General features: G+C 41.4%; 1 protein-coding gene across 1 annotated transcript; it reads right to left on the bottom strand.

Moving 5' to 3' along the window:
- Nucleotides 1–23,759: 23,759 nt before the first annotated feature.
- Nucleotides 23,760–95,328, bottom strand: ADAMTS18 (ADAM metallopeptidase with thrombospondin type 1 motif 18). Its single transcript, XM_031458019.2, has 20 exons — nucleotides 95,048–95,328; nucleotides 92,642–92,835; nucleotides 92,309–92,392; nucleotides 90,663–90,822; nucleotides 88,011–88,116; nucleotides 84,728–84,865; nucleotides 82,466–82,619; nucleotides 74,540–74,635; nucleotides 70,370–70,518; nucleotides 64,230–64,402; nucleotides 61,449–61,579; nucleotides 60,507–60,630; nucleotides 59,534–59,778; nucleotides 45,349–45,490; nucleotides 42,944–43,070; nucleotides 39,681–39,885; nucleotides 37,870–38,055; nucleotides 36,577–36,789; nucleotides 29,436–29,583; nucleotides 23,760–23,921 (listed from the first exon to the last, which is right to left on the bottom strand). The coding sequence occupies exons 1-20, from the start codon at nucleotides 95,307–95,309 to the stop codon at nucleotides 23,806–23,808; spliced, it is 3,153 nt and encodes a 1,050-aa protein (XP_031313879.1). The 5' UTR covers nucleotides 95,310–95,328; the 3' UTR covers nucleotides 23,760–23,805.
- Nucleotides 95,329–133,576: the final 38,248 nt, after the last annotated feature.

The following is a 133,576-nucleotide window of genomic DNA, read 5'->3' as shown; positions in this document are numbered from 1 at the left end:
TCCAATAGGCAAACATGCAGGGGATGTTTTGGGAGCTCTCAGTGATCAGAGGTAGACCTGTAAACAGAAGGTAGACACAGAGGCAGAGTGCCTCTCATTTAAACAAAAACAGTGTCGCCCCTGTCCCTGTCCTGCAGTGGAATGCGTGGCCTGGTGAGGGCATCAGTAAACACTTGATGGACTGAGGAGACACACAGGCAGAAGCTGGGAGCACAATAATGGCTGAGGCAGGCTCTATCTTTGCTTTGTTGAGCCTCCAGTCTGATGGGAAAACAGGCATTACAACCCTCAGGCTGTGAAATGCCCTGTACTAGGGGGCAGAACAGGCGCTGAGGAGCCCGGCAGAGAAGCACCGACCCCATCTCGGGGGCGTTGGAGAAGACTTCCTGCAGAAAGGTGGTCTAGTTTGAGACCTGAAGGGTGAGTAGGAGTGAACTGGATAGAGGGGGAGAAAGGATTTTCCTGTGGAAATAATTCACCTTCCCAAACAAAACATTCCTGTGACTTTGTTTAGGTATGTGAATCTTTCTAAAACACCAAGAAAAATGTCTTATTTTATATCTTAGCTATTGCTGCCTGAAAAACCACCTCAAAATGTTGTGTCTTTTTAAAAAAAATTATTTTCTTTACAGGGGTAATTAGGATTGATTGATTGGAAGTACTGGGGATTGAACCAGGACCTCGTGCATGCTAAGCATGTGCTCTACCTCTGAGCTATACCCACCCCCCCGCTAAAATGTTGTGTCTTCAACTTGTGACTGTTTGCTCATGATTCTGGAGTTTGGGCTGGGGTTGGCTGGGTAGTTCTTCTCCTGGCTTGTCTGGGATCCGTCATGGGGCTGCTGACATCTGTTAGCTCAGCTGGAGTGGGTGGTCCTTGCATTCTCCGGGGGCACTTTGGGTCTTCTCCACATGACTGTACATCTTCCAGTAGGAAAGACTGAATTTATTTCCACGGTGGTCTCAGGCCAGCATTTCCAGAGAGCAACAGAGAGCATTTCAAGGGGAATTTCAGGTGGGAAGTGGGCTGTAGAATTCACACAGCATCACTTCCACCACATTTTATTGATGGAAGCAAATTTGAGGCTAAATAGTGAGGACATAGAATCCTCCTTTGATGGGAGGCACTGTAAAATATGGTGGCCACAGCTTTCAATCGACCGCTATCAGACTGAGGAAACCCACAGCAGAGTCAACGAAGGGTGACTGCAGAAAGGTGAAGTTGGAGCTCAGTGTTTCAGGATGAGATTTTATCAGGCAGAGCAGAGGAGGGCACAGCATGGCTGGGCTGTTTGGAGAAGCTCACAGGGTTGAGTGTCAGGATCAGGGGAACACGTGTGGGGAGAGACAGCAGGAGGAGAGCGTCCTCGCCTCTCAGCAGTGTCCCACAATGCACTGGGTTGCCTGTGAAGTGATAAATCAGTTATGATCCTATTTGGAGAAGCCTGAGATCATGAAAGGCCGTGTGGGGTCACTGTAGGGGCTCAGCAAGAAAACATTTACATCTGGAGGTGCAGACAGTAAGTCCTGTTTTCATACATCTGAAGTGCCATTTCACAGACCCTACATACAGTAGCCTCAGAATTATTTCATTCGTATGGATTTGGTCAAAACCTTAATTACTAGGACTTTTTGTGATCCTGGTTTGATCACCTCTGTGAGTCCTGCTCTCTTGTTGTGGTCACGTTACTTGACTAGGAGCAGAGGAGAGAGAGGCTGTTTTCTTTGCTGACTGCAAAAACTCCATCTGGCTTCCTCGTGGACGCTGAAACCAGTGACTCCAAGAAGCACGTGGACTTCAGCACATGAGGGCAGAAGCCGTCTACACCTCCACACACCTGCTGATAGTTGTGTCTCCGCAGAATTTTCTCCCCTATTTAATTGGTGGGGAGAGGACATTTAATGCTGAGCAGCCAGTGAGAGGAGGAACTGAATAGCAATCAACATGCTGGCAAAGCCCAGACAGAGGTGACTCAGATCACTGAAGGTCATATGATAGCCAAGTGATCTAAACCACTGGGGATGGATTGCAAACATTTCCTCACATTTGTGGTTGTTCTGTGGGCAGGGACAAAGCACAATTTAAAATTCAAGTGCAAACTCTCTCTTTGGAGTCAATCCTCTGTCATTGTGAGGCGGGCTGGCAACCCTGTAGCCTTTAAGTTCAGAAAGTCTTTTTTGAAAATCAAGTAGGGGCACGTTCTAAAGCAATGGCAGGCATAACAAGTGTCTTCTGCTTCCTAAGTGTACCCTCTGTGTTCCTTTAAACCTAAGGGAGCATCTGTAGAAATACAAACCAAGAGTCCAGGCGTTCTGAATAGTTATCAGCTAGAGTTTATGTTTCCCAGTCAACCCCAATGCTGTCAAAAACTACTCCTTTGCTTTGCTTTGGGGAGAAGTAGCCTCCCTTAGAGGTGGTGTGGGGGGAGACAAATCTGTTGATTCAATGCATTTTGTGTTAGATGAGCTACTCTGTAAAATGACATGCCCCTGAGCCGCAGGTTGCCTTCTGTTTTGCTAAGATAGGAAGGATTCCCTCAGGGACAGACAGGTCTGGGGTTAATTAGGCTGAAGGTTGAATTCATCACTAACTTTTTTTTAACCAACAAAGAGAAATTACCTCATATGTTTTAAAAGTCCCTGAAAAAAAAGAATTAGGTGAGTAAATCTAACATCCAGCCAACACATGAACCCAGAGTCAGCGAATGGCAGCCTGCCAGAGAGACTCTTCATTGTTGGTTTGTGTAGACAGGGATGAAAACAGGCAGCCGTCGGCGGGCATACAGTTCATGAGAGCTTTCACACACCATGCTCTTCGCTGCAGTCATTGGGAGGGAGGCATTATTATTACCTTCCTCTGCAAACGAGGAGATTGTGAACATCAGAATCAAAGAGCCAAAAGAACTTGGGTCTTGCAGACATACGGCTGTTAGTCCCAGATTCCATCTCCACCAGCCACTTGCCGCAAGCATGACGTTTAGCAGATTTTAACATCTCTTTGATACTCAGTATCTTCATCTGTATAATGGGGATGATAATACCTACCTCACAGGCTTGTGACAGCAGTGTTCATTCACCCTACACACATACACAGATGATACATGCGGGCAAAAGTGTTTGTTTTGTCAAGCGGTGATTAAGCAGTGGACCCTGGGGTCAGACTATTTGTGTTCAAACTCCAGCTCTGCTGTCTGCCAAAGGTCATAAATTGAAGAACTAGTTTAGCTCATCTGGGTCACATTTCCTTATTTACAAAATGTGGGCCATTATAACAACTGTCCCAATGGTTGGTTGTGAAGCTGAAAGCTGATCATGGCAGGTAAAGTGAGTAATAAGTACTTAGATGATGTTGATGGTGACGGTGATGGTAGTAGTGATTATCTCATCCCTCAAATGATTTTTCCAGGGTCACGTGGCACAAAGCTCTAGAGCCAGGGTCTAATCCTGGGAATTCTAACTTCAAGTTTTAAGGCTTTTCAATAGCACAGAATTGAGGGCAAGAATGGGAAACAATTGGAAATCCCAAGAGATGGGGTTTCTCTGATGGTAGAAAAGACTTGAGCAACTTTCAAGAGACAATGGAAGTGTGGGAGGGCCGCACCAATGCTTTCCTTATGGCCAGAATGGGACTGCTCAGGTTTTGATTAACCTCCCAGAAATGAGGTTATATTGCAAAATCTACATAGCTTCTTTCGTCTGTGCACAAACTGGTCATGGGACTGAGTTACGGAGCTACTGGATTTGGGGGTGTGATCTTCAGCTCAAGTTTGATAGAAGGATCTCTGCCACGGTCGGAAGGAAACCATCATTCCTTTATTTTTCCTCCCTTTGTCTCTATAGCTTCCTCTTTGGGGGGAAGTATCTGAGGGTAACCATTTAGATCCATAGTAACTAATGTCTTATCCTGTATCATTCATTCATTCACTCACTTTCTGTGTACTAATACTTGTGTGAGGTCAAATAGCCAATATATTACATTTCAGCCTCCTTAGCTGTCAATCTATTAATAGGAGTATCTATCCCCTAAGATTTTATTCAAGCCCAGGTAGGGTGATGCAGGTAAGACACTTAGCTGTTATTGATTACTTGCTGCCTTACTACTTATTGCAAACTCTACTGGAAATACGTTAGGGATGCAGCAGCAGGGAATGGATGTGGTCTTGCTGGCCACTGACTGAAGGTCTAGGTTTGAGTCCTGATTCTGATGCTGATGACTCCCGTGGCCTAAGGAAAGTCACTTTTTCTCTCAGACTTTTTTTTTTCTCACCTGTAAAATTAGGATATTGGAAAAGGTCAACATTTAAAGGTTTATTTTCCAAGAAACATTAGTCTCATGAGATTGTTCTTAGAATGAATAGGGGTTTGGAGGACATACAAGTTTGGGACAGCTTGTAGCTTATACTTCTCTCCTAGAAATGCCTAGTGTGCAATACTGTTGTAAAGACCCTTCCGTGAAGGAGTCCTAGAATACAGAAACCTGTTTGATTGGGATGAAACTAACGTTTCCTGAAGTCGTTTTGTTGCCGGTAGTTGTAACTGGGGTTCCAGGTTCTTGTCCTGTCCCAGGAAGAATTCAGAGACAAGATGCAGAGGTTATGAAAGTAAAGTGGGGCTATATTAAGGGGTGGATAGTACACTCTCAAAGGGAGAGTAGGCAGGCTCAGGTGAGTGGCTGCCCTGAGTTTCTTTGGCAAGTTGGGTACATAGAGTGTGAAAATGAATGGGCAGAATGTCAGTTGGGCAGAATATTCATTGGGGACGGGGAGGGTTTGGGGTCGTATTCCCTGATTTTCATCCCAGCTCCACCTCCCCAAAGGGCGGAGGGATTTTTGTCCTTATTTAGTCTGGATCAGAAACGTCATGGCGTTGGTGCATGTTGGGTACTTCTAATCTGCAAGGCTAATTTTATTGAAATGAGGGCATAATGAGCAAAAGGTTACATTCCGATACTGGAGATTCCTGCCTTTTCCTGAGCCTCATATCACCCAAAAAGGTGTGACCGCTTATCAGCCCAGAGGTTTCTGCTTTTCTTTCTCTGCCCAGGGACCCCTGGTGCTTACATGACGTATGGTTTCCTGTATTTGACCTGTGTCCCTCATTTCTGCCCAGTTCCTGCCATTTGGCCTGCATGCCCCTTTCTTTGCTCATATCTAGCTATCTGCCTGCTCTTACAATTTGACCACAGAAATGTTTTCCATCCATTAAAAGGAAATCGCCTTCCTGTAGATTATTCTTTGGGATGTGCTGAACTGGGTTATCTCCTAAGAGCCTTTTCAACTTTCACAGTGTTTTCCATCTACCAGCATCATCTCTGTTTGTTGTTTCTTTCTTTAGTTTCTGCCTAAGGTACAAGTAGGGATGCTCCCCTGGTTGGTAGGGGTCACATCTGTCAATTCAAACCATGTGGCATAGACAACTGAGAAGTCTATATTTACACAGAGCTGCATGGGGAATATACACACCCATCACTGCGTGCACAAGGATGATAATATGAAAAATCTAAAAATGCATTTCACAACATTCTTAATGCAGCCAAAATGGATTGATTTTTTTTTTAACTGTTCCCTGGGCAGCCTTTCCTTTTGGAATTGTGTTCCATTTTTCTCACCCAAATGGAAAGAAAAACTTGGACCCAGAAGCCTTTCATTGCCTTCTGAGTAGCTGAGCCAAATCAGAGTGATGGTCTGGAAAGCAGAAAGTTCGGATTGTAATTCTGCCTGTGCCGTGACCTTGACCTTAATTTGGAGCCAGTCACCTGTGCAGTCAAATCCTGCATTTCTCCATCTAGAAGGTAGAAGGAGTTGAGTGAGATCGATTGGTCTCTGGTTTCTTGCTCAACATGAGATGTGGTTTCTTCTAGAGAAAAGCCCATTTTTTGATGAGCAGTCGCACAGTTGGTCCCTGCAGCCCCCAGCAGTAGCCTTCTGATCCTGCATGGTTTGCATTAGCCTCCCTGCAGCAATAGGCAATAGCCGGGGATGAGAACAGCTCAGATCCAGCTGGCTCTTTTCAGAGGGGCTGCACTTTGCCCCCCCATGTGCCAAGGCCCACACAATGTCGTCTTCTTTCTTGGGGAAACTGTTCTCTCAGGGGACAGCCTGTGTCCACTAGATCGATGGCCTGGATTGTAGGGATTTGGGTGTTTTCTTTTTTAAAATATCATAACAAAAGAAATATTAACACAAAGCCTCATTTAAGTTATGTGAAGGATTTTACTTAAATCCACAAAAGCAATGAGAACCAGACCTGGGCTTGCACACAGGGCCAGACACAAAGGCTTAGATTAAGGCACAGGGCTCAGCTTCAATTCTGAGGTTAAAAAAATTCTTTCTTTTTGGCTCTGTCGGGCTCTGAACATCACTTTAGCATAATTGATTCAGGGGAACTGAATCCTGTCAGCGTGCACACTGGTTTCTGTTTCTCTAAAATTGTGCTTTCAAGGAGCTCAAATTCCCTGAATTATTGAGCACAGAGATCCTCTCCCCAGAAAACGCCTCGAGTGTTCACTTTGAGGTTGTTTCCTGTGTCCCTCTCCCTGCTTCATAGACGATCAGCTAATGAAGACCTTGTTGGGGCTTGTCTGGATCATCTCAGTAACTTCCGGTGAGGGAGGGGTCCCCATACACTTGCAGGTAGAAGAGCATCAAAGACCTGGGCCGTCTCTGCGTGGCTCAGTGACTCTACCACCCTGTGACCGTGGACCAGGTGTTTAACCCCTCCTGGCCCTGCTCAGCATCCTTTTCTGTGAAGTGGGGCGCATAATCCCCGCCATGAACCCCTCGTGGGGCAGCTCTGCTGGGACCCTCTTCCCCCTTCCCCAGGTGGCTCAGTAATATCTGTGGGACATCTTGACTTTGTCTCATTCTACCTTGCTCTCTGGTGTATCGAGCTGCTGGGCCTTCTGGTAACAACTTTCCTCTTTTGCTTGGTGAATGTGTTCCCATGCTCAAATAAGTGTTTCCTCCCCAGGTAGTTTTTCTTGACATTCATGGCTAGATTTCCATTCTCTGTGCTCCCCTCTGATAACCCTGTATTTCCATTTTCGTAGCACTTAGGAAACTGGAAGTCCCTACCCCCAAGATGCTCACAAACCCGTGGCAGGTGTGTCATAGTCTTCTACAATTGTACATATCCAGCATCGTGTCCCCCTTAGAATGGTTACTGCTATTCTAGGCATATCAGTTGGTGAACAGAAGTGAAGAATAGGTCTCATTTTTACACACCAGTGGTGGGAGAGGTCTTAACTAGTGAGCTGAATGAAGGAAAAAAAATCTTGGTGATAATCTATTATGAGCCAGAATACTTCACATATTCTACCTCATTTAACCTCTTCAAATTCTGCTGGTGTATATGATAACAGTGTAATTTGAAAGAGGAAAAAATTGAATCTCAGAGAGTTTAAGTAACTTGCTCTGTCAGTTGGATCCTTTGGGAAGGAGACGTTGAGATGGAATTAGTAGTTCAAATGGCTCGTGTGTGTGTGTAGGGGCTGTGGAGGCAGGGGCTTTGACAAGTATGGGCCAATTTAACAGGGAGCTCCAGAGGAACGATTGCCCATTACAGGTGACCCACGTTAAGCAGGAATGGTCATCCTCCCGTATCCCCACTCTGCCTGGAAGCTGGTGTGAGTAATGAAGCTATGGCAACTGGAAGTTCTCAGTGAACTATGCTCCTTGCCGTGTTGAATCTAGATGTCCCACCAAAGCCATAATTTGAAAGTGGGTCATTCTGACTTTAAAGCTCATTTTTTCTTTACTGCACTACACTTCTGAAATGTAAGGGGACTCCAATTTCGTATCCTGAAATAAAGTTTCCAAAACCATCGGGATGGCCAGGATCAGCACAACACCAACATAAATACGATGCTCGAGTTGCCCACGTAAAACAAGAGACAAGGGGACCTGCTTGTTCACGGTCTTGCGTCCATTACTGTGTTTCCTCTCTCTTGAAACTGTGTCTTGGCAGGACCTGCAGGGATCACATAATACACTGAATGATTAAAAGTTATTAAAATTCCAGATGATTGAACTTACTGATTAAGCAACTTTGTGGACATCCAAATCACTTAGCAGGGCTCTGATGGTCGCCAAGTGTTGTAACCCTGGCCTGGAAAGGCAAGGGATTTGTGGGGCTGGAATGCTTCTCCTGCTTTCTCTACCAGGGCTTGGGCTGAGCCAAGTCTTGATTAACCATGACCTCATTTTCATCACAGACATCCTGGGACTGCAGCCTTCCCACCGCCTCTATCCATGGCCACTGGAGGGCCATCAGAGTGCAAAGGCACATGATCTATTACAAACCATAGGCACTCTCTGGAGTATTCAGAAAACTACAAATCAACTCAAAGCCTCTTCTTTCAATCCAGTGCTTTAAAACAGCCGCAGAATAAGATGTCAACTAGAGAGGCTGAGATGGGTTCAGCTTTCCCTCAGATGATTCTGTTGCTCAGTTTGGTAAAGCCAGATCTAGAAATGGTGTCTCAATCACCTTACTTCTCAGACCCTAACCTAGAGTTAGTAAGTACCTCTTGGGTTGGAACTCAGAATCAGTACTTGAGTACTTATCTATTTGAGGTCCTCTCAGGAGAATGAGCAGATTAGTGGCAGGACTTAGAATCTTGAACCCTATCCTCGTCTACACTTACCTTAAAAGTTTTGGTCCCAAGGTCACCAGTTGTTTAGTGGGAGAGACAAGCCTGAAGCCCAGTCTGATAGTCCATTAGAATTACAAGGAGTCATACAGTTCTTCCAATTGACATGTTGGTGGCTGGCTCAACGGTGGTGAGCTTCCCATCCCTGGAGATGGTCAAGCAGATATAGGAAAGTTACCAGTCAAGTAGACTGTAGATCAGTGTCTTGAAGAGGGAAGGAGGTGGGAATCCATAAATTCTCTTGTAACTCCTCTGAAAGTCAATCTCTTATAAAGGTAGATGCAGACAATCCAGTAGGAAAAAAAATCACCATCACTCAGGGCTAATATATGTGCTAACACCTTTCTTCAGGTCATGCTATAGTGTATAGGCATTTACTTTCTAACTCACCAATCCATTTGCCTCATGCCATTGCTAAAATCAGCAACAGTCCCCTTTTGTAGCCCTCTGTGGTCCCACCTCACTACAAAGTCTTACCAGTCAGATCATCCCCTTTCCCTTTGGACCCCATCCCTTACCATTCTCCCTCTTATTCCTGAGCATGACATAAACTTGGATGCCACTTATATGAACTGTCTCTGACGGTGTAACCAAACACAGTTGCTTACAATAAACATGTTACTATCTCACAGGAATTCAGAAATGGTTAACTGTGTGGTTCTGGCTTGAAGTCTCTCATGAGGTTGCAGGAAAGATGTCATGCAGGTCTCAGTAATCTGAACGCTGGGCTGGGCTGAGGAATCTGCTTCCAGGATGGCTCACTGACACGTTCTGGTTGTTGTCAGGAGGCCGTGGGTCCTCTTCACGAGGGCTGCCCCAGGGGCTGCTTGTGCAGTGCATCATGACAGCATGGTGACTGACTTCCCCAGGGTGTGAACGCCAAGAGGGACCAAGACAGATGAGACAGTATTTTATATGACCTAGCTTTGGAACCATGTACAATCATTCTTGCAATATTTTATAGGTTGCACAGGTTGGCTTTTTTTCAGCATGAGGTGGGACTATAGAAGGGCACGGATACCAGGAGACAGATCGTTAGGGGCTTTCTTGGAGGCCAGCTGCCGCACTCATAACTCTGAACATGCTGTTCCTTTTGCCTCGATGGCCCTTGCCTCTTCCCTACCTGGTACTCCTCCAGCTGTCCTCCTAGAAGCATCTCAAATCCCATCAGATTTGTGGAGTCCTCACTGAGTCCATTACACAGAACTCATAATTTTCTGTTTTCCCATAGCACTTTGTACATCCTTCTATGTTATCTCTTATAAAAAGATGCACTTTATTGTAAAGTACACTTTATCTCTCCATTAAGAGATACATAAAAGATACAGCCAAGAGGTATGTAAAGGAAAGGGCCATTTCTTATCTAATATTAAGTTTTGGCAAATAACAGGTATTTATGGAATATGTCAATAAATTAATGTCATTTGCTTTATCTTATCATCTCTAGCCTACTTTCAGGGACCAAAATTAATACTAATGAAGTAAAGTACAAAATATCACCTGAGATAAAGTAAGAGGCACCAACTGTTATTTTTTTTTTATTTTAACCCTAGTCCTAAGTATAGTTTTAATAGGTAACAACTGTCTGTAGGGAGAAGTTGAGATAAAATGGAAATTGATGTTACAGTAGGAAAAAGCCTTAAAAAGTTATGTTGTCCAGATTTCTCCTTTTGCAAGTGGAGAAAATTGAGGCCTGATTGTAACACATCTTTCGTCATGGCAGAAACTAGAAAAGAGGGTTAATTAACCTTGGTAAAAAGTGAATTAAATCACTTGAGGAGGTTTGGTTTTTATTCTTTTATCCCTTTCATAATCCAGAATCTCTAATTTCATCCCCATGAGTCATCCTTAAAGAAGAGTAATGCCGAGTGAATTAACTGAATGAGTCAAAAGGGAGGGAAAGCAGATATTAACTCCAAAACATTAAGAGAAGATGCAGGCATTTGGTGCCAGGCATAGGTAGTGAAGGGTTATTAAAAAAAAAGAGAGAGAGAGAAAACCTGGAAGAGCCCCCTCTCACCTCTCCTGAGCTCCAGTGTTCTCGGTTCTTGATGCAGAATCCTAACTTCCAGAGTGAGGTGTTTTTTCTCTGGAAAAAGAAAAATGCAATGGCAGAGGCTTGCTAAGTAAGTAACGAAGATCAAGATGCAACAGTAAAACTGACATCCTTTTAGGAGTTAGGGACTTGGGGGAATTGGGGAAAGGGCAGAGAGAAAACACTTTTTCTTGAATTTAAGCTATCTATTTTTTCCTCACTAAAACAGGGCTTATTTATGCCCTGCCTCATTCCTCTGTGACCTTCACCATCTACAGGTGCTAATGTAGTTCTCATTGTCAAGAGTTATGCCAGTATCAGGGTGAGTTTTCAGATATTCTTGAATGAGAAGAAGGAAAATGGGTATTCCCCGAGCCAGAGAATTCTAGTGTCCTGTTGCACCAAACCCACCAATAAGGTATAGGCAGGGCATCTGCTGTTAGCATCACAGCAAGTGTTGTGCATCTATAAACGTTTTGATTTGAGTTTTCTGACAAGCTCCGTGAGGACCACTTTCCCCCATCCTCATTGTGTCCCATGTCACCGTGACAAGTAATGTTCAGCACAGATGGTTTCAATATTTGCTTGTTGATCCCACCAGATAAATAAATTTCTTTAGCAATTGCACTTTCAGGCCACTTACACAATAGGCTGAAGTCCTTCTTAGATTTTCAGTGAGAATGGAAACCATCATAAAATTATGGAAGATTCAAGGGCTTGGAAAAGCCTTTAAATGACTCATCTACAGTGTTGTTGGAGTTGGAACAATGGTTCCCAGCCCTGCTGAATATAAAAATAACCTGGGGAACTTGCAGCTCTATCCCAAGTCAGTGGAATCAGGATCTCTGGAGATGAGGCATGGGCATAATACTTTTTACATTCTCTCCAGGTTACTGTAATGTATATTCAAGGTTGAGAACCACCAGATCTAATGATATCCTGGTTTTAAGGAGGGTGCAAGAATAAATGAAGGTCATCCAGAGATTTAATGCAGAGTAAAGTCTAAACCCCAGATTTTCTGGCTTCCTGTGTGGTCTTCTTTTCACTGCACCATAATATTGTACTCAGTAATTAATGCACTTAGTAATGTCTGCTTAATCAATTCAGGGAATAGAGAGATAGTAAATCTTAAGATCTTTTAAAGTAATGAACTTCAAGCATTCAAGATCCTCAGTCACTAGAATATTGGACTCCATTACTTGTTGAGAATTGGGCTGAATTCATTATTTCTGAGAGGCAGCAGAGCTCTTAGAAAGCATGTTGGACTGCAACTCAGGTAAAACTAGGTTCTAGTATCAGTTTTGCTAGTCTCTGGTTGGTTTTCAGTGAGAATTACTTCCTGTGTAGATGTATTTTTGATGTGTTCATGTGGGGAGGTAAGCTCAGTGTCCTCCTACTCTGCCACCTTGATGTCTCCTCACCAGGTCAAATCGGTTGCGTTTCTATTACCAACAACGGACTATCTGAAAAAGAAATTTAAAAAAACAGTCCCATTTATAATCACATCAAAAACAATAAAATACTTAGGAGTAATTTTAACCAAGGAGGTAAGAGATTTGTATACTGAAAACATAAGATAATGAGGAAAGAAATTGAAGACACGAATAGAAAGATATCCCATGTTCATGGATTTGAAGAATTAATATTGGTAAAATGTCTATGCTACTCAAAGTGATCTACAGATTCATTGCAGTCTTATCCAAACTCCAGTGGCATTTTTTTTCCCTCAAAAAAATGGGAAAAATCCTAACATTCATATGAAATCACAGAAAAACTCCAAAGAGCCAAACCAATCTTGAGAAAAAAGAACAAGCTAGAATCATCAGTTTCTGATTTCAGATTATATCACAAAACCATAGTAATCTCAACTGGTTTGTGTTCAAGTTTGCTGAGTCTTCCTTTTGTCTTCTCAATCCTACTTCTTAGCCTCTCTAGTGAATTTTTTTTTTCAGTTCAGCTTTTTCTTTTCAAAAATTTTGTTTCTTTATTTTATAATTTCAACCTCTTTATTGAGGTTGACATTCTCTGTTTAGGACATTGTTCTCATACTTTACCATGAGTCTGAAACTTTTCTTTAGTTCTTTAGGCATGATTTTCTTTCATTTGTGAAATATTTGAAAGAGCTGATTTAAAGGCTTCATTTACTAAGGCTGATATCTGAGCTTCCTCATGGAAAGGGAAGAAAGGAAAAGAAAAGAAAACTTACTCCTTTGCCATTTGCTTCTTCACATTTGTCTCCCCTCAATGGTGTGCCTGTTTATGTTTACTCTCAAGATCTTTAAGCAAATGTTTTTCATATTTTATCCAAAATTTCTCTGATTGAAAGTGGTCTTTAGGAGACTTATGACATCATCCTGTAAGTGGAAGCCACAGGACAATTTTAAAACAAGTTTTATTATTGTCTTGTTAAAAGAAAAAAGTGGCTTCTCCCTTCCTTAAGTGGAAAGATTTTATTACCTAAGACTAGTATTCTAAACCCAGAAATACTGTGTTTTGCTCTGCGACCTTAAGAGAATTATTTACCTTTATTGAACATCAATTTCCTCATCTTTAAAAGGTAGGAAATGATAATAAAAGGTTTGATATGAGAATTAAAGGAGAGAACTCAGAAGAGACAGAGCCTAGGAAAACACCTGGCACATAATTGGGGTTTGGTAACTATCGGCCCACTTTTCTCTGTGTAGCAGTAACGGCTTTGAAAAGGAATTGAGCTTGCTGGTGATGATTATCTGGCTACTGCATTTGAAGGCAGTAAAACCAACATCTGAATTATCTGGGTTGATAAGATTATCTAGATCACTGCTGTATCTCCCTACCGCTTTGTACTGGGGATAGATACCGAGACACCTAACTCCTGAATATAATCTTCCAAAAAGCAGTTCTTAACAGGATAACTCTGAAAGACTCTTTGTGCTAGCAAACAATACCCAGAGTGTGCCAGCTAGGTAGACAATAGGGTAAAGAAACACATTAATCTTCCCCCAAATCCTATTTCACGTCTTCCGGACCTTGCAGAGGGAACGTGGGTGGGAACAATTGGTCCATTGAGAATCGCAGGCTAATCTCCAACTCAGACCTCTACCTGGGTGAGTAAATTTGGATGGAGAACAAGTCCTTTGGTCCCAGTCAAAGGTGGTTTCCTGCTCCTTGACTGAGGCTGGCTGCAGTTCAGTTATGAGATCTTGCTGGCAAGGCTGCCACTAGAAAAGACGTTAAAAGTGCCCATCCAGGCAGGATATAATTAATAATCACACAGGAACCAATTCCTCCCACTCTGGGAAAAAGAAGAGTTTGGCAGCTGGCCATTTTCAGGCTGCCAGCTCTCAGTCTTTTGAGATGCTCAGCTGTGCACCTGTGCCAGGAGGCTGGCAGCTGAGGGTCAGATGATCCAGGGCCTCAGGAAATCTCAGCCATGAGTAAATTCGTTTCTCAAGTTATTTCCTGGAAAGCTTCACAATCATAAAACTCTTCTTTTACCCTTCAAATCTCCGGCGCTTTTGCAAGAGCATCTGTTGCTCTCTTCACTATTTCTTTTTCTTGATTGGCATTTTTGTAGTTACTACTTGTTGAGTATTACCATGTGCCAGGCACTCCTGTTTAGAGCCCAGGATCTTACTGAGCAAACAACTCTTGTTACTGTAGTTACTCCTGCTTAGGTCAGTCACCAATGAATCAATGAGATTACAGGTTGAGCCGTCTGCGCAGGGTTGAGCCAGGGAGTAAATTTCCAGGCATTTGTGGTTTTCTGTCCTTGCAGGCAAATTGGGTGCTGGCAGGGAGAGCATGATCTTAAAAGAAAAGAAATGCAGGTGCTGGCTTTGGGAGCAAAATCACACCACAGACTAGTGTGCAAGAAATTCATTAAGGGTTCCAAGCAGATATGAGTAGAACATCATGTAGCTTCTGCTACACCTATATGCCTTTTCTGCTTTGCTTACAATTATGGTTGTAATTTTGTGTTTGTCTATGAAATGCCTTGGTTAATAGCTATCATCATCCATGAATATAAGCCCAGAGAGAGCAAGACTCTGTTTCTCTTCAACCTTGTAGTATCCAACACAAGTGGTGTAAACTTTTGTTGAATAAATGCTTCATTGCCTGTTCTTAAATGACAGAATTAAGGCTCAACAAATTAAGTGTTATTGCCAGGAAGCAAATGGATTCTTAGAATTTAGGATCTGAGGTTTGTGTGGATGCAAATTCCTTGCTCTTAATCAACATAGTATTGTCTCCACGAGTCTAATGCCGTTGTATAAAATGTTGGTGAGCGTTGGTTCTTATGAAAAACTAGGAGGTTGAAGAATAATTATTTCACATTGTTATTTCAAGATTCAGGTAACTACAGAAATTCAGATTAATATATGAAAAATACCAAGCATCTCCCCTGCACTTAGCAGTTGTGCATTAATGTTAATTATTATTACCACCATCATCACATCATCATTGCCACCTCTTGCTGTTTCCACTCTAGCATCTTATTACATGGTTATTTTTGGTTTTCTGAGTAGGTCCTAGGAAAACTTTATGAAAATGAGCAAACATTTAAATTTCATCCAATCACTCTTAAAACATTAAAAAAAAAAGTGTGTTTCATAGAATGCACAAGATACTAGAGAACAGTGTGTCCAAAAGACCTTCCCCCAGGTATACTGCTTTTCCTCTTTTAATGTGTGGGGTAGAAAGAAGGAAGTAAAATCAAATGAGTTTTTCTTCCTTCCATCCTCTCCTACTCCAACCCTGTGTATTTTTTCTCTTTTTGCGATGGAGGTGGCTAGAAATGCCAGATGTAACTGCTCCACCAAGCTCTTAAAGAATAGATTGAATGAGTAACCGTAATTCCAGTGACAGTCTCCATCCCCCCAGCTGATCTCTGCAGCCAGATTTCAGAACGCTAACAGTACTTTTCACCTTACTCTTGTTCAGCAGAAGTAGGTTTGCTCCTAACAGGTCCTTATCCTTCAGTGACTTCACAGTAAAAAGGAAGCGGTTATTTCCAATCTGCTTCATTTCCTTATACAATCCAATCAGGGCAGAAGGATATAATAACCATGATTGTTTCAGTTGTTTTATGTTTATTAACAGATGAAACACAGTGAATCAAACCACTCTTTTAACTGAGCATATATGGCCCTTGTAAGCATATTGATTCATGATAACATTTGGGTCAAAACATGCTTAACTATCTGTGTCCTAAATGTTTCTCCTTTTTTGAAAAATTATAGGAAATTACTTTAGAAAATCTTTTAAAGAAGTGCTAACATTGAGCTTATCCTTTTCATCTCAATCATCGAGTTAAATAATCACAAAAAAGAACTTTAGAAACAGTCTCGTTTAGTGCTCCTTCTCTAGCCCCACAGAGTTATCTTTCATAGATGATTTCAGTTCTGTAGTGAAAGTGCCGTTTAATTTTCTGAATCCCTGACTACTCTACAAGTTTGAAGAGCCAAAGACTGTGTCTGCCTTGTTCCCTTCTGTATAATCCATTCGAGAAATGGTACTTAATGACAGTGCCATACTAAAGAAGACCAAAAAATAAGTCTCCCTACCCTCATGGACCTTACATTCTAATTGTGTCTTCAGTACCAAGGACAGTGGCTGAAAGTTACCATTCCATGGTTGAGTGAAATAGAAATGGATGAAAGAAATTGCCCCTTTTGTAATCAAAATGTGTTTGGGGCGCTGTAGAACCAAGCAAATATCCCAGTGTGGTGTGAACAGTACAGGAAGAGTTACTGCTACTTGGAAAAATTCCTGTGTGACCATAGGTGTTAGCAGAGACAGTCCTCATTTCAGGAATATTATTCTTACTTAAACAGAACTTTGCATTGCAATAAAGAGATATGATCTACATGCCATAAAATCCATCCATTTAAAGGGTCCAATCTAATGTATTTTAGTATATTTACAGGGTTTTCTGACCTTCAGCATCCTTCCCTAGTCATGGCTCAAAGTATTAGCTCAGTTCCCTAAAGATACCATCCTTTTGGAAAGGAAATGGGTCAGATATTTTTAAAAATTGGTACTTTAATGAGATCACCTTTGTCCTACATAGAGGAAGGTGACAACATCATTATGCTGCTTCTGGTCCCAGAGTATTTCTCTGGGGAAAGGGGAACTTAATATCATAGATACCATATAAACTCAGCATTGTTTCTTATTAGGTTTCTATTTGAAACTCACTACTCATTAAAATTGTCTGAAGTCTTCAGAGTAATTGTCCATAGAAGCATTTGCTTATCAAATGAAAAATCATATATTTTATAATACAGTAATTTTCATGCAAGTATTCTTCTCACTGTATCTGACTTTACACCTACACTTACCATTAACTCAGTGGGTAATTTTAGGGAAGGCCCTCAAATATTTGAGCCTTAGTTTCTACATTTATGAGGGAGGGAGAATAAAATGATAACTAAATTCTATCCCATTCATAATTTCCATACATCCATTTGCAAGTGGGCTACTCTCTGCTTAATTATAATTGGGTGATTTTACTTAAACCCCCCACCTCCACATCGGCAGTCTGCAAGATCCTGATTTACATTCTGTGCTATTGCTAATAACACTGTCTAAAACCAAGCATTACCAAATGTTGAGCGGGGTGACTGTGAAAGTGAAGAACTCTTAAAAACATCTCAGGGCTCTGTGACCTTGGACCATTGCCTGATTGCTGTGTGGTTGAGTGTCCCATGTTTTCAAGAATCAGTCCCTTTAGGTCAGCAATCAGATCTGTTTCTATGCTTAGATTTCACTTTGCAGTAGTTGCTCAATAAATGTTTGTTGGAAGAATGAATATATTTTAGAAAGCAAAAATTGCAGAAAAAAAGTTTAGGCAGACAGAGATGTAACTGTATGTCAGAGAGACTTTTAGCATGAAAACAAACAGTAACCCCCATGAGAATGAACAGCTTCCCTCCTCAGCAAACCTGGCTGCAAGTGATAAAAGCTCTGGAAAGTGGGGGCATCACAACGAAGGCAGAAACCCGCTGACTATGATGACAGTTGTTCCTTTCTTGCTTTAAAAGCATGCAGATACATAAGTAGACAGTCTTGTTCATTTAAAATATCTGGAACCAATTCTTAAAAATAAAAACTTATAAATGAATAAAATTAGCCATTAAGGAAGAAAAATCAGAGGCCCAGAACAGTGCTAGCTGCTCTTCCCTCTATTATGAAAGATGTTATTTCTTTTGTCTTCTGTTGAACAAAAGCTCATGTTGACCATTTTCACTCCGTCGAGTCAGCCAGTGCATTTTGGGCAACTTAATTCATAAGGAAGTGACAGTTGGCTTAATGCATAAAAGTGATGGATTTACCGCTTGGCACCTAAGGACCAGGCAGGAAATAGGACAGAAGTCTTCATTCTGCCTTGACTCTGGATCTCAGGAATACAACTGGGTTCATGCTCTGTGGGTTTCTGTGCATGCGCAAGAAGCCCTCTGAGTGATTTGCCAATGGAGATTTCACTGGCTTCTCTCTTGTATGCCCTTTTAAACACACACACACACACACACACACACACACACACACACAAACACAGCTCTTTCATGTGGGTGCTTGACTGGGAGGAGTGGCCAATTTCCCTCAAGACTGCTGTTCCACAGCCCACCAAACCCCACTATAGGCTACTGACGTGCTTGGGAACACAACCAGGAGGGTGAGCAGGGAACTGGTCCCTGCCTGTGATTCCCTTTCTTGACCCATCATTTACCATCACAAGAGCCTCCCAGATGAGACAGACACACAGAGAATGAGAATAGGCCAAGGACCCTTCAGTATTGGCTGGGTTTGGCCCAGACCCCACTGCAGAGCTGCCCTGGAAGGCGCGGTGCCAAGGGAACTGCTTTGTCTGCACAATGCAGACAGATCCAAGGCACGTCTTTGTCCTAGACCAGTGGTTCTAAAACTGGCTTGTTCAGCAGAGAAACTTGAATGCCTTTTAAAATATAAATGCCTTAGCCCCAGGTTACTTAATTAAATTTCAGGAATAAGGCCTGGGAAGTTTAGGTGTAAAATATCCTTAGGTGATGGTTAATGTGGATAATTATTTAGAAACTATGGTCCTGAGACTTACTCTAGATCCAATATGGCTTTCAAAGGGTTTAGGGCAGGGGAGAGAGGACCCCCGTCCAAGAAATGGGATACACTCAGGCCCATAGTATATGCAAGGGGAATCTGCATGGAATGGTAGACGAGCTAGGCCTTCTGCCAGTGGGGCTGCCCCCTCCTTCCTGTGCTCCACCACATGAAAGGAGAGAGCAGGCAGCAGAGAAAGAAACGTGTCTGGGCCTTGTCTCCAGCAGGAACAGCCCCTGGCTCTGGTTCACCTTCAAAGGCCATCTCCTCCAGGGCTCTGATTGTTCACACAGCGGAAGTGCCACTCTGTGTACTGCACACCAGTTTTAGAAAGTCTGTTAGCCACGGGGATGGAGGATTCAGGTCTGCCAAGTGGTCGTTGAGAGTAGCGCTTTCCAACATGGCGTTTGGGCTTTGGGCTGCAACACGAGGTCATGTCAGGTCATGTCCTAACCTGTATGGGGCAGAGGCAGCCTAAATCAGCAAGCCAAGGCGATGTAAGGAAGAAGAGAAGAGGGGTAGAGAGAAACACAAGGGCTGGGGAGAAGTGGCTTACAGGATTTCCTTTTCCTAGACATTGGTGCCTCGTTCTCATCCCACTTAGGATGCTGGGAACAATCCTTAAACCTCGTTTGTCCCTTCAACCAACCAACCATTATACAAATTACTTTTTGTTCACTGAATGACCCAGTTATGAATTCAATTGTGTCTCTTTCGAAATAGAGTTTAGGAAAACACTTAGAAATACTTTGCGAGTATTTGCAGACTCTTCAGAACGTTCAGACGGGATGCTGGTTATCTGCATGGGTAGAGCAAATTGCCATTGCTTTGCAAGAGCTACACTACAAGTCACCAGCTACATTTAGAAAAACGCATTTTGGATATTGCTCCTGATGGCTTCTCTATACACAAAAATTTGTTGAACAAAATCACTTATGATTCTCACTAACTCTATCAGCATAGGTACAATTAAATGGATATAACTTGCCTTTTCTATGTATAAATATGAATTAGGATATTAGACAAAAATCTTATTGACAGAAAATTTTCTTAAGTTTAGTGCTGCTAAACTGAATATTCCTGAGGAGCTATGAATCGTTCACTTATTCTCAATGATAAATTTTTTTTAGATATGAATTCTGTAAACCAATTATAGTGACTATATTTTAATTAAAATTAATTTAAATGTTAATATTATTTAGTGGGCTTTTATTTGATTTACTCTCTATGGCAAATAAAATTGATTTTTCCATTTAGAAGTTATAAAACGTTTGCTTTTTAGACAATATTTTCTTTAGCTCACATCATTTTTATTTAAACAGACACATTTAAATTAAAACTTCAGTAGACGTGTTTTGTGCTTACAGGGAAACTCAAGATTATAGTAAATGAATGACAGAAGTTCAAGAATCACTTCCTCCTGTGGTCCTTTCTGGAGGAGGAAGGTACAACACTCTGACCCAGGGATGACTGATGAAAAGTTACTTCAGGTGTTCAGATCCTCACTCAGCATCACTGGCGACCACAGAGGTGCTGAAGACTAAAGATCTTATGGGAAAGATAAGGTAAGGCAGACCAAATGTGTATACAAATATGTATACAGATACATATAGCACATGAGTGACCTTTTCTGGATCCCATTTAGCAATAATGGGTTCTGTGCTGGTAATTCCATAAACCATTTCTTGCATGATACCTGCTGCTGTGAGTTCATCCTTCCCTACAGTTAGCATGTGAGACTGATGCCAAGAGCAGTGCTCATCATCCTAATGGACCTGGCGTTGCAGGCTCCCCACGCTGAGGTCCTATTGCTCAGGAAACACCACCATCCCAGAGAGAAGCAGTTATTAGGGAATAAAGACACTTGGTTATGCAGCAAGTCTTTAAGTATCCTTTATTGAAAAGATAGGCTAAATGGGACTGTATGACCTCCCATCCCCGATTCCCCATCTTAAGTCATCCCAGCTCCGCCCATAATTCTTCACTGTTAAGTCATTTATTGCCAAACCCTGCAGGGCCACAGAGAGGTCTAAGGCCTCGATGGCGCGTGCTCGCGCGCTCTCTCTCTCTTTCTCTCAAATCTTTCCCAGAGTGATGCAACACAGTGACAAGCCAATACCCCTTTAAGTCCGACAGACCTGGCTTTGAGTCCTGACCCATCACTCCATGACCATGTGCCTTTGGGCCAGATATGTGATCTCTCTGAATCCCAGAGCCCTCATCTGCAAAGGGAAGATGATAGTGTTTTCCTAACTAGGCTGTGAACTGGGCCAGGGGCTGTTCCTGCTGGAGGAAGAGAGTGTCTTCCTAACTAGGATTAAATGAGATAATACATAAAAGGGGCTTAGTACAGTACCTGGCACCCACCAAACACTAGTATAGGTTGCTCTTACTAATATTTTACTACCAAAAGGTAGAAAGGTACCTTTTATTCCCCCCATCTATTCCATTTTTCATTATTAACCATAATTTCTTTTTTTGTTATGGTTGCCAAATAGCAATGATTCACTTAAAAATCCTCTTAAATATATTTTAAAGATATCTATGCATAAATTATATTTATACACATATAAGAGTGTGTATATAAATATATACACTTATGTGTGTGTGTGTGTGTATATCTCACATATGCAGGGGAAAATCCTTATATTCATGTCATTTGGATTGACTTTGCCCAATAGTTCTTCTTTTCCTCTGACGATTGAAAATTTGGAAAACCTGAGAGCAATTTGCTTTTTAATTTATTACTTAGGGTTTTTTTTCCCTTCCTCCCTCCTCTCCTATCCCTCTCCTTCTTTCTGCAAAAGGATTTTCAAGGAGAAAAAAAAGAGAAGACCAACTATGTATATGGTAGGTTTATCTAACTAACTTGGATGATTTCCATAAATAAATGATTACGTGACCATTAGAGTAGAAAAAAAATAACTCATTGTCTCCATCAGATGGGAAATGTCATCTATTTCATCTCAGCATTTGATGGTTTCTAATTTTCTCATACACAAAGAAGAAAAAGTATTAATACTGCCCCCCAACCTTTTCACAACTTTCTGAGAAATCACTCTCTCAGATTCTTAATCAACATTTATACAGTTAAATCATCTTGGAAATAACTGGCTTCTTGCTAATTTATCCAAGAACTTAACAAGTTTCAAAGACAAAGAAACAGAACACTTTATTATAAAACTTATAAAATAATTAAATATTACACATATATTTTTGACTTTTCTCTATAACCCAGGGTTTTATCCAACATTTTTCCTCAGAATTAATATCACTTACTCAGAGAAGCAAGTGAGAACACATAGGAATAGGCTATTAATTAATAAATTAATTTGTCCATAAAATAATAAAATGATAATTATATAAAGAAACAAAGAACTTGCAGTTTTTCAGAGGGCACGGGGTGGAACTATTTTTTTAATGATAAAATGGCCACTACTCTAGGCCACACCATGTAGATTGAGAGACTATTCTCACCATTATTTCTCTGAGATTCCAGAATGCATGATATTAATTAGAATGGAACAAAGGATGCTCTAAATTTAACAAACCACTGTCTAGTTGGTTGTGCTGAGCTGGCAAATCCCTGTTTGAACTGAGACTTCTTAAAGCAACAAAATTGGGTTACATTCATCAAAGAAATTGAGGAACAGAGTAGGATTATGTAAGTATGCCCTTTATAACCACAGCTCAAAAAATTACAGAAGGACACAGTCTTGTAAGTTACTTTGGTTTTGGCAAAACAGTGTGGTATTTTTCCAATTGAGAACAATTTTAAGCTCATTAAGTACCTACCAACAGCAGGCTTCTGAAGACTGAAAATATCATCTGAAAGATTATAAAATACTCTTATTCGTTGAAGGCTCTTGGCATATTATGATTTATTAATATTCACATAGCGAGAAGACAGATGGATTTTCCTCTTGCCACTGTGACTTTTTCCTTGTTAACTAAATCCAAGGGCAAATTTAAACATGTCAGTTGGTAGGAAAAAACCACAAGAGGCCTTTAATTTTCCAAGCATCTCTGATATTATGTAGGGCGCACTGCACAAATAGTGGTCTCCTCTCCTTCAAAGCAGGGCTATTTTGTTATTTAGCTCCTTTTATGTTTTTACCAGAAATGAACACCTCACCAATTCTGATTCCCGAGGAGCAGACGTGAGGCTCCTGGTTACCAGTTCGGCTAGCACCAAGAATGACGAGGTTGATAGTGTGTGGGGCAACAAAATTTGCCTTTTATATGAGTTTTGTGGGCTTTTTTTTTTTTTTTTCAGAGTGTGTATGTCAACTAAATGGAGATCTTAACTGGTCCATGTTGCCCTGTTTTGAAAATATTCCTTGGAACACTTTTCAAGTTGTGAATTTTAGTCTTGGAGACTCTCTATAAGCAGAACATATTTTAAACAAAATAACAAAACAACAACACACACACACCAAATAAACAGAACACAGAGCTTGCCAGACCAGCAGCAAGCGCAATCACGAGCACCATGTGGCGTCTGTGTAACTCCTGGTTTGGGGTGTCCACGGCTGCAGTCAAACTGAGCTCCAAGGAACAGTTAGGTAGCGTGTCCGTCCAAACTTGATTGCTCCAAGTCTCAGTCTTTGACCTGAAGTCTTCAAGAACCTTTTCAAAACAGATGTCTTTGTCATTGAACCCTCTGAAGTTCATGGTGGGTGGGGTGGGGGTCTGTCCCCAGGTTGATGAGAGTCTCACTTTGTCAAAATTAAAATTTGTTCTATCTCATTGGGGCGTCATACTTCTGTGTAACAGTGCAAATCAAAGCTGTTCTGTTTTTGTTTCTTTCTGTGTCTTTTGTAAGTCAGATTGGTCATTGCTTGCCATCTTCAAGTGCTTCCGAGTACCATGTGCTTTAGGGAACTGAATAAGGAGCATGTCTGTTCTTGAGAGCGGGTTCCCCCAATGCTGCGGTCAGCTCACAAGTGGTTCGCGGTGTTCAGCTTGTGATGGAAAGCTGCCTGGTCTCTCCCAAGGATGAGAGGTAAGACCCCGGCCCTTTGGGGCTACAAGGGCACCAACATCAGCTCTTCCTCGTGCATGACTTGCAGCACTGTTTACCGTAAAATTTGTGGTTGCAGACACCGTGCTGAGGAACGAGATGACACCAGCCAAAGAAATCTACACAGGATGGGTCCTCTAAGATGAGAAAACACAGTTAGCATGTTAGGATAGGTTCTGGGCCTTTTGCTTAAGGCGAGGGTCTACAGAACAAAGACGTTGGGTTGACTTGCCTTGTGCCTCTGAGTGGCTTTTACCATTTTACATTATGGTAGGGGAGTGGGGGGAGCAGGATTGAGACACCTCCAGGGACTGTAACCACTAACCAAATGTGAACGGGTGCGGGGAAAATGGATGTTTAGAAAATTAATCCTGATCCTCCCAAGTCACCCAGGAGCTACCACTTTGCCTCCCAGGAAGTATCCTAGAGCAGAGCATAGGGGTCCCCTGAGGGTCTCGTCAAACCACGGGTTCTGCTTCAGAAGCTCTAGGGTGAGGACTGAGATTTATTCTTCCAGCAAGCACCCCAGGGCTCCTGCTGCTGGTCCAGGTGTGTTACTCTGGGGAGCAATGAACCTAATTTATTGGGAGTCAGGACCTGGATTTAAGGCCCAGCTGCAACATTCTGTGTGGTTTCAGTAAATCTCATGGTCAATTTGCAAATAAGTGAATTTAAGTCAGCACCAGTCCTTTCTAACTTCTTTAGCTGTTTAAAGGTAACAGATGTGAGTATCTATTGGAAGCAGAACACTGAGCATCAGGATTTCTTACCCAGAAGGGCCTCAGGAGATACAGCAATGCATGAAGGTGTATGTCGGGTTTTCTCTATAAAAACATACATGCATGTTTTCTGAGTAAGGGCCCTGTCACTGTACTGGATTCTCAAGGATTTTGGACTTCACAAATATTTAGGATCTATGCTATATGTGAGTAAGTATTCTCATTCATAGCTAGGATTTTTTCCCTTTTTCTATGCAAGCCTTAGGTCGCCTTTACCCTCAACTAGTCCACAAACACAGTGCCCACGGGCACCCAATGACATCCCTTCTGAATTCACCCTTCAGTGGCTCCCCCTGTGCCCATGGCTGTGGCCTGCAAGGCTCTCAGCTCTACCCCACAGTTCCTTCCTGAAGCCTGGGTTCTTCTGCCTAAAGCCTCCTTTCACACACACAAATTTCACCCCACCCCAGCTCACAAAAGCCCCAGTGATGCTTTTAAAAACAGAGGCCCATTCATGTCATGTCTCTGCCCCTACGTCTCCCACCAGGTCCCATCCACCTAGGGTGAAAGTCCTTACAATGGCTGATGAGGCCCAGGAGCTGGGTCACTTCCCCTTCATGTTCCTTAACTCTCTGCTCAAAGGTCACTTAGCAGTAAGGCCTTCTCTGACTCCTCTATAAAAATGCTTGACCTCCCAGGAAGGACTCCCTCTCTTGCTTAATTTGTCTACACTGGACTTACTGGCACTCATCGTATTAGATGTTGACTTACTGTCTGGCTTCTCTCTAATCTACAAAATCTTTGAGCAGAGATTTTATCTACTTTTTTTTCATTGCTTTGTTCCTCGATACCTAGAGATTTTATCTACTTTTTTTTCATTGCTTTGTTCCTCAATACCTAGCGCCTGCCACAAAGTAGCTACTCAAGAAGTATTTGTTGAAAAGATAAATTCCCTGTACCCATCATGGCTGAAACAACCCATTCAAACCATACTACATCTCAACTTGGGTGTAAGGATGAAATGGAGTTGTTCTTTTCTTTCCAGTAAATCCTGGGTATTATTTTGGGGGTAAAGTCTAGAGAACTGACTGCCAGGTTGGTAAAGGGTATGAAAGGAAAAAGAATCTAGAATAACTATATGATTTTGACCCAAGCCTGCAGAAGAATGGAATCACGTTTACTGGACTGGGGACCTCTCTAGGCATAGAGGTGAGGTACCAGGAGACTGGCTTAGGATATGCTGTTAGAGATAGAAGCTAGACATGAGATGAAAACCCTGTTTGCCTGTATGCCTATACGTCTTCCAGTTCTATTACTTTAAATATACACTTGTACAATGTCTTGTACCGCAAGCAATTAGCGTGTAACTGAGTCAACCTGAATGTACGTCTGCATCAGTATCTAGATTGTAGAGGTTATCCTACTGATGCAGCGGAAACACTGGAGGATAAAAACAGACCACTGAAACCATGGTTCTCACTGCACTGTTTATCAGCAATTACCCCTCTTGAGATAAGAATCTGATTTCAGCAGCTGTCTGCAGCTTGTGCTGTAAGCTGAACGTAAGTCAGGATGCAGACGTGAGATGTTTCACCAGGCTGTCAGTCTAGGTGCTGTGTTTGGTTATAGTTACAATGATGATTACTAGTACCTGGTTATTTGAGGTTCTGTTATGAGTCAGGTATTTTATTTATACTATTGGGGATGCCCTTGGAGTGAGCTTCACATCTTACATGCAAACAACTGAAAAACATTATTGGCTCAGTCTTTGAAAGACATCCAGCATCCAGCTGTCTCCACTACTGCCACTGCCTCAGTGGAATCTCGTGCCCTCGCTGGACTGCTGGAGCTGCCTCCTGGCAGAGTAGACAAGTCCTCATTCTGTCCCAGGTCCCCTGCCCTCTTCTCAGCATCACTGCCAGTGATCCTCCCATGAGTCAGATCATACTGTGCCTCTGGCTCCAGGTTCTCTGTTACCTTCCATCTCACCCAGAGCTACATCCCAGTGACTGACAAGACCTCCAGGACCACTTTTAGCTCATCACCTAACTCCTCTTCACTGTATCCAACCTACTGCAGCTGTCTTGCTCTCTTGCCTTGATCAGATTCACATATTCCTGCCCCAGGGCCTTTGCATTTGCTGTTCCTTCTGCCACGAACACTCTCCTCTTAGATACATACATAGCTCACCTCCCTCTATGTCATCTTTAAGTCTCTGTATAAATATCACATCATCAAAGTGGCCTTGCCTGACTATTCTATCTAACCTGGTATTCCCACCTCTTCCTCACCCCCAGTTATTTTCTTTCCATGTACTCTTCTTCAGTTTTACTTTCTGCTACTTTGTCATCTGACATTGTGTATTTATTGGTTGGTTTGTTGTCTGTTTCCAGACATAAGGGTGAAACTTTGGAGACAGAACCATGAAAAAAATGGACAATCAGACACCAGAACAGTCTCTGGTTCTCAGTAAGCACTAAACTGGTAAGTGTTGAGGTAATTCGGTTCTTATTTAACTCTGAATAATCTTTTAAGGTAAGCATGATTTCTCCATTTTATACTTAGCTTAGAAAGTTTAAAAGCTTGCCTGTGTTCACACATTAAGTGGCAGAATGTGGACTTAAATCCATTTTTATGACTTTAGAGTCCTTCCTCCTTCCAATGTACAAGGCTGCCCCCCCATCCCCTTCCCGACCAGCAGGGGTGAGGTTCCTTGAGGAGCAGCTTGTTAGGACTGTGTGTCTAGTCACCTCCAACTTCATCCCGCTAGTCTGCAGTCCAGGCATCTTCCAGACTCTGTTATCAGTTATGGGGTTGTGACTGACAAGGGCTGCCCTCTTTTCTGAATAAGGTTTACACACAAAATGCATGTAATACCCAGTCCTAGGGATGGTCCCCAAAGTAGAGATCCAGTGAAGCCATCTCGGTAAAGCATCCCACAGTGATGGTGGTATAGAGTGAATGCCCTAGGCAGGCACACTGATGGGAGTGTCGGGGACAGCACACCCGCTTGGCTGTGCTGGAAGACAGGATGTTGCCCATCTGGGCAGAACCATCTTCTCTACGGTCCAGTCTGAGTTACTGCAATGCCCTCACAGTGTCTAGCAGAGTGCCTGGCCCATCGCGGGGGTCTCAGAGATTTGAAGAATTGAAATTTCCTCCTTGCATCACCATGGGTGTGCTTATTGCCTGTTTGTATTTCCTGAGAACCCTCAGCCAGAAAATACAGTCAGCTCACTTCCACCAGGGGGCATCCTGCCGGTGACATAGGAGGGAAGACTGCCACACAGCAGTGTGTGCGGGCCAGCCTCCCTAGCTTTGGGATGGGAAAGGGAGAACTGAGAGGAAATCTCAGACTTCATGAAACTCTAGGCCAAATGTTTGACCAGAAGGTAATACCTGGGCTTTATTCCTCTTTGTAAAAGGAGACGTGACTCAGTTAAGAGGCAGGGAGAGAAGTCCCTCTTCTAAAAAGCCTTTCCCCACGTCCTGCTCTCTCCCGCCACCCCTGCAAATCAGAAGTGACCGCCGTTCCAACACTGGTGACACTTCAACTCTTCTATTTGCTGCTGTGTCTTCCTCCTCCTTTGAGACACTGAGCTCCCTGAAGCTTAAGAACAGGGCTCTGCCTTATTCTTTTGTCCCTAGGAGAATGCTAAAAAGAGCAGTACTTAACCCACAGTGTTTCACTGATTCATACACTCCTGCATTTGTTCATTTAACATGTTGAGCAGCTGCTGTGCACCAGGTGTGGTGCAGCTGCTGGGTGCACAAAATAATAAACAGCAGCCATGGCCGCCCTCACGTGCCTCCTGGCACCACCTCACACTCGTGCCCAGGAAATGGGCACTGCTGAGCGGTCCTCGTGATTGGCCACTGGCCTTTATCTGTGGCCTTCCACACTAAGTCTTTTTGTGCGTTCATCTGTGGCCATCTGACTAAAGGGTGGAAATTTTAAAAATCACCGATGGTGAGGAGAGGAGGCGGCGGTCTGGGAGTACATGCCCACTTGCTTCCTCCCCTGTAAGATTTTGCTGAGAAAGGCTGCCAGCATTGCCGCGGAGGTGACCTGGCTGACCAGCTGCTAGATTACTAGTTGTCTTATCCTGTGCAAACCTCAAAAAAGAAAGAAGGAAAAGCAGAGGAGAGAAAACGGATGCCTGGAGCTAAGGCTATAACGAGATACACAACATCAGTTTAGAGATGGGAAGTGACGTGGACCGTGGGCAGCACGTAAGTCACAGGCCTAGGCCTGATTCACCACAAATTGGAAGTTTTTGAAAAGCTGGGATTGGATAAAAAGAAAACTCAGCAGGTACATGATGGAAAATGATTCTCTGGCACAAGAAATATTTCCTGGTGTTCATCAGATCACTTTAAAATAAATCAGATTAGGTTCACTCCGATAATTGAGTTTCCCACTTTCCCACCAGCACTCACTGCACTTCATTTGAACTAACCTGAACTAGGAGCGCACTTAAGGTGCGGTCCCAGGGCAACGCGCACTCACTGTGACTGTAATTTATCTGTCACCTCAATTAAAATGTGAGCTCTTTGAGGGCAATTCTTGTTTACTCTTACATTCCCACAGACTAGCTTAATCTCTGGCACATGGGGGTAACTTTGTTTGACTTAAATTTAATTTAAAACAAGGGTCTTGCAAGATTACCATCTCCCCCTTTCAAAGTAAGAATTAATGGCTAAACAGCCTTATTGTAGAATTAAATGTTGATGAATATCCATGCAAACAAGATCATTTTGAGCAGGAACTGCCCTGGATTTGTGCCTATACTGCTCCAAGGAGCATTGTTCACATAGACTGATGTGAATGGCGCCCCCTAGAGTTGTGCAATGCATAAGCTGCACAATCCAATCGGGAGGTTAATGAAAAACAGAAGAGCAGTAAAACTGCTGGCGCGTGGGGCCCTTTACCTCTCTTTTCAGGAGCTGGACAAAAGTTTGTGTTACAGGCCCGGAGCACTGGAGGTTTCTGACGGAGCAAACAACTTGAGGAAGGTCGGCCCTGCTGAACACAGTGGACTGATCGGGTCTGGACACCTCCTCCACAGGTCACCGTGCACTGCAGAAGAGGGAAACGAGGAAGGAGTGAGCAACACTCAGCTGGATGGTGTCCTTTCTGCTGTCAGTGACATCAGATGAAAGGAATCCCATGCTTCGTGACTTTTCCAAGATAACTGTCGATAAAACAGGGCTTGTCCAGAGCCAGGCACACATGGTTGCAGGCCACTGAGTCTCTCCTAACATGTGGGAGCCATCTGATCTGATTAGAAGGGTCTTAAGCAAATGCAATCTATCTCCCCAAAAGTTTGTGTCTCCCAGTTAAGTGACTGATAAAGAAGAGAGCTTCTAGAAATTCAGAAGCTGCCATAAGAATGCAGAAACACATACAGACACATCTAGGCAATTCATCACAGTATTTAAAGAACTCCAGGCAATCTCTGCAGATGCAGGAGTGAAGGGGATAGTTCAAAACTTGGACAGCAAAAGAAATGATACTCCAAGGCAGCTTTGGAATCATGCCCTCGGTGCCCAGCCAAATTCTGGTTTAGCATGGTGGACATGGTGCTTCCTAGAAGTCGATTATTTCACTGTCCAGCTAAATTTTAAAAAAGATGACTAACAAAGACTGTCAACTGATTTCTTCCAGACACACATATCAAGATATTTCCTAATGAAAGGATAAACAAGAAAATATCATAGAAAAGATAGCCCTTAAAATTGATTTTTGTATGTGTTTCACTTTAAAAAGTTCACTGCCTTATCCTTATTTTTCTTGTTTTACTGTGGACAGGGGAGGACACCACCACCTGGACTGGAATTTGGGAGGAAAAAATACGCTGCGCTGAAAAAGAGTGTGAGTTTTGCAGTTAGCCCAAATACAAATATAGTTGCATGATTGTTATCCAATCATCTAAACCAAAGGTTGGCAAACTGTTTCTGTAAATAGCAAGATAGTAAGTATTTTTATTGGGGTATAGTTGATTTATAATATTATATAAGTCTCAGGTATACAACATAGTGATTCAAAATTTTTACAGATTATATTCCATTTATAGTATTATAAAATATTAGTTATATCACCTGTGCTGTATGATATATCCTTGTAGTTTATTTATTTTATATATAGTTGTATGTACCTCTTAATGCCCCCTCTCCTTTTCCTACTGGTAACTACTAGTTTGTTCTCTATAATTTTTATATTCCACATATAAGTGGTAACATACAACATTTATCTTTCTCTGTCTGACTTATTTCACTATGCATAATATCCTCCAGGTCCATTGATGTTGTTGCACATGGCAAAATTCCACTTTTTATGGCTGAGTAGTTTCCACTGTATATATGTATCACATCTTCTTTATCCAGGCACCTGTTGAAGGACACTTAGGTTGCTTCCATATCTTGGCTATTGTAAATAATGCCCCTATAAACACTGGGTTGCATTTATCTTTTCAAATTAGTGTTTTTATGTTTTTTGGATATATACCCAGGAGTGGCCTTGCTGGGTCATAAAGTAATTCTAGTTTTAGTTTTTTGAGGGGCTTCCATACTGTTCCCCACAGGGTCTGCACCAATTTACATTCCCACCAACAGTGTACAGGGGTACCCTTTTCTCCATTTCCTCACCAATACTTGCTATCTGTGGTATTTTCAGTGATAGCCATACTGAGAGGTAGGAGCTGATACTGTGGTTTTGATTTCTCTGATGATTAGTGATGCTGAGCATCTTTTCATGGTCTTTTTGCTCATGTGTATGTCTTTGGAAAAATGTCTATTCAGTTCTACTGCCCATTTTTTGACTGGGTTGTTTGTCTTTTGATATTGAGTTATATGAGCTGTTTATGTATTTTGGATATTATCCCCTTATCAGTCGTATTATTTGCAAATATTTTCTCCCATTCAGTAGGCTGTCTTTTCATTTTGTCAGTGGTTTCATTTGCTGTGAAAAATCTTTTAAGTTTAATGAGATCCAATTCATTTAGTTTTGCTTTAGTTTCCTTTGCCTTAGAAGGCAGATCCAGAAAAAGTATTGCTACAATTTATGTTAAAGTATGTGCTACATAAGTTTTCTTCTAGGATTTTTGTGGGTTTTGGTCTTACATTTAGATCGTGACTCCATTTTGAATTTATTTTTGTATGTGGTGTGAGAAAATGTTCTAATTTCATTTTTTTTACATAGAGCTATTTTGTTTTCCCAGTACCACTTATTTAAGAGACTATTTTCTCCACTGTATATTCTTGCCTCTGTCATAGACTAATTGACCATAAGTGCATGGGATTAATTCTGGACTCTATTCTGTTCCATTGATCTATGTGTCTGTTTCTGTGCCAGTACCACACTGTTGTTAGCTTTGTAGAATAGTCTCAAGTCACGGAGCATGACTTCCAGCTCTTTTCTTCTTTCTTAAGATTGTTTTAGCTATTTGGGGTCTTTTGTGTTTCCATACAAATTTTAAGATTATTTGTTCTAGTTCTGTGAAAAATGGTATTGGTATTTTGATAGGGATTGCAGTGAATCTGTAAATTGTTTTGGGTAGTATGGCCATTTTACCAATATCAGTTCTTCCAATCCATGAACACAGTGTATCTTTCCACCGGTGTTGTCTTCAATTTCTTTCCTCGGTGTCTTACAGTTTTCCAAGTATAGGTCTTCTACCTCCATTCTATGTCTTTTGTTTTTAATTTAATTTTTGGGAGGAGGAAGTAATTAGATTTATTTTTATTATTACTTTTAATGGATGTACAGGGGATTGAACCCAGGACCTCATGCATGCTAAGCATGCACTTTACCACTGAGCTATACCCTCCGCCCCCATGTCTTTTGATTGGCGCATTTAGTCTATCTACATTGAAATTAATTATGAATAGGTATGTACTTACTGCCATTTTAAAAATTGTTTTTGTAGTTTTTTGTTTCTTTTTGTTCTCTTCCCTGTGATTTGCTGATTACCTACAGTGTTATGTTTAAATTCCTTTCTCTTTTTTGCATGGATCTATTATAGATTTTTAGCATATATAGGATTTTTTAAGTTGCTACTCTCAATTTTAATGGCATTTTATAATCCTACATTTTTACTTCCCCCCAAGTTTTTGAAATCGTATTTTATATCTGTTTTGTGTATCCCTTAATTGCTTATTGTGGATATAGCTGATTTTACTGCTTGAGTCTTTTAACTTTGTTAGCTTTGTATATGATTGATTTATTACTTTTACTGAATATTTGCCTTTACCTGTATAATTTTTTCCTTTCATATTTTTCAGTTTTTCTATTTGTGGCCTTTTCTTTTTCACTTAGAGAAGTCCCTTTAATATTTCTCATAAATCTGGCTTGATGGTACTGAACTCTTAGTTTCTGCTTGTCTTTAAAACTTTTTCTTTCTCTGTCAAATCTGAATGAGAGCCTTGCTGGGTAGAGTATTCTTGGGTGTAGGTTTTTCCCTTTCATCACCATGACACTTCCTTCTGACCAGCAGAGTTTCTGCTGAGAGGACAGCTGAGAGTGCCTTTGTATGAAACCTGGTGCTCTTCCCTTGTTGCTTTTAATATTCTCTTATCTTTAATTTTTGTCATTTAATTACAGTGTGTCTTGGTGTGGTCCTCTCTGGGTTGATCCTGTTTGGGACTCTCTGTGCTTCCTGGACTTGGATGTCTTCTCCTGGGACCCCTATAATGTGAATGTTAGTATGCTGATGTTAATCCAAGGGTCTCTTAAACTGTCTTCATCTCTTCTTCTTCTTTTTTCCTTTTCCGGTTTCAGTGTTTTCCACTACTGTTGTCTTCCGGCCCATTGATCCATTCCTCTGTATCAGTCTACTGTTGACCCCTTCTAGCAAGCTTATTTTTCAATTGAAGTACAGCTGATGTACAATATTATATAAGGTGTACAACATAGTGATTCACCATTCCTTCTAGCGTATTCTTCAGTTCAGTGATTGTATTCATCATCTGTTTGGTGGTTCTTCATAAAAACCTTCTAACTTCTTGCTCTGTGTGTCCATTCTTCTCCCAAGTTTTCTGATCATCTTTACAGTCATTACCTCATGCCTGTCTCCACTTCAATTACTTCTTCTGGGGTTTTATCTTGTACCTTTGTTTGGAACATGTTCCTCTGTTACCTCATTTTGCTTAATTTGCTGTATGTATTTCCAGGTATCTCAAGGGCTGGTTACATTTCCTGGCCTTGCAAAAGTGGCCTTTTGTAGGTGACATCTTAGGTGTCCCAGCAGCGCACTGCCCTCTGCTCCTCAGAGCTATATGCTCTAGGACTTCCCCCTGTGAGGGCTGCTGGGGGGGGGGGTCCTTCTGTTGTGATAGCTGGCTACTGTGGGTGCTCTGACAGGTGCAGCTGGCCTCTGGTTCAGTTGGCTGCCAGGCCCTCCCTCGTGCAGAGGCTGCTGGCCACTTGTTGGTGGGTCTGGGTCAGGGTCAGAAGGTGGCTAGCTGGGGGACCCTAGGACTAGCGCTGGCTTGCTGGTGGGTAGGATCAGAGTCCAAGAGATCCCAGGGCTGATGCCCACCTACCAGTGCACGTAGCCAGGTCCTGGCCCAGGGGCAGGCGGAGTCGGGTCTGGCTGTAGGTCCCAGAAGTCCCAGAGGTGTCAGACCACTGGTAGGTGGGCTGGATCCTGTCCTGGAAGGCTGCAGGGCTGCGGTTGTCCTGAGGCTGGTATCCACGTTCTGGTGCCCGAGGGTAAAGCAGGATCACTTACAGAGGATTCTGAGGCCGGTGCCTGCTGGTCCTGGGATCTGCAGGTTCAGAGCTCTAGTGCCCGTGCACTGGTGCAGGGGGCATTGTCCCCACCCAGTTACTTACTTGGCCTGCCATTCCTAGTACTGGTGCCTTCAGGCTGCTGGGCAGGGCTGGGCTGCTAGGCTAATGAGCTAGAGGAAGTACTCCAAAGTGGCACTTGCCAGTACCAGTGTCCCTGTGGTAGAATGAGCTCCCCAAAGTGGCTGCCACCAGTGGCTATGTCCCCAGGGTGAGCTCTGTTGCCTCCTTTAACTCTAGGAGACTGTCTAGGTCTCACCCAGGCTCCTTTCAAATTACTGCTTCTTCCCTGGGTCTCAGAGCTTGTGAGATTTTGTGCACAGCCTTTGAAAGTGGTGTCTGTTTTCCCACAGCCCTTTGAAACTCCTGAAAGTAAGCTCCACGGGCCTTCAAAGCCAAATATTCTGAAGGCTCGTCTTCATGGCACAGGACCCTGATGGGGGGGCTCGGACCCCTTGCTCCTTGGGGAGAAGCTATGCAACTGTAATTACTCTCCCATTTCTGAATGGCCCACCCAGGGGTGTTCCATAACTCCGCCACTCCTACGTGGCACATTGTGGTTCCTTCTTTTTATCTTTAGTTGTAGATGATCTTTTCTGGTAGGTTCCGGTCTTTGTCAGTCATCAACAGTGGTCGTGTACATGGTGTAACTGTGGTGTGCGCATGAGAGGAGGTGAGCTCGCACCCTGCCATCTGGGGAACTCGCCTCTCACCATAGTAAATATGCTAGGCTTGATGGGCCTTGGGATCTGGTCGCAGTTCCTCACCTCTGCCTTTGCAGCACTCAAGCAGTCATGGACAGCACAGAAACAAATGAGCATGCTGTGTCCTAATAAAAGTTTGTTCACAAAAAAACAGGCAGCAGTTGGAGGAGATTTGGCCCACTAGAAATTACTTGCTGGTCCCTGATCCAAAGAATCTTACATAAATCAATTTTCAGATCTGTTAAGTGAGTAAAATAATAATAATTTAAAAAAACTCCATAGCAATGGGCATAGCACCTACTATAGTGCTGAGCCAATTAGAGATATGCAGTCATTCCAGTTCCTCCATATTTTAGTTCCCAGAGCCTCCCCAAGACACACACACATACTTATTATACATTTGTGTTCACACCCCAGCCCGCCCAGCCGTGTTTCACGGTGAGGTGGGCAGCACCTCTCAAGCCAGGAGAGTTCTTTGAAGAGCTCTGCAACACCTCGTGGTTGGAGCACTAAGAGGACCGAAACAGCTTCTGATTCCTGAGGATGTACTGTTCTCTGAGACTTAGCATCACACACCAATCTTAGCCTGTAAGAACCAAACCAATGTGTCTACAGGGTCCTCTCCATCTTTTGAAACAGTGTCCCTAACATCTGAGTTTAAAAGCTCGGTATCCGTGGCTGAATTGCTTACCTCTCTGAGCTTTAACCTGCCTCATCCCCAAAATAGCGACAGTAATACCCACTAATAAGAGCCTTTCCAGGGTGAAATGAGGGGATAGAGGATGAACATGGAGTACGTAGCATAGTACATAGTAATGGTTTGACAAATGTTAGCTATTATATTCTTCAGAAACGGGACGTAAAAACCAACACACAGAAAACAAACTATGGTTACCAAAGGGGAAAGGGTGGGGAAGGGATAAATTAGGAGTTTGGGATTAACAGATGCTCACTACTGTATATAAAATAGGTAAACAACAAGGACCTACTGTATAGCACAGGGACCTACATATTCAATATAATAACATTTAATGGAAAAGAACCTGAAAAAAATATACGTACAACTGCATGGCGTTGCTGTACACCTGAAACTAACGTAAATCAACTACACTTCAATAGAAATAAAATTTTTAAAAATTTAAAAAATAAAATGGAAACAGTAAAAAAGAAAAGACAATGAGTAAAGACTCTGAGCAGCATTTCTAACATACAGAAGACTCCAGTGGTGGGTTTAATAGCAACGACTGTGAACGTTAGTACTACCTGACAGCCTGTGACTGAGTGTGTTCCATTGTCTTATTTACTTATGGAAAAGAAAACAAAAAAAAAAAAACAAAAAAAACCCCACTAGCTCTGCAAGGTATTATCTCAGGTTTTTGGATGTGAAAATGGAGGCTCCCAGATGATGTAACCTGCCCAGGGCCACGCAGGTGGTGGAGCTGGCCGAGGGCAGGCCCTTTGCTTGCTACGTTTGGACAGCTAACAGCAGCAGTTGTGAACGGCCTCTCCTTTGCTTTTTTTTTTTTTTTTTTGGCTCTCACTTAAGTATAACCCCTCACCCCCGTCTGTGTGCACTCACCTGTTGCCATGGCGACGAATACCACCCGGCCGCCATATTGTACGTGGGTCGGGCTGGACACGCCCCTCGGTTGCAGGTCTCTTCCAAGTCCAGGTTTGGTTTCTTAATGTTGCGGCACCTTCGCTCAGGAAAAGTTATCAGCTTGCCCTGGAAGGCCTTCTCGCTGCATTTCATTTCCCTCTTCCTCATGCCCAAACCACAGGTCGAGGAGCACTAGGGTCCAAGAAAGAAGGCATCAGCAAGCACTTAGCACCGTTCTGACGGAAGGATGTACCACCCACGTGAATTTAGAGGGAGGGGACAACGGCAGGTCAACCACAGGCACAGAAGGATCCTGAAAATACAGCACCGTCCCTTGTGCTACAGGTAAGGAAACCAAAGGCCAGAGAATTGGAGTCACTTTCCCAAAGTCACAGATCTCACCGGCACCATAAAACAAAAGGAGGCCCCGCCTAGCAGGACCACCAGATGCCACGTGGATGTGAGTGAGACACAGTCGGAGAGAAAGTCAAGACCAACAGACGATGCGATCTGCATCTCTGTGTAGTGTTTGTTTGAATGTCCACGTTTGGGTTCAACAGCTGTGGGTCCAATCTACCTGAAGCCTCGGGAGCTGGGAGTCTGTGCCAAGGAGGCAGGGCCACTGAGTGGGAGGAAACACTGCATAACCTACAGTTGTCCTTCATTTTTACCCTGCCTCTCTCTGGGGCTGAGATAAAACGTGTTGCTGTGATATGGCAGGAAAAACAAAAAGAGAAAGAGGACAGAGGCTGATGAAATAAGTATATGAAAACCTGTTCTGGTTTTAAGTATTTTGAAGAGTATTATGGGATACTACGTGGGGCCTGGATGAACGGAAGCAATCAGTAGGCACTGGCGTCAGTGTAACTTGTCATGATGAAGGATGACACTGAGCTTCGTCGTTGCAGCAGCTCTCTGAGGGAGATGCAAGGTCAGTTCCATTGTACCAATGCGGAAAGCGAGGCTTAGCCTAAGGTCACACACATAACGCTGAAGGCTGTGTTCAAAGTGGCTAAGTCTGATTCCAGCCCAAGCCTTTAGCCATTGGGTTATAATGTCTCTTAAGGAAAGTGAGGCAAGAGAGGTGGACGTATTGTCCTGTCAGTGCGATGAGTGCTTATCAGTATCTGATGAAGAAGTCAGGAGGGGAAGCGTGCATAAGGAGTAGGCAGCTAGGATGAGTGTGGAACAAGAAAGGAGCGTTGAGCGCCCCGATGCTGGTGGGTGATTTGAGCATTTCCAAAAAACCCAGTGGTAAATCTAAACTCGTACCTCACTCCACGAGGAGACGACCCACTGGAGCCGGCTGTTCTTGGGGCATCGCCCCAGGACGCAGCCCTCCTGCGATTCTGGTCTCGGGGTGCTGGCGCACAGGCTCTCCGGGACGCCCTCTGCTGCGGCAGTGCTTTTACACAGGACGTCACGTTTCCTCACCCCTCGCCCACAGGTTTTAGAGCACTTGAGATTAAAAAAAAAAAAGTCATTTACACGCTAGTCTCAAAGGACTGTCTTCAAGGTGAATGACGTGTTTGCAAAGCTATTTTTAAGCACTAGAACCAAATGCTCAATGAAAGCCCTCGCAGCCAGCAGGAGAAAGTGTTCCTCCATCCAGAGACCCTAAGTGCGGACGGCTGTTCTCTTCCTACATTCTCAATGCTTGGGGGCCGCTGCGTTGCCCCAGGTCTGAAGATGGGTTTTTTTTTTCTAACAGAAATTTACTAAACTAGCTACTCTGTCTTGCACCAGAACTGTGAAGTAGTGACGGTGGCAAATAATGTCCTTGCTTTCAGATTTTTGGTTCAAAACCTGCCCAAGATCACTTTGAAGACTTTGGCTCTAGGCTGGGATTGGCCCACCACACACACTTGACTTAAACGGCCCTTTGAAGTCTCCTCTTATAAATTTTAACTCCTGATTGCAAAGAAAGAGGCCAGCCTGAACACCGTACACTACTTAGACTTACCCTCCACTATAAATGAATATATCCCTTCATTTTAAGGTACACCTAAGCATACTCAAAGCTATTCTTGTCCACTTTTAGAACCTTATTTCTCTATCAGGTACAGTTGTAACATTTTCTTTAAATCCCATAATATCCTATAATTGAAAAACAAACAAAAGCCTTATTCTGAGCACTGTTGGCGACGGAGCAGTGAGTGCAGTGCTGAACTTTATCAGAAATCAGTGCTTTCCAGGAGACGAGGTGCCCTGTGGGGAAACTTGGTAGAAATGTGGTCAGGGGCTGCTACCTGGCTTCATATTTCAGGTGATGAAACCTCTGTGTTCTTTTGTTTGCTTTTTTTCTTTTTAATTAACCCCTAAAATGGGCTTGCCATCCATAGCTTAGCAGAGGCTGGGCTCTCACCCACAAGGAGGCCGTGTACCAGGGTTCTCACACATTTTGGACCAGATAATTTTTTGGAGCCGGACTTTTTAAAAACAGTATCTTGTGCATTGTAGGATGTTTATTTCTACCAACTAGGTTCCAGAAGCACCATCCTCCTAACTTGTGATCATCAAAAATGGCTTCCTTGCCAAACCGCCCCCGGTGGAGAGCCTCTGAGCTGTGAGCGGCAGGCGGTTCTAGGACGCTTCCTGCTTCTTGAGTTTGTACCTTTCATTGGGAGTTTGTGGCCAGAGCCAACTTTACGGCCAACTCCTCCTGGAATTCTTCTAACTGCACCTCTTCACTGAAGCAAGAGTTCAGTATCCTTTCTATGCCTCATTCTTGGTATTTGCCATTTGCTTTGGTGAATTCAGTAGCCAGTTTCACCTGCCAATCCTCCAACACTCAACTCCTGTCTCTCTGTCCTCCCTAGTCCAGCCTCAATGGCCTCCACACTCTAATTTCTTGACTTCAAAGGATTCTAAGCTGTTGTACAGGGGTTCACATTTCAGGCTGTGCAAGCATCACTAAAAATGCTAATTAAAACGCCCCATCACATTAACCCAGAGTGATTCCCAAGAAGGGGTGAACAGCTGAGGGCCTCTTGGGGGAGCAAAGGACACCACCTATATTTTTGTCACCTTCCTTTTCCATGGGGAATGAGACCAATGACTCCCAACAAGTCTTTCCCACTTACCTGAGACCAGGGCCCAAGGCTCCATTCTGGAGGGCAGGCGTGGTTGTTGCAGACTTGAACCTGAGTGGGTGTGCTCACCGGGCAGAGAGAATGTAACACGGCTTCCTCCTTTTGGAAGGGCTTCTTCTGGACACACTGGATCTTCCGGCTCTGCTGGCCCCCCGCACAGGACCTGCTGCACACCGTCCACTCGCCTGGCTTCCAGCTTCCAGTGAAAGACAAAAATCACTTTCAATGAACCTGGGACTTTGAAGCATCACTTCCAAAGCGGTTACTGTGAAAGGTGAACCACCTGATGAAAGCCTTCAATCCACTGTAGAACCAATCAGGGTGACTCATACTGATTGTCCTTTTGTAGATTCTGAAGCCTACACCTAGGTGGTCCATCTGTAGGGAATCACATTTAATCGTCACATAGTTCTGGGGAAAAATACATTCCCACCCTCTCTGTAGGGGAAGAAACACGTGCCATTTGGAAATCTGAGCAATTCATTCATTCAGCCAGATTTACTAGGATCTTTACCCTGTGCCAGCGACTCTCCTAAGCATTAGGGTTGGAAAAAGTGAATGAAGCAATGTTCTTCCTAATAAGGAGCCTATGGAAGAGGTGGATATGCAAAGAAAGACGGTATTTTATAACTGCAAAGTACAATAACAAGATTAATGAGACATCACTGAGGGAGGGAGGGAGAAAGAGGGGCACACTCAGAGAGGGTCTTACAAAGAATACTTCTAAGTGGGCAGTTCCCCTCAATGCTTTTTCTGGTTAGCCTTAAAATTTACTGATATTAGAGCTAGAACCCTGAGTTCTTTAAAGATTTCAAGGTCACTTTTTTCACAGCTCTCCGAGAGCTGGTGTTTAGTGAAGAGTGATCAAGTGTAACTATAAATCGTTTCCAACAACTGCTTTTAATTAATTAAAATTCTATGACTTGAAAGCTGCATATAACAAAGATCCACCAGACATGATCACAATACATTTCAGTCCAAGCAGCCATGTCAAAAACTGATCTTGGTTTATAAATATTCTAAGGATCATTTTAAGATGTAAAATACCACTAAGACCAAATGTGTTTCTGTTGCACTTTTGCATTTTTGCACTTTCCTAGTCCTTTTTTTCACTGGTTTCCCCGTAAGCCTGATGCATGAGGTTAAAGACCTTTCCTTTAGCCCAGAGAACTGAGTAATGAATTGTAGGATTACATGTGTTCTAAAACCTTGCATGTCCGTGTTATCTTATTTAAAGATGACATCAAATAAAATAATTTCTCATATTTGTACAAGATGAAAACATGTATGTTATTATGAAATTACGAGTTTCAACATTAGCCTATAAAGATGGCATTTTTATCTACTAAATTCAAGTTTCTTTTCTTTATGTGGCAAATATGATGAATCTGTATAAGTGCTAGGGAAAGCATAACACAGGTAGACTTTCTGTGTGACATGCATAGTTCTCCACACTCAGGCCCCAGGGTCGCCATCCATCCAGCCTCCTTCCCCATCACCCCCACCTCAGATGCCTCCACGGTCCATTTGCTTCCTCATTGCTTTTTACACACAGCATTTTTATAGCACGTATCTCACTGCATCTCAGTTATTTCTTGACAAGTCCACCTCTTCCATTCGATGGTGGGTTCACTGATGGCAGGAACTATAAGCTATTCATCTCCACCTCCCAGGTCTGAGCTCAGGACGTGGTGTCCGGTGAGGGCACATAACACGGTCATTACATGGGAAAATAACGGAGTTAGGTCAGATGCATACCTTTGCCCTTAGAACTCTAATCGGCTAACTCCCTATTTCTGGTATATCCCTGGAGAAGAACAGTCCCTGCATTATTCAGCAGGAAATACTGAGATAAATAAGAGGGTGGCAAAAAGGGGAAAGAAGCAAAAGATCCTGCCATCAGCACTCCAACCCTGCAGAGCCAAGGAGCTGTTGCGTTTTTAAATTGCCGGCAAACTTGTTACTGCACAGATCATTTCTATGTAGTCATCAGGGAAGATCCAGGAGTGAAGCAGGGCCAATGCCCTCTCCCTCTTCATGGATGTACATATGAATGGGGTCCCTGTCTTTGCTTGGCCGAGCTAACCAACGATGGAAAAGAGGCTTAACGTAAGATGGTATCAGCTTGCCATTCACATGTACTGACAATCCCCACACGTACACACGTACACACACACACACGCACACACCATCTAAAGGAGAAATTACTCCACGAGGGTCAATAACACTGTCTGGTGATCAGGTCTTAGAGCCATGGGATATTTTTAGAACCAGACATTTCTTAGCAAAAGGCAGAAATCCCTGGAAGCCCCCCAAGTTTCTTTCTCCTTTTTGTGTTCAGGATCCAGCTGGTTCCAAATTCTAAGAGGAAAAACTGGGTTGACAGTTGGGCACAGGGGATCGGTGGGTAGCTGCTGCCCCAGACAATTATGATAAACATACTATTTACAAGGAAAAAAATGCGTAGCTCTATAAAAGATGGTGCAATATTATCACATCACCACAAAGCAAACACTACTTATTAAGATGATCTGAAACATTAGTGAACACAACATTTCTTTAGAAGAAACTCTGTCAGCTCTATAAATACATTTGGCAGAAGACAAGTCCCACAAGAAGAGACTTCATTTGGCTGGGAAGATTACTTAAAATTAGTGTTCAAACAATAGCGTGGCTAAAAAGCAATCCAAAAGCAAACCCACTGAACTCCTCCTAGGGTCTCCTCATCAAAAATGGGGTTACCACTTGGCCTCTACTCCGTTCTTTTTCCTTGGGTCTTGCTACTGTGTAATCTGCACTTGGGGTTTCATGGGTTGCATGGTATTATGACTTTTAAATTCTTGGATGACTACATAAAAGCATACAACCACATAGAAATTTAATGACTATAGGATTCTGTGTTATTCAAATATGTTTGATTCAGTTCAGAGAAAAGGAGTCTCTAGGCAAAGGTTAAAAAAAAAAAGACGACTTCATGCCTTTTTTTTTTTTAACCCCAAGGTTAGGTTGGCAAGCCAGAGTTGGAATGTGTGAAGCAAATTTGCATTAAAATATGTAACTTGAAAAAATTATATATTTTAACCACAACTATCGTCTTCTTTCTTCTCTTGCCTTTTTTGTGGGGTGGGAGTCATTCTATCTACCAGAATCATTTTTGATCAGAAGCATTGACAGTAGCTTTAATGATCTCATACCAACAATAAAGGCACATATGAGTACAAATGCAACCAGAAAGACATTTCCAGGTGACTTACTAGGCAGGGCAGGAGAAAGCATTGCATATTTTGGGTTCAGCTGCTGGCTTGGCTCTTGCATTGCAGAATGAGGAATTGACTTGAGTGTTCTGATCTCGTAAACAAATGGCCTTGACACTTATGTAACCTAATTAAGACATCAAAAGTTATAAAGTGAACATTACAAGTAACCAGTTCAGTTTAGCTTCCCAGTTTAACTTTGGATTTACCAGGGTCGTGGTATTTTACTGAAGATACGGAATCCAAATATTGTGTTAAAAAACGCCTCCTTTTGATAAAAATCGACAACTCACATGAATCCCCCACCCACCTCCCCCGAGATAATAGTGTTCGTATTTTGGTACTTTTTAACATGTAACTTTTTAGTTTTCAAGACTGCTATGAATTCTAGAACCAAACAGTGATAAAGGCAACTTTTTGAAAACAGGGCAGCTGTCCAGGGAAACCCCCCACAAGAACTAACTCACATCACCCATATCTAATGGAATATGTTCTTCAGAGAAATCACTGGGGAATCATTTGTGAAAACTATAAGATTCTGCTTTTTCATGAAGCATCTTCTACTTCTGTCAGAGTATGGTGCATATATAAACGAGAATTGAACTCACTGAATGTGTATTCATACCTGTCTGCTAGGACTGTGTTTTTTCTCTGTTTAGTGGCACCCCACTGCCTTGCTTTCAGTGTTTATGTCAGGACTTCACATCAGAGCCATGCATGTGTATGTGTGTGTGTGTGTGTGTGTGTGTGTGTGTGTGTGAGAAAGAGAGACAGAGAGAGACAGAGAGAGACAGAGAGAGGGAGAGGTAAACTATTGCTCAGTTCCCCACATAGGAACACTATCTCCTCTTTCAACTGTGCTTTTATTTCCATGGACTTTTCCTTAAAACAGAAACTGAGCAACAATGAAAAGTCACTCCTGCTAGAATGATTAAATTGAAGTGGGTTTACTTTCAGGAGGATTTGATCAAAAACACTGGGATTCCCTAGAGTTAAGAGTTCGCTTCTGGAGAAATTATTCATTTGGACTCTTCTTCTCCTATGCCTCGGACACACCGTGGTCTGGGAGTCACATGAAGGGACTGCAAACTCAAGGCAAGGGAGAATCCCAGAATGCACTTGTCCAACATCTTCCCCCTGGCTGCATTTATTCCCTGTAAATGGAAAATGAATTGAATCTCTCTCCTTCCCAAGGAACTGTGCTCTCCTTGAAATAACAGGAAGTTATTGCAAACTATCTCCAAGAGCATTTGATATATGAACAACTGCTCATATTCAAAGACTACGTGAAAAGAGCACAAAGATGTGTCTATAGCAATGGTTTCTGTTAGCCGAAAAAAAATACAAAATCAGTATGTGTGGCACGTGTCTGAGTCTGTCAAACACATATTTTTATGTCTGCATAAGAAAAAGACTAGAATGATAAAGACCAAAGTATTAACATTGGCTATTGCTGATTAAAGGACTCTGAGAGATTATTTTTCTTCTTTATAGCATATTGCCTTTAAAATGCTTATGAATAAAAATATATTCCCTTTTAATTACTTAATATACACATATTTTAAAAAAGAAGCATTTCCTCCTATTTTGTTACCTAGCATGGGCAGCTGAAGAACAGGTCTTACAGACTGAAGAATTTCTTCATTTTCTATATTTCTGCTCTGTTTCTGGTTCCAAGATGCCCCATTTTGCTCAGTGGGATAGATACAGTATGAGGACCGACTGTCACCAGGTGCTCTGGGCATAAGGAAATGAGTGGCCAACCTTCATGCTTTGGTTTCATGGACTTATTTATGGACTTTCATTCTTCCCAAAGGGGCAAGTGTGACTTACGCACATATGTGTGATATTTTTGGATCTAAATAAAAGACCTTCCTTCCAAAGGTTATTTCTCAGATTTAAACCACTTCCCTGCAGATAAAGACTTTGCTGACCTTACTGCAAGGGGATGGAATGACACCGTCTCCATGTGTCAGATCGCTGTCTTAAGTCTGCCTTGCACGTGTCCTTACTGCCTTGCCCCTCCCTCCTCTAAATCCCCTGGGTAGTTTACAATAACAAAAAGTCAGAACAGAAAGAATCTAAACTGTAAGCAGAAAAATAAATACATAAATATCTTTATATTAAAAAATAAATATATATATATGTTGCTTTTTCCCCTGTAAGTTTCAGCTGCATAACTTTTGAATCCTGGTTGTAGCTGACTTGAGTTTTTTGAGAGTTGGTTCCTTTCTATATAGGAAAATCCCCGAAGAGTACAAATAATATTTGCTTTTTTTACAGTGATGGTTCCCATAAAGATAGTTCTTTTGTTGCTTATTTAAACCATACAATTTAAAGAGACCTGGAGTGGAGGAACCTGTTTTAGGAAGAGACTTGGAAGACGGAATTAGGAAATAGACTACCTCCACCACAGGAGACGGAGCAATCTGACTGCACTGTGCTCCAGGCGTGGATGTGTCTTTTTGAGGCTGGCTGAGTTCCGTTTGTGACCTTGGGAAGTGCATACTTCCAAGCTATCCCCGGATTTTTGCCTTGCATCAGAATCTGGACAGTGGAAGATACAAATCAGAGATCAAGATAACAGGTCAGACCCTGGAATTCCAGAAATCTCACTGAACATCTTCAAGATATTTGTATGACATTTTGACCTTAAAGTTGGTCCACAACATTGTTCCTAAGTATGTTTTATATTGATTTTAAGTTTTCCCATGATACTTTAAAATGTGGATGGCCGTATCATCAAAACTGTGATTTAGACTGATCATAGGGAAAACATATTTACTCTAAGCCCCCAATACCCTCAATTCTAGGTATACCCAATTAATAAAGCAAAAATATTTATTTTTACATTCTGTTGAAGGAAAGGTTATATCATGTGGTCTAAACCTTCACATTAAACTTGGAAGCCTAGCATGGAACTAACACACAGTGGTGCCCCACAGATGACGACTGAAACTAAATCTACGTATATACATTTTTACGATATATCCTGGGCTACAACTTAAAAATCCCTCCCCTGATGCTAGCAGGTGGTGGGCACGAGGGATGCACTCATAAAACCTTAGAATACCTTATTTAGAGCCGCCTACCATCAACTTTAGAATCAGGCAGATTTCCAATAGAATTTCCAATGAGAATTTGCCGAAGAGTCTGTGTTAATTGTGCACCAGAATGAGCAGTTAAGACAAAAAGAATGATGATCAGAAATAGGGGTTGGTAATATATAGACTAGAATGGATTTGACCTCAAAAGGGCAAGGACTTGGGATAAATCTGATCCTATCAGGTCTGACTGACTACTAAATTAAGAGCAATCATTTACTGGCACCTCCCAAGTGCCAGACACTCTGCTGGGCTTTTTCTATACATTATCTGAAAACAGTCTTCTAACAACTCTATAATGTAGCTATTATTTCATTGGAAAAAAAAAAAAAACCTGAGAAGAAAACCTTGAGAAAGATCACACAGGTGACTGAATTTAGGACCTCCAACAAAAGGTGTCTTGGGACAGTAGCACCCTTTCCCTTGTTTTTGGTGGGGGTAAACACACATTATTTGCCCCCTTCCTGATCCTCTCTTTTCTTAAGTACTCCTTTTTTTTTTACTTTCAAGCTCAAAGCATGAATATAAATAGCTGGGTTTCTCCAACCCCATGAGTCTTGTGGAAAATTTGTTACCACCAGAACTGGGCACTCATGCCCAAGCAGCAAGCAGATTTCCAGTTAAAAATAGGAACCCCTGGCTCTATCTCTGTCTGGTGGGATCCCACCTCAATTAAAGTTGGGTGGGTGGCAGCAGTTCAAGGGCCTCCATTATTCCAGACCACTCCTTAGGGTGCTACTGAATGGTTTCCACTTTGCTATTAGTTTAAATGTCTCCAGAAATATCATGGCTTACTCTGAAGATTCCATGGTGTAGGCACCATTTGTCATACGACAAAACAAATCATGGTGCTTCCCAGAAACAACCAAAATGTTAATAGATGGGCCTTCGTTCCCCTCTCTCCCTGATCCAAAACAAAAACAAAACACAATAGGTGGTACCATTAAAATTGACAAATGCCAAATCTTCATCAGTCACCAATGAAATCCTTCTCAAAATCAAGGTCCTAGGAGTCTTCGAGTCCTGAAGATCTTTCTATTCGTTTTCTTTTTTTTTTGCAGCTAAGTCACACAACTGTTCTTGGAATAACATATTCAATTATAACATCTCATATATTTTGAATAAAAAGTATGTTGCCTTATTTGAGGTTTTTGCAGCATTTCTGTTAATGTCTTCATGTGAAATTATGTAAACACAGACCCTTGGGAGTTTTATTCACAATCAAGCTAGAATTTTGAGAGATTTACATTCAGAAGATCATACTGATGGCTCAGAGACATTTCAACTCAATTTCTTCAGTTAAAGCAGCATCTCAAGTGTAACACTTCCGGTTGCTGTTTTCTTTGTGCAATAGTAACAAGGAGATCTTGCAGGGGAGACAATAATGCAGTATATCACACACGTACGCGTGGCAGCACTATAGGTGAAATGCGTTAAGAGTTATAGGGCGCTGAGGCTGAAGAGTGGGATGATATCACAGTACAGCGGAGTTTATCACATGCGCACGTAAGACAGACAGATTCAAGTGCAGGTGCCATAGAGAAAGAGATCCACTCACTTAACTCCACTTCCTAGGACCACCCCATTCAAACTAGATCCTGACTTGTACTGCCACAGGGTAAAAGGATCCCCAATGGAAATGCAAAGAAAGTAAAAACTAACATTAGTTCTTGCCTTTTGAGTGTCTGGTGATTTAAGAGTGGTTTAACACACTTTCAATGAGCATGTAAAATACATTCTACTTTCACCTTTTAGACAGATTCTAGAACCTAAGCCATACGTGACATATGGTTTCACTGTAAAACATTTTAAAATTTTGCTGTGAACAGCAGGATGCATTTAAGAGGGGAAAAAAAAAGACTGAAGATCAACGTGTCATCACTGTGAAACAAAGACAAGCAAGATGTCAAACATACCGCTCCATCTCACGTCCCATTTCACCATTACCCTTTACAGCAAAAATCCCTCTAAGAGTTGCCTTTTCTCTGGGTCTCCACACGCTTCCTCATTCGCACCTTGTCCTTTTCTCTCAGGCATCTCTGCCCAACACATCACTGGAACTACTCTTTCAAGGGCACCTTGTCCTTGCCAGCAGTCTATGGCCTTGTCTTAACCAGTCAGCAGCAGTGGACAGACTTGACTGCTTCCTCCTTTCCGGCCTCACCGATCTTCATGCTGGTTTCTTTTGCTGAATCCTCCTTATTTCCTAATGATTCAATGTCAATGTGACCGCCAACCTCTTAACCTCTTCTCCTGTTTATCTGTTCTCACTCCTCTCCATGATCTCCTCCAGCCCTGTGGTTTTGAGTGCAACCTCCATGCTGACCACTCCCCAGCTCATAGCTCTACACCAATGCTTTCCAACACTTTCTGCGATGATGAAGATCCCTATAACCCTATGTTGTCCCCGGGGCAGCCACAACCACATGCGGCTGTTGAGCCCCAGTATACTAGTGTGACTGAGGAAGAAAACTTTGTATTTAATTTAAATCTCTCTAAATCCAAACTTAAATAATCACACATGAACAGTGGCTACCATATTGGGCAACACACCTATAGATGAAACCCATCCCCTGACTTCCATATTCACATATTTAACTGCCTACTGAGCACCCCTACTTTAACGTCTAAAAGGTACTATCGATGTCCAACATTGAACTCATGATTTCCCTCCCTGTCCCTTGAAAGGCTGTTCTTCCCAGTCTCTTAAAATGGCAACCGAACCCTTCTAACTGTTCAGGTCAAAATAAAAGGCTGGAGGCAACCTGGTCTCCTCTCTTCTCCCCACACCCCACAGCTAATCAACCAGGAAATGGTATGATCTTTACTTTCAATATTACTCAAATCTGACCCTGTCTTACTCTGTCTATTGCTACTGCTGCTTCCTAGTCCAAGCCAGCACCATCTCTTCTGATGCTCACGGCTCTCTAGGGATGAGGAAAAGCCGTATCTCTAGCAGAGGAGATGCGCCAAGTCCACACACAAAAACACTACAGTGACAGCTACTTAAGAGGTTAGAAGCAAAGTGCCATATAACCTGCAAAGGGGCATCAAATGCTGCTATGAACTTGGGGGCGGACAATCACTTGACTACCTAAGGAAGCTCTGTAGCTGTTACTTCATAAAGTATTTTGGTGCTGATTTCCACAAAGAAGCCACAAAAGAACAAAAGAGAACTTGCTTTCTTTTGAGGATCTCTATTCCCCCACAAAGGCACAAGCTGTTATATCCAGTTTTCCACCTTCCTTTCCTCAAAGTTGAAATAAACATATGTAAAGATCGTCTGAAAAATAAAACATTTGAAATAAAAAATAATTTAAAAAAGAAGCTTACTTATGCAGCCAAATTAAGGAGAGAAATAACTCCCAAAATTTACTACAAATGTTCACAAAATTATGCAACTTTAAATTACTAACTCATACATAGTAGCTGGTTATTACTGTTTTAATGAATGGCTGATAGAACATATTGTTTATATTTTGTTTGTTGGGCATATTAATAAATTCACTGAATGCATAAGTGAATAAGACTCAACTTCCTTCTTTAACACTTTTATTGTGGTAGGGTCCCTGTACAGTAAACTACACATATTTCAGATATGCAATTTGATGAATTTTGATAGACGTATACACCCATGAAACCACCACCACAATCAAGGTGGCCAACATTTCCATCACTCCCCAAGAGGTAAAAAATCTCGAACTCTTGGTTTATCCCTTCCCACCCTCTTTACCCGCTGGTAACCATAAGTTTGTTCTCTATGTTTGTGAAGACTCTCAACTTAAAAAAATAATCAAAAGGACTTGACTTGGCCACAATGTCTGTCTATCTGCAAGTTCACAGGAGAGTGGCCTGTGTCATCGTGTAAGCTAAAAGACAGTATTTGTATAAACCAGCAGAAAGCTGACATTATAATTTATTCTAACATCAGCTCATAAAGGCCTCTAAAAGATAGTAATTATTTAAACAAGTAGACACCAAGATCAAGTGTCTAAAAGATGAGTATTTGCCAATTATATTATTTGCTTCTCAATGATAATTAAGGCATCTCTACCCTTTACTTTACCCTTTATGAGGAACAGACTAGACTGACCAAGAATGGAATACACAACAGTCATCTTATCTTTTACTGTTTGATGCCTGCAACAGCCAATCCTTCTGAAACAGATTGTCTAACAGAATCTCTGGGAGCCCCTCCTTCACCCAATCCAAAAAAAAAAAAAAAAAAAAAAGACCGGACTTTGTTAAAACAAAACAAAACAAAACAAAAACCAATCTTCCTCCCAGGAATGGCTACATAATTTGATGGGCCACATGCAAAATGAAAAGGCAAGGCACCTTGTTTCAAAAAATGATTACGAATTTCAAATTGGCGACAACAGGGCATTAAACCAAACACATGGCTCTTCTGAGCATAAGGTCCCCTGTGACAGTGCAGGTTCCACACCCATGAAGCCAGCTCTGCCCCACCTTCAGGCTGAGGTTTCCTCACCTGCATTGGTTTTAAGGCACAATTAAACATGTTCTCAATTCTAAATGGCCCTGTGGTCTAACAATGACTTGGCCCACCCTTCTTAGCTGGAGACCATCAGCACTAATTTGGCAGCCTTGTCTATTCCTCAGTACCTCAGTAGGACAGGACCATCAACTTGAACACAGTCTGTCCCACCCCAGGCTCAGAAGCAGGAGGACCTTGGGATGATGTGTGATAACCACACAGCTAAGACTGTAACTGCCTCTGCGGATGCCGAGGAACGAACACGTCCGAGACAACACGTCATTTGAAAAGGATCATTCCAATCACTCACATCTATTTTAAAACATTTTCAATGACCCTGTCAAGAGCAGTCGGTAACTCTTCTCAGCACCAGTGGAGAACACAAAGGCCCTCCCCCGATCCCCCAGCAGGGCACAACATCGTAACAACGCCCCACGCCGCCCGTCAGACTGTATAGCCAAGTTGTGAAATGCACAAATTTGGAAAGACCGCCAGCAATTCAGTCTACTTAACTGGACTTAGTCCAGAGAATTTTCCAGCCAACTGGCATTGGGTCTCTAATTTACAGCTGGCAAGCAACCACTTTAAATTCTCCCAGGTCCTCAGTAGAACTGTTTAATGTCTACCTTTAACACACAAACCACCTGACTTCAGACACAACACTCAGCAGCTCTGACCGCAGGGTGCAGAGTTATAAAATTTACAGCTCCTTAAGTTGGAAAATCATTGACAGGGCTGGACTCTACCAACTGCCCTCTGAAGGAAGGGAGACACACGTTCTGCTCGGGACCACACCAAGTTAAAACAAAAGACACACTGAGTAATCTTCAGTAAACAGTTTTCTTTCTTTTGCTCCCCTGTTTAATTTTTAATGTGAAAACTATAAATGCCTTCAACCAGCTTTGTCTTTGTTTCCTTATTTAAGGTCTTTTGTTTTTCTTTTAAAGCCATCCTCATTCTCCCATGGAAACTAAAGCATTATGGATAGATTTTAAAGATCAGTATTTTACTTAATACATGCTTGGAAGCTTGTTTCTTGTCTTCAATAATGCATTTGATTGCTTTAAAAAATAGCAATACTTATTGCGCTTATTGTATGCCAGGCAAAGCACTGTACTAGCACGATCTCATTTACCGTTGATAACAATATTATGAGGAAGGCACAGTGCCATTACTGTACCAGTACTGTAGATGAATGCACCGATGCGCAAGGTCACGTAGCTAGTGAGCAGCAACACTGGGAGCTCAACTCTGATACTGTCCAGCTCCAGAACCTGACATCTTAACTCTCTCGAAACTGCACCACCAGCTGTGAAATGCCATTCTGATTTAAAATTCTAAAAACTGGATGAACTGTTGAAAACATGCTGTTGCTGGGATTCAATAGCATGTTGTAATAGTCACATCGTGCTACTGGGTTCCAACTTGAAAATGTTTCTTGAACATCTGACTTAAGGGTATGTGATTTTTAATCTCCTCAATCTATTTTCCCCTCTGTGTATTTAAATGTTTGATTTAATCATTGTTTCAACAATCAAAACACAACCTGCTCTACAGACTGGCCCTCTCTGATACAGGTGAATTTTGCCACACATTACATGTTGACTAAGTCAGGGAAGGGACAGTTTTGTGGTGCAAATTCACGTTTTTGTATGTTCCTGGGATTTTTGGAAGCCCTGTGATGTGAAAACTCAGCCGACTGTTTTTGTTTCAAGCTTCAAAGCCTGAAGACCACGACCAGGTATCACCACTGCTATTAGGTGTGAGTGAGGTGGATTTGACAAGACGCAGCGCCACAAAGACCCTGATCGGGGCCTTGGAACTGCATCTGTTAGGCAGCTTCAAAGGTGTGGGCCGACACGGCGAACCCTGACTACAGTGCTAATTCAACTCGTCAACATTCCGCAGAGTTTACTGAAGAGAAATAGCGTTCTCCGACCTGTCACAGGAGAATTCGCCATGAATTAACCGGAGGCCCGCACTTCAAATAGCAAACAGCCATCTCCAGACAAATGATGTGGCTTCGCAGAAGCACATCTGAGTCGTCCTCTGGAGTCTGGAGTTCGCTCTCATCTGTTCTGAATTAATTCTCCATTACTTCTTTGCCTCTTTTGTGTTTCGTGTCTTCACTCAGCCCATGCTCCTTGGCCCATCTCCTTTCCCTGACGCTGATCTTATCTCAAGGCACATCTTGACTCATTTCAGCCCCTTCCCCCCGGGGAGTACTCAGACAGCAGGGTCTCGCGGAAGGAGCGAAATGAGACGGTAACTCTCTGTCAGGGATGCTCATACACTGTCAGCTCTCTGATCAATGTGCCGGTCCACCTGGTCCCCTGCCGCCCCATCATGTCCTTTTGCCAAAGCGTGGAGGAAGCTGTTTATTACAGTCATTTTCTTGAGATGTCTTTTTCTGTGTTGAAACTGGCCTGCGGTTAACCTATTTCTCACTTACTGTCAGTACCAAGGCTGCTGTAGCTTTCAGCTGCACGATTCTTCCATGGCACACTAGTCCCTGGAAATGAGCATGCAAAGGGTTAAATACTCCTTTTTGCCTCTTAATAGAGAGAGAGAGAAAAAAAAAAAACCTTAACATAAAGGAGAGCTTTTATTTTTAAGACCTTAAAAAGAAGGAAGGCTATAAAAACACAGGTGATCCTATTTCAGTCTTAGACTAGCAGCCTGTGTTATCGTGTCATCCTGAATCACTGTTTATCAGAGGGAGGTGAAGTTACTTTATAATGAAACACTCATGATGAATTTCCTCACCTACTCTCCAAATGCATGACAGCTTGATGGAAAATATGACTCATTCATCGTTGTGTGAGTGAGAGAGACAGAGATAGAGACAGAGACAGAGAATGAAGGAGAGGAAGAAGAAAAGGGAGGGGGGAGGGAGGGGACGGGGAGGGGAGAAGGGGAAGAGAGGGGGAGGGAGGAGGAGAAAAGAGGGAGGGGGAAGAGGGAAGGGTAGGAATGGGGGGAGAAAATGGAGAGGGAGAGAGAGGAAAGGGGGAAGGGAAAGAGAGGGGAAGATGGAAGAGGGGGAGGGAGGAGAGATGAGGGAGGGGGAGGAAGAGGGATGGGGAAGGAGGGAGCATCAGCTAGTAAAAAAGCTACTCTTCACTCACTTCTCAAGGATGTATCATCTCTAAGTGGTGTCAACACCTTTGCTAATCATGAAAAAAAAAGAATTTTTTGTGTTTTTAATTCTTATTGCCAAGACTCTCTAGAATTATGTATTACACATGCCTTTTGCACTGTACTTACACAAAGAACAAAACCAGTAACCTTCTGTTACCTATATCTCAATCTCAAAATGGAAAGACATTTCTTCTGCCATGCTCAAAAAGCCCCGCCTATCTATGTCTACTTCAGATTAAATGATTCTTTTTCAACAAAGTCATGTGGAAACTTCAACCCTGATCTTCCGTTTTCACACTGCTAACACTTCAAAATTTAACTCAAGACACACACACAATTTAACTATATGAGGTGCAGAAGCAACACAGATTTAGTTTTTCTTGTGCTCCTAAACCCAGTGAAATAAATATACATAACATCCTGAAGACTATTGAAATAGAAGCTGACTTTTCAATCTTTCCAATGACTAATAAGCACGCTACTTCAGTGAGAAATTCCTTAGACTGGATGCCAGGCTCATGTCGTGGGAGATAAGCTGAAATCAAGAAATACGTGGAAAATTATCTAGTTTATAATAACTGTGTCTGTAGTGATCTCAGAAAGTGTACGGCTGCCAGATCAATATTGATTTCTTTTTGTGCTGGGGTGTGCATGTGCATGAGTGGGTTTTCCCTGGGTGATGTAGAAATCCAATCCAGAGTCATGAACACCAGCTCTGTGTTTCCAAGTCCTTTACATGTGTATGTATGTACGTTACTTCAAAATAACAAGATGATTGATGGGCTTAAATAATGCCTAAAAAATTTAAGACCTCAGACAATCATATAAATCCTTGATTACCCTTAGGAATTTCCCTTGGCCACCGAGGAAATCACCAGGGCCAGCTCGGTTTAAACTGACATCCACCTGTTGCTAATGTTGGACCACGTCGAGTTCAGGTTCCAAGGAGAAGGCGGGTTTGTACCAGAGGCTGCATTTGAAAATTGGGTGGGCATGTGACTCAGTGATAAAAATGAAAGTCTGTTTTCCATTTAGTTTAAACTAAGCTTCCCTATGAAGACATTCTATAAAGTCTTAACATATACAAATAACCAGAAACAGAAGACACTTTTATTTGGTGTCAGGCCACGCACTGATTTCTTGGGGTTAACTGACAGCAGCCCATTTTTTCCCAGGACTGCACTACCCCCACCTTGCACTAGAAAACACCCAGAAAGAAGTGAAAAGATCTGGTAAATCCACCACCCTGGGAGGGCAAGTTGCTGTTATCCCAGATTAAAGCAAGTCAACTGTGAGCTAACTGGTCAGCAAGTTCTTCTGTGTAAATTATTCACTCTGGGAAAGGCAAGCCTTGTAGAAAGTACACTGATTCCTCAAATGCAATTTAGGAGATCAAATTTCACTACTTTAAATGCCTTTCACTGTACTTAAACTTTTGACTGTGCAGCTCTAAGATTAGTCCTAAAAGATGGTGAAATCCAGTGGTTTTTCAGATGGGTACCACAGAAGTCTCAGCCCTTCAGAAAACTTCAGATTGCGGCTGTGGCTGGGGACAGAAAGGCAGAAATGGTAGGAGAAGCTGGCCTCTGGGCCCATCACTCCTGACTTTGATAAGAGAAAGTCCCTTTCACTCGATTCATTTATTGTCTTGAGGAGTGCTTTTTCAACTTGGAAAGAAGATTCTATTCTTTAGCTCAGTGTTACAGGATATAGTAGAAGATACCAGTTTAGCCTGGGGAAATCACTTCCCGAACGTGAAGACTGGGACCCAGACAGTGTAAGCATCTCACGCTAAGTGACGTGGTGGTATCTAAGCAGCTCGCATCACCAACTACTGATACTGGTGCTTTCTGTTCTAAGCCATGTTGCTTCCAAAAAGAATGGGATCCACGTTCCAAAACTCACTCTTTATGCTCCCTGAGGACCTGAGACCATAATGTTTTGGCAACATGGTTTATGTCCTAACCAGCCCTGTATCTCCAATGTCCATATAGGGGCTGGGCATTGAATGGGTTTTGTTTTCAACAAAAGTTTAATTCTTTTTTATCTGATAAACAGAGGACTATTGCTTTGAAGGTAGCTACCTAAATCAATACATGCCAAGGTAGTTGAAGATAGAATGGGCTAAGATACTGGGAGGATCTGATTAATATAAATGAATGAGCTATAAAGAGGGACATTATCCTGACAAGGCCAGCCTCATAGGTTTTGGCAAACATACCCTTACTGCTGGATTTTACACTCTAATCAGAGCTTAGTGAGCATGCAGTAATTTTAAGTGCGCCACGAGAGAAAAGTGCCTTCTTCCACAGACTTACACTTTCTGGGGACAGAACAGCATTTTCCATTTTAGTAGATTCCCACACTTAAAAGATTTCAGCATCCCGCAGGGTCGTAAAATACATGCAACACTGCATATTGGAGTGAACATATTTTTGGCTCCAAAAGCATTCATTTTGGTTCAATTCATAGTTGTATGGAAAGGCGAATGAACTTTATTTAACTTCCTTTAAAGGATATAGCCATGGATTACTTGGAGACTGATATATAGCCTAGTTTTAGAAAATGTAATTTATTGCTTATTGTGATTTTAAATTTTTAAAATTACCTGTGTTCTTTTGATTTCAGAGAGGCATGAGCATGTGATAAAAACTGACCTGAAATTTGACGATGTTCTCCTGAGGGCAGTAAAGTATAATTTAAATATTAAAGTCATTAATCCAAATTCTTTTAAAAGATAAAACAGACATAATACTAGGTTACTGGATTTGATTTTTTAAAAATTTCCTAACGTCATGGCAAGTTTTGAATGAAACCATAACTCCTTTAAAAAATACAAGCAAGGCATGTCCACTTAACCATACAAATTTCCCTCTAGATTATTTTCAGACAAGTCACATTCCTAGGATATTAATTTAAGCTTTCGTTGAATCTATAAGGAGAATGTGTACATAAGGTAAGACTTTGTAGAAACAACAGCTAAGCAAGTACGACCTTACTCCTCTCTGGTGAAACTACAATTTAGTATTAATAAAGATATTATTATAGTTCTTATCCCATCTATATAGTAAAAATTGTTTAAAAACTACATAACCAATTGAACCTGAGGAAGACTTTAAGTTTTTATAATTTTATTTAGAGCTATCCACATTTCTCCTTACATTCTGACTGTGTTTTTTCAAGGAGCTGCCTGTATTTGCAAGGAGACAGATGATGAACCTGACCAATTTTGGAAAACTCCAGCACCAATTGAAGACATCCTTCCATTTCTCAAAAGTAGCCCCGAATTATCAGGAAAATGTTTGGACCGGGTGAACACTCCAAAGATACAGTTTTAGTCAGCACTCAGTAATACAGATGAGTGAGGTAAAGAGTTATGCTTAAACTAAGCAAAGCACAAATAAAAATTTTCAGCTTGAGGCTGGCATCACGTTCAGTGACAACATGCCACTATCTGGTTAATTTCATCAACACAGACGATCACTGGGGATATTTCAGGTTCTAAAGATGAAAGTCAGAAGGGACTCTGTTACTTGGCTTTGCACTTTCCATCCCTTCTTGTCTTATTCTTTGCTGTAGTTTTCCTGCAGATAATGTCTGTTTCACAGCAAACCTTAAATGACAAACAGAACTGTAAAAACCTACCAGGCTCTGTGTTTATGAACAAAACTGGAGCAAGAAATAACAACAGAATGGTTGCTTGGGAAACCCATCCTTCTCCTCAGGAATGATCTGGACTTGGTCCTGGCTGCCCACGGCAGAAGCCGTGAGAGGCACCCACCTTCCGACTTGGTTATTTTCTAGCCACAGACCTTGGCTTGTGTACATTTGCTCAGCGATGGATCAGAGGTCTCTTGGCAAAACTAATGAAGCCGTGTTGCTCTAAAACCGACACTTTGCAAGCTAAATATACATCTCTAAAGAAAATATATCTTTTTGAAAGAAAGGAAAAAGCCGTTTGCTGCTCAGATGTTTCATAGAAAAGAAACAGAATAAACATACACATCTAAAAAATTAGGACTGAATAAAAAATCCAGAGATCTGGACAAAAACTAACCAGAGAGTTCAATTCCCACACCTTAGATTTAATTAGAGTGCAATTTCAGGGGCTGTATTCATTGTGGAGCTCTGAACTACCTGAACTTTGGGGTCCCTACTCTCATCTTCTGAAATCAAAGACCAGAGAGGGCTGGAAGTATGTTTGCTAATGACGGCTTCTCTCAGAGTAAATGTTGAGAAATCTTTGCAGGATCTTCAATCAGACAGAGAGAGGTGATAGGACCTAGTATCTCAAGTTCACAAGATCATGAGATGATAACTCACAGTCAAGACCCAAGGCCAGCGTTGCCAACCCAAATATCTACTAAGGCTAAAAAGTTCCTTTTCATAAAAGATGCCAAAATCTCTATTTTTATAAGAAATCACCTGATATTAAACCATTGATTCTTTTTTTTTTTTAATTAAGAATATCTGGAAGCAGGATTTGGCCTGTGATCACGTTTACTAACTATGGTCTGAGGTTTAAATTTTTAAAAATACATCTGTGATATGCTCAGAGGCAAAAGGATGATAATGGTTACAAACATGTTGTGCCAAGTACTCTGTAAGCACTGAACTTATCTTACAGGCTTCTTACAAGAGCCCTAAGAGGTAGCTAGTATTGTTTGCTCATTTTCACAAATGTGGACACTAAGTGACACACAGGTTGAGATACTTGCCCAAGTTATACAACTAGTTCCGAGTCTGTACTCTTCACCGAACTGTGGTACAACATCTGACTTAGAATCTCAAGTTACATGCAGTCATATTTTCAAATTACCCTCTTCTATTCATCTTCCTTAGTAAGTGTTTAAGGAGAGTACCTGAAATAACACTACCACTAATCCTGCTACTACTGCTAACAGCGGAATTAAGCTCCTGTGTCCTCGATTTCCAGTAAGACGGGACTGGATGCCGAGATCACAGTCCTAGATAGAAAAGATCTGGATTCGAGTTCTACTCTGCTTTTTTCCTAGCTTCGTGAGTTATGCAAGTCTTTTAACACTTCTTCCCACTTCATTGCCTGTTTTTCTGGCAAGTCAGTGAGGTTAGGCTTTCTCCTCCGATCATGCAGGTAAGAAACTGAAGCTCAATGCAACTGACATCAGTGCCTGGTTGCACCAGTCCTCAGTACGTGGGGGCCAGTGGCTCCTCCGTGACCTCATGCAGATCACGTGCCTCTGAAAGCAAATGATCAACCCCATTTTACACGCTGGAAAGAGCAAACTCAGAGACCTCATGAGGACCAAAGAAAATGTCCCATGATAACTGTCTTAGAGTCATTTGCAGATACACTGACTGTTCGACTGTTTTCATTATCCTTATTATTAGCCTTTTTTTTTTTCTTTTCTCACCTCGAAGGAAAGAACCATCCACCAAAGGAAGGGGGTTTGCTATGATGAAACTTTCCTGACACTCAAGCAAGTGTTTTCTCCTACATCCCTCTGCCTCCTAGGCCAGTGGGTCTACGTGATGAATATCTTCAATGGACAATCCAAACGGCAGACAGAGACAAACTGGAAAAATGTAAAATGTATTCCTCCTACATTCCTATGCATTCAGGACAGCCATGTACCAGTGAGAGGTCAGCATTGAACGTGAAAATAAACACATTCTCTTGGACACCCATTGGGTTTCTGCCCTCTTCCCCCAAAGGGAGGTGCTGTCTTTTTCCCTTTGTACTTTGAAATTTAACCTATCAGGAAACAAATATGAACTAGAAGGACTGGAGTTAAGTAGCTCAAATTGGGGTCATCACTCTAAATTCAGCAAGAGGCACCAAGAACTGAAGAAACAGAAGGGACTTACTTCAAAGACCAGCGTCTCATTGGTGGGTCCCGGCGCGGACAGGCGTTCGGGGCGGTTGAAGGCGCGCTGGTACTCAAACACGGTCCCTGCGAAGGCGAACTCCCCTGGCCAGTCAATGCTCCAGCCCCCCGTGAGGTAATACTTTTGCCCGAGGCTTCGGACGGCGAGGTAACTGGAGGACAGCTGCAGTTCCTGGACTTCGATGCTGCGAGCACCCGCTGGGATGGTGACAACCGGATAATATTCTAAATGGAAACAATAGGACATTTCTGTTGTCCACACCACGCCTTGGAGACAGGCTCAGAGACAGGTAGTGTCTATTTTTAAAGAGTGGAGTTTTGAATCATGAACTCATATTTATTTCTATTCTTATGAAGTAAAAACAATCAATGATTTCATTTTTCAAGAGTTAGGAACACCACAGAGAGAAAATGTCTGTACTTTTCTCAAGCACATGTGTGTGGACAGGAAACACTCTCTCCTTTCCGGAACAACAAAAGCTACGACACTCAAGAATGCTTTTTATTTTTAATCTATTTGGAAGAAACCTGGAGTTATCTATCCTCAACAGCGATATGCAGAAGGCTGGGCTTAAAGTTCAATTCTACTCAAGATGGTTAGATAATCACTTCAAATACTCATCCAATGTTGAGCGGGGACCACCAAAGTTCCATAATACGTTCTTTGTTTAACAACTGCATGTGAGGCACATGGCAGACCGGTCAGTGTACTCACACTGTTCAGTGCAAAGGCGTTCACGGAACACATCTCTGGGATGCATGTATTGGTGCAACTGTTCACACTAAAAACCCATCTATCCTCCCATGCTCTCACATAAGCATCAAAAGCCATCACCTTCTGTGCGTCAGGGGAGCTAGTAAAGGGCACAGCTGTGCTTAGCACGACTCAAACTTGTTCAGCAGCAAAGGGTGTGTCCCGCTAGTGCCAGCAATGAACTTGCAGTATCTCTTACCGTTTGCTTTATGCTGGTTGAGGTACAGGCCTTTATAAAACTTGCAAGTTGAATTATCACCTTTGCAAACACCACATGCATCCGCAACTGCTTTAGAGCCAAGTTCATGATCACATCCCACTGGCTATGACAAAAAAAAAAAAAAAAAAAAGGTGAGAAAATCAAAGATCAGAGAAGTGGGCAGCTTAGAATAACCAAGAGGTACACGGTTTCCCGTATTTATAGAACATTAGGAAGGTAGGGCAACTTTATGGTTAAAAGCAGAGTCTCGAGTCTGACTGACAAGGGGTTCAAATCGTTCCTCTGCCATGACTAGACGTATGATTAGGTAACTCACATAACTTATCCAAGGCTTAGAGCTTTCATCTGTAAAACTGGAATGAAAAGTGACTGTTGCTACTAATGGCAGGTGGACTTATTCAGGCGAGCTCTACCACTGAAACATAAAAATGTTGGACCACACACACACACACACACAACCTTAAAAGATCAGAGCTCACAACCAAATTAAAACAAAAGAGAAAGGGGATACCCAAAGAGAAAGAAAAACTAATCTGAAATAAACAGAAGTGCTATTTCCAAACACACTGCTGAGATTCTAGTCATGTAGTGAATGTACTTAATGAGCACGCAAGAAAAGCTTACTGCTACTATTATTTACATTTCTTATTTAATGTTTACAACCACTATGTAAAGTAGGATACATTGTCATTGCCGTATGTAGAAGCAGAGTGAAAGAGAAACTGAAACACTGGATGGGGGTCATGCAGAAACTAAGAGGGAGTTTGCAGACAGGGCTCACATCCAACTTGAAAATGGCACCCTTCTCCCCTACACCACCTGCATTCCTCCAGACCCAGGAATCTCTTGTAACATTTCTCACACTTGATATGAAGCAACACAAGCATGACTGTACATCCTGAAGCAGAAATGTTCTCTTACTTCACAAATCCCATCAATACAAACATCATTTTTGCTGGGGGAGCACGGAGTTCCGTCTTTCACCTTGCTGGACATGGCAAAAAAGAACTCAAAGTTCTCAGCCTTGCAGTACAGTTTGCATCGATCTTCCTCTAGAAGCAAAGAGATCAAAAGAGGACACGGTCAGGAGGAAACCATAGGAAAATGACATGACCACCAAAAGGATGAGTTATATTTCTCTAGAAAGCTATTGTGATCAAGATGGACAATGTGATGTACAGTCTTCTGTGTGGGTGGGTGTGCCTGGATGCGGACAAGTGCATATGTGTGTGGTTTTTAAAACTATGAATTCCTTTTAGCAATCCATATAAAATCTGCTTTAACATGAATACCTCAGAATTTTATTTATCTAATCCTTAGCAATAGCCACAATACACATGATTGGTGGATTGTGTGGCTACCTTCCTTGGATAATAAATATTTAAGGCTTCACAGGCCCTAAGATTAGCCATTAACACGATGTAAATGAAGGCATATTCCTGAATCCCAATAAAACTTTATTCTTAAAAAACGGGGCAGATTTGATCCAAAGGTCATAGTTTCCTCTGACTTAGGACATGGATTACTTTAGATATTTATTCGGTCTGTTAAGAGGGAAAATTTTAGGCACTTTGGAAAAAAGGCATATGGTCAATAATGTTTATAAAACATACAGAAAAGAATCATATCATGAAGAGGGAGTGAATAAAATAAACATTGAGGCTAAAAATGTAACTGCTACTGACCATTAGGTCCCTGAGAAGTTTCTGGTATCACAGGCAAAAATAAAGACGTATCATCTTTACAGAGCTCTTGTTATCAGAAAGGAGTTATTATGCCAATTTCTTAAATAGAAAGAGTTCTGTTTTGGCCAGGAATTCCAGATGACGTTTCCCACATGAGACCTGACATCCCTGACAACAGTCTTATGATAAACATGTAAACAGCTTGCAAATGGTTGTGCTTCATTGAACGTCCCAATAAAAAAAGACAAAGGCCAAAATAGGAGAGAAGTGCAATTATTAGTTCAAACAAGCAGCCATGTGGATGGAGTCCATTTTTCTCTCATCCAGGAATTTCTTCTAACAACACTTTTATTTCACACCTCCTACTCTGTGCATGTGAGATTATGGAGCTGGAAGACAGACCCTCTCTTTCCTCCACCGTTCCCAGGAATTAACAAGTTCTAGGAAGTTCAGTTTTTCCAGTATAGGTTCCTGGGAAAGTTTAGGAACTAGTATGTTAGAAATACAGAAGAAGTTGGGGGGCGGGTAGGGATAATTCAGAAGTTTGGGATTAACAGATACACCACTATATACAAAACAGATAAACAACAAGGACCTCCTGTATAGCATGGGGAACTACACTCAGTATCTTACAAGAACCTATAATGAAAAAGAATCTGAAAAAGAATATATATACGTGTGTGTGATTTGCCTCCATGATTATTTCTTTAGTATAATGAACTAAAAGTATCTTCACCGCAGCAACACTTGGCAGAAAATAAACAAATGCCTAAAAGACCAGAGGAACAATTGGATAACTTGCAGTCCATTTATGCACATCATGTAATACTATGTAGCTATTAATTGAGCGTTGGGTCCTATTTTAATTCTGCTCTTGGAAGAAATTTTAAGTAAATCGAAACCTTCTTCTGTTAAATCTCTCTTTGAATTTTTGAAGGTAACTCGTTTCTTTCCTATAGTAAACATCTGTCAGTCCTTCATTGCTTCCTCCTAAGACACAGATTTCAGAATTTTCATGTCTGCTTGATCTATGCTTTTCGACAAACAGCTTTTGGACCCAGAACCAGATCCACGCTCCTGTGGTTGCTGGGCTGGCGCTGAACAAATTTGCACTATCACCTCCTTTGCTTCGGAGATGCTACTTACTATAATGATGTCTCTGAAGACATGAGCTCCTTTATGGTCAATGATAATACAGGTTCATTTTTAGCATTTGCACAGGAACAGCCCTCAGCCGTCTTTCCCATGAATTATCACTGAGTCCCCTCCCATTCTACTCATGCACAGTTGGGATTCACCTGTGTCCCCTTTTCCAAGGGAAGATGGGTGAGTTCTGATAAAGCATGTGAATGGAAATGATGGAAAGAAAACACCCAGAACAGTGACAGCTTCTTCTGCACAGGTAACAGAAAGTACATTAAAGTGTGTACTTGTACTCTGTGCATATTGTAACTAAAATAAATGTTTTGATGCTGAGGCAAAATAAAAACAAACGAATGTAAAAGATAAAATATAAGCCATTAAAGTTATACTAAGTACCAAGAACCTAGTATTGAGACATTTTTTATTCATAGGATGTGTGTGTGTGAACACGGCTTTCCCGTGTTTGTAATTATCTACCATGTCAGTTACCGACTATGGCGTCTCTACGGGGCATACAAGGTTTCATGAGTTTTTAGTCTGGACAATTCATACCAATTTCAATTATCATCCCTGGGAGACTTAATTGCTGAAATGTCAAAGGTAAGTTTAGAAACGTAAGTACATTCCAAACACATGAATGCTTCAGCTTAAAGATGTGGGAGGCAAAGGGCGTCTTGTGAAAAAAAAAAGAAGTGTGGAAAAATAAACAAAACCCATGGAACTGAATGAAAAACGGGGCCAGGACAGGTCTTGGGAATGAAAGGTAAACACTGAAACTCTTTTATATAGGCAGCAATTTTTTTTCTGTGTTGTTCACTCACATTACTGTTCACGTAGAGACATATTTGTTTGAGGTTCAGAGAGACCAAATTACCTTCCACTTTTGTATAGGGTTTCCACTGGTAGAACCATCCACGGAAAGGTTTGCTGTTATATTCTGCACACTGCTGGGCTCGAAAATCCAAGCTATTTTCGTTACAAGGGTTAATATTGCACAGCTGATATACACGGCTAGAACCAGGACAGAACTTGCCACCATACTGAGGTCTAAAAATAAAATCAAAGAACACGAATACTAGCAATCAAAGACTCACAAGTAGTCACAGGCAATATTATAAGAAAAGGCAATCAAAATGGTCATTGTCACAGTGTATGCAGCGAATACAGTCTATTATAAGAATGGAAATATGTAGCATATAACATGGTGCAACCCTTCTTGCACCCATGGCAGACATAACTAATCAATCCAGGAGTTTTTCTTTTCTCTCTTCTCTCAACATAACCCTTGAACAGCCACTATCACTGCTCATTAGTTGCCTTGTTAGATCAAACTCATTTGCCGTCTCTGATTCAGTTTTAACATTCCAGTGATTTCCAGAAAGACCAATAAAAGCATATTCTTGACACTCATCATTATCATCTCACGTGTTAGGGAATCTGTAATTACACCTAAATGTTCCTGTTAATGTAGATGTGTGCTTGTGTGCTGCACTTGCAAACACACATGCCCCTTTTGTTGGCATCAGCACTCTTCAAATGCACACCCAACTTCCTCTCCAGCTTGCTTCCCATCCCTGAACACTCTCTTCATCTTCCTACAGTTTGCAATGCACCTGCCATTACATAGAAGGTCAGTCAGGACACTGAAGACACCACTTGTCCTATTTTCTAATCCAGCCATGTCCGTCACTGAGCTGATATTTTGATGATTGTTAAACTCATGTGTGCTTTATCCTAATGGATTCCAAATTCTGAGAAAAAAAAAAAGATATCGCCTTGTTTTCATCTGCATAATCACTTTTTAACGTTGGAGGTGGCCTGCTCCTTTCCTGCCAAGCACAATGGGAAGTGGATTTCCAGAGGAGGGACTCTCATTATAACATAAATAATGATGATCTGATGGCAAGCTCTTTAAGACCGTGCTAGGAAGACTGCAAAAACCAGAAAGCAGAATAAAAGAAAAAAGGAGCATCCACCACACTAAAAGCTACAATCATGTCTGACTCAGCTGACTCCAGGCACAGAGCAATTGCTTCTTTTCGTTCCTACTTTTTTGTAGTTTTCTTCCAAGGCTAAAACCCAACTATAGATCATCTCCTACAAAAGCTCAATGCAAACATGTAACACGAAAGAAGGCTCCAAGTTCATAAATTTATGTGATTAAAATTCCTTGTCTCTGTAGGAAGCACAAGAATGCTATAAAACACCCCTGGATTTGCTTTGACATATTTTATCAAATCCTCCTATAACTGCGTGCTAAAATGGATTCAACAGAAACGGGAAATGTCGCCCCACCAGCATGAGATTTTTATGCTATTTCAAAACATTCTGGAGCAACTACTAAAACATTCAGCAGTCACTGCACTAGATCGAATCCCAGAAGACTTCTTAAATCATTAGCTGAAAGGCATTTAGAAAAAACTTCAAGTGTCATGTGACAGCCTTCCTCTATTGCTGGTCACCTTTACAAGGCTTAATTAAAACTTTCTCAGTGTAAGAATTTCTTGTCTGAGATTTTACAAATAAGCTTCATTTTGAGCTTTTACAAATAAGCCACATACATTACTTCTTCAACTCAGAAACTGTAACATGGAGAAGACCTCAAAGGTTATACAGCCAGCCCCTCATTATAGAGATGAAGTAGAAAACGGCTGGTCGGGCTTCTAGAACTTGCTGAGTGAAGGTCACGGCCGGAAAGAGACAGAACAGAATTCAAATTCAACCTCAGACCTTTGGACTCTCCTGGGTGCTGTTTCGCCTCTGCTCTACTTGCATTTATGTAAGTTAAGAAAGAAGGACCAGGCAAGGAGAAGACGAAGAGGGAGCAGTGATGCCCGGAAGTTAGACGCTGGCCTTTGATGGTGGAGCAGCTCTCAATGTAAACATTCTCTGCCTCTCCCAGCTCATCTTTAGGCAATTTTAGTTAACCTCCTAATCTGTAAAATGAGGACAGCTGTGATGATTGCCGGAGAGAATGTTTGTAATGAACTGAGAGCAGAGTCTAGAGCAGAGCTGGCACAAATAAATGGTAACTATTTTAAAACGCTTTCTGCTTTTAGTGACTGGCAAGAATTTTGACTTGGCCATCAAACCCTCAAATACAGATACTTTTTTTTTTCCTGCAGCTTAAGAGAAAACTCTACCATGGTGTCCCTTGCAAATAGTAAGTCTTTTATGATTAAAAACAATAATATAAACAGTCAGAAAACAGTATCTAGGCAAAACATGACTTTGTCTTTATATTAAACTACTACAAAGTATACCCATACTTGCTTCTGCGGAATTTATCAAGTCCTGACTACACGTGGCTATAATGTTGGCTGGCTGATCACTAGAATCAGTTGAGAAGCTCTGCTTAACAAATATGTATATATACATACATACACCTATCCACACACATATATTTTTATATATACATATATATTTACATACAGATAATTTATACATATGTGTGTGTGTGTGTGTGTATTCATGTGTGTGTGTGTGTGTGTATGTATTCCTGGACCCCTCCATAGACTTTCTCAGTAAGAGTATCAAGGAATATCAAGAAATCGGTGTTTTTTTTTTAATTTTAAGAAATCCATGTTTTTTTAAAGCACACTTGGTGATTCTAATAAACAGCTGAGCCTGGAAACCACGGGTGGAAAACCAGCCAGAGATTTGGTTCAATGATCATTCTAGAGCTAGAGCTATGACTCTAGTTGGCATATGATTCTTTCTCAGACTCATGCTTTAGGAAAATTCTAGAATGCCTCAGCATGTTTACCTATCACTATTTTAATCGTCACTATTAATTTCCTTAAACAGGGTTTAGAGGGGTTTCAATAGGCTCTCTTACACGGAACCAGAAGAAAATAGCAAAGGACAGTGGGATCTTGGTCTGACGCTCCCATCGCCGGCTCAGTGACCTGGGCAAGGGCTTCTACTCTGAAAGGGACCCTCTGCCTCCCCTGGTTGCCCACTTGCAGAATTACTGGATCAAACAACAGGTTTCAACTCCTGTATCTGTTCTGGCCTGATTGGGGGCACATGCCTGCAGCAGTGATTTGAGAAGGTTCCGATCAATTAGGAAGGTCTTCTGCAGACCTGAGACATCAAGGAAGGGCCAGATGTGTCTGGTATCGGCCATTCCAGAACCAGGTAACCTTTCAATTCTTTTGAAGCTGAAAAGTTTGATACATCCATGCATCAGCCAGAAATAGTTCATTTTCTTTTTTTAATGAAATGAAATAGGTTCTGGGAAAACCATCATTATGTGAACAGAAAAGCTCACGTTGCGTTTCACGTGAAACAATGAAAATGCTCAGGCTGAGTGATCTGAACAGACCAAATGTTTAAACTGAAGAAAGACAGAAATTAGGAACTTAAAACAGGGAGAAAAAAACAGCCTTACTACAACAATGGGAAATAAGAATGGAGAACAAGGGATTCAATTGTCGTGAGACAGCCGTTGGTTTACTTGCTTTACTTGTGACTTGGTGCATAATTAAAGCCAGCAGAGTCCTGATGAGCCTGAATCTTGTTTCAAATGATAAAACTGCACCAAGTGGAAGCTCTCGAGTGATTAATTCTTTATTAGGCATCTCCAAAATTACAGTATGATATTTCCACGAACAATGCCCTATTATGATGAGAGTTCTCAATCCCACAGATACAAGCGAGGTTTTAATTTAAACCTCAGGGGTGCCATTCATGCACTTGACCAGCAGAGCTATTAAATTAGGTAATCTATTTCTTTCCTGGGAAAATACCATGATTGTAAAATGTTGCGATATATGAAAACCAGATCTGTGAAACACGCTGCAAAAATGCAAAGTAGTGTGATGATTCTAGCAACTCTATCCAAGACATGGATGACATTCAAAGTCTGGGGAGGGTGGCTTTAATAATCTCGTATAAACTGTACGTGCATGACAAACCTCCCTGCCTAGTTATTGGGTCTGACTGGAGCAGTGCATCTCAACTGGGCATGACTTCGCTCCCCACAGGATATTTGGCCACATCTGGAGATTTTGTCGCTGTCACAGTTTCGAGGTTGGGGGCAGGGAGAGACATCCTACTCGCATCTGGTGGGTAGAGGCCAGAGGTGCTACTACACACCCTGCCGTGTGCAGAACAAACCTTGCCCCCGGTAAAACAATTTCAGCCTAAAATGCCAAAGCTGAGAAATCCCACATCAGCCTGGGACATTCTAAAGAGGACCCAAACAAACCATGGTGAAAGCATCTCAAATCCTTCCTTGTATTTTGGAACAAAGTGGCCTCTGGATCCAGCTCAGATGCTGACTCCGATGAAGTACCATTTGTCTTAAAAATTTCCTCTTGCTCTAGTTTCATTACTTATTTAAATCCTCAATCCACCAAACCTCTACGCAGTGCTTACAACATGCCAGGCACTTTTTAAAAGCGTTTTACAAATACCAGCTCGGGTGAGGTAGGAACCATCATCACCCCATTTTTACAAACGAGGGACCTAGAGCAGGCAGAATAAGTCATCTATGGCCACCCAGGTAGGAAGGGGCGGGCCAGGAGGCAAACCCAGGGTACTGGGCTTCAGAGTCTGTGTTCCGAATCTCCGTGCTATGCCACTACTTATATGCTGAAAAACTAAATCCACTATTTTTTAAACAACAAGGACCTACTGTATAGCCCAGGGAACAATATTCAATTTCTTGTAATAACATATAATTGAAGAGAATCCAAAAAAAATATATATGTATATGTATAACCGAATTGCCTTGCTATACACTTGAAACTAACATCGTAAATCAACTCCAGTTCAATAAAAAAAAACTGTAAAAATAAAACTAAATCTACTATTTTCACAAGCTTCCATCACCTTCTCACTCCATGGCTTTTTCTGAAGTCCAGTTTCATCAATAAAGCCTCTCCCTACTCCTTCTAAGGGCTGACCCTCTGTTACCTGCATTCCTGGTGAGTTTAGGATGAAGATAATGAAAACCACATGGACCCCTGAATCTTTCGGTGAATGCCCACTGGATGCTCCCCAGGGGGTGAGGCATTCTACAGACACAACTTCTCATCCCCTCAAACTATCCAAGGTGGGATTATCTCCATTTTATGCATAAACCCAACCTCCAAGTTCAAGTGACCTTCCCAAAGCCACACAGTTAATTAATGGCAGACCCAGGACTTAGAGTCGTAACTTTCTATCTCCCAGGTCTGGGCTCTTTCAACATCACACATGTCTCATGTGGGGATCAGAGGAGAGAAAAGTGACACAAAACCACCCTCATTTTCACAGAGCGCAGGCAGCAGCTCAGAATCCCAGTATGACTAGACCAGACGGTGCCCACAGATGCCCATAAGTGAGTTTCAACTCAGAGACATTTTGATTAGTCCTCACAGTGTTTCCTTCCTTCCTTCCTTCCTTCCTTCCTTCCTTCCTTCCTTCCTTCCTTCCTTCCTTCCTTCCTTCCTTCCTCCCTTCCTTCCTCCCTCCCTCCCTCCCTCCCTTTCTTTCTTTTTAAGAAAATTGAATTTGTTGTCACTATTTTAAAAATTGGGATATTTCACACACAGCATTTTTTCGGATTTCTGGTTTCTCTTGAAAAGTCAGGCAGATCTGTCAACACGTGTGGATGCACATTCCTGCAAGGCAAAAATCAGCATACTTTCTCCAGTTCATCAGTTTGAAACACACACACACGGTCCACCAGCCATGCATCCCTGCTCTATAATATCCCAGGTGCGTGGCTAGGTGACTGTGTAGCTCTCATTTAGATGCAGAAAGTAGTTGACACCATTACTGGAGTCCCTGATCGTCAGAATCACACAGAGAATAACTCCTTTGCTGTTCCGAAGTTTGACCCCCTCCCTCGTCCTGTGCATGTAGCATTTACATGCAAACAGTAAAACACTTATTAAGTGTTATTAGCCAGATAGCAGAAAACTACGCTTGAAAACGGGCGTGAGCAAAACAGAGCAAATGTGCAGTACGTCACAGGCTGAAGGGTCACGCCTTACACGTGCTGACCTTTCATCAGAGCCTTACTTGGGGTTATTGCAGTGTCTCTCTTGGTACCTGACACCTCCACCGCACGTTCGAGAACACTCTGACCACTTGGACCAGGCGGACCACTGGCCATGGATGGGCCGCGGCCCATGCTCCCCAAACTTGACACACTGGCCTTGCCGACACCACTGCAAAAAAAAAAAAAGTGACATGTTCCCGTCAAGAGTCCATCTGGGAAAGCAGGAGGAGGTTGCGAACACCTGCAGGGTAACAGGAAAAACAAGTCTGGTGGCAGACGGGAGGGCTCAGACGCGGTGAGAGAATTCTCATCTTTGCCGGCTGCGCTGGAACACGGGGTGCCCCACGTGCATTTTGAAAGGCTGACATCTAGAGAAAAGGGGCATCTGTCACTGGCCGGCTGAGTATTACAGGGTTTGTGAGCTGTCCAGGTGACGTGTTCAGATATGGTTCCACCCAACAGAGGGAGGCAGTGCAAACAGAACGACCACAGAGCCTTCCCTGACCTTTGGAAACAACGCTGCTTAGAGAACACTTGGACTCATTCCTTCCAGAGAAACCAGTTTTTCAGATGCGAACACAGAATGTATCACCCTGGATGATTATCACATCAGAAGAACAGATCTAATTCTGCATACATTTTTATTCCAAACCATCCCCATCGAGCATTTCTTATGACACTGAGTAGCTTTCAGGCTATGCACATTGCTCTTACAGGTCACACCCTTTGCCCTTCTGCCCATGTGAAAGGTCCCTACGGGGGACCCTCTGATGACTTTGAGCTGAGCGTCCTTTCTGAGTTAGCTGTGAGTCTCTCCTGTGCTGGTGCTCTGTTCAAGCCCAGGCCAGAGCTGTTTTCTGTGCCAGCCTTTCCACTTGAATTCTCCTCTGCAATCCAGTCCAGCTCTGCTGGTCACCTCTGTCCTTGGGGGTTGCCTTCACTGCTGGGAGTGGGTTTTTTTTTTTTCCTGCGGTGCTTTTATGATGAGCAAGTTCTGCATGATTTAGCCTAACTGCACACTTTCCTAAAAGCCTCTGCAATTCAATCCAAAGGGTTGGGGTTTGGACCGAGCCAGGTTCTGCGGAGGAGTTGGGGTTTGGTTACAGAATTGCGGGGAGGCTGTGTCGCTTTCAAATCTCTACTTTTCCCCTGTGACAGACTTGGCTTTGTGGCTGTATCTCGTGAGGCTTGGTTGCTAGTGCACTTTGTCTAGGTCAAGTTCTTGCTTCCTTTCTTCAAAGTTTTGCTATGTGCTGATTAATTCTTCTGTTTTTCATTTTTCTTTTCCCTGGATTAACGGCCACTTCAGAGTTCACATGCAGTCGTATAACATTGTGGGGAACTTTGAGGTGGGCATGCAATAGGTCATTTGAGGATTTTGTCAGTCATGAGCACGAATCTGCATCTTCCCCATCAGGAACGGCTGGGTCTCTCCTGGACTGAGCTCAGTGGCTGTCACAAAATCAACAACAATATAAGCAGATACAGTTTTAAGTTGCGTCTAGGTGTCAAAAACAAAATGGGCTGGAGGATGGGGGAAGACTTCATACACACTACCTACCTAGAACCCTCACAAAGCACCTAGCAGTTCATAACTATTTTCTGAAGGAGAGAAATTTAGCAAAGAAATGCTACCCAGCTAACTACCCAATGAGCTGAGACTGGATTTAAACTCAGTAGCCTAAGCTCCTGAGCAGGACACGTAGACTTCTTACCGTGGAGGCAAATTACTCACTGTGCATCTTAACTCTAATTTCTTTCTTTAGAAATACAGCTTTTAGGTCTGTTCCAATCCTTCAATTAATTTGCCTTCCTTTTATTACAGTATTGATCCTAGTATTAAGCTGCTGAGAGATTGTTTCCTCTGGCTTTTTCAATCAGCAGAGAAACCAGGAACATACAGAAATACATACACGCACAATCTGCACATCCATGTAAAACTCTACATATAAAATGTCATGTATGTATATATAAACATGTATAGTTATGTGGAGCTATCCATATATATTTCTATCACTGCTTTTAATTTCAAATTACATTTGCCCATGTTTGGGGCAAGTATCTTTTATGATAGACACAGCAAGCACAAAACTTTCTTTCCTTGGATACATCATCTAGATAAAACGATGTGACTTTCACATCCTCGCAATTCACCCAGGATTCATGGCACAAATATCCCTGAAGGACCAGGGAGGATTCAGGTGGGTTTCAGTCATATAGAAAGAAACAAACAAAATATGGCATGACCGCTACTCTGCAAGACAGTCCAGGTAAAGATAAGTAAGATGCGTTGTTGGCCTCATGAAGTTTATGGTCTAATAAGTAGCCAATTCCATCCCCAAGGGAAGGAAGACTCTGAGAACCATACATACGAGTGCAGGGTAATCACACTGGACTGATGATGGGTCAAAGCTATTGGAATGTTTTCTCCTAACGATGACTTGACACTTGAGGGCTTTCCCCCAGCGTATATAACCGTGGTCTGGTATTTTAAAATAGGGAGATGGGGTGAGTGGTATTAGGACCTCTATCTTCTCATTTCTGGCCTGATTTGCCTCATGCTGTATTAACTGAAGTCTAATCCAGAGGAATTTTAGTCCCTGCAGAGCTAGATCCCTGGTGTATTTATATAATGAACCTTAGACCTGTACCATTTATCACATTTTCCTCATTAGCTACATAAATCTTCTCACACCTCCCTCTTGTGTCTAATGCCGTTGCTTTCCTAATGAAAGAATGCCCACTAATCCTCAAGTTGCGAGTTCTAAATTTTGAGGCTTCAAAAATAAAAATGCTTTGTGCGTGACTTATATGTTCATTTGTCGTTTTGTACCATCACAGCTAAAACAGTCTTCCGCACGTCTTCAATGAGAATCCTTATCGGGATTTCCTAAGACCAGGACATCTGATTTAGAATTGCCCATGATGCTTCAATTTTTCAGATGCTTATTTTCTTTAAAATGAAGAGTTACAAATCACAAATCTTTTAAGAGGTGTTGAACAGGTGCCCTAACAGACTTCAGAAAGCATTTTCTGAACATTCACTTATTTTGTGTCTTTGCCTTTATTGCTGATCTTTCCTGAAAGTTTCTCTTTCACTCACCCGAAGAACTTCCAGTTGAAATTCCAACATCCATCTGAGGGTGCCACTTATTCTAAGTGCACAGCTAATTCCCGGGAGTAGTCATTTGTCATTTATTTGGGCCTTCATAGCAACTATGTGCTTGAAGAAGGTATGTTTAAAAAAAAAGTTATTGGCTTCTTCACAGGTTTCCCCATTGGAATGTCAATGTTTGAAGAAGTAAAATGGAACTTTATTTATCCCTGTTGCCCTAGAGTCTCCGGTCACTACTATCTTCCCATCAATCAATTTTGGTGGAATTGAATTCACTTTAAATGGCCAGTTCTTCCTTACAGGCTTGGCTGCCTCAAGAAAGCCAATGGCAGAGACCAAAAAACCTGAAACATCTCCAGTTCTCTTATCGTTCACGGCTTCCCCGTCACGATTTTTCAAAGTTATGCCCCAAATCTGGATCATTGACTAGTACCTCAAGTGCACCTTCCCCTCCAGACTCTATGCGGAAAGGGGAAAAAAAGGAAACTAACATATGAGAGTCCTTCATTCAAAGCACAGAAATCTCCCATCATCTTCTGCAATGGAAATGGCTCTTCGGGTTGAAGATACTTGGGAGCAAAGACTTCCTGGTACGGCCTAGATGGAGATGCAGCTCACTCTTCAAGAGATGTTGCTATAAGGGATGGGATGCTATTTGGAGTAACAGAAGCTCAATGACTGGTCCTGTGAGGTAAGCGGTAGAGGCTCTGTATGGAGGGACAGTCCTTACTTTGCTACTAAAAGAAACATCTGCTCCCTGAATCAAGTTTAAAAGGCAAACAGTAGACAATGAAACCCTCCCACTCACTGAAATAGAAATATTTTGACCCAAGCCCCCATCTAAAAATGGAAAACAAACGCAAAAGGGAAGAACAAACCTTTTTACACAATTGAGCCAACTCAGTTATATTAGCATGGAGTTTTTAAAAAGCTGCTAAATACGCTGGCTAATTTACAGAGAAGCCAGAAAATACACGCAGCTAAAGCATGCCATGTTGAGGTCACAGTACAAATAGTCTGGGTTCTACACTTGATCAAGTTTCTGGAACTAAAAACTAACAAGTATGCAGTTTACCATACTCAAGCCACAAACGGTCCCTTCCGCTGCGGGCATGAACTTGGTCTCACACCTGTGGCCCACTCGGTGGCACCAAAGTGATTTGCAAATGTCCTGGAAGGAAAGAAGGAGCTGGTAAGGGTGATGATACCATAAAAGCAGAAATATCTGAAGCTGCTGTATGCAATACTGTATTTTGAGGTGGCTGCAATGGGACATTATCCAGAAAGTAGAGGTAAGTGAAGTCAGTAGTAGCCAGGTAACCAGTAACATGTTCTAGCAGGTGTTTAAGCAGGAAATTTCTGCACTACCTGTGTATTTATGTGTGTTTAGCAATGACTGGGAGGTAACAATAGTTAATTTAGAGAGTATTTGGCTTTTAACTAAGAGATCTGGTTTCTAATCATCATCATCATCATCAAAGCAGAATAGACTAAGACTGGAATAATCCAACTCAGATTCAAATCCAGGTTGCATGACCTACAGACACGTTACAGAAGCCCTTTAATCTGCAGTTTCCTCATCTGGGAGTAAGTGATAAAATTAGTGCCTCTACAGGGCTGTTCTCAAGGATAAATGGTGTAAATCATCATCATCATCATCTTCATCTTTAATTTTCAAGCATTTAGACAATTTAATTCTCACACTAGATCTAAGAAATCATCGAACTCCTGTGTTAAATTGTCATAGGCAGAAGGATGGTGACCCAAAACAACCATGTCCTAATTCCTAGAACCTTCCTGTGACTATGTGAGGTTACAGAGCAAAGGAGAATGAAAGTTGCAGATAAAATTAAGGTTGCTCATCAGATGACCTGGAGCTGGGGAAACTATCTTAGATTGTCCAGATGGACCCAAGGTAACCACAAGGGTCCTCAAATGGTGAAGAAGAAGACAGGAGAGAACCGGAGAGATGGCAGTGTGCAGAGGATTAAGGGGGATGTTACTGGTTTTGAAGATGGAGGAAGGGGTCATGAGCCAAGGAAGGTCAGCAGCTTTGGGACACTGGCGAAGGCAAGAAAATGGCTTCTCTTCTAACAGAGCCTCCAAAAGGAACCCAACCCTGCCAACACTTGATCCTAGCCCAGTGTGACCCATTTCAGATGTCTACCTCTAGAACGATAAGAAAATTAATTTGACTGTTCTAAGTCACTAAGTTTGTGAAACTTTATTATCACAGCCATAGCAAATGAATACTGTCATTAACACCACTTAGTGGGGAACACTTAACCTCATTTAGCTCGTTTAGATGAGGAAACTGAACAAGGTACTGACACTTCCAAGGTGTCAAGTCACCCAGCTGCTAAGTGGCAGAGCAGGAGTCAAACTGGCCTGATTCCAGAGTCCAGGCCCCTGACCACTGTTCTGGACCTGGATGTGGCAACAGCGGATGTTGGAAAGCTCTCGACTTCTCCAGGCTCAGATGCCTATCTGTAAAGTAAAGGGACTGAACCAGATTCCTTCCAGCTCAAACAGGGGAAGCTGCTCTTCAGAATTATGTTGTTAACTGAAAGTCAAAATCACAAATCGTCAAAGTCACTCCGTTTTGTTTGCCATATTCTATTGACTAAGGTAGAAATATGAACACATACATTTTGGGGAAAATATTAACAATCAGGGAGAGAGGCAAAATGATTTTTGTGGTTACTTGTCATAACCCTGAAGATTCAATTTAACCAGGTATTCGATTCTCCAAGCACTCCAGTTAATATACATTTCACAGTTAGAAGATATGACAAGAACAGGCTTAGAAAATATTTCACAGAAAAAGTGTTCCACGGGTCTGAGAAAAGAAAACACAAGGAAATCAGAGATACTTGCAGTGAGCCTGGTCTTGTGGATCATACAATCCTTCCCCACTCAAAAAAGAATGGGAACATCTCCAGGACACTGCTTGGAAACACTACCACCAGCAGCCGCCCCAGACATACACCACACAGACCATTTCCAGATCTCAAAACAGCTCCTCAGACACAAGATGGAAATGTTTCCCAGAGAAATGGACCTGCAACTGACATGAGCAGAAAGTCCAAGAAATCCTGCCAACAAAGCAATCAGGTCCATCATCACCGTGGGCTCCCATACTCGGCCACCCTGGATCTCAGGGGGACAAGTTAAGGTGAAAACAGGACAATCTACATCAAAATGGAGGAATGGGAGGTAACCATGGAAGCAGTTAAGGCCACAGTTAGAAAGGCTTTCGGAATTCAATTGTTTTCCCTCTTAGAGCCAACGCCAAGCCACAGGGCTATGGAATGGGGGCCATTGGAGGAGACTGGGAAAATAAAACACAAAAACACAGGGATTCCAGAGAGAAATGCGACAGGCCGTATGAACATGTTATTTCTTTTGCGGTGAAGTACAGAAGTCACATGAAATTACAGCCAACTACTTGCTCTGACGACCCCAGAGCCCTCCGAGAAAGCTCCCTTTCAAAGTAAACAGAAATGAGAGTTTGCACTTTTTTGCACGTTCTTCTTCTCTCTTCTCCCTACCCCAGCACTCTCGTCTAACTTTTCCTTATCTATAATTCCCCAGACCTAAGTCATAATTTAAGGGAAAACGAAAACAACCACAGAGACTACAAGGTCTCACGTTGCCTGGATGTGATTTTGAAGGAAAGAGCCTCAATGCTGTCAGTGTTCTGTCCTGTCCCAGGCTGGCCACATTCTTCAGTTTTGTCTTAAGAACAGAAACCCCTTCAAGTGAAATCTGACAGGCTAAAAACGTTGATGGTCTTAGCAAATCAAATTTTATAAATCATCTCAAACTTAACACATCCAAAACAAAATTTCCCAGCTGTCCTCCATGACCTGTCCCACGTTCAGCCTTTCCAGCTTATGTTATGACACTCCCATATGTCTAGCTGCTCGAGCCCCCAATCCCAGAGTCTTTTTTGACTCCTCTCCTTCTCCCAAAGAAGTCACCCCTGCTTCCTTGAGGAGGGATGAGAAGGGAACGGAGGTAAAATCTTCCACTTTATGAACATGGGAGTGCTAAAATTATGTGAGCTTTGGTGATCATTGTAAATCCAGTAAACCATTACTGAGCATCTGTTAATATGCCAGGGACATGCGAGGCACTGTAGATTCTCTCCATCGACTGAGGCAAGAGATAACAGACAGTAAAAACAAAGCATCACAAGTTAATGAAGGTGACACACAGGGTGGAGATGGAGCTCCCTTAGGGAAAGTTCATAGCAGCACTATTTACAATAGCCAAGACATGGAAGCAACCTAAATGTCCTCTGATAGATGACTGGATAAAGAAGTTGTGGTATATATACCCAATGGAATACTACTCGGTCATAAAAAAAGAATGCCATTTGCAGCAATGTGGATGGACCTAGAGAGTATCATACCAAGCGAAGTAAGTCAGAGAAAGATAAATTCCATATGATACCACTTAGATGTGGAATCTAAAATATGACACAAATGAACTTATTTACAAAACAGAAACAGACTCACAGACATAGAGTCCCCTTCTCATCCCACCTCAAACTTATGGGTACCAAAGGGGAAGGGAGTAAAGGGATAAGTTAGGAGTTTGGGATTAGCAGATAAATACTACTATATATATAAAAAAAAACAAGGTCCTACTATATTGCACAGGGAACTACATTCTATAATTTGTAATAATCTATAAAGAAAAAGAATAAGAAGAAGAATATATGCATATATATACAACTAAATCACTACACTGTACACCAGAAACTAACACAACATTGTAAATCTACTATACTTCCATTTTAAAAAATCTTGGGGAAAAATGGGAGGTAACATTTGAGCTGAATCTTTAACAATAATAAAAAATGATAGATACATGTCACATGGGTGGCCATGCAGTATTCCAGAGTGGGAAAGCATGCAGACAAGAGCTTGTAGACAAGAAAGCAATAAACATATGAAAAACATACCAGGACATCACTACAGTTGGAACTTAAGTTCCTGGGGGAAAATTAACAGAAGCTGAAACGTGATGTAGTAAATTTAGTAGATTACAAAGAGTTTCTCTTTATTCTCCATTCTTTGATCCCAATGTCCAGTTCTTTTAACAACAATTTTTGCTGGGGTATAAATGACCTAAAACATTGTATTTCAGGTGTACAATATAATGATTTGGTATTTGTACATATTGTGAAACGATCACCACAATAAGTCTAGTTAACATCGGCCACCATATATAGTTGTTTTTTTTTTTTTTGTCTCGTGATGAGGACTTTTACGATCTACTCTCCCAGCAACTTTCAAATATGCAACAGAGTGTTATTAACTAGAGTCACCATGCTGTATCTCACATTCCCATGACTTATTTATCCTATAACTAACAGTTTGTACCCTCTGATCCCCTTTACTCATTAAATTGACAAATTTTAAAGAATGAATACATGTTGGTATGACTTTTCCTTCGAAGGACACACTCTCTGAGGTGACAGACCTGAAAATAGTCCACTGGAATCAAAATACCTTCCCCAGAATTCTGATTTTGCCCCAGATCCTCCTGGCATGTCTATAAATGAACATTGCCGAGCTCCTGCTCTGTGACAGTGACTGCCAGCTACTGAGGTGTGGAGTAGGGTTGCTCATTTCTCACTTGGTAAAGTAACCAGCATGGGAAGCACTGCTCAGAGTCTCCTGTGCTTAGGGCATTCCAGCCAACAGCATCGATTCCCTCCCTGAGTCAGGAAGCATTTAGTAAACACCTAATAATCAAATGCACGTTCTCCCCAATTGCTTATGGAGGTTACCATCCCTTAGGTGTGTCCAACTAATGTAGAACCATCAGCCAAACTAACGACTCATTTCCTTGAACACTTTGAAAAGGAACAGAGATCAAGCATGATGTGCCAAGGACACAGAAAAGTGTGGTGGGGAGAGGAAGGGAGGCGGACAAGGCATGAAAAACAGCCAGCTCCAGGCCCACAGACAAGGAGGCCACTGGGAGAACAGCCAGGGTGATGGTGATGATGCTGATGAAGACACGAGGAGGAGGGTGAGACAAAACCCCTTGTTATTTACGGAGCGGTGCATCCTCATAATTATCTGAGAAGAGCTATGATGGTCCCCACCTTACAGATGTGGACCCAAAGCTGAGAGAGGTTAAGTCATCTGCCCAGAGTTCCAGGAAGTGGTGGAATAAGGCTTTGAACCCAGGTCTATTTAACTCCAAAAGCCAGGAGTAGGGGTGTGTGGATGTGGGTATGTGTGTGTGGGTGCATGTGCTTGAGTGCGCTTAAAATTATAGACTGTCCGGCTCCGTAGCCATCCATCTGGAGCATGCATCAGGGGCACCGAGACCCGCTACATTCAAACACAGATTGCCAGGTCCTACACCCAGTTTCCTGTTCTTTATGCCTGGCTGAGACCTGACCACCTGCATTTCTAACAAGATCCAGGAGATGCAGATATACTGTATCTGCTGGTTGGAGAGGACACTTGGAGAATGACTTCCTTTTTTCCTCCCTTTTTGGGTGCTTTTATTATGCAAAACTGCCTTTCAAAGAGGCACAGGGGAAAAAAGTCAGCAGTGAGGAGAAAAGGTAAGAAAGGGAAGATAATGACAGGACAACGAAACCTTGAAAATAAGCTTCATCATCCTTTCCCTGGAGCTGGTCCCAACTCTTCAGACCAACAGGAAAACAGGAGATTTTGGTGTTTTGGAAACCCCTCCTACTTAGGGCCTAGCAGAGAACTATTTATGAGTCTCAGAGGTAGGGCCGTGGTTCAAGTTACAAGTAGGTTCTTTTCCCCCTAGACCGTGGGGAGCAAAATATCTTCCATATTCAGGATCCACCAACCAACTCAACCTTCTTCATCTTCATCTTCATCTTGCTTGTTTGTTTTTTTTTAGTGGAGGTACTGAGGATTGAACCCAGGACCTCGTGCATGCTAAGCACACGTTCTACTACTGAGCTATTGTGCATGCTACGCACACCCTTTACCACTGAGCTATTACCCTCCTCCTCTGTCTTCACCTTCTTAAACAATCATCTTACACAATCTCTCTCTCAAGCAAATCTTCCTACCCCTCCAGACATTCCTTTCTCCGTGCCTTTCTTCATTCTTTTCCATCTTCTCTGGAATTTCCATTTCCCTTTGCACCACTTCCCAGGAAAACCCATCACACTGAGATGCTGTTGTCTTTCAAAAATATGGTATGGTCTCAGAGAAAGATCTATTCATTTCAGGACAGTTGTTTAAACCCTGCACACAGCTGACACAGGCAACCTGATGAATGAATGAATGTTGAATATATGATCCTAAAGTGAAGATAGTAATTAGAAGCTTCCTTTATATTTCTAAAGAAAATCAAAGTCATCACCATTTGTGAGTTTGCTGCAATGGTAGGCACTTAATAAATATTTGATTAGTGAAGGAGTAAGCTAATGAATCCTCGAAGAACAGAGTGACAGGAGACAGAGTTAGCAGGTAAACTCTTTCAACAAAGTGAATGGCTATTGATTTCTGCCAAAAGCATCAACCTCACAGGCAATTAGAAACTACTGTGAATTTGTTAATTTAAAAATATGAGACACCAGCCATTTGCCAAAGGAAGATCCCTGTAGCATGGAAGACACACCCAAAAAATGGGGATGGTGTACGAATATACTTTCCTAATAGTTATACATTAAAATTGCATTCGAAAAATATGTAATCCCATATCAAACCTGTGATTTGGTGGGTAGTATTTCTCAGGACTGGACTTCCATTTTTTCAAGTGAGTTGATTTATAGAAAAGCAACAAGTGAGTACTAATACAGAGATACAGCACCACTAATAATGGTCATTGTTAATGAATGGATGTTAATGTTGAAGTCTAGGAAACACTGGTATTAACAAAAAGAAGGAAGCTTAATATCGTGGTGGCTGATGTGTTTGGTGTAGCTTCCACCATTGAAAAGTTTTGAGGCTTTGGGCAAATGGAATTCATTCTCTGAGCTCCAGTTAAAAAGTGGTGATAATTCACATTTCAAAAACATTTTTGTGAAGATTGAGGAAAACTAAAGTAAGTCTCTAAGTGGAATGCCTTATGCGGAGCAGAGGCTCATTTAGCAACTGCGGGAGGTGCTGGTGGATGGTGGGGACGGTGGAAGTGATGGTGGAGGTGGTGCTTTTGGTGGTGATGGTGGTGGTGCCACTGATGACGGTGGTAATGATGATAGTGGTGGTGAAAAAGGAAGAGAAAAAAAGGAGGAGGAGTAAGAATAGGAACAGAGATGGGAAGAGGACCTCCATAATTTCCATGTATCTGGATACCTAGAATTTCCATGTTTCCCTTTGGGTACTGGGAATAAACCAGCTTAAATATGACTCTACTTTTTAGCAATGGTGAGACTGTCAGTGATGTAGTTTCTGACCAACTGTTCCTCTCATTTCTACATCCTAGACTTTTGCTTTTTCCTATGTATCTTTTTCACAAAAGGTAAGTCTTCCATGAATGAAAGACTTGACACACAAATCATATTAACATTATTCAAGATACATCCTGAATTCTGACATACCAGAAATAAGCTGGCTGCCAACGATGGTGTTCATATCACTGTAAAAGGCGTACGTATGTATTTTAAGGTGTTGATGATCTTATATGGATTATGTAAAAAGGGCATATGAAACACAATGATAACAAAAACAGGTATGAGCAGTAGGTGAAAACTATTGTACCCAGATTTACTACATGTGATAAAAATCTTCATCTACAGAGGAGGAACTGTCTTCCAAGGATGTGGTCTGATGGTATTTAAGCCAGGCAAGGTCTATGGGGGATACGCCTGGATAATTCATTGACAGTAAAACTGCCACTTAATTATCAGGCCAAACAACTGACATTTTAGAGATAACCCAGACTCTAACCCTTGGCCTTCGCAAACCAAATGTTTATATCTCTGTTAGGTACACGGACACATTACAGAATCTTAATGTAACTTTGAAATCACAAGCAAACATACCTTCACAAAACCAAGGCTGCATAACTTGGCTTTTGCTCCAAATTGCCACTTGCACTGTGTGTCAGCATCATAAATCTGGCCCGGTAGTTTGTCCGGATATTTATACTGCCCTGTTTGCTTGGGCTCATCCACCAGACAGCCGGCCTGAGGTGTACTGTGGTGATAACACATCCTTGTTAGTGGTCATGTTTATCTGTGATCTTGCCACATAAACCAATATGCCTCTGAATACATTCATGCCAAGAAAAATATAACATGGCTCAAGAAATACGTATATACTTAAAATAAAAAGGGTGAGTCCTGTCCTGTCTAAGAAGATGGACTTCACCCAACCACATAGGGTTTGACATGGTACTGGAAGTTACAGCCATCCAAGTGACTGGGCTTGGCCTACTGAGATGGGAAAAGTCAATACGTTTGAAAACTTTCCCCACAGTCTCATTCCATAATATTCAACAAGTTTTTACTAAGTGTCTGCTCTCTGGTGAGTGTTAAAGCTACAAAACTTACTAGTCAGCGACGATCACCTGTCTTCACAGAGTTGAAAGTTATGCTTATTTCTTACTGATAATGGGGCAGTGGCCAAAGATACATTTTACCTCAAATAATCTTCACCAGCAAAAAAAAAAAAAAAAAAAAAAAAAAAAAAAGTTCTTGAAAGAAATCAGAAAATCAGGAGAAAGGATACATTGGGACTTAAGACAGGACAATTTCCCTGAGATATATCCAACTGGGATATGTTGAGAAAAAAAAAATCAGTCTTGATAGCATGGATATTCTTAGAAAGTACCTTATCTCCACTTAACTAATTAAACAAGGATATCAATGAGACCTAAAACAGCATGGTTGTTACGTGTGATTTTGGAGTCAGACAGATGGGGGTTCTAGTCAACCAAGCAATCAAGACTGATTCTTACACACCTCATTACTGATAATGACTTTGCTAAGAGTTGTTAATAGATCAAGCAAGACAATGTACAGTGCTCAACACAACACAGTAAGCATTCAAAGTTAGCTTCTGTTGGTATTATTATCATTATCCAAAAGCATTTAACTAAGTCATTATGAACGATGGAAACTCAGTCTATACTGAGGTGACCTTGATTTATAATATTTATTGACTCCATTCTCACATGAGATGGAAAAGATAACTTCAGGCCCCAGATCATCAATTTAAAGCTAACAAAAGAAAACCTTCTATGTGACAAAGTCACGCAGCAAAAGGTTTGTCAATTTTTTACTATCCCTTGGGGCATCATTTGGTTAATATCCTTCACTGATTCAGCCTTGCCTGTGTGTATTGCTAATTCTGTAAACACTGGCAAATAATATGCAGTGGTACGGATTTAAAAAAAAAAAGTATCAATAATATTCGTTCCCAAAGAAACCTGGTGAGTTTTCCTAATATCTGGTCAAAGGGAGATGTGATTAGAACCTGAGTATTCTTGTGAGAAACATAGATTAACAAGATATATCTGCATACATATAAAATGATATACATATATACATACCTATATATTTAACAACCACTATAGTGCTGTATAATGGTCAAATGGTCAAATATATATTATAGCTGAAGAAAAACCAAAGGAAATGTCAAAGAGTTTCAATTTGGGGTTTATTGTTTAATATGAATCAAACGGCTCTACCTTCCAAACTCCTATTTTACTAATGAAATCTAGGATCTTGAGTATTAAAGACATTTCACATAGCTATCATCATCCCTTCTGGATGTCTTTTGGGCGAAGAGCTAGCATGTCGCCTTTTCAAACAAAATAGCCAGTCAGGACAGTGCCCCATTCGTGGTAAAACTGGCACACCATTTTGGCATTTCCAATACTCTTATGACCAAGTTGACTAATTAAGCTAATTAGTCACAGTAAAAAGACAATATATCCAGCAATCTCTGGAGGTCTTAGAGGTGAGAGGGTTCTAAGCACAGATCTGGAGTCAAAACAGAAATAAGTGTGAGTCATATTGACAACGTACCAGCTGTAGAACCTTCAGATACAAAATTAATCTCCCTAAGACTCAATCTCCTAAACTCTAGAACAAGGACAATGATAGGACTGATGTGAGGATGGAATGAGGCAATATGTGCAGAGCACATAGCACAGTATTAGACCTTCAATGTATTGTTTCCAACCACAACCATGACATTATCACCATCAATACGCTGATTACTTGTTTTCACATCTGTTAAGTACTGTTCACTGTAACTACTCCAAAACTGGGAACACCCCTGGCTTTGGCTTGTTTTACCTCAGGAATTTCTTGAGATACTGCCGGCTGCACGAAGACCAGGAAAACACCCCATTGTTTCCCGTCAGTGTAGGAGACATGATATTGCCTTCAGCCTTCCTGCAGGCATTGCCTTCTCCATCATGAATCATGCCGAAACTAAAACAAAAAGAGGACAACAAAAAGTCTGCTGTAAACCCATTGTCCGAACTGTAACTACAGGAAGAAGAAGATGGATTGAGAATCAGAGAACCCAAGTGAGGGACACAGTTGGTTGAAACTGCAAGAGAAGAGAGTGACAAAGATGAGTTACTCTACAGTCTTGTCAGATTCATGTAGAACATTCTAAAGAACGCTGAGGGCTTTGTTATATTATACCTTGGCCACAAAAAAGGGCAAAGAATAGTATACCTGCTACAGTTTTTAAGGGTGAGAACATTTTAATCAAGATTTCTAAGCTAAACTAAAATGACAAGAAAGTCAAATCTTTCTTTTTCAAAGAGCAAATTCTCTTTCTTGCCACCAGTCATGGAACTGCAGTAAGAAAGTTCAGAATGAGTAGGAGTTAGGTACAGAGAGAAGCTGGTGATAGTTGTTTAGCAACCATTCATGTGTAAAGACTGTGTGACATAAAACTTCCAATGATGATCAACTTATTAGCTGAAATCACAAACTCTTTTTATAACTAAACTCCCCTAAAATCATAAACATTCTTTTTAAATTAATGGTTGAATCCATCCATTGATGGCACATGATGGGCTAGTTTTGAATGTATTTTTTTGGAAAAGGCTTTAAGTTGGCCCATTTTACCAAAGAAGATTCTAGCAGTTACAGAGTAAAAATAATTTTAGGCGGTTTACTCCCTAGAAATCATGTACATTATACCTAAACATTTCCCAAATCTCCCAACTGGTAGAATAAATGTGACATTAAAGTTTATACCCACATATAATACACCCCCCGCACAAAGACAGAACATACTTCAGGCCATATTAAAATGGTAGGAGATGGGGAAATAAGCTTTTTGGGTCATATCTAAAAAATTCAGTGCACAAAAAAGCTGTCACTTTTCTATGGAGGTAGAGGATGGAAGGATATCAATTTATCAATGATTTAGATTGTTCTTAACCTAATTATTTAAAGGAGTAAAATATGCCTCTTAAGAACTTATTTGCATGAGGCAGACATGATTCCTATGGAAATGAACATGCTATTCTGATACAATCTTATCAATATAGCTGTCCTTTGAAGGTAGCCTACTCCGAATAAATAACTGTGCTATAACGGTAGGTATGATTCTGTTGTGACTCGTCCGTCTACAGACTAGCCAGCGACCCAGCATTCCTTCCAATTTATCAGGCAAGTAATGGCAGGATGGCTGTATACGGTAATCCTATCAGTGAGTGCCCCAGGGATTTAGAGGTGACGGATTCACAAGCACAGACTCAGGGGAAGCATTTTCTCACCTCTGCTTTGCCCAATTCAGCTCTTCTTTGTACCTAACCAGGAAGCTAGGGGGAGTTGTTTGGGAGACCACCTTCTCAAATATATTTGTCAAAGTCAAAAAACAGAAGGAAATTCATGTATAAAGCACCACAGGAAAGAGCAAGAATCACAGAAATGGGGATGAAGTTGGGAGAGATTGAAGGCATTACTCTAAGAGAAAAGGTAATTACATGAACACTTCACTGGAGTTTTATGGACATAAGCAAACCAAGTTTGAATTGAATTTTGAACTAAAATTTTTTAAAATGTTCTAATTTACTTTGATTAACAGCATTTTAGAAGATAATATGCATTTTCTTTAGCACATGTCGAAAGTCTTAGCAAAAATCTCATGAATTGTCTGTTTCAAAATTTCTCTCTGTAAGGCTATGTCATTTAGAATTTGAGTATGTACTTTCCATTATATGTGTTCTTCCTTTTACCTCTGACTCTTCTCACACCACCTCGAGAACATCTTTGTTTCTCCTTACAAATATGCTGAGTTTTGACTTGGGTAACTTTAACTCAAAACCAAGGATGATTATATTTTTTAATGGCCAGTATTTTTGAAGAGTGAGAGACACCAGTTAATTTGGACCTAATAGAATTAGACATACGCTTGACATTCATAGATCTTTTATTTCCTGCTCTAAACAAGAAGACCTTGTGTCTAATGGGCATTTTTGTACCAGTGTGCAAATAAAATTGGGTCATTCACACCTTGCGAAGAAAACGGCTCTGTATAGATATAAAATGCTGGGCAACTGACTGTTATCCAATGATGGATAACAGTAACAGTCAAGATTCAAATCTCCTGAAGATAATATATTTAGCTCACAAGACACACTAACAACAAAATACCAAAATATAAATTAAAGTTGTGAAACAGATGATGCTTGCTTTTATTTTTTTAAGTCAGAAGTTAATTAGATACCCTGAAATTGATTATTCAGTATAAATACTGAATACAAGACACACGTCAACACTCCTAAACTCATACATCCAAAGAGCTTGCCCTTGAAATAGCCAGTTTGTAAAGCAGTAAGCTTATTCCAATATAGATGCAATTGCTCAAGGGTAATGTTTGAAAACTCTCTGTAGAATTGTATCCATACCAGGTTCTATACTTCATAAAATAAATTCATCTCATTACTCTTAGGTTTCTCATACCTCATTTCTAACTCTATTCTTGCAAAACAAAGGTTTACTGACAACAACTGAAAGAATACTCAGTCCAGGCAATGACACAGATGAAAACAATATCCAATAGACACACCAAAAGTTTTTAGACAATGGCAGGGGTGGGTGCATAGTGGTACAGCGTGTGCTTAGCATGCATGAGGTCCTGGGTTCAATCCCCAGTACCTTCATTTAAAAATAAATAAATAAACAAATCTCATCACCACCCCCCTCAAAAATTAAACCCAAAATAAATAAAAAGTTTTTAGACAATTAACACGCCATTATATTCTGGGAATTTATATGTCCCCATGATTATTTCCTTAGTGTAAAAAAGACTTATCTTCATTGTAGCAAATAAACAAAGAAGAAATAAACAAACGCCTAAAAGACCAGAGGACCCATTAATAACCTGCAGCCTAGTTTGCATACAATGTAATACCAGGCAGCTATTCATTGTTTAAAAAGAGCATCAACAGTAACTGGCCTTTATCTGAGCCCTTCTTTCAGGTGCTGGTTTATGCTTGACTCAAGATTTATCCTATTTATTCTGCCTAGATCAATAATAATCATTAGACAGATATCAGTGAATCGCCCAACCAGTTTTCATATAAAGTGGTGAAATCAAGGGGCCACTTACTTGTGCCCTGACTCATGAGCAATGGTGAAGGCCAGACCGAGCCCCGTGTCCTCGTTGATGGTACAGCTTCGGTACTTACTGCACATTCCACTGATGGGGGCAAACCCTGGTGAAAGATCAATTTCAAATGTTAATCCAAAGGGGACACACACAGATACCTGATCATTTCTCAGGTCCTCATAATGTTCTGCACAGTTTTAGTTTAAAGGATTCATGTATTAAATTTTTTTTGGCAGGAAAACACTAAAAGTATATGGCTCTCAGTCCTGTCTAAAATAGGTAAGAGTAGTATTTAATACTTTCTTATTTATTAAACATATTGTCATCAACTGACCCTAACAATGCTATAAAGTTAGCATGAGTATGTTAGGTCTCGTTTGTTTATGTTTGCTTTTATTTCTATTGCCTTGTTAGATCGCTTCAGGAGAACATTGCTAAGATTTATGTCAGAGAATGTTTTGCCTATGTTTTCTTTTAGGAGGTTTATAGTGCCTTGTCTTATGTTTAAGTCTTTAAGCCATTTTGAGCTTATTTTTGTGTATGATGTGAGGGAGAGTTCTAACTTCGCTGATTTACATGCGGCTCTCCAGCTTTCCCAACACCACTTGCTGAAGAAGCTGTCTTTTCTCCATTGTATATTCTTGCCTCCTTTCTGAAGATTAACTGACAGTGTGAATATTTTAATTCCCCTTTTATTTATAGGATAGTAAGTCACAGGACATTTATATGCCTGATCTAAGTTCATTATTTGGATCAGAGCAATTGTTAAAATGATAGCTAAACCAATGTAAAATATTCACTTAACAGTAGTAGTACCAAAGCTCAAGGTGTATTTTCTAAGAGAGAACACACATCTTCACCTTTTTCTAAAGCAGATAACATGGAAAGACCTAAACACTGTGAGCAGATTGAATTAATTTTTCCCCTAATGTGATAAATGCTCCTTCTCCCCAAAACTACTTCCTTCCAGGAGCAGTTATCAAATCATTCCAGAACATCCTCGATTTTGTCTTGAATTCCATTACAGCTTCTTCCCAATGTGGGTCCTCATAACCAGTAGAACAAGGCTAAGTACCCAGTAGTATTAAATATATACTTGTGAACTGATTGCACCTACCTTACTGCCACAATATAAGTGAGGTCATCTGGTAAACCTAACGTATAGGCACACATCATGAGCGGCACCATCATTAGCAACACTGAGTAAGTGGCAGTTAAATACAACACACTGCCCTATATGCCTTGTGTACATCTACACTTGTAGACATATGTATGTATAATTATAGATTAGGAAACTGAGGCTCAGAAAGGTGAATTGCTCAATATCTCAGAGTCAAAAATTCTAGACTTAGGACTTAAGTACAGACACATCTAAAGTCAAAGCCCATACTCTTTGCATAGAACATGCTGCTCAAAGTAAGTGACTTACAGACCAGTTGTTAGGGTTCTCGGTGTTGTATTTGTTTCTCCAAGCCTTTCCTTTTATTCTGGTCTTATTTTGGTTGATGGATGTAACTACCTCCTTCTCAGAATCTTTCTTCAAAAAAGGCAACAACGCATTGGGCTAGCCCACATCAATTTGCAAATTCCAAACTCAGAAAATGAATGAGTGTATAGCCTCCCCCACTATAAAAACACAGCCTATGGAACAATCCCCCAAATGGTTAATTCTCAGTTATGCATTGTTCTTTGAAGACTGTGATTAATGGCGAATTATTAAAATTAACTCATTTTATACAACAGAAGAGAAGCATTATAGAGAACTTGAAAAACATAAAAAACAAAATTTTTTTAAAGTGCAATCTACCTTTATCTTCAGTACATTATGAAGGATTATAAAGCACTTTGAGGAAAAAAATGGGAGTAAACCATGAAAACTTTTCTCAGTTGCCCCAAATTTTACCATCATTTGAGATTATCAGTTGTGTCTGAAAAATATGGCTCCCACTGTCTGTTTCAGTAAAAAAAGTTTTATTGGAACACAGCCATGTTCATTTACATATCATCTTTTGCTCCCATATAGCTGAATCAAGTAGTTTCAACAGAGGTTGTATGACATGCAAAGCCTAAAATATTTATTGTCTAGCCCTTTTCAGAAAATGTTTCCCCACCCCTGATCTAGATGATCAATTCATTTAAAAAACTGTTGAATTCCTACTGTGTGCAATAGAATATACTAGAAAGTATAGTAGAGATGTGAAAGCTATAGTTCTTATTCACTGTCTTGAACAAATGTGGAAGAACTGAGTCCTTCAACTAATTTTCTAAAAGCAGCATGCTACCTAGGGGCACAGTTGAATGCCATGGAGACCGGCCAAATTCTCTTCCACTATCCAGCTCTGCAGTCATGACGCCTACGGAATAACCTACAACGTGTCTAGTTAAACAACAATTTATCTCATGCCTCAAGGATCATCAATAGGTTTAATAAAGAAAAACACAACAGGGATAAAGTAAATGGGTCCCCCTTTCACAATGAGTTCAGTTAAAGGGAATAATATTCACCAGAGGGTATTCAATGAGGATACTCCACAATTTAAATATTAAATCTCTTTATGAAGAATCCTAAGGGCCACCCACCACCCAACAGTAAGTTTCCAGACTGTGTTTTCTGCTAATGTGGTGTGCATGGAGCGTCTGTTCATACCATACCTAGAGTATCACATGGTTCATTCTTCCAGGAACAAATATCAAATCCCGTGAGTAAGATGGCGTGGTCATGCCTCTTGCCATTCTTTCCAATGAGGGCAGACTGCCACTGACAAAAGCTATTCAGAGACTGGTCGGCGTGATGGTTGATCAGTAATCCTCTCTATGGGAAACCCACATAAATCAAAGTGAGAATGTGTCACAGAGATAAGAACGTTGAATCATTCTATCGGCACAGATAAACACAGAAACATCATGTTTCTGGGGGAAAGGTCAACAAAGGAAAACACTGGAGCTAAGGTTGGGGACAATTGGTGTTAAAAAAGAACTATTTTGGGGTAAGTGCTCACAATATTTGAAGTCACTACAGAGTCTCTCTAGTGTGGTTTATGACCAGTTGTATTTCTACATCAAATAACTTGACATCAGTTAGAAACGCCTTTGTTCTTCTCATGCTGGTACCATCTTTAAAGCACTGTTATAACTTTTAGAACCTAATTATTAATTAATGGGGATAAAGTTCAATGGCTTCTTCAATAAAGCAGGAGGATGGTGGTGACCATAGCTTATTTACCCCAAGTCAAAATTCCCAGCAAAGGGCTTGCCATGTCACAGATCATAACCGATCAATCAATAAAATGAAAGCTTACTGAATGAAGAAAGGGTAATAAAAGACCTACTCTTAAAATAATTATTTATCAAAACGTCTGCTTAACACTATTGACTTAGGTCAAGCGGAGGGTTGTTAGACAAGATCTTTCATTATCTGTGAATTAGGATGTTGATGGCTTTGATGTCCTTGGGCAAAGTGTAAGTGGTAGATTAGACAGATGTGTCTCCCAAACACACCCTCTTTCCGTCTTTCTAAAATTCTAAGAATTATTTGATAAGTTGTTAACCTCTGTAGTGCCACACACCTGGGCAATTAGATTTTAATTGTTGTCTTGTCTCTGACTCTCTGCTTTGCATATTCATTACTGGGGATACAGGTGAAGAGGAAAAACCGCAGGGACTTAAAAAAATCATCTGATTGGTAACTCCCACCTCAAAAATACAGTTTCAACAGCATAACCCTACAAAGCAGTAGGTGTCATGTCATGCAATCGAACACATTATGTTCTGTTTTACATCTCACCATAATCAATTCGAGGGCAGTTAAACATTCCTTTTCTATTTTCTGTAGTACGTAAGGTAGTGCTGGAAGATAGTAGCTTTGCCACCAGAATTTTCTGATGACTTACTTTCAGTATATTTTCAAAATATCCATTTGCAATTACCCAGAATATCTAATTTACAAAATCCAACTAAACTTTAAATCTATTATCAAACGGACTTTCCTTGTGAAGCCTGCATATTTGTATAATGTAATACCTGTATTTTACTTTCGTATTTGTATTACATATACCTATTTTATGTCCTGTATTTATGCATATATATTTTATATATTTATGTATAAATAATTATTTTGTGATATTTTAGTTACTTTAAATACACAACCCTATTAGACGGTACTTTCCTTGTGGGTAGGGTCAGGATACTTTCAAATGAATTTCCAAAGGCCAGTCCGTGGGGTGGCACACAGTAGGTGTTGAATAAGTGTATCCTGAGTGGCACAAAGAATGAAGAAATAAGCAAAGTTTGCCACTTACAGGTTCTTGTTCCAGAAGAATGAGGCTCACCACAACAATGTTTATATCACTTCCAATGGTCCCGTCTTTATATAGGCTGGAAACCTGTTGGAACAATTGAAATCAAACAAAAATAAAACCAAATTGGAAAATTTTGAAGATTGCCAGGGGAGATCAATCAGACATATTTGTAAGTATATACACTTCCAACTAATTTGACCAAATATAGGCACCTATGAAGCCGATTTCCTTAATTTTTTCCAGTAAAATCATGTGGCTACATCTCCAACCCACACGAGGGAATTCGGTGACTTTAGCTGACTTGGAGAGCCAGAGGGCTGACAAGTCCCTTACCATGTTCATGACTGTGAGAATGTACGTGGTGACGTTGGCCTTGCCGTGTTTTTCCACCATTTTCTTGTCTGCTACCACAAGGGTTTCCACGTTTAGGCCTTTTTGTGATTTTCCAGCTGATCTTCTGGGCCGCCCTGCGCTCCCGTATTCATCAAACCTGAGATAGGTGTCCTCTGTGGGAGGCTTAGGGGCATCTACAAGGAACAGAAGAGCATATGGAAGGGCTATCAGCAGAGAGCACCTGGGTGAGAGAGACAGAAATCTAAACAAGGGGAGGAGAGAGACCACCTAACCAACAATTCGCTCATCTACTGATAAATGATGCCACTAGTGCCTGTCTGGGGGCTTTGTACCTAACTTGTGGTCAAGAGAGAGTCTTTCAATACAAGGTTGGATGAATGGATGGATGGATGAACAGGTGCAGTAACCCAAAAATGCTCTTCTAAAGAGTGAAAGAAAGCAAGCCACAATTCTAGTTGGTAGAGCAGATCAGGAAAATCCAGTACTGTGGGAATCATCTTTAAAAACAGGGAAAGCTTATTTTATTGCTCAAAAAACCCCTGCAGAACCAGACATTATCCTTTGCTCCTGAATTTATTATAAGACTTTGTATATTATTTTCTAAATAAAATTTAGAACTATATATCCTGTCAAACATGGCCAGTGCCTTATCCTCTCGTCTCATCAACACAAACTTGAAGGTAGCACAAAATAAGCAGTTGACAAGGACCCTCTGACCTGAGACTGACTTAGTTACAGGGGCAACAGCACAGTTAGGAGTGATATTTTAAATTATATTAGATACTTTGTAATAGATAAGGCGCAAGCACCACCTGAACAGAGTGGATACCAGCTAGAGTCTTTGAGCAGAGACCTGGAAGTACCTGTTGGGTTAGGTATGATCCCGTTAGTTAATGGACAGTGACAAATCCAAGGGTTGCTGGGAAGGAAAAGGACATTTGGGAAGCTCAGGACAATAACTATGTACTAGTAATACAGATAGATTTCAATATTTTAACAACTGGTACAGTTGTAATGGTGAAGTCAGTTCTCCACAGAGTGAAAGTAAAAGACCAAATTACTTAGAGTTACATTTAAAACTTCAAGTTGGGCATCGTGGTAAGTGATTGGGTTCCAGTTTCCTTACCAATGAAGAGTATGATATCCAATCATAAGGTTGCTCTCAAAGATTAGCTTTTATATCCCATATCAAATACGTATTGTTGCCACGATAAATATCATTACTATGATTAACACAACTATTATTATAAATCTATGCCAAATAGATGTTCCTTAAAAGGGACGTTTCCGTAACACCCAAGTCCCCAAAACCAATTAAAGTGGTCCAAACTGTCTTGCACTATTGCTGCTGGTCAGCATCTCAGAGATATCAGTTCCTCTTCTCTGTGGGTAGAACTACCATCTGGCTGCTCTGCACAGCTCCATAGTCACCTGCCGCTCATGGCTACTGAGACTCTGACACGTGGCTGGTGCCACTGAAGGAACAGAATGTTTATTTAATTTTTATTAATTGTATTTAAAAATTTAAAAGCAATACTTGAGCTTTTTTAGCTACTGAAAAACTTAAGTATATTTGAACACAATCTGAGTATGTAAGTCTACTTTTAAACTTGAAATTTTATAAAATCTAGACACAGATTAAGTATTTCTCATGAGAATTTATTGTCTGCTTTGAAATTGTTCTCTAAGTGTAAAATAAATAGATTTCCAAAATTTAATATGAAAAAAGAATTAAAAAACCACTTAATTTTCATTTATGTTAATTTGTTATTCTGATGACATGTTGAGATGATATTCTATATATATTGGGTAAAATATATATATTTTTAATATTAATTGACCTATTTAAAAGTGTTTTAAAGTGGCTATTAGAAAAATTTAAATAAAATTTGGGGCTGGTGTTCTATTTCTAATGGACACTGCTGGTCTGGAAAAATGCATGTTGTGCCTGGCTCACAAACTTGTGTCCAAGTGTCCCTGTGTTTTCTTTGCCACCTCCACTCAGGGGCCAAGATTCTTGTTAATTGGGAAGTCTTTCCTTCAAGTCCTCAAAAGGAACACCCAACTACACCTGGAAATTCACCTCTGATTTCTTTCATTATTTGGAAAACTGAGTCCTTTTCTCATGGGTATGGAAACCAAAATAGTATTGAGATGTTGACTAAAAAAGTAGATGATGCTAAAAGAGCAAAAAAAAAAAAAAAAGTACATCAAAATCTTTCCAGTTTAACTTAGAAAAACTGATCAGTTTTTGCCTGACGGGGATGATGACTGGTCCACCTCCAAAGTAAATTTCAGCGGGAGCTTAGTGTAGCCCAGCATAACCTGCAAGTCAGCACACCCAAGGGCACTTGAGAGGAACAGAACAAGAAAAAGTTTCCTTACATACATTTCTTGCGTCGTCCACAAAAATGCTGCTTTTGCAACCTTCGGTGGTGATGCTCTCTTTCTGGACTCCAAGATGTGTGGGGAGTGTGAGTTGGAGGGCGGACAGCATGGTTCTGGCTGGAGCCCGGGAAGTCATGGCAACGCTGGACCTTCTCCTCCGCTGTCCTCTTGTACAGCACGTGAGGATGGTGGCCTGCAGGTGAGCTGTAGTTGTGTTCCTGGGCCAGGAGCTGAGGTAATGGCGAGATGAGGAATTCATTTTTTCGTGTCCTTATTAGACCTGACTAAAAAGTCAAACAAAGAAAATATGAATGAGTCCATGCAGCCCTTTTGTTTAACCTGTTGATTTTTCAGCAATTTTGTATCAGCTACTTCCTATGTGTAGGCACTGCACTAAATGCTTGGCATGTAGCAGTCATTTTATCTGTACCATTAGCAGGTGCAACCATTATTATCCCCATTTTACAGATGGGAAAACTGAGGCTATGATCCCAAGTAGAAAAGCTAGCACTGGCACCCAGAATTCTCCACCTTCAGAGGCACTGCTTTTAACTACTATTCTTAGATGATGTTGGGGACTGAAGCCTGAGCCACATGACATCCTGGGAGTCTCCGCATCTGGGACATGGCATACACCAGGGGAAATACCAGACAGGGTGATGCATTTAAAAACAGGCTGATGCTCAAAGAGCTGATAGTGTAGGTCGTAAAAAGAAAGACATTCCATCTTGATTTCCTAAATAAAAGGATTAGTAAGGACGGCAGAGAAAGGAGTGAGCAGCTATCAGTGAGCAGGTAGAGGTCTGGGGAATCTGATGGGCTGCACCGTCATGAAGAGACATACCTGCTCAGTCAGAAGCAAAGAGGGCACTGGGGCAAGCCCATCCAATCACAGTGACGCTTTCCAAGTTCATGGCTCTACCTTTGCACTGATGTGTCAGTCACAATACACCCAGTCATATTTTCAGCATACCTGGTCCTCTCTGCCACATTTGGCCTGGAATTTTCCCAATATCCAGACCCTGCTATGGAAAGTGTGATCTGTGGACCAGAGGCTTCAGCCTTAACTGGAAGCTGGTTAGAGATGCAGACTCTGAGGTCTCTCCCCAGACCTGCTAAATCAGAATCTGTACTTTATTTAGATCCCTGGGTGGTCTGTCTGCCCATTAATGTTTGAGAAACATGGATGTAGACTAACAATCCTTACACTGTGCTGAACATGAGCAACACCCGCAGATCTCAAATATGTACGTACACACACACACACACACACACACACACACGGAGTCATTCACTCCAAGGCAGAATCCTGTTCCACCAGAAACCAAATCTCTGTCCTGCGACTAACGCATCAGAATCGTTTGTAATCATCAGGTAATTATCACAACGTATGAAATTGTGAGGCAGGGCTTTAGACTCCATCTTCTTCATGTACAAAGTGGGGACAACTCTTCCTGCCCCGGCAACCTTACAAGGGGAGATAAAAACAACCATGGTGGAAGCCCTTTATGCGCTGGATTCCAGTGGTTTAGATGATTGATGATGACGAGTGATTGAATCAATCCATGGTCACTGAGCACCAGCGAGATGCCAGGCTCAGGTTAAGTGCGAGCACACACCTGTGCAGGAAATACACACATACAGCACGTGGTTCACTGGGAGCCAGACACAGAAATATTCGTGTATGTAAAGGGGTGTGGGGTGACGGCAGGGTACCAGGGGAACACAGATCATCCCCCAGGGAGGATGGGTGGCATTAGAGGGGCTGTCCCCAGACCTTATTAACTCTATGTTACAATTCAGTTTCTCACTCCTAAAAGATGTCCTGGAATGTGTGAGTTTTGTCCTGATTCTCATTCTACTTCAGAAGTCTGCTGCCTTCTTTAAGACTGTCTTATTGTCTGTAGCACCAGCATGATACCGAGAACTTGGACTCAAAGAGAGATGCTTTCCCTCATTCAGCACACACACACTGAGCCCCAGATTCACAGCTGTGTTCTAGGCTCTGGTGGAAAGAGGCACAAGGTAACTAAATAGTTCGCATCTGTGCTCTCGGCGAGGTGACGGGAGAAACCACTGGCAACAAGAATTTAAATGAGTAAAATCTCACCAGCCCAGGAATCCTGGCCATCGCATCTTTGGGCTGTATCTCAGAGCAGCCTGCCCGCTCTGGCTAGCCCAGTGCCCGGCTGGTAGACACTTTCATCCATCATTTGGACACTTTCTATCAAATCTTCCAAATCCCCTCGTCCTCCCCAATGTGGTCTCCTGACATCAGCCAGTGTCCTTGTCCAAACTAAACTGACTCACTTCACACTCTCTGGTATTCAACTCAGATCCAAATCCCTTTTCCTGGGCCACAGATTCCTCCATCATCTGCTGCCTGTCGAGCCGGGCAGCTATATCTGTCCTCTCTCCTTCAGCCCATTCTGAACAGGACACTGCTTTCCCTTTCTGAATCCAGTAAATTCTTCCACTTGAAAGGGAGCAGAATTCGCACCCCTCCAAACCTCCTGGGTGGAAGGATTACCATGAGATGATTATTTTTAAGAAGAAACAGCAGACCCAAGAGCAGCTCTGAAAACCTAGCAGAAGCGACCCCTTTCGGAAGAGTATTTCTGTTTAGAAGGGAAATCTCCATTGTCAGGGTCCTCCCTCGCCCTACCTGAATGGAGGGGCTGACTAAAACTCTAGAAATTCTTATCAACAGAGAAGGTTCCACCTTAAATCTGTGTCACAACCATACCCTTGTTTACTGGGCTTTGCCTGACAGGCTCCCATAACTGCACCCCTCATGCCTTCTTGTGCCTTTAGCTGGAGACGGTACTTAGTGTGTGTTGTGGGGGGTGGCTTGGGCCTGGCGGGAAGAAGCTCAGTTCTCCTGGGTCGCTTCCGTCTGCAGGGAGTTACAGGATGTTAAACACCTACATGTTTTCTCCTGTTGATCTGTCCTGTATTAGAGGGAGGTCTCAGCCAAGAACCCAGAAGGGTGAAGGCCAAGTTCTTCCTCCTCGCCTATGCACTCTCAACAGAGTGTGCACACACTTTGCCTTCCATCCACAGTCTTCTTCCCTCCCCTGCAGACTCACTTGCTCAGTTTGTAATCTTTGCTATTGTCTCAGTGCAGCACCATCTCCAAGGGGAGACAGGACTCAGGACTCTGTTGAAAACTACCCTCCCCCACTTCTCGGTATTCCAGGTCCCCATTAATTCACTGTGTGCCCGTCTTCAAGGAAGGAAACAAAGAAAATGCAACCTCCCCATCCCCTCCGACATTTTAACGGACACGCCATGCACGGGCATTCCTGGTGTACGCCACATGCCAGTACATATGTATTTATTTCTCTATGAACATCTGTGGAATAAGTGAATTCAAGACTCTCAGAGTGGACAGGATGCCGAGAGCAGGCCGGCATCCTCCTCTCTTTCCAGCAGGGTTAACCAGAGCTGGGAAGCGGCATGTTTAGATGCATAAAAACCATGAACTCTTTCTACATGACAGATGTGAAGCCAGGAGCCCTCCAGAGGGTACCTTATTTCAACCTCACGGCCACCCTGGGAAGGAATCTCAGCAGGAAGTACAGGTAGAATTCAGTGCCCCCACACTTCCCAGAGCAGGGCCCCCTGATCTAAGCCTCCCTCAGTGCCCTCCCCTCTCCACGCTGCATGAAGACAAAAGACCCCATTTACAGTCCCCAAGAGACAGAGTGAACAGTTATACGGGAAAAAAAAACTGAGTGAATGATCCATGAAAAGTCCTCCAGCCTCACTAACTTCCTAACTTGGTTAAGCTAATATCAAAGGCTTCAGCCATGAAGGTGCCTTAAGTGGACTAACCGGTTTGGAAGCCTTCTCTTTTCTCCCTGTTTCTTGAGAACTGGAGGCAACTCAAATGCAGAGTGACAACTTCTGCACCAAGAAAGCAAAAAAAAAAAAAAAAAAAAAGGCATCCTACATCGGGACAAGCACGTTGGGCCCAAACAGCCTTCCACTTTTCTGTTTATGGAGACAAGGACAAAAATCCAGAATAATTCTTTATGACAAAACAAGGATTTTTCTGGGCTGGATACTAAGGAAGAAAAATATTCTTTTGGGGGGGAGTGGGTGGTTAGATTGATGGAAAACAGTGTAGTCTAACCAAATAAATACATTTTAGAGTTTAAAAATTTAACCCCAGTACCTCTCAAGGGAGCCATCTGTTTAATTACAGAATGTGTGAAGCATTTTGAGTTCCTGAACACAGGCGACGTTCTGACAAAATGTGGCAAGAACACAAGACAGATCTGTGGTTCCACGGCTGCCAATTAAATGGAAGAAGCAGGGATTAAACGAGAGAAGATTACAAATGGGTATGAAATAGGCCTTTGTGTCAAGTACGAAGGAGAAAAGCAGGTTCTACAAGAGAAGACAGCAGAAAGAGTGAGGGGAATGGGGAGACTAATTCTGGAAGGTTTTTTGAGGATATTTTCACAGAGACTAGAAGCCCTTTCCTGGTTCACACAGGGGGAGCCCAGAGGGAACTAAGAGATGGACAGCTCAGAACTAAGTGGGGAGAAGCTGGCCAGGCAGGGGAGGGTGGTGGGGACCCAGAGACCCACCCAGAGAGGCTCGGCATATATCTGGAGAAAATTCTAATTTGAAAAGACACATGCACCTCGATGCTCATAGCAGCACTATTTACAATAGCTAAGACATGGAAGCAACCTCAATGTCCATTGACAGATGAAAGGATAAAAAGTTGTGGTATATACACACAATGGAATACTACTCAGCCATAAAAAGGGATGAAATCAAGTCATTGGCAGCAACATGAACGGACCTAGAGATGATTGTACTAAGTGAAGTAAGTCAGTCAGAAAAAGACAAATATCATATGATATCACTTATGTGGAGTCTAAAAATAATGACACAAACAAACTTAATCACAAAACAGAAGGAGACTTGAACAGACATAGAAAACAAACTTATGGTTACCAGGGGAGGAAGTGGGGTGCAGTAAACTAGGAGTTTGGGATTAACAGATGAACAACAAGGTCCTACTATATAGCACCAGGAACTATATTCAATGACTTGTAGTAATCTGTAATGAAAAAGAATATTTATATATATAACTGATTCACTATGCTGTACACCAGAAACTAACACAATATTGTAAATAAACTATACTTCAGTTTTTTTTAAATGGGGGAAAAAAGAAGGGGCTGGAGCATGAAGACACCCTTAGGCATCCCCTAGAAGGACAGGAAAGGCCCCAGGTCTGTGGAGACGTGGGTGCAATAACTTTACAGCTGAATATGGTTCCCATGTGTTCAATCTTTTCAACCAATATTGTTCAATATCTTCCAGTTTTAAAGACCCAGAAATTCAGTTCCGTAGTTCTGCCAAGTTTAAAATTAAATGGGTACTGACCAAGAGTTAATACTCTATTTAGATCAGATTTTACTATCTGATACTTTTTAAAAGGAGATAATGTATTTTACGTGTTAGCAGTTGTTTCCTATTTTAGATTACAATGGCCACAATGATTCTCAAAGGACTCAGGTCAGGTGTAAATCACACTTCAAGAAATTTCCCTCAATTTCTATTTAAAACACCCTCCCTGTAGTTCACATCTGAACTCTATCAAAGGCTTTAGATGTAACATACACCACAAGACAGCAGATTCCAGAAAGAGTTGATGAATTAAGTGGTGGAATGAAGACCCAATTCTTTTTAAAAAGTTTGGTGTGAACAACCTTAAAGATCAATGAAAATCAGGAAGAGACGAGTTCCCCGAAGGCAGGGTCCACGTCTCAAATGACTGGGATCCTGACATGTGTACCTATTACACACTCAAAAATCAAAGACTTAAGGGATGAATGAGGTTTGTTAACAGTGAAACCAAGCTTCAGGTGAGATAATACATCTTAAAGAAACAGCTTGAAATAATAATTTAAAAAGAACCCCATGGGCAGTATCATTATTCTATTTCTATTTTCAGTAAAGATGAACAGTCAGAATAACAAAGTAGCCCCCATGAGGCTGGCTGGAGAAGTACTGACAACATCCTCTTGTGGTTACCAATGATCAAATGATTTTTCACTTTTTAATTTTTAACCTATCTCCAACCACAGCAACATAAAAATATTGTGACTTCAACGGAGGCATCACTTTCTTTTACGACAACAGGGATGGACCTAGAGAGTGTTATGCTCAGTAAAATAAGTCAGACAGAGAAAGGCAAACACCAGTATAATCTCACTTGTATGTGGAATCTACAAAACAAATGAACAAACATAATAAAACAGAAACAGAATCACAGATACAGAGGACAGACAGGTGGCTGCCAGAGGGGAGGGAGTGGAGGGCATAAGAGAACTAGGTGAGGGCGATTAAGAGGCACAAACTTCCAGTTACAAAATAAATGAGTCATGGGTATGAAGTGTACAGTGTGGGGAATATAGCCAATAATTAGGTAATATCTTTGGATGGTGACAGCTGGTAACTAGACTTATCATGGTGAACAGTTTGAAATGTATAGAAATACTGAATCACTGTGCACCAGGAACCAACAGAGTGTCGTAGGTCAGTTAGGCTTCAAACGCAAACAAATTCACTCATAGAAAAACAGATCAAATTTGTGGTCACCAAATTTGTGGAGGGAGAGGAAACTGGATGAAGGCAGTCAAAAGGTACAAACTTCCAGTTAGATAAGCAAGCACTAGGGATGTAATGAACAACATGAAAAACACAGTCAACACTGCTGTATGTTATATATGAAAGTTCTTAAGAGTAAATCTTAAGAGTTCTAATCACAAGGAAAAAAATTTTTTCTTCCTACTATTTCTTTAATTTTATATCCTAATGAATTGATGGGTATTCACTAAACTGATTGTGGTCATCATTTCAGGATGTACGTAAGTCACATCATTATGCTGCACACCTTGAACTTACACAGTGCTGTATGTCAGTTACATCTCAATAAAACTGGAAGAAAAAAAGAATAACTACTTTAACTTCGAGGGGAGCAGGGGAGGTGAAGACATCACACTAAAAAAAGAAAAAGATTTGTCCAAACAATAGAACTAAATAATAAATAACCAATTTGTTGCCCAACATGTTTGAAGACATGCCAGAGGAGAAATCTCAGTTCAGAAAAAGCAAAAGCTTCAGAAAGTGTCATCAGCATGAAACAGAAATCCACGCTCCAGGGGTTGGGGAAGGAAAGAAAGTAGCAGAGAAATGAAAGACGAAGAAGTAAGGAAAAGGCTGAGAGAGTCTTTAAGGAAAATCACTGGCATGAGGATGTTTTAGGATTTTATAAAGAAGTAACAAATGGTATTGAGATAAAATGGAACGGTACAAAGACAATGAAGGAAGGGAAAGGCTCAATCTAGACAATCAAAGAGTTTAGAGGTAAAATTTAAGCCCTGCTGCTTTGCTAGCTGGGCTTAAGCATTCTGAACTTCCGTTTACTTTTTTTCCCACCTGTGAAATAGAAATAAAAGTTATCCCTAATGTGAGGCTTCTCTTTGATTAAATAGGTGAATATTTATCAGGCCCTGTTCCTAGTTGTGAATTGTTTGGTAAATGTTAACATAAAAAAGAGCCATAATGATTTTTAAAAAGAAAATTAGGGACTTGAGAGTACATTTAAAAAAAAAAAAAAACTAGGTTCAGGCGAAAACACGTGGAACCATTTCTGGTCTAACGATCAGAGAAGAGACAAAACCTGATGTTATTATGCTGAGAGCATACAGACACTGGTAACATCCTTACTTCTCTGTAATGTACATAATTCTAAGAAACTGAAATAGAACTCTTTGCCACGGGCATCTACAGGCGGAGATGCTTTTACAGACAATCGGGACAGGCCCTCACACGTGGACATACACTTTGCAAAAAGAACGTATGTTCAGGATTCCCTATTATTGTCAAAGGGGGAAAAATGTCATACTTTTGGATAAAAAACACAAAACTACGTATGTCAACAAAAATATAGCATTTCTCATCATATCAATATGATCATCAACTGGACTCACAATAAAATGTGATTTAGAAGGGAATTTATGTTTTATCAATTCATATATATATGGGAATTTTCCTTCAAAAAAACCATAAAGCCCAGGCAATCAAAATTCATGGGAGTTTGGGACTGACAGATACACACTGCTGTACATAGAATAGATAAACAACAAGGATCTGCTGTAGAGCACAGGAAATTGTATTCAATTTCTTGTAATAAGCTATAACAGAAAAGCATCCGAATATATATGTATGTATATATGTGTATATGTATAACTGAATCACTTTGCTGTACAACTGAAACTAACAATGTAAATCACCTACACTGCATTAAAAAATAAAATGAAAAAAAACTTACTCAAATACTGTCAATATCCCCCAATTGCTCACAGCCTGGTGAGAGAGGGGCCCATGGAGCTAGTAAGAGTCACAACACATTTTCAGTTCTGTGATGATTAAGTGTGCCTTTCAGCTTTTCTATTATCTCTTGAGGAAGGTTACAAACCTCTCAGGTACAATAATAATAGTGCTTCCCTTAGAGGAATTTTAGAGGATTAAATGAGTTAATATCTTTAAAGTGCTAAGAACAGTGTTTGGCACGGAAAACACTCAAAACCTGTTTACTGTTGTTATAATTACTGTATTTGATTATTTGAGGAGACAGAGCAGAGAAATGGTGCCTTTTTCTAACCGTGTGTTTGTATTATAATTTTCTCCCTCACCTGGATCTGAAATTCTGGGAAGTGGCATCAGTGCTCTGTTACTGGAAAACAATGAAAGGACTAAACAAGGCTTTAAGACCCGCAAAGAGGCATATTAATGAAATTCTTTGAAAGGTAACTGAAGATATTTAAAGATAGAGAAGAAATCATGTATTTTTCTACCTTGGAGAGTTGTGGGAACTCTAGGTTTTAGTTTTGGTTTGTTTTGATGGGGACAGGAAAGAGAAATGGCAGGCAGAAATGAATCACTGGACCACTCCTCTGATGTGAGCCTTTTTGAAAAGACTCATCAACTTATCACCCATAATGTTCATTAGTTAAATTATTTAAATCTATCCTAAGTCCCCTCCAAAAACCCAGCCCTCTATCTATCTGCCCTCATCTGAAAATAGACATCAACATGGGGAAAAGGATGTTTTCGATCAACCTTAAAGGATAGATGGATGGTTACTGCTGGAAGAAAAAAAAAAGTGAAGTAGATTTTTCAGGGAATATGGTGGAATGTACCGTAATCGTGGACTAGAGCTCTCAAGTTATATGCTAGTCATTTGTTTGGATGGGACAGGTAAAGGGCCACCTCCTCCCAGTGAACACCTGTGCAGATTACTCCAAGGCTGTTCAACAGATGCTCACGGAGCAAGCACTCTGCCTGTGATACCCACAGCTGCGTCCCTGGGCAAACATGATTTACCCTGGTGACCCCTGACCTCAGCTAGGTAGGTAGAGCCTCCACGGACTCTCAGTCCCTACGGCTTTCTGAGTCACACTGATAATGACGGATTAGAACAAAGGTTCAAAAATCTTGCTATAATAAGTCTTAGAAATGCCTGTGTTGTTGTTGTTGTTGTTGTTGTTTCCTTTGTTAACCAGAGACCAGCTACTTCTTCAAATACTCCAGTAAGGCTCAAAATGAATTTTCCTTTTCTTTCACTTACACTAACCAAATTTGGCTCCCAAACAATATTAACTAACATGGCTTTGACCGTATGCGATGCTTTATGCTACTGACACAAAGAATAGACCCAGTCTCTTCCTTCAAAGCACTTCAACCATAACCGTCTGTCCTGGTCAAGATGAGGCCATTCATGCAGCTCTACAGAGATATGAAGAACATGCTGATGCAACTTATTTATTTGACTAATTAACAATATTTCTACTGAAATAAACACTTAATGACTTTGACAGCTCCAGTCTCATGAGCCCAGATATGGTGGTTCACAACTCAACATTGGGTTGGGGTATATGCCAATCCTGTCCATTCTCAGAGGGGCAAATACCTCTAAAAAACTTTTTTTCAACAGTGGATTAATATCAAAACGGTTAACATGTTTACCCTGGCCTACTGTACACATTTTAGCATTAATTTAGAAAAAAATTAAATACACACATGTTCATACAAACACAGTTTTCATAAGCAGCCTCAATTTATGCTTCAACACGGATAAATTAATCCAAGTAGTTTAATCGTGATCAACAGGTACTGGGGAGTATCTCTCCTCTCTTGGCACCTTCCTTTACTGCCCCATCTGGAAGAACAGATCACTATTTCCTCTGTATCAGACACTGTGCAAAGTAATCTATCTGCAAAACCTCATCTGCCTCTCGCCACAGTTCTATTTGATGGGTCCATTTACCTCTCTGTATTCCAGGGTGGTCTGAGCACCCAGCCCTCCCTTACTCTTAAATGTACATCCTACCAGGATTCAGGAAAAGTTCAAGAAACACTGTAATTGAAATTTGCTAAGAAAGTAGAACTTCAATGCTGTCTCTCTCATTCACACACACACAAAGGTAAATATGCACAGTGATAGATATGTTAATTAACCCAATGGGGAGAATCTTTTCACGATGTATTTGTACAGCAAATTGTCACATTTGTGCTTTAAATATCTTACAACTTTAGTTGTTAACTGTACCTCAATAAAGCTGGAAAAAAGGAAAACAAAGGTTTCAGAGAGGATATGATGTTTAGTGGGGAGCAGGGGAGCAGCCCAAGCAGGGTAGCATACCAAATTAAGGTATGACTCTTACCAAAAAACTTCTGGGCTGGCTTAATGTAGGTCCTAACCTCCTGTCAACTGCCTTCTACTGCCACTACAGATGTCTCTGAAGGACACAGAGAGGTGCCCATCAACTCAGATCTTCCAGGAATGAAGGATGGGTGTGAGTGGCACTAAAACAGAGAGTCATCCTTTTGGCTTCCCCCTCCATTACCACCCCAAAGAGAGGGCCCTGAACAGTGTTACTGAGAAGCTTCTCCATGGATCTGGAGATAACCAGTTCAACTTCCAAATGTGGCCTTACTGGATGTGACTGATCTAGTTTCAATGACAGCCTGCGGTGCTCTGGTTTTCTCCCTGCTACTGCATTGCATGCACTTTCAGAGCAGCGCTGGGCCACTCTGCTTTGCAACAGCCATGGCACATCTGGGATGTCTGAGACACTCTGCACATCTCCGGGAGAGATGCATACATAATAATAAGGAAGAGAAATCACATCTTTCCAGCCTCTCAGACAGCTAACTATGCCTTGGCAATCAACAAGGACAGATGTCAAAGCTGCATGACCCTTACAAGGAGCACGGTCATGAAAACTTCCGCATCGAGGGGAGACTAAGGAAGGAGCCTTTTGACAGCCCTGGGTCGCATAATCCTCTGCTCCAGCCTTTTCTTGAGAATCAGATCATTTCAAAGGAAGCCTAAGAAAAGATGTCATTTGGAAAACACATGACTGCCATAAAGGCTGTTGGTTAATTGTGAGGGACCAGGTGGAGATGGCTAGCATGTCTGGATTTAATAGAAACCAGACTTTCCACCGACTTCACGTGGGACCACGTAGCCAGCCTTTCCCCTAGACCACAAGGCTTTGGTGCTGTGTCTGCTAATAACAGTCCTTCTCCTTGACACGTCATATCAGCAGCCTCTGGGTGGCAGTGGGGGGAGGGGGGCATGCCAAATGTCTGGGAGAAGAGGGTCAGAACTAATGTCCATCTAAGTTGTGTTTTTTAATGTCAATTTCAGAACCCAAATTTGTGCTCCCAACCACAAATTCTGATTTTCTCCAAATGGCATCCTACTGAATGTGGTAGTATGGGGTTCACAATGCTGAGAAAACTGATGTATGACTGACCCCTGAGCTCCTAGCTCTGTCCTTCTGTGTTCTCACTCCAGCTTAGACCTGTATCACCCCAGATGGAGAACAGAGCAGTGGCCTCCTGTCTCATCTCCCTGTTGACAATGCCCACCTCTTTTGCTCCAACATTACTTTTCTAAAGCATCACTTTGAACAGCTCACATTCACACTGTTTTATTACAGGACAAGTGCCAGAACAAGAAATACGGATTTCAAACCACTTTGCAGTCCAGTCCAATCTAAATTCAGCCCCCCGCCCCCAGCCTTTCTACCCATCTTCTACCCTATTTTACTGAACCCCAGGTATGCTGGCTCCATTGCTGTTCCATCAACAGGAAAGCCAAGCTCCTGCCCCAGGAGTTGTGTGTCTAGAACGTTCTTTTCCCAAATACTTCATTTAATTTAGATTTTTGCCAAAAGGCCACATCTTCAAATCATCCGGTAAAAACAAAGCAGACCTCGTCATTCTCCATCTCAGTTATTTTCATTTTTCTGTTTAGCCCTTATCATTACTTGATGGTCCATCATGCAGCTGTTGGCTTATGTATTTATTGGCCATTGCTTCCTAACTCCCCAAACCCTAGGAGAAAAACAACCAATTAATGAGATACATCATACCTGTTTCCTGATTTACTTTCTGATTTACCTGCCCCTCAAGCAGACTTCTCCACCATCCTGCCGTGAATGAGGGAACACACAACTCTCTGCGGGCGTACAAAGTCAGGGCACACTGCCTCCAAGGATGATGCTCAGACTCTTATGTGGTGAGGCATGGCTGAAGGTTTTGAAGGAAAAAGACCTAAGAACCCATCTATATAACAGAAAACTGATTGGACCCAAATTATAGGGATTCTCTGTCTCCTAGAACAGTGAAGGATAAACCAATTTAACACTTTGTTTTCTGCTTAGCATTGTTGTGAAATACGCCAAAAATTCAGACTAAAATATTACATACAGAGCGTACATTGCTGACATCCAGTTTGTCAACTCTTACTATGCACCATTTTGCTTTAGATTTTTTTTAAAAAGAGCCTAAATATTACAGAAGTAAGGAATTAAAGTATTGAAATCTAAACTCTCAGGGTCAGTTAAGAGGAATATTTTCATATAAAGTTAGTATCCCTTGCTATCAAAACTAACTCCTTGCTATCTGAAAATAATAAATCTATTATTATTGGTTATTCTTGCTATTTAAATTCTCACCATCCACATTTATTTGGTTTCTGAATTTGGAGAGTAAGGTATGTGTATAGTTGGTGCTTAATGCGTGTTTTCTGACAACAGTGATTTTCCCACAAGGAATGGTCGACATGGGTCCTGTGACTCAGCTGGAGCTGCATAAGTGGTGTCTGTTGTATTTGCCAGAGAGCAGAGCAACCATTTTTGGAAGAACTGATGCTCCTCCACTCCCAAGGCTGCTGCCTTGCTGATGCACAGCATCAGGAAGACACATGTTTTCACTTGTTTCTGTAGTGGTGATGGGTTATGTCAAGCTCTCCACCCCACCTTGCTCTGCCTCCCTTGGAACTGACAGCATTCATTTGTTGCAAAGGCAGCTGGAGCAGGAAGCGCTGCCAGCAACCAGCTGTCAGCGATGGGATGAACTATGCTGCATAGCATCATCCCATTGGACGGCGGCACAGCAGGGCCAGATGATTGACTGGACTTCCCAAGTTCCCCCAGGGGTGGTGTGCAAGAACCAGAGATGAACACCATGTTGGAAATGCCTGGTCCCAATTTTCCTCAGTTATTTATCTTCTTTGGCCCCTTACTATCCTCCTGCTGAAGGTAAAACCAAGGAAAATAATCATAGGATTATGGGATGTTAGCAATTGTGTACTTCACCCTCATGATTTTCCAGAGAAAGAAAATGGGATTCAGAGAGAATAAAGAAATTGCCCAAAGTCTCACAATTGATTTGCAGCATATTGTTCTGCTTAGCATTCAGCCTTCTGGTCTACCAAACGAAGACACTGCCCTTGATGATTTAAGGGCAAGTTCCACATTGGAAATTCTCATCTTTGTATCAGCTGGTATGACATGCAGGTAACAGACTGTGATGCAAAATACAATTTCTGCACAGGATAGCAAACTCCCTAGAGAGTCCGGAACACACATAGCAATGAATGTGTTTGTTGACAGAGCTTCATAGGATCAGAGCCCATGTAGCACCCTGAGATCCTGTCTTCAACCTGGCTGAACATCACACTTAAAGATGCACACACCTGTTCCCAACTCAGCCCCTCAGAGCCTGAATTTCTGGGCTTTGGAAACCAAACTTCTACAACAGAGATGACAAAGCAATGCCCATGGGGCCAACCTGATTCTCAGTAGGTTTTTCTCCCCAGCTTAACTGAGGTATAATTGACAAAAACTGTACATATTTAAGCTGTACAACATGACATTTCGATCTACATAATACACTGTGAAATGATTACCAAAATCAAGCTAATTAACATATCCCATCACTTCACACAGTTCCCATGTATTTTGTGTATGCGCTGAGGATACTTAAGATTTACTCTATTAGCAAATTTTAAGTTTATGATACAGTATCATTAACTATAGTCACCATGCTGTACATTAGATCCCCAGAACTTATGCATCATGCAACTGCACCTCTTGACCAAGATCTTTCCATTTCCCCCACCCTCCGGTCCCTGGCAACCATCGTTCTGGTCTCTGGTTCTATGAGTGTGACTTTTTTAGATTCCACATATAAATGACATCATTTAGTATTTGTCCTTCTGTGTCTGGCTTACTTCACTTAGCATAATGCCCTCCAGGTTTACCCATGTTGTCGCAAATGATAGCATTTCCTTCCTTTTGATAGCTGAATAATATCCCATTGTGTATATATATTTCTCTTCCACTCATCCATTGATGGGCACTGTGGTTGATCCCACAGCTTGGCCTTTGTGAATGCTGCTGTAATAAACACGGCAGTGCAGATGTCTCTTTGAGATCCTCATTTCATTTCCTTCAGATGTATACCCAGAAGTGGAACTGCTGTATCAGACGGTAGCTCTATTTTATTTTCTGAAAAACTTCCATATTGTTTTCCTCAGTGACTGAACACTCCCACTGATGGAGATGCTTTTCTCCACATCCTTCCCAACGCTTGTTCTCTCTTGTCCCTTCAATAATATCCATTCTAATAGGTATGAGGTGATACCACGTTGCTGTTTGGCTTTGCATTTCTTTGATTAGTGATGTTGGGAACTTTTTCTTATACCTGTTGGCTCTTTGCATGTCTTCTTTTGAGAAATGTCTATCCAGGTGCTTTGCCCATTTTTAAATCAGGATGTTTGTCTTCTTGCTATTGAGTTGAGTTCCTTATATAGTTTAGCTATTAACCACTTATCAGATACACACTGTACAGGTAGTCGTACTTTCATTCCGTAAGTTGTCTCTTTGGTTTTTTCATTTCCTTTACTATGCAGAAACTTTTTAGTTTGATGTAGTCCCTTTTGTCTACTTTTGCTTCTGTTGCCTCTGCTTTTGGGGTCATATCCAAAAACTTATTGCACAGACCAGTGTCAAGAAACATTTTCCCTGTATTCTCTTCTAGTAGTGTTACCTTTTCCAGTCTTATGTGTAAGTCTTTAATTCATTTAGCTTCAATGTTGTGAAGATACTTCCCTGCATGGATGGCTGTTCAAACTGTTTCCATGGGGACAAGCACTGAAAACTTCTACTCCACCATCTTGCTGATGTAAACCCTGCTCAGTAGGTTTTGTTGTTCAACTCTGTGTTAAACCCAATATTGTCATTTCATCCAATTATTCGGGAGAAGTCAGAAATTCTGTTTTGTATGTACAACAACTGGGCAGCAGTACAGAGTCGCTGCCCCCTAAGGATATATCACATACTCTCCAGTTTATCACAATCCCCAACCCTCCCCATTGTCCCACATCTCTCATGACACTACTCGTCTGGTTCCTGCAGACATGCCACCTTGTCTGCTCTGACACTGACGCAGTTCAACCTCATATTTGATGCATGGCTTATGTTAGGAGTCATGTCTTATTTTCCAAGGCATATCTTTTTCCCTTTTTTTCACATCTGCCAGATCACCCAGAACAAAGCTAACTCCACATACCTGCCACACACAAATCTAACTTTTGAGGAAAACATATCTGGATCTTAATGAAGAGTCTATACTGAGCAAAAAGAAAAGGGCTGGGATTTCAAGTCTGGACTCAGATCCAAGTTCTGACTCCACACATAAAACCTCTGCAGCACTACCTACCTTGGTCCTAGTTTCCTCATCTGTGAAAGAGGAAGAACTACTCACAATTCCGTTGTTTAGCACTGTGTGGGATTACATCAGGGAATGCCTGGGGAGCACCCTGCTTGGTGACAGTCATTAACAGATTGATGAGTGGTCCCTGTTGGCATGAGGCAGGTAGATACACACAGCTTTCTTAGAAGGCTGGAAGAGAAGCCTGGCTTATTTACCTTGTGAGGTTTGTGAGTTTGCAAATACTGGGTGCTTTGATGCAGAAACCAACTACAGAAGCCTATAGTTGGGTAAACATTTCTCTTCTGTGAACCAAACCTGCCTTCTGTAGCATCCAAATGACTAGTCTAAACAGATGCTGGGGCTGGAGGAGGGCGCCTGGGGGCAAAAATAGCAAAGGACGGTTTGCCTTAATTTAAACGAATACCCTCCATCCAGATTCAGCTTCAGAAAGACATAAACAGAATGTAAGGCAAAAGCATATGCTGTTAACTCATTAACACAGAACTGAGGGATTAACTGAATGTGCACCGTGACTTCCAGGTTTTTCCTCCCGCTCTCACAGGTTTCCTTGGCTTATCCAACCATCATGCAAGTACTCTTCCTATTACAAGCACGGGGGGCAGGGAGACAGGAAGTGGTTTTCCTGCCAAGCATCGGGTCATTTCCATCTGATGTTGGTAGCTACATATTAGTCTGTCACGGGTCATGGATCAGTTTACAAAGTTATTCAAAATGTCGGATGGCTCAGGCCACCCTTGTCCCAAGACAAATTGTATTTCCATACACCAAGTATGTAGAGGCTTCCAGATTACTGATAAAAACTAGGTTCTTGGAAGCAATCTCAAAATGCACTGTTCAAGAGTGTGCACACAGAGACAGCTCTATCTTAATGCCGCTGCTCATGCTCTGTACTCTGCAATTTACTCCAGAGTGCCTTCTTTTATTTTAACATAAAGCGTTTTAAAGTGACTTGCTCCTGCTGTCACGTCTCCCCTTTAATCAGAGATTACAGACTGTATATCAGTGGTTTACCAAGACCACATTAAAAAAATCAGCAGTGGGATACTAAGTCCTTTAACTTTTGCCAAAGGGAGAGAGAGAGAGTCTTATTTGATTCTCCAACCATAGCTAAGGTAACATGTGAACTGAGATGGCAGCTGATATCTTCCATTTATCCATCAGCAACCGAGGCTGTGAGGAGGACTGGACCTCTGCTCTCCAGCAGCTTGCTTGTTTACCTGATGGCTGCCGCCGCACCTGGGTGCTGTGGGTTCACCAACAGCGTGGGGGTGGGAAGGCAGGGGCCGGCTTTTGTATTCTTTGACTTTCTCTCACACCACGACACTTCCCCAGTCTCCCACTCCAGGATTAAAGCAGGTGGGTCTTTCTCCTGTTCTATCAACTTGCCAAACCTATTTCGGGCATCCTCCAGTAGGCACACTGTAACCCCGAGCTCTGTAACGCTGGATTCACCTTCTCAGAAAGCATTTCCCTGACATCTAGTCAGAAGCACCCCTCCTTACGTCCCGATCACTGGCAGCATTGTGACTGGGCCGCAGACTGGGACCAAATGCCTGGGCTCCAGCTCTGACACCACTGCTCATAAGGCTTGTGACCTTGGCTGAGTTACCTGACCCCTGTGCCTCAGTTTCCTGAGGACAAATGCAGGACACAGACTTGCCCTGAGCATTAGAGACAGTAATAGAGGGAAACCACTGAGAGTAGTGTCCGTGGATCAGACTGGATGGACTGGTTCTTTATCTTTCCCACCAACATCTGGAGTAGCAGAGAGGAGGGACCTTGTATGTCCTTGTCCAGTTTTCCATCCCTAAGCTTCCCAGCATCAAGAGTGGTGTCTAATGACAGATTCTGAATAAGTATTTGTTGATTGAGTGAATGAGGTCCAAGCAATGCTTTTATGGCACGATGGCGGCCACTAATGACGTTGGCAGCAATGTAGTATCGTGAAGTGGAGAACCAGGGACATGATTCAACAATTAATAAGAACAAGAGTATCCCAAACTTTGCATTAGCAATTTCCACAGAGTGTATAAAAGATTACAGGGAGCTATACTCAAAGACTTGTAATAACCAATAATGAAAAAGAATACGAAAAATAATGTATCTATATATATATGTATATATGTATGACTAAATCACTATGCTGTACACCAGAAACTAACACAACATTGTAAATCACCTATACTTCAAGTAAATAAACAAACAAAAGACTACAACCTCTATGAGGAGTTGGATATTATTTCATTTGTTATTTTTTTCAGGGGGGGTGTGAGAATGGAGCAGAGTCTGGAAAACTCCCCACATGACAGCATGTGAATGTCAGATTAATTCATTCAATAGATATCAAGGATTTACAATGGGCTAGATGCTGATCTAGGCCGTGGGGATAAGGAATACAAAAGTTCTGGCCTCTGCATCAGGGTGCTGGGATCCTGACCAGGGAGACTGACAGCTATACACATATCACAAGACAGCCTCCTTCTGCCCCACCCGCCATCCATAAAGAAGCTTGGGAGATCACTGGAGGGGTAGCTCACAAATGCTTAGAAAGGCTCATTGGAAGAGGGGATATCTAAGCCAGAAGTCTCTAATCTTTGTGAGGCCAGTGAGCAAGTTGGGGGTGAGGATGGGGGGAGGATACCCAGGTGAGGGAGCAAAGGTCAGAGAGAGAGAGGAGCTCAGTCACCTGCCGCTGTGTGATTTGTCAAGCAGAAAATGGTCTTGTGCACAGGCATGGGATGCATATGCTTTTGGAAGTGAAAAAGTGGCAGACTTTTTAAAGCCCCCAATATGAAAAAGGTAATGTATACCCACATGTGATTCCAAATAAAAATAACATTATTAGGAAAATGTACATTCAGCTGACAGAGAAATGGCTGGAATTTTACAACTCACGAAGCAAAAAAAGCCATTCTACTCATGAAAGCTAAAGGCTGTGAGCTTTATCCTGAGAAAAACGGAGAATCATCAGGGATTTGATCCTGGGGAAAGTGAACGGGGCTGCTGTGTGAAGGATGGATCGCAACCAAAATAAGAATCGGGACTATGAAATCCATCAGAGGCTACTGCCTGGGGTTTTGCAAGAGAAAATGGCAAGGGAAATTAAGTGATCATGGTAAAGACAGAATAAAGCAGACAAATTTAAAAAAAAGAATGCAGACTTACAAGGGTTTTATTAACTGGGAATAGGCAGTTAAGGAAGATCTCTTTTGCAGGCAACTAGGAAGAGTAAAGGTGAAGAGAGCCTTTGGTCTCATTTTTTAGTCACCTAGCCCCGCTGACTTCCTGGAGACAATCCTTACAATCCGTCATATCTATATTGTTCAATATGGCGGCTTCCAGCCACGTGTAGCTGTTTACTTGACTCATTAAAATGAAATGAAAGTGCAGTGCCTCAGTCACATCAGCCATGTTTTAAGTGCTCACTAATCACACACGGTGGTGGCTACCATCCTGGATGGCATGGAAACTTGTCCGGGATGCTCCACGCCACCAACCTTCCGTCAACATTATCCAATCAATTGTCCGTGATCTCACACACTTATATTTTGTTTTCCTTTTTAATCTAAAAGATGCCAAGCTCTTTCTAAAGACAGGAATCTCTACCTACATGCATCAATTACATGCCACTGCATATGTGCATTTGGAAGAGAAAAATGGCAGGATTAGAAACCAATCATTTATGTTTCCTCTAGAGAAGACTAGAACAGGCTTGCTGCAAACACGCTGGGGCCCAGTAATGTCAAATAACAAGTAATTCTTTGGGTGTTCTTGCAAAGTACTAAAAGCCAGGGGGGCGGGGGTGGGGAGAAGCCAGCAGTAAGAGTCTATCAGTCTCCCTTTTAATACCTGCAAAGAGCCCTATGAACAACCTATAATCTGCTGGGGTTAGAAATAATGGGAATTAGCATCTGAAAACAATAACAAAAACTACAACAGCTGCATTTGGTTTCAACTTGAACAGAAAGTGAAGGTATTGTTTTCTTCATGCAGGAGGCAGGTAAGGGGACCCAGGAGTTCATTTCAGATCAACTAACATCTCAACACTCTTAGTTTCCAAACAGCCTCACAAAGGGGTCCATCTGTATCACAGGAGAAGGTGGATCGGTAAAGTGGACAAAGATGCCTTGGCTTTGAAAAATGTAATTCATACTAAGCAAATAGTTCCACTGACTATTTATGTCCACAGAAACTTCAGTGCCAGAAAAGCAGTCTCTCCCCCATGGAAGGTACCCAGCCACCATACAGGAAACTGAACAAAAATGATAAGAATCATTTCATCAAGTTGCTGACCACATACAACATGCCAGGCACAACTGGTCATATTACAGGAAAGGGGACAATCAAGGCCATGTGATATCACCTCACTCCTCTGCTCAAAACTCTTGGGCAGGCCTGTCCAGCTCAGAGCAAGAGTCAAAGTGCTCTTGGGGGTGTCATGCTAAGTTCATGATTTTCATGATCTAAACTCACCCATTCTTCTTGGACTTCATTTCCTGAGGCTTATCCTTCACTAATTGAGCACCTGCTACACTGGCCTGATGGCTTATCCTGAAATATGCCAAGTATAATAATATTCCTGTGCAGGGCCTTTGCAAATCCTGTGTATTCTGCCTGGAACACTCTCTCCAAATGGGCTCACACCCTCTCTTCCCTCCTGCTTACCTGTCACTTTGAGCAAGACCTTCCCTGACCCCCTTGTATGAACTTCCCACCCCACCACTCCCCATGCCTACCGCCCCCCTGCTGCTCCACTTTCCTTCCAAACAGTTTACCTTCTGATAGATTATAAATGTGTTTGCTTCTGGTCCGTTTCCTCCCACTGGAGCGTATGCTCCAGGAGCATGGGCACTTCTGTTTCTTCACTGCTGTATTCCCAGGGCTCAGCCCAGCTTTTGGCATGGAAAATCACTTGTTCACTGAGTGCCTCTGTCTTCATGGGGTTTATATCCTAGATGGCAGATCCTTGTGCATATTATTAAGTACAAAAATCACATCCTTTTTATCTAATAGTAACAGTGTGTTTCATTTATAATTAAGTTTAATTAGGCACTAAATCAGAAAGTAGAATGGCCACCACCAAATCCTTTTCTATGCTGACGTGATGAGTAAGTAGGCTGGCAGAGGGGACTTTCAGACCACAGGGAGAGCTGATGCTATCAAAAGGGCAGGGAAAGGCCGTCATTAAAGAAGGAAAAGGACCCACAATCAGAAATCAGTGGGGACCAGGCAAAGGGCAATGTGCTGATCACAACTTCCCCAAAGAGTCAGCCATATTTTTAAGGAGACATGCCCCAACTTGAACCCAATGTGCAGTCCTTTCAGGTCAGCCACCCAGTTCAGCACAGCCTCCACTGCACCGTGGGCTTAATGCATGGGGCTCAAAATGAAAGTCTGCTTGGGGGTGTGCCCTCCATCCAAAACGGACAGGTCTGAGCCAGCAGGGGTCAGGAGCTCGTGCTGAGATCACGCACAGCCCAGGGGGACAGTCATCCGAACCCTGAGCTGCCATACAAACCAGCCTAAATAAACCCTCCACGAGCTGGGTCTGTTTGGCCCTGCAGCCTCTAATGGGGCTCTCACTCCAGGTCCATTCTTTCTTCAAATATCTCTGGCAAATGTAAGCCACACATGGAGATATATCCATCCAGTCAGGTTCATTTAGGCCAGGTTTGTACCATTTCAGTTGGTCCTGGCTATGAACCCTGCACGTAGCCCAGTGAAATTACTGCTGCCAAGACACATGATGCAAGTTAACAGGGCTTCACATGATTGATGATGATTTTGTTTGTTTTTTCAAGACCATCAGCTTCATTATCAAGATGTTTTCCCTCAGAATCCATCACATTTGATATCACTGTATATTAAAATACAACCTTAGCAGCCATTTGGGTGGAGTGGGGGCGGGGAGGAAATTGATCTCACTTCTAGGAGATTTTTCACTTCACAAATAGGATCTCGTGCACTTAAGCGTTTGTTTATAGACTATTTACTGATTTGTATGTGGAGACAGCCCACAGTCATAGAATAGGCAAGGTGTTACTTAAACGTAGTTTTAAGTCCTGGTTGCTACTAAGGGAACTTTTTCAGAATGTTTAACCTCTCTGAGCTTAAGTGGTCTCATCTAAACAACAAGAAAACAACAGCTTTATTTGGGGGCTCATGTGAGAATCAGGTATCTGTCTAACACGTGGTACATACAAAAATGTTAGTCATCAGCATTATTTCAAGAAGAAAGTTTTGGGAGAAAGCAAATGTAACACAGGCATTAGAAATCTGTTATCAAAAAGAACTGATCATATTTTAAAGCACCCTAATAACAAAAAGGAGGAGCAAAAAATGATCTATCAGAGATTAAGATAAACTACCTTCGATTTACTTTATGAATAAGATAACATTTCTCTGTTATCAAGACAAGAAATAACAAATTTTGGTGAGAATGTGGAGAAACTGGAACCTTGGTGCACTGGTGGAAATATAAATTAGCGCAGCCACTATGGAAAACAGTGTGGAGGTTCCTCAAAAAATTAAAAACAGAACTACCAGATGATCCAACAATTCTACGTCTGACTATTTATTCAAAGAAAATGAAGGCAGTAATTTGAAAAGATATATGCTCCCGTGTGTTAATTATAGCATTATTTAAAATGGCCAAGATATGGAAGTAATCTAAGTGTCCACTGATAAATGAAAGGATAAAGAAGATGTGATTCACACACACACACAATGAAATACTACTCAGCCGTCAAAAAAGAATGAAATCCTGCCATTTGCAATATCATGGCTGGACTTGAGGGCATTATGCCAAGTGAAATAAGACAGAAAAAGACAAATATCATTATAATCTCATTTACATATGGAATCTAAAAAAAACCCTAAGCTCATAAATACAGAGACTAGACTGGTGGTTGCTAGGGGTGGTTGCTAGGGGTGGGGGGTGGGGGTGGGCAAAATGGTTGAAGGGGTCAAAAGGTACAAATTCTAGTTATAAAGTAAACAAGTCACTGGGATATAATATACAGAATGGTGACTATAGTTAGTAATACCATATTGTATATTTGAAAGTTGCTCAGAAAATAAATCTTAAAAGCCCTCACTACAAGAAAAAAAATTAACTATGTATGGGAATGGATGCTAACTAGACTTACTGGTGTGATGATTTCACAATACATACAAATAGTATCAGATCATTATGCTGTACACCTGAAACTAACGTTATATGTCAACTGCACCTCATAAAAATAAAAACTCTACTGCTAAAAAAAATCATGTTTCCACCCAAAGAGTGATTTATAAGGAAATTTTCGAGAAAATACATAGCCTGAAAAGCAGAGTTCTTCCCTTTTAGAATAGAAACTGTAGTTGATTAATATTTACAAGAGATTTCTGCCTTTATTCCCTGAACTACCACCTCCTATCAATATCATTTCATGAAATAAAAAATAGAAATTTTATCACCAAAGAATAGGTAACACACAGATATATATATATGCATATATATGTATACATTTTTCTTACTTTCTTTTCATTGAAAACCAATCTTGTCTTCTTGGGAATTAATAATGTAAAAGAGATCTCTGGCTTAAGGGTCCACACACACAAAAGTGCAGTTACTGCCTTTGGAAAGGTGATGATCTAAGAGTGTGGGGTGAATATCACTGCACAGGCCACACCATGATAAACTGGGACACAAGTTTGGAATGCTCTTTTAGCATCTGGGCTTTTATAAGCTCCACAGGTGAGCCAATTCAGTCCTCCCCACACCGGCTGTGCAGCCAAGCTGTAGGATAACATGATCATCTGCAAGTAAGTTACAGACCCATGTTCCTTCCCCAGGAACTGGGCTCTCTGTGTGCAGAAAACCACCAGCAGATGAAGCTACGGCTCTGCCTGTGGCCCAGGAGAACACAAATCATCTTTCCCCAGAAGCAGAGCTTCACAACAGTCTTATTTCTGGTCCAAGTAGGTCTCAGGAAATAGAGAAGGAGCTCCCGTTCTGGGGGAGACCTCAGGAAAGCTGGTGAAATGAAGCTTGGGGGGAAACTAGAAACCATACCTACATCTTCTTTCCAGCTCAATCATCAGTTAGTAAATGTGGCTTGAGATGGAGTTTGAAGATGGGAAGGAGAGGGTTCGGCAGGGAGGAGGCCAAGTTCTCTGAAAGGCTGGTAAGGTCTGTGGGGTCTGGCCCCTGCCTACCTGGGCAGTCTCACCAAAGACCCGGCTCCTCCAGCTGCCCATCCAGCATGACTCCTCCATGGTGGCCTCATTGGTTCCTTAGCTGTGCTTCTCCCACTGCAGAACATGGCACAAGCCCACCCCTCCACCTAGCACGCTTGTGAGGTCTCCTCTTCACCTAGTTAAGGGGTCTTTCCACCACCTCTTGGCCTCATCACCCGTTCTCCTCTGGGCTGTCTCCTCTTCATCCTTTTCCACCAAGCCTGCCTTTATCACACCAGGCACCTTTCTTTTGAAGCACTTACCAAAGTGCTTCATAATTGCATGTCTCTATCATCCTTTAAGGGACACATCTACTCCGACAAGGTTATCAGCTGTACAGGCCACAAGGCCAGGAATACGCCTTTCCAAAAGGCCATCATTCCATCCCTAGCAACCACTAAAGGCTGTGACACTGAGTAGGGGTTAAGAACAAATTTAAGGAAAGAATGGAATGGAAAAGGGCCAACAGGGATGCTGGAGAAATCTGCGTTGGAAAAGCCTTTAGGCACGTTTAGACCCACCCTAGAGGCATGTGATGGACAGAATCATTATCCCCACCACTGTTACTACGAGTACCAGTGCTAGTGGCGGTACTTTCTAATGTGTACGAAGTGCTCACTGCTTTGCGCCGGGCTGCGTGCCAAGCCCCTTAATCTTATCTATTTCCCTGACAGCACTCTAGGGTGGGAAAAATACCATCAATACTTTATAGAAAACCGAGCCTCAGAAAAAGTTAACTGACTCGCCCAGGCCACCCAGCAGGTGAGGGAAACTAGAATTTTCACCAGCCATTAGACTCCCAAGCACTCAACTACAACAATCTAGAACTCTCCTCTACCCTCCACCCAAGTTTTACGTTGAATCACAGAAGTTTTCATCTCATGGAGTAAATCAAGATATTGCCACCTGACATCAAGGGAAACCAAGAGGTTAATCGACTTACTGTGTTCGCCATAAAGGGAAATTTGAAATATCAGCAGGAAAAAAAAAAAAAAACACCACAGCATATCAATATGGCTTCAAACTGCTGCAAATTAAAAACAGATCGCAGCCTTTTTACAAAAATATGACTACACTTCAGCATAAAGCCATTTAAAAATAACCATTTCCAGACGCCCTATGGGTTATGTACTAGTTTCACACGATTAGTTATAACTTTTGAAGGAAGTTGTTATCAGAACCACAAGGTTGAAAAATCATTTTAGACCAAAACCACAGGAAATAGTCAAAGGTAAAAACCTTAATGGAAAAACAAATGTTGAAGGAAGGACAACTGTTCCAGAAAAAAACCTACAAAGAGGCACTTCTCAATTCCAGTGAACAGCGGGCACCTGGATTCCCAGAGAGCGTGTCAGAAACCGGGATTGGCTTATTTTGTAAACCAAAAGTCACAGGCCAGGTGAATTCCAAAAACATGATTGTTTTCAGAGAGTTGCACATTAAAGGACACCCCAGCTTTGTCCACTAAACATGTGCCAATCTGCATTGCTTTGCTTTTTAAGATCCATCATTCCAAATCTAATACTCATGTTTCCACCAGCAGTGTAAAGAAAGAGTGTTTTCAAATCTGTTTTAGACATGGGAAAGAAGAAAAGGCAACCATTTGAAAAGGAGGAACTTGTGCATTTAACTATTTCTATACAAGTTTTATATATATACATACATATACATCATATGGGGCAGGATTCTGTTTCCAATTTTCCTAAATACACATATAAGAGGATGCCAGACTTCTCAAGTGCTGTGGCTAGGATACTAGCACATCATGTGAACGCTTCTTCTCTGCCCTCATTCTCATCAGCACCATCACCCAGCAGATAGTACTTTCAGAGAAAAGCACAGCTGACCCCACTCCAAAGAGGGCCCTTGTGCCCGACAAGCTGGGCGGAATCCTCTTGGCTAGACATGTAGACCTTGTAGAATGCAGTCACTAGTTTATTGATGTTAATTTATTCCCAGAATCGGGCTAAGTTTGCCACTAGAAAGAGCAGGAGAGCATTTAGGATGCTCCCGTGTCTTGGCGATGGTGAACAGTGCTGCAACAAACACTGGGGCACTAACAACACTGCAAATCAACTATACCTCAATTAAAAAAAAAAAAAAAGAGCAGGAGAAGAAAACAGGGTTTATTTTTTTAAAATCCCTAGTAAATGTTGATATTTAAGGTAGAAGTGGTTACACACTGATTACATGGAATAAAAGTCGCCCACATTAGACACAGGAAGATTTCACATACCATCCAGATGGATGGTTTGTCAAACCCGGGGAAGCTGGCAACACTGGGCCTCATTCTTAAGAAACTGGAGGAGACAAGTAGCTCCCTTCTTTAGATGCGGCCCTGCCCCCTTTCCCACAGGCTCCTCTGTGCCCTGCTATTTGCATCTGTGAATACATTAAGCATCGAGATTGCTTTATTTATTCACAAGTTGTGCCTGCCTCCAGGATTTGAATTTGGGACACCTGATATAAAGAATGATGAGGGTAAGAAACTAGGAAGAAGCGGTCCAAAGAATGGCAGGAAACCCGGGGTGGGCGGGCAGGGGGTGCCATTAGTATCTAGTGGGTAGAGGTCAGGGATGCAGCTAAACATCGTACAGTGTGCAGGACAGTTCCCTGTCCCCACCACCAAGTCTAACCTGGCCCCGAATGTCAATAACCCAGAGGCTGAGAAACCAAGAATGCCTTAAAACTATGTCTAAAGCATGTTCTCCATGTCTAGATAACAAATCTTCATCTGGTCCAAAATATCAATAATGCAGAGGCTGAGAAACCAAGATCTAGATGAGTGCCTTCCAACAACTGTGAACAAGACTGTATATGAGAGAGACAACAAGGACCTACTGTAGAGCCCAGGGGACAATATTCAATATCTTATAATAACCTATAATGGAAAAGAATCTGAAAAAATTATACATATAACTGAATCACCTTGCTACACACCCAAAACTAACAAAGCATTGTAAATCAACTATACTCAAAAAAACAAAAAAAAACAAAACTTGGCCCAACCTATAATGTCCTCCTTGTTGCTAATTTGGCGTGTTTCTCTCATCCCTTAGATTGTCTGGCCTTCCCACAGCGTTTGGCGAGATTAATCTTGACCAAGGTCTTCCAGAAACCCTTCATTCCCTTGGAGTGTGTGATTGTCCACTAAACATGTGCCAATCTGCATTGCTTTTTAAGATACTCACATTATTCCAAATCTAATAGTATTATTTCCACTAGAGGAGCAAAGAATAAATACTTTTCCAATCTGTTTTCAACTTGGGAAACATGTTTGAGACACAGCTTTAAGGCACTGATTAGATCTTGCTTTCTCAGCCCCTGCATTATTGATGTTTGGGGCCAGGTTAGACTTGGTGGTGGGGGTAGGGGGACTGTCCTGCACACTGCAGGATGTTTAGCTGCATCTCTAGCCTCAGCCCACTAGATACTAGTAGCACCCTCTTCCCTAGATGGGACAACCCAAAATGTCTCTAGACACTGCCAGTGTCTCCTAGGGGAGTGGGGAGACAAAGTCACTCATAGTTGAGAACTGCTCCAGGTAGAAAACAGGTGGAAATGGGTGAACAGGTGGAAATTCAAGAACTACAGAAAGGGAGAATTGAAAATATGGATGTAGAAGTTTGGGTGTGATGAAGAAAGAACCGGCATAGAATAACGGCCACAGGGAGATGTGGGGTGCACCAATGATAGCTTATTAATGTGTGGCTGTAAAAAGAAAGATGACATGAGCCTGCACAGCGGCCATCAGTGTTCTGACCTGCCTGGCATGTCTTATTCTGCACCAGAAGCCACATTTCTTAAAGAGAAAATGCCTCCCCCCCACTGCCACTCCATGTGGTTCGGGTGTCAGGTGCACCGAGCACTAGCATTGGGGGCTGCTGCTTTACCTGCGTTCAGAGATGAGCCCATCTTGGTCCTGACCAAGGAGAGTCAGCCCCGTGCACGTAGCTGGACCTCGTGGGGAAGAGGCTAGGCTGTCTTTAGTCTGAGATGGGTAAACTGGTAGGAAGGGAGACTAGGACTGTTCCGGCCACACTCACCACCATGTAGGGAGGCCCGAGGAAGAAGCCAACACACACTGGGGGAGGGGATAGCTCAAGTGTAGAGTGCATGCTTAGCATGCAGGAGGTCCTGGGTTCAATCCCCAGTACCTCTAAATAAATAAACAAACAAACAAACAAAACAAACTTAATTACCTCCCCTGCCAAAAAAAAAAAATTAGGGGAAAAAAAAAAAGGAAGCCAACACAGAGGGAAGTGGACCCTGGAGACTGAGAGAGACCACGTCCTGGTGACACTGCTTAGCATGTGAATCCAGCAACCCCCCAAACCAGACACTCCTTTTTCACTCAAATCATTTATTTAAATCAAGCGTCTCACTCTTGAAAGCTTCAGGGAAGCTAGAGGAGTTCCCCAGTTTTATTTTTTTTCCCCTCAAAGAAGATACAACTAAATGCTGTCTGTTGTTTCTTCCAACTCTAAGTAAGGCGGTTAGGACCGTGGAAAGGTGCTGAATTCCTCTGACCTTGAGTTCCTTCCATCCTGAAATGGGGAAGACGACACTGTCCACTTCACAGAGTTATCTCGGGCTATGAGTAAGCTAATGCTGCCAGACACACGACGTGGGGCCTGGGTGACGCCAAGCGCCCAGTGCACAATTCATGTCAACGGTTACTGTTCAGTACTCAACCGAGACTTGATTACCACCATCACCACCACCACTAACAATAATAATTACAACCATAATCATCCTAGGTAATTCTGTCACTTATCCAACTGTAGATAACTTAGCTATCTACAATCCAGAAGTTTATATGGATCTCTCTCTAAAAAGAGAGTGGCTTATATGAGCATGTGGCCAGGTGCAGCTCTCTTTAAAATAAGTAGGAGTTTGTGGCACCAAGAAGTATACAGTGGCACTGGGCAGAGCAAATCAATGCCCACAGCCAGCTCTCCCAAATAAGCTAATAAAACTGAAAATGGCATCTCTGACCCTGCACAGTGGAAAACCCACCTCTGACTTGGGACCTCATAGAAGACCCCTCTGGTGCCTCACATCACATCTCCTAGAGACCTCTTTGATTTCAGCCCCAAGTGCAACGGACAGTTCACAGTGGGCTCAGATGTATACCGAGCTGACACATCCCACCTCAAGCCAGCACTGAGTATCACTCCATGTCTGCCTCAGGACTTTTTTCTATGCCTCCAAGCCCAGCACTGATGGGGGAGTGAGTTAAGACCCCCAGGGCAACCCTCAACTAATGGAGAATGGGACTCAATGAAAGTCACCCTTCAGGGAGAATTCTAGGAGGCATTCATGAGCTTCTCAAGAGATTTTGGCAGAATGGAGCTCAATGTGTCCCCAAAAGAATCTTCTAGAAAGCACCCAAATACCATTATTTTTCCTTCCTTATTGCCTTCTCCCTGCCCTCCCACTTCTGCTTCCTGGGATCATCTCCCAAATAAACTACCTGCATCCTTGTCTTAGGTTCTGCTTTAAGAGAAACCAAATTAAGACAGAATTAAGGCACAATAATGTGAAATAACCAAACATAACCATGACATGTTTGCTGTATCCCAGATGCCACTGCCAGAGCTTTACTTTTAAATAAATTCATCAGTCCTTTGAAGTAGGTGATATTACTGACTCTGCTTTACAGCTGTGGAAACTGAGGCACAGACCATTTAAGCAATTTGCCACCCAATAGTGGAACTGGGATTTGAACCTGGCCTAGGTGCAGACTCTTAATCTCTATGCCATACTGTCCTCGTCAGACACTAGAATTCACAAGCTCTGTCTCCTTCTAGAGCAGTTAAAAGAACAAAGGTAGAGAAGAAAGCTAGCTGTATAATGAGGTATTCAATTCCTAAGTTTCCTGTTATGGCACAAAATGTGACCCACCACTGTTTTCCTGCCCAAAGAGAGGGCCATTCAACTAGGAGGTGCCCAGTCCCTCCACCTCCGATCACTCTTGTCCTCTTCCTGGAGGCAGCCCCAACAGCCAACAGGGTTCATGACCCTAAGAGTCCTGGGAGCACCTTTCTAAAGAAAGATTCTAGCACCAAGGGGGCTCTTCCAGGCTCCCCTGAATCCCTGAGTGCAGCCTGGAGCACTTGAGCATGGAAAGCAGAGGACAGAGCCCACTTCTCAGGGAAGGCTGAGGTTACTAATGGGCTCTAGACTCGGAGCGTCAATTTTAAGTCCCAGATTTAAGGAGAACGTAAACAACTTTAAAAATCAACCTTAAGTAGGAGGAGGTTAATGTGCCTTCTCATCCCCTTGATATACGAACCTGCATTTGATCAACATGGATAATTAATCTAAAGACTAGATAGAAAATACATTTTCACAAAACAAAGAATGGCAGGCTGGATTAGCACTGTTGGCCCCCAACAAAAACAAAGCTTGCACTTTCCAGTTCTTATACTTACAAAATTATCCTAACTCTCTGCAGTTTTAAGAGATGCTTGGCTTAAGACCAAGCACTCCAGCCACGGTTGAACGCCCTGAATTCTTTACCTCTGTTCTGGCTTCCTCGTGGGAAATGCCCTACAATGTCATACAAACACCATCTCTAGCAAATGCATGTGAAGCAATTACTGGGCAACCGTCACATGGTGGTATGTTATTAGTAATTATTTTTACCATAATTAGTATAAATCACAACAAATAAAGCTACCATGTTGATTGCTTATTATGTGCCAAGCACTATTTAAACCTCGTTCCATGCATTAATCCAATTTCATGTTCAATATAACTATGAGGTAGGTCATAATGTCAACTTTATAATTCAGACAACTGATGCACAAAGAGGCTAAGTAACTTGCCCCAAATCACACAGATAATGAGACAAGTAGAGGAATCTGTCATTAAGAAGTGAAATGGTAAATACTTCCAGAAGAACTATCCCTGAGCTAAGACTTGAAATTACTAGCAATAATAATGCAAGCATTTATTGAGTATACTTTCTTTGAGTCACCTCATCTAATCCACACAATGAATGATATCTAGGTGTGGGGAATATTTTAACCATATTTGGAGAGGGGGGATATGAAGAAATGAAGATTTTAGACATTTTTCCAACATCATAATTCTTCTCAGTAGCAGAGACAGGATTTGAACGTAAGATTGTCCAAGTTCAGAGCCTGTGCTTTCAGCTCACTACATCATACTACCATACGATGTACGAGGCTGGGAAATGGGGGTGGAAGGTCTTGGGGACCAATATGGTTAGAAGTCTATTTGCTACCCAATAACCAGATCCCTCCACCTGGACTACACCCTGCTGCCCCATGAGCCAGGTCCTCTGAACAACGCCTCCAAGATCTTCCTGTCTCAGTTTGTTATCTCTTACAGGACACAGAGCCATTTGTTTCATTCAAAATATATACGTGGAGTACCCATGTACGTCAGACATTATGAGTCAAATCACAATCCTGCCACACAGTTCTTGAGGTCTAGTGGAAAAGAGAAACCGTCACCAAAGAATTCCACAATGAAGTGTATAATAATTACAAGTGGAGAGCAGAACTTTGGAAGGAAGAGACATGGCACTGTGAAGGTGTGCAACAAAGGGACTTGAACGAATCTAGTTTGGGAGGAGGGCTTTCCTAAGAGTGTGACTTGGAAGAGAGGTCTGAAGGGGAACCGGAGTTACACGGAGTAAGCTTTCCTCAGCGTATGATCTCTGAAAATTCTTCAGGATGCTGGTTCTTGTGACTCAGAAGCCTTGACGTTTAAGACTGTGTCTCCTTGCAGGAGGAGAAGGAGGAAGTAGAGGAGGAAAAGGCTGTGAATGAATGAGTCAAGAGCCTGATTGAGTTCTGCTTTCTTGCTACAACCATCATAAAACTCCATGAGACAATGGATGCCTGTCACCAAAGAGAAGAAGGTTCTTCTCAGAGGGACAACAATAGATTTGGGGGAATAACTTCTCAGGGCCACAAAAAGTTACGTTTGAGAGAAAACGGATTTTGAGGATGAACCTTAATTCATTCCTACTGTATTAACATATGGACTCAGGGCTTCTCTGTAGGCTAATTACCAAACCAATAATGGCAACACAATTATAAGAAGAGAAGAAATAAAACCACAGAAAACTCACAGTAAACTCCAAGGCTAACCAGTGTTTAAAAATCAACCTGGGAAACAATAGTAGTCATGATTTGACTCTCAAATACATGTAGATGGATAGTGAATAGCAATGTCCTGTTTGTATACATTCTCAAAGCTCAATTCAGGTCATTCTGAGGTCATTCTGCCCTCCTTTTCTGTGTATTTCCTGCACAGTTCACACTGTGATACTTTGCATCTAATGTGACTGACTGATTCTACGTCAGGTTCTAAGACAGCAAAGATTATGGCCTAGTCTCTTTCCTCAATGCGTCACCCATCTAGTCAGGGAGATGGCTAAACAAACAGGTAACTGTAACACGGCACGATGGCAAAGGAACTCCCTGGAAGTACAAAGTGTAAGTCCTTAACTCAGTGTCGGGGCATCAGAGATTCCTTGATGAAAAGGATGTTTGAACAAGATCTTAATTAGAGAATAAAGCCAGAACCTCCAGAAAAATGCTTTTTAGCAAGGCTGTTAGTTACCTTAGCTATTGGTGAGGAAAAAATTCCAACTGATTTTGGGCAGATCAGCTTGGACTAAAACAGACACTGAAATCCAGACAAGGGGAATGCAAAAAAGAGGCTCAATTTAAGCCTTTAGCTTGAAGCAGCATTTGGCCACCCCAGTGATGGGACTGGGAGAGAAAATCTGGGCATCCCAGTAGTGTGCTGACAGCTAAATGGACCGAAATCCACGTCCAAGCAGCTCTTGGTCAAATACAACCAAAATTTTTCAATCCTGAATGAAAATCAAACTGAAGCAATGAAATTCCTTTCGGTATCTTGAGCACCTCTCCAACCCACCTGGGAGAACATCTTGCAACGTCCAGTCCACAGTCCAGCGCAGCCCCAATTTCAATCATCAACAGAACAGACGTGAGTGCTCTAAATGAGCAGACAGACTACAGGCAGCTTTCAACACCACTTAACGCTGAGGTGCACTGCTTAGGAAATGAGCTCTTCCCGTGTGTTCTTAACAAGAAACCAGTGTTACGCCTACGAAGGTTACTCCTCTGCCTCAGCTGATGAGAGATCTTCGGTGATTAACCTCTTATCCAAGTTTGCTAGAGCTGCCATAACAAAGTACCACAGACTGGGTGGCTTAAGCAACAGAAATTTATCTTTTCACAGTTATGGAGGCCGGAAGTCTGAGATCAGGATGTCAGTCAATTCAGTTCCTGGTGAGAGCTCCCTTCCTGGCTTGCAGACAACCAACAATTTTTCGCTTTGCTCTCACACGGTAGAGAAAGAGATCTCTGTTGTCTCTTCCTCTTTGTTTAAAGGCAGTGTCCCTATCAGATTAGGGTCCCAGTCTTATGACTTGATTTAACCTTTATTACTTCCTGTCTCCAAACCCAGTCACTTTGGGAGTTAGGGCTTCAACATGTGAATTGGGGGATGCAGGGAGACACAAACGTTCAGTCCACAACACCTAATCCTCTATTTCTCCTTCTGCAAAATGGCAGTAATACTTAATCCCTGTAATGTGGTTATTATTAAATGAGTAACAAAGTAAAGCACTTAGAACATGGTAAGAGATAAGGAAAAACCATTTTTATAAATTGGAAGGTATTATAGTATAGTGCTTAAAATCTTAGACCCTGGACCAAGAAAAATACTTTTTAACTTGCTAGCTATATGTAGAAGGAATTCTGATAAGGAAGTAAAATGTTCCGTTATCTTCTTAAATATAGTTCTTCATAAAGCAGCAGCATTACATGCAAAACAATTACTCCTCTTTATCAATACCTGCATGGCTTCTTTGTTTCTTAGTTTCTCGTAAAGCCAGCCACAGAATTTGTATACAAAAAAGTTCACATTGGCTGTTCCTATCATTCCCAAATTTTACTTTCCTCTCTTTTCTATAGTGTTCTCAATAACTCAATAGTGTAATAAAGACATAAATTGAGATTACCTTGCAGTAGAGCATCCTTTCCACTGAAAACAACTAGATAAGCTTTATAAGATGTATACCTGCCTACAAAAATCTATTTGAAGATATTAAATTACTATAAAGACATCTGGGACCAAAAGGGTAAAGATTCCAGAGGGAAGGAAAACAGCGTTCCATGATCTGAGCATTCTACATTATTTTCCTCTTAAAGCAGTCAATGAAGAGACTGAAAAGACTAGTTTAGAGCAAATGGTATAGAACAGAAACCTCAGCCTAATTTTCTGCTGATTCAAGAAACTAGGAAGAACGAAACCTTCCTTTGGGGCTATCAAAATATCCAGAACTTGAAGGGCCAACATTCCACAGAGAAGAGAAGCACAAAAAAGTGAACACAATTTCCTAAAATGCTTATCTCTTTGAGGAATTTGGTCCTTCAAAAATGGTGATGATTCAGAGAAGCCAAACCAAAAGGGACAACTCAAAGCCTGAGGGGGCTAAACCGAGATCTTGGTAGTTTCATGGACAGATAAAAAGAACATTGAGCTCAGTGGCCCCTCAAGGAAGAAGAAAACTGGTAAACATCTCCAGTCTTCAGCTGACAAACCTGAAGGTGGACATGCTACGTGTAGAGGAAAGAGCCTGCAGTTCGGCCTCAAAACAGTCGATTGGATTAAACTGATATACCCTCACCAAACTGTTTCAAGAAGCTAAAGGCTCATCTAGCATCCCTACAAAATTTCATATATAGCATTCACTATTTAATTAAAACCATAAAGCATAACAAGAAGCAGGAACAAAGGAGAGGAAACCCCAGAAACTACAAAGAGACCCACAAGTGATGCAAATATTGATGTTATTAGCCACAGAATTTAAAGTAACTGTGGTTAAGATGTTCAAGAAAATAAGTAGCAAGTGAGAAAATTTCATTAGAAAACCAAAACTTTAAAAATCAAATTTTAGAATAGAAGTTATAATTCAAATTAAGAACTCAGGTTTAACAAAAATTCAGATACAACTGAAGGGTGGATTAATTTTTAGAAAACAAGTAAGTAGAAAATGTATAATATAAATGTTATTGGTATATTTTACAAAAATATATATGTAATACATATGCAATTGGAGTCTCAGAAGAGGAGGTGAGCCAACATAAGGCAGATGAAATATCTGAAAAAGATAAGGGTCGAGAATTTTCCAAAACTGAAAATGACTTCAAGCCACATTTCCAAAAAGCATTATAGGCCCTAAGAAGCTTAAATAACAGAAAAATATATCTAGGCACATCACAATAATACTGCTGCAAACCAAACGGATAAAAAATCTTTAAAACATCCAGAATAAAAAAAATGAAGATATATTACATTTTTAAAAAAGCAACAGTAAGAATGACAGTAGATGACTTGACAGAAACAATGGAAGCCAGGAGACAATGGATTAACATCTTTAGAGAGCTGAAGGAAAACGGAGGCCAACCTAGAATTCTACACTCAGTGAAGACAAAGAAAAATCAAAGATCTTTCCAGACAAATGAACCCTGAGAGAATTATCTGTCACCATCAAAAGTACTAAAATAGATATTAATGAGATTTCCTCAGGCAGAATATAGATGAATGCATACATACAACACAAATGCGCGCGCACACACACACACACACACACACACACACACACACACACACACACACACATTCACTCCAAGAATGGAAAATAAGAGAATGACAAAGGGAAATGAGTAAATGTGGGTAAATCTAAATGAATAGTCATGTTATAAGCAATAGTGGTAATATCTTGTTGGAATAAAGTATACATAAAATTGAAATACATGGTAGTAATAACAGAGCAGAGGGCAGGTGGACTTCAAGTGTTTTAAGTTTAATACAATATAACAGAAGTGGTAAAGATATTCATTTATTTTAGGCTCTAACAAATCAAAGATGTACACTGAAATCTTTAGGATAGTTATTACAAGAATTAAAAAATAATTCACAACTAATTATCTGAAAAAGGGCAAACAGAACAGTAGTGATAAAAATATTGATTAATCCAAAAGAAGGCAAGAAAAGAGAAGAAACAAGGCAGAGAAAGTGGGACAACTTGAAAACAAATAACTAGTAAATTTAATACCAAATATACAAGTAATTATATTAAGAATGTATGAATAAAATGCTCCATTTAAAATGCAAAGAAGGTCAGAATATATTTTTAAAACTCTACCATGTGCTATCTATAAATGACTCATCTTAGATTAAGAGGTACAAACTTCCAGTTGTAAAATAAATAAGTCATGGGGACGAAACGGATAGCATGGGAAGATAGTCAATAATATTGTGATAACTCTGTGGTGACTGTGGTAACTAGACTGATCACGGTGATCATTTGGTAATGCATAAAAATATCAAATCACTATGTTATATAACAGAAACTAATATTATAAGTCAATTATATTTCAATTAAAATTAATTAATATCTCATCTTAAAACTAAGAACAAAAAAGGTAGAAAGTGAAAGGATGGAACAAAGTTATACCACAAAAACATCAACCAAAATAAAACTGTTGTACTAGTCAAAGTAGCCTTTAAGACAAGATGCATTACTATAGATGAAGACACATTTCATGTTTTAAAAGAGGTTAACTGACCAGGAAGACATCCAAATAAGTCCTTATCAGAAATTCAAAACAGATAAAGCAAGTTTTATGAGACAAAAAATAGATAACTTTACAATTTTAATGAATAAGTTTAACACACATCTCTCAAAAGCTGATAGATCAAGCAGCCAGAAAAACCAGTAATGACAAAAAAGATCTGAACAGCACAATTAATATACTTGACAAAACTGACGTACAAAACAGCACACACACATTGTGAATAAGTGGATTCACATTCATTTGAACTGTATATAGAACACTTTATCTTGAACATAAAAATGACCACATCCTATACCATAAAACAAAATTCAATAAATTTCAGAGGGTTGAAAGGTGGATGGATGTTCTAAAACACTATGAAATTAAAAACAAAAAGACAACTGGAATGCCCCTCAAATGTCCACAAATTAATCAGTTCACTTCTAAATAATTCTCCTATTTTAAAAGTCATCCAAAGGAAAATTATGAAATATTTTTAATAAATGACAATAAAGATCTAGCATATTAAAATTTATGATATGTAGGTAAAGTAATGCTTATATGGATTTAGTCTTAAAAGCATATATTAGAAAAGAAAATAGACTGAAAAGCAATGATATAACACTATATTAAAAAAATGAAAGGAACAGCAAATTAGACCCAAGGAAAGCAGTAAGAAAAAAAAATTTTCAGTTCATTTTATGAAGCCATCCTAACTTCAATGCCCAAACCTGACAAGGATATAGTAAGAAAATAAAACTACAAACTAATTTTTCTTACAAACACCCATGAGAAAACCTAAACAAAAATTTTCAGATCATATTCAGCAATGATTAAAAGTGACAGTATATCATGGCCAAGTAAGGTTTATTTCAGGAAGGCAAGATTGGCTTAATGTTTGAAAAAAATCAATATATTTAACAAAAAAAAGTAGAAGAATCATATGAACGCAACAGATGCTGAAAAAAATTTAAATAAAATTAGCAAACTACAAATAAGAGGAACATTATCAAGCTGATGAAGTATATCTACAAAGAAATCTACAGCTAACATTATACTAAATGGTTAGAGTAAAATATTGCCCCTCAAGATCAGGACTGAAACAAAGATATTTAATATTATCACTTCTACTCTTCACCATATATAGGGTCCTTGACTTTGCAAGAAGCAAAATGATGATAAAATAATAATAATAATAAATTCATAAAGATTGGGGAAATTGTCAAAGACATGATTTTATAGAGAAATCAAAAAACATATAAGTAAATTTCTGAAGCTGGTAAGTGAAGAATTTCTAGATAAAATGTTATGTATAAAAATCCACTTCATTTCTACTTATCCGTAGCAAAAGTTGAGAAAAAGAAATAAGTACAACGATTCCATTTTAAGTAGCACTGAAAATACTGGTCAAGAAAAATAATCTAACAACACAAGACCTCTATTATGGGAGCTACAAAACATTACTGAAAGAATTAAGACTCAAGTGAAATATACCATATTTATGTGGTGAAAAATAATGTTGTAAAGATTAACCTATAAATTC

This window comes from Camelus dromedarius, chromosome 9 (genome assembly GCF_036321535.1).
Source record: "Camelus dromedarius isolate mCamDro1 chromosome 9, mCamDro1.pat, whole genome shotgun sequence".
Lineage (NCBI taxonomy): Eukaryota > Metazoa > Chordata > Mammalia > Artiodactyla > Camelidae > Camelus > Camelus dromedarius.
The sequence above is the reverse complement of the archived record's forward strand: the minus strand, read 5'-3'. Positions and strand labels throughout refer to the sequence as shown.

What these genes read in the sequence shown, in the direction of transcription:
- ADAMTS18 (XM_031458019.2), bottom strand. Translation starts at nt 95,309, where the DNA reads ATGAATTCCTCATCTCGCCATTACCTCAGCTCCTGGCCCAGGAACACA. An exon ending in AGACACTGCAATAACCCCAA is followed by an intron (nt 64,403 to 70,369) that starts GTAAGGCTCTGA and finishes TTTTATTTTTAG; the next exon opens with ACCTCAGTATGGTGGCAAGT. An exon ending in GCCTTGGGCCCTGGTCTCAG is followed by an intron (nt 38,056 to 39,680) that starts GTAAGTGGGAAA and finishes TTTAATCTCAAG; the next exon opens with TGCTCTAAAACCTGTGGGCG.